This window comes from Canis lupus, chromosome 26 (assembly GCF_048164855.1).
Source record: "Canis lupus baileyi chromosome 26, mCanLup2.hap1, whole genome shotgun sequence".
Lineage (NCBI taxonomy): Eukaryota > Metazoa > Chordata > Mammalia > Carnivora > Canidae > Canis > Canis lupus.
This window is the reverse complement of record NC_132863.1, coordinates 18,521,048-18,647,641: the sequence shown is the minus strand read 5'-3', so window position 1 is coordinate 18,647,641 and position 126,594 is coordinate 18,521,048. Positions and strand designations below refer to the sequence as shown.

General features: G+C 44.0%; 3 protein-coding genes, 2 long non-coding RNA genes and 1 pseudogene across 15 annotated transcripts in view; 3 read left to right on the top strand and 3 right to left on the bottom strand.

The window, feature by feature from the left end:
- The window catches only part of TMEM230 (transmembrane protein 230), a 9,624-nt gene extending 2,208 nt beyond the window's left edge, over positions 1–7,416 (bottom strand). Inside the window, exons 1-5 of one of the 9 annotated variants that reach the window (XM_072800154.1) lie at positions 7,087–7,250; positions 6,671–6,762; positions 5,072–5,192; positions 4,627–4,705; positions 3,626–3,748 (exon numbers count right to left, since the gene is read on the bottom strand). In XM_072800154.1, the coding sequence (XP_072656255.1) occupies positions 3,626–3,748; positions 4,627–4,705; positions 5,072–5,091 (222 nt within the window). In that variant the 5' untranslated portion in view covers positions 5,092–5,192; positions 6,671–6,762; positions 7,087–7,250. Of the gene's footprint in view, positions 1–3,625; positions 3,749–4,626; positions 4,706–5,071; positions 5,193–6,670; positions 6,844–6,973 lie in introns of all 9 variants that reach the window. The other 8 variants (XM_072800155.1, XM_072800159.1, XM_072800156.1 and 5 more) reach the window with 8 other exon arrangements.
- LOC140618146 (uncharacterized) lies at positions 6,952–8,463 on the top strand. Its single transcript, XR_012018351.1, has 2 exons — positions 6,952–7,465; positions 7,669–8,463. It is a non-coding gene; the product is annotated as an uncharacterized lncRNA (long non-coding RNA).
- On the bottom strand, positions 7,938–15,106 carry PCNA (proliferating cell nuclear antigen). 2 transcript variants are annotated; one of them, XR_012018347.1, is made up of 7 exons: positions 14,697–15,106; positions 13,539–13,636; positions 13,303–13,370; positions 12,226–12,420; positions 9,850–9,953; positions 9,180–9,303; positions 7,938–9,092 (listed from the first exon to the last, which is right to left on the bottom strand). XR_012018347.1 is itself a non-coding variant. In XM_072800150.1 (6 exons), exons 1-6 carry the CDS (start codon positions 14,915–14,917, stop codon positions 9,013–9,015), a joined length of 786 nt encoding a protein of 261 aa, XP_072656251.1. In that variant the 5' UTR covers positions 14,918–15,106; the 3' UTR covers positions 7,938–9,012. The 2 variants fall into 2 exon arrangements, 1 of the variants encoding a protein (XP_072656251.1); XM_072800150.1 differs by lacking the exon at positions 9,850–9,953.
- A 3,373-nt stretch (positions 15,107–18,479) lies between these two features.
- On the bottom strand, positions 18,480–24,067 carry LOC140618145 (uncharacterized). The gene is made up of 3 exons (XR_012018349.1): positions 23,798–24,067; positions 22,981–23,460; positions 18,480–19,312 (listed from the first exon to the last, which is right to left on the bottom strand). It is a non-coding gene; the product is annotated as an uncharacterized lncRNA (long non-coding RNA).
- CDS2 (CDP-diacylglycerol synthase 2) lies at positions 23,980–85,992 on the top strand. 2 transcript variants are annotated; one of them, XM_072800149.1, is made up of 13 exons: positions 23,980–24,340; positions 63,761–63,897; positions 65,136–65,232; positions 65,988–66,085; positions 68,419–68,558; positions 70,061–70,119; positions 70,919–71,001; positions 72,981–73,068; positions 73,615–73,683; positions 74,614–74,766; positions 76,236–76,355; positions 77,693–77,796; positions 78,041–85,992. In XM_072800149.1, the coding sequence occupies exons 1-13, from the start codon at positions 24,284–24,286 to the stop codon at positions 78,171–78,173; spliced, it is 1,338 nt and encodes a 445-aa protein (XP_072656250.1). In that variant the 5' UTR covers positions 23,980–24,283; the 3' UTR covers positions 78,174–85,992. The 2 variants fall into 2 exon arrangements, with proteins under 2 accessions (XP_072656250.1, XP_072656249.1); XM_072800148.1 differs by having other exon boundaries at positions 23,980–24,457.
- On the top strand, positions 42,060–42,912 carry LOC140617855 (ATP synthase F(0) complex subunit C2, mitochondrial pseudogene; annotated as a pseudogene).
- Positions 85,993–126,594: the final 40,602 nt, after the last annotated feature.

Below are 126,594 nucleotides of genomic sequence, written 5' to 3'. Positions count from 1 at the left end.
CCCTTTATCACAGGTTTTAAGCTTTTCCTCATCTAAAGATTTAAATCCAATCTAAAAATCTCCTTTTAACAGGGCTAGTTATACAGCGTACATTGTTAGGTTATCTTATGCTGTTTTGTTTTGTTTTGTTTTGTTTTTAAAGATTTATTTATTCATGAGACACAGAGACACAGAGATACAGGCAGAGGGAGAAGCAAGTTCCTCGAGGGGAGCCTGAAGTGGGACCTGATCCCAGGTCTCCGGGACCACACCCTGAGCTGAAGGCAGATGTTCAACCACTGAGCCGAGCCACCCAGGCAGCCTTATTGTTAGGTTATCTAACTCAGTATAATTTTGGCTGTTTCACTTACAAACATAAATCAAAAGAAATTAAGTTCTAATTAACTCTACTCTTAAATTTACACTGGAAATTGTTTTCTAAAAGATACCTATTTCCTGATTCCATCACAGAAAGGGCCTAGAAACAATGAAAACCAAAGCAGGAGCACCACTAATGCCCAGTCTGTGATCTCTCTAAATCTACTTCCTATAAAGAAACTAGGGCTCTTCAGAGAAATGGCTGTTTACAAGCTGGGAGACAGGAAATATATAGATGAGCCTGGGATAATTTGCTGTGCCAGAAAGCAAGAAAGCTATCAAAGGCTATATGGGTCACATTTAAAGTCACATTTAAAAGACATAGGAGTAACACGAAGGGGTCCTACTGATCAAATATGGAACAATTTAGGTATTAAAAAGAATATGGGGGGCACCTGGGTGGCTCAGTCAGTTAAGCATGTGACTCTTCATCTCAGCTCAGGTCTTGATCTCAGGATTGTGAATATAAGCCCTGCTTTGGGTTCCACGCCCAGCGTGGAACCTACTTAAAAAAAAAAAAAAAAAAGAATATAGACTATGACTGAAACACAAATATGTGAAAGAAAAAATAGTTTACAATGATACTCACCATTCTCTGACCCCTTTTAAGATTGCTAGATATATTTTTATACAAGTTGTGAAACAGAAGTAAACATTTTTCCTATTTTCACTATACACATTATATTTTGGGGTAACTAGATGGTAGATTTGAGAAAGTGCTTTATACTGGAATTTCAGCTAATGACTACAGAAAATGATAGAAATGCATTCATTAGTATAAACAGTGATGGGGGGGGGCATCCCTGGGTGGCTCAGCGGTCTAGCACCTGCCTTCGGCCCAAGGCATGGTCCTGGAGTCCCGGGATCGAGTCCTACGTTGGGCTCCCTGCATGGAGCCCGCCCACTTCTCCCTCTCCCTGTGTCTCTGCCTCTCTCTCTCTCTCTGTGTCTCTCATGAATAAATAAATTAAAAATCTTAAAAAAAAAAAACAAACAGCGATGGGGAAGTTTATAATAAATGAATTAAGCTGAAGACACTTAAATCCAGCAATCTATCTTAGTATCAACTAAAAAAACCCTGAATCTAAGCAAGTCCCTAAATCTAAAAAAAAAAAATATGAAGAACAAGGTCAAAAATATCAATACAGCACCCCTAAACTTAAGTAAAAACTGTTATAGATGCATACTGAAGATGCACACTTAAGAATACCAGCAAAACAGAGGTACCTGGGTGGCTCAGATAGTTAATATCAGACTCTTCATTTCAGCTCAGGTCACAAGCTCAGGGTTGTGAGACTGGACTCCGCATGGAACCTGCTTAAGATTCTTTCTTTTTTTTTTTAAATGTTTTTTTTTTTTTTTTAAAGAATTATTTATTTATTTATTCATGAGAAACACACACAGAGAGAGAGAGAGAGGCAGAGACACAGGCAGAGGGAGAAGCAGGCTCCATGCAAGGAGCCTGATGTGGGACTCAATCCCAGGGCTCCAGGATCACACCTTGGGCTGCAGGTAGCACTAAACCGCTGCGCCACCAGGGCTGCCCAGATTCTTTCTCTCTCCCTTTCCCTCTGTCCTCCATCCCACCACTCTCTCTCAAAAAAAAAAAAAAAAAAAAAAAAAATGAACATCAGCAAAATGTAAATTTGGTATTTGGCTTCATACACAGAAAAAACAGTTGGAATACATGAAACAAAATGTTTATAGCTGTTGATGATGAATGGTAAGACACACGGGGGTTTAAAATATTATTTCATTTACTTCTGTTTTGTTTCAAATACCTGTAATAAAAAGTAAAAAAACTTCACAAAACCCAAAACTTATTAGTGATTTTTAAAATTAACATATTTATCCTTATTTAAAAAGTAGTCTTTTAGGGGATCCCTGGGTGGCGCAGCGGTTTGGCGCCTGCCTTTGGCCCAGGGCGTGATCCTGGAGACCCGGGATCGAATCCCACGTCGGGTTCCCAGTGCATGGAGCCTGTTTCTCCCTCTGCCTATGTCTCTGCCTCTCTCTCTGTGACTATCATAAATAAATAAAAATTAAAAAAAAAAAAGTAGTCTTTTAGGGATGCCTGGATGGCTCAGTGGTTGAGCATCTGCTTTCGGCTCAGGGTGTGGTCCTGGGGTCCTGGGATGGAGTTTCAAATCAGGCTCCCAGAAAGGAGCCTGCTTCTCCCTCTGCCTATGTCTCTGCCTCTGTTTCTCATGAATAAATAAATAAAATCTTAAAAAAAAAAAAAGTAATGTTTTATAAACCACACAAAGTAAAATGGTTATTTGCTGCATGTGGATCTCACCTCTACTCTCAATTTTTAGAATATAATTAAGAGTCCTCTGGGATTGATACTGCAATGCTTCAATTAAGGTTAACCAAAGGCACAGTCCTGAAGTTAGGTGTTCAAACACAGACTATACCAAGTAAGTATCTGGTGACCATATAATACTTTTAAATAGATAGGGACCAAAGGCAAATCAGATTACTTCTTAAAAGCCATATACAACCATTTTATTATAACAGTGCTACTATTCCTAATTTCTGTCATGTCCACAGTTTTTCAGGTCGTGGCTGTGTTCTCTGTGTAGAACAATATGACCATCATCCCCTGACCTGGTGTGTGTTGAAGAACACACATGACTTAAGATCATCATTACTAGTTCAGATCAACATGGATGCTGTTTATTACTGTATGTATATAGCCTGAGAAAAAGAACCACCAAATACCACTTTAGGTTTTGAAGATAACACTTTGAAGCTCAACAAGAATTCCAACCAAACCTAATGTAAGAAGGATCAGACTCATGAGTCACAAGTCCTGGCTTAGTTGGTGGCTCCAGACCTATACAAACCTCACTGCTTCTCCCCAAACCTGGAATAGTATGTCTGTGGCACTGCGAAATTACAGTAACACATTCTACTCCAGTTACAGCCATTACCAATCAGGAATCCTCAATTTTAGGCTTGGCTTTGCTGTTTCAAACCATGACCGGGAAGGTTGCTCTACATCTTGGAGGGAAAATGTACCTACCTGTCCCCACCCACCTAGAAACTGTGGGACAAGCATGCTGTTACTCAGAAGAGGAAATGTATTTTGTACAAAACGTAACAAAACGTATTTTGTCATCTGAGAACAAAATCTAAAAGAAAACTCTTTTCTTCTTTCTGCTAGAGTGTACAGGAATCATACTAGACATGAATATAAAACAATAGAGCCCAGACTCACACTTTAAAGATCTCATGGCACATTCCCACAAACCCTTCAGCTTACCCCTTTGCTGATATAGCCAGCCAGAAGGAGGGAGCCTATGATTATGAGAAAGGCACCAATCAAAAACAGCACTGTAGCAAGCGCAATGGCCTTATATGGGATCTTAGGAGGGCTCTTCTTAAACTGGAGGAGAAACAAACAAAGAAGGCAGAGCATTGTGAAAATACCAGGACTCAGATACTTTAAAACAAGGACAATAATAAGAACCAACCTAGATGCTTTGTGTGTCTTGAAGGAAGTCCTACTTACCCACGATAGTTCTGGGAGAGAAAGGAAAGGGACAAGCCGGAGGTGAAGCTCCAGTTATTGCTCTAACAGTCTCCAGAGGAGTCCCAGCAGAATGTTACTCTTTCTACTTCTAATCTCATTCCATACCATTCATTGTACCATAAGAAAACTTTTTTTTTTTTTTTTTACAAAAATAAAAGACACTTTATGGTCATTCATTGATTAGACATGTGTTTATTAAGTGCCTGGCACATGGAAGGTTGTACTAATCTACAGGAATTCAAGAGTGAACATCATGCTCTGGAGAAGAAAATATGTGATTTTTGGCATTCAAAGTTAAGCCAGCACATAGTCAAAGGTCTTAGAGATAGCTTTTTCTAAAGCATTAGTTGCCCACCCCCTGGATCAAGTAACCCGACTTGTTAATACGTTTGATTCAAAGTTAAGATTCAGAGACAAGCTTTCTAAGATTTGCCTCATTTCTGTATCTGACCTAACTGGCTGGAAGCTTCCCAGATGTACTTTCAAAAAAAAACCCCCAAACTTCTCTCCTTCAAATAGGAGTCCAAAGAACACAGAGTAATTGATTTGTTTATATTTAAAGGGACGGGTTCCTGCTTTTTCCTCCTTGGCCCTGGGTCCACCTAAACTATCCTAAGGGGAAGTGGGCAAAAGGAGATGCTACACCATTAAGAATTTTATAACTAATGATCAGGGTAGGATACAAACTTAACAAATATTCTGTTTTACTTACTGTTTGCCACAAAGAATACCTTTAATAAATTGGATCTCATGACATCAGGAAAGAAGGAAGATTCCCACAATTTGCTGGCTTTAGCAGTTAGTTTCTCCCTTAAAAGATGAACTGGCTTTGACTAAAGTGTAAACGAACCAATGACACAGTCCTTAAAAAAAAATTCTACTTAACAAAACACAATCTGAGTATTTTCCAGAAAAACCAAATATAATTTGTAATTACTGGGCTTTGGCATTACAACTAAAAACTCTTAGAAATGAACAGTATTTATATCGGTTTGAAACTGCTCTACCAAGGTCCCTCCTTCAGCAAACTATGGTTGAAAGGGTCTCAGAGCTTAGTTTCCTTCTTGTTCCTTCTAACCCCTAGGGACAGTTAGCAGAACCTCTGCCTGGAAGGTCTTCCTGCTAACTCAACAGAAACAGAGCCAGCCAGTCTCACCAGCTCCCTTCCGCATCTACCTGAAGGTCAATGTAGCCATCGTCTGTGCTGGAGAGCCTTGAGTATTTCACTTTACTACTGGGGATTCCAGTAGCCAGGTTGGTACGAGACGGCATCATAACACACTGACAGAGCTATAGCCTAAAGAAAAAGAAAACTGTTATTGTTGCAAGTGACAACAGTGTGCTACATATATTGGAGTTTTGAGCCTGAGATGTCATACTAAGCAACTGGCAATTAATGTTCCATTGCACTTGAAATATGGTATTTCTCTGACAGAGTGAAAACATTCTCATGTATCTACCTTGGTTTGTCCTTGTAGAATGAGAATCAAAACATTTGCCAAGAAACAGGCCTCATATTTGTCTTGTCACCAATGTTCCCTTGCCTCCTAATTTTTCCTGCTTTAGTACTGCCTGGCCCCAGTCCCTGCTTCGGGAAAAGGCATGAGGAGCATATGCTCAAATGATTCTTTTATTTGCCAGGGAGGAAGTTGGGTGGGATATGGAATACACTCACATCAGCATTTTGTTGATTCCCTCTAATGGCATCATTCTTTTAATGCAAAATATCTGTAGAGCTTCCTGTAAATTTGGCTGTCAGCACTATCAGTACTGGTTATCAGTCAGCACGGTACCAGTGCCAATCTGCCTGCCTCTCTGCCCCACCCCAAGCACTTAAAGTAGTGATTTCATTTTCCAGATTACTATTATGGTTTCCTTAAAAGAAAAAAAGAAAGGAATAAAACCTGTTTTTTGTTCAAAATAGTCAAAGTCAACTTCAGTAATCAAATCACAGTTATTTTGTCACCAGTTTAAGAGATAGTAGGGAAGATTAAAAAGCAGTGACATTTAAATCAGAAAACATTTGTAATTTGTGCACTTTTCCTCCATTAAATCACAAAATCATGATTAAAAAGTAAATCTATTTTGATTGTGAAGCTATTTCTAAAGGTGAAGTATAGGGGCAGCCCCGGTGGCTCAGCGGTTTAGCGCCGCCTGCAGCCCGGGGTGTGATCCTGGAGACCTGGGATCGAGTCCCACATCAGGCTCTCTGCATGGAGCCTGCTTCTCCCTCTGCCTGTGTGACACACTCTGCCTCTCTCTCTCTCTCTCTGTCTCAATAAATAAATAAAATCTTTAAAAAAAAATAAAGGTGAAGTGTATCTGTAAAAAGAGAAAATTACGTATTTTACAATAAGTGCAACATTAAAAAAACAAACTAACCAGAAACTATAAAGACTTTGCCTTCCTCTGGTATGACACTTTGGAAACACCATCATCATTATAATAACGTCAGTTAATAATTACCCAGTGTTGGTACCTACCAGGTACTATTATTCTAAGTGCTTTCTATATATTTTATCTATAATATTAATGAGCTGTTTCCAGTGGCCTGTAGTCAACCTCAAATAACTAGCATTATGATGGAATTGGTGCTAAATGCAAATGTCCCTTTTTAGCAATTATACACCAGTGCAGAAATCAAGTACTCAATCGAGTATGCTAATTTATATGCTTTTCTAAAGTTAGCTCAAACTGCATCTAATACTAGATTTTTAAGTGTTGCGATCTCGGTTTCATGATAATCTAAATTTAACTCTATAAAGTCCAAATTACCGGTATGTGGGAGTTTGAGGGCATTTAATCACTTCAGATTTGTATTCTTTTCAAAAAAAGTTTCCGTACTTTGCCATTACCTATTCCTACACCTGCATCAAAACATAAAAAAGCGCTGGGTGTAATAAGGAACAAGGGAGACGAAAGCTTACTGGTGTCAAAGAGTAAGAATTCTGCAAGAGAAAGGAAAAACGTAAATCGAGGTTTTCAAAGTAGCAGCCCAAGTTCCCAAAAGGCTTTTTTTTTTTTTAACCGGTTGCACCACAACCTGCAAACTCCCTGCCCACGCCAATGTTGCAAGACCTTGAAAGCATCAGTGAAGCAGTCAGCGCAGAGCCTGGCATCACGTGCCTCCACACACACACTACCTTCCTGCCCATCTCCCGACCCAGCCAGGAAGACAAAGAAAAACCGACACGAATTTAGGCGGAAAACAAACAAAACCGGCTTCTGGGAAGAGGCCAGCATCGGCCGGTCTGGCGAACGCTCCACATCCCGGACGCGGAGCTAGATTTCGACGGGCAGCGCAGTCTCGGCCCCGCCGGCGCCTGAGGGGGGCGCCTCCGCTCCCGCCCGCCGCACGCACGCCTTACCGGAGCGCCGCGCCAGGCCGCCCGCGCGCCGACGGCTCACTCACGGTTGGCAGCGGAGGCGCCCGAGGCCTCATGGCACGCCTCGCCTAACTGTCACCCCGCCCCACCCGCCCAGCTCGACGCCGGAAGCGATGCGCCGAAAGGCAGCGCGCCGGAAGCGGCGTCACCGGGAGCGACGCCCCCTCCTTCCGCTCTCTGGAAGGTCCGGCTTTGACCCTGCGCTCGGGGGAGCGTGCTGCGGAGGCTCCGGGAGCTGGGGCGGGGGAGGGGGGCGCCGGTGGAGTCTCGCCCTGTGAGGTCGCGGGAGTCGCTGCTGCGGCTGGGGCTGCGGCCCGGGCTTGCTGCCGGCCACTCCCGCTGGGTGTCTAAGGTGACCGGCCGCCCCGTTTCTTTCTCTGATCCCAGGCGCAGTGTTGGGAGCTCAAGCGGCACCCCTGGGAGACGGAAACCCCGACAGTGCAGCAACCACTGGAATGCCGAGCCGCCTATTCGCTGCCCGGGCTGTAGGCCTTCCTCGCCCTTCCTCGCCGTGCCGCGTGGGCTCTGCTGGTCAGTACCCCACCACTACTGTCGTGGCCCCACATTCTAGTGCTGGTTTCCCTCTCCTCTCGATCAGGATGTCGATCCTTACCCAGATAAGAGGCCCGCCCACAAGGGACATTTTGCAGCACATGAAGCTTTGTAAATGTCAGATTTATTAAAGTATAATTTACATACAATAAAGCACAATTGGATGAGTTTGAGAAGTGCATACAGTCTTGGAACCATCATCACCAGTCATATAAGTTACATCACTCCCAAAACCCGTCAGGCCCCTCGGCAGCCAACGTCCTTCCCCACCCCCAGGCACACAGAAGGTCCAGTAACTAGAACTCAGTCCAGGTATTACAACAAAGAAACCTGTCATTTAAACCACCAGCACAAAATACACTGGGATAAAGGACTTTAATGAAGCAATTCTCAACGTGTACTATGCCAGTTTGTGACCCAATTAGTAACACTTCAACAGTCTGTTTCACAACTACTAGTCCCAAAAAAGGCTATTTATACTAGAAAAATCATTTTTGCACAAACCTATTGCTTGGGCCCTATCAAATCTACTAAATCTTTCAAGATTCTTTTAAAAGGCTCCCTAGGCTAAAGAAACACTGGCCTATAGCAATGCTAGTCTTCTAAAGCCCACAGCTTTGGATACAAAAAGCTTCTGAAAAAAGTGTTAGTTTTTGCTAAAAAAATATATAGGGTTTGGTCTACTCCCCTGTTCATTTCTTGAACTCAAGTTAGAATACCAAAATAAGTTTGACAAGTGAATCCCCAAAAATATCTTGTCACCTACTGTATTTGGAATACTTCATTTACATGAAATGGTAGCTTGAACTGAATTCCTTAGGATACTTGCAACAGTCCAAATGAAGGCACGGTCTTCTGATATTTGAAATTCAAAAAACCTTTATTTAAATTGAAAAAAATTATTTAAACTGCATTTAGAGTCAAAACCCTTTTGTTATGAAAATCACGAGAACTTTTTAGGTAAGGCAGAAATATTTCTAGGTTAACAAGTCCAGATTTGATTTTGTTCTTTAAACAAATTGTAAAGAATGAAGAAAAAATAGGTTATTTACAGAAAATATCTACATATGTACTCAGAGGTACAAATTTGATGACAGAAGAAACATAAGTACATGTTGGCATCTCAGAAGCAGTTCTTAAAGAGCTTAATTTTATTTTCTTGGATTTTAAGAAAAATATCTAAGATCCTTCTTCATCCTCAATCTTGGGAGCCAAGTAGTACTTTAAATGTCCCATATCAGCAATTTTATACTCTACAACTGAAAGAAGACAGGAACATAATTAATTATTGAGAAGTACCACATATGCAATCTACAAAACAAGATTCAACAAACTGATTATCTTACCAAGGGGTACATCTGCAGACATACTGAGTGTTACTGTAGGAGAGAGCGGAGTGGCTTTTGTAAAGAAGTTCAAGTATCTCAGTGCAAAAGTTAGCTGAACTGGCTCATTCATCTCTATGGTAACCTGAAAGAGAAAACAAAAGATTAATCATATTGAAAAACATCAAGAAAGTTACAACTAATTAGTTTGGAATATACATTTATTTTTAAAGATTAGAGAGCAAGAGAGAGAGAGCGCATGCATGCAAGAGTGAGCAAGTGGAAGGTGTTAATATTCAAACACACTCCCAGCTAAGTAAAGAGCCCAAGCAGGGAGATCATGATCTGAGCCAAAACCAGGAGTTGGGAGCTTAACCGACTGAGCCACCCAGGCACCCCTAGAATATACATTTAAAAAACAAACAAAAAAACCATGTATTAGTTTCATATCATTCTTCAAAGTAGCCAATTTTGAGTAATGGTAAATAAAGCAAAAGACTCAGGTATTTAGTCTTTCCCATTTGAACTATATATAGCTCAGGTAAACAAATTACGTGATAAGAGAAAGCTTTTTATGGGAATGCTTTTAATAATTAAATCAGCTAATAAATGAATGAAATATATTATTATAAACCCTAATGACCTAATGATTCTAAATGATTATTATGGCTAAGAAAATATATGTACACACCTCACACCTACTAGAGGTACACACACCACCATCTGTAGAGTATTCTTGCTCTCATTCCCAAAACAAAGAAAACACTGAATATCATCAAGCCTCCGGAGCTGTGGCTACCAGTTTATAGGAAATACAGGTTAGATAAACATATTAATTGACATAGGGATACAATGGGTAAAATCCAGACTTTGGGAAAACTCAGTGACAAAGGACTTGCTTCAACAATTGTAATGGGGGAGGGGGGCAGAATTGAATGGAGAACCAATGAATTAAAAGAAATCTGAGGGATGCCTGGGTGGCTCAGAGGTTGAGGGTCTGCTTTTGGCTCAGGGCGTGAATCCTGCAGTCCAAGGATCGAGTCCTGCATCGGGTTCCCTGCATGGAGCCTGCTCCTCCCTCTGCCTATGTCTCTACCGCTCTCTCTGTGTCTCTCATGAATAAGTAAAATCTTTTTTCTTTTTAAAGATGTATTTATTTATTTATTTATTCATTCATTCAGAGAGAGAGAGAGAGAGGGGCAGAGACACCGGCAGAGTGAGAAGCAGGCTCCATGCAGGAAGCCTGATGTGGGACTCGATCTGGGGTCTCCAGGATCACACCCCGGGCTGCAGGCGGCGCTAAACCGCTGCGCCACCGGGGCTGCCCAAATCTTAAAAAATAAAAGTAAAATAAATTAAAAAAGAAAAGAGGGCAGCCTGGGTGGCTCAGTGGTTTAGCTTAAGCCCAGGGCGTGATCCTGGAGATGAGGGTTTGAGTCCCATATCAGGCTCCCTGCATGGAGCCTGCTTCTCCCTCTGCCTGTGTCTCTGCCTCTCTGTCTCTTGTGAATAAATAAATAAATAAAATCTTAAAAAAATTTTAAAAAATAAAGAAATCTGAGGGTCTATCAACAAACTAAAATGTATAGTGCCTATTAAAATCTTGATTCAAATTTCTGAAATAACCAAGAAAATAGGAAACACTGCTAAATTTCTTTTTCATTTTATATTTTTGCTAAATTTCTTAATATCAAATAATGAATGTCATTAAATGCTTATCCTTCAGATATAAGACTATTTAAAAAAGAATTAATTTGATTATAACAAAAAATCGGTTGGCAGGTGAATTACAATGTGATTTAGGAGACAGATAATGCAGAATTAGCCTCTGGACTTTTGCTACTAATATTTTTAAGTCTTTATTTAACCTGAGGGTTGACTACTTACGCAAGGGACAAGAATATCTAATATAGTTACCGTAAACTTAAAATGCCAGACACAATAAATAAATAAATAAATAAATAAATAAATAAATAAATAAATAAATAAATAAAATAAAATAAAATAAAATAAAATAAAATAAAATAAAATAAAATGCCAGACACTACGTTAGGCGCTTTGAATATGTTACCATATTTAATCCTAATAATCCTGTGAGGTTAAAATCATCAATTCACTTTCATTTACAAAATTAGCTGATTTTTAAAAAATTTTTATTTATTCATGACAGACACGAGAGGCAGGCTCCATACAGGGAGCCCTATGTGGGACTCAATCTGGGACTTTGGGATCACACCCTGAGCCAAAGGCAGACACTCAACTACTGAGCCATCCATGTGTCCCAGAATTAGCTGATGTTGGTTCAAAGGCTACAAACCTTTTAAAAAATGCAATTACAAAATATTAGCTTATAAATGAGGATCTGAAAAAAGCATTTGAGGAACACGTGGGTGGCTCAGCGGTTGAACATCTACCTTTGGCTCTGGGTGTGATCCTGGGGTCCTGGGATTGAGTCCCACATTGGGCTCCTTGCAGGGAGCCTACTTCTCCCTCTGCCTATGTCTCTGCGTCTTCCTGTGTCTCTCATGAATAAATAAAATCTTAAAAAATAAATTAATAAAGCACTTGATTATATTGGAAAACCTTAATTGCCCCCTACTGGGCATACAGTGTAGAAAGCTAATATAAAGATTTACCTAAGAGCTCCTAAATGGTAGGTTTTTACCTCCAACTAGATCCCTCTGTTGAGTTGCAATTATCTTGCTATAGACTGAATGTTTGTTTCCACAAAAACTCATGTTAAAACCAAATCTTCATGTGATGGTACTTGGGAGGTAGGGCTTGGGGGGTTGCTTAATGCTATACCCTTCTAAAAGAGACCCCAGAGAGCTTCTTTGACCCTACCTGTTGAGAAGCCCACTGTCTGTGAACCAAAAAGCAGGTCTTCATAGACCCTGACTCTGCCAGTTTCCCAGCCTCCACAACTGTGAGGAATAAACTTCAGTTGTTTCTAAGTCAGTGTCTATGGTATTTTGCTGTAGCAGGCCGAAAAAACTAAGGACAACCTAATGTTAAACAGGGTCAGAATTCTCTTCAAAGTATTTTGTTTACTTAACACACTACTTACAGCTTCCTCCTCCTTATCGACATTACTTGTTTGTGACAACTTGATATTTCCATTTCCTAGTTCTCCACTTGCAGAAAATTTCACTCCATCTTTTGCGCAGGAAATTACAACAGCATCTCCGATGTGACTCAGATCTCGGCATATACGTGCAAATTCTCCAGAAGGCATCTTTACCACACAGCTATATTCTTGTTCCTGTTAAAATGAAAAATTAGAGTTCACTTGCTGGAAACTAAATTTGGCATTCTCATTTTTCTGAAGCCTCAGCATTTAGACAAGAATTCAGAATTTAAGGTTTTCTGATTACTTTAAAATATCACTCATTGTGTATTTCCATAACATAATCTCTAACTCAAAAAATAAATGCAGATATAAAACAAGTATGGGGATCCCTGGGTGGCGCAGCAGTTTGGCACCTGCCTTTGGCCCAGGGCGCGATCCTGGAGACCCGGGATCGAATCCCACATCAGGCTCCCGGTGCATGGAGCCTGCTTCTCCCTCTGCCTGTGTCTCTGCCTCTCTCTCTCTCTCTCTCTCTGTGACTATCATAAATAAATAAAAATTAAAAAAAAATTTTTAAAACAAGTATGTCATAAGAATAATCATACTAAGAAAACTAAAATTAAAGTTTAAATCTTTAATGATAAATGCACTATCCAGGAGAAAAGAGCCTCCCCCTAAATCCCCCTCCAGGGCTAAATCAAGAGGACATTAGGGTATGGCCTACAAATGATGATGCGTGTGCAAGCAGGCCCAACTGCTTACCAAAACAAAACAAGAAGATAAGATAGTAAGGATTTTAAACATCTCAACATTTCTTATGTTGATAAACCTCACCTGAATGAATTTCTGCTAACACAGCTTTATTTTTATTTTAAAGATTTTATTTATTTATTCATGAAAGACACAGAGACAGAGAGAGAGGCAGAGACACAAGCAGAGGGAGAAGCAAGCTCCATGCAGGGAGCCTCAATCCTGGGACTCCAGGATTATGCCCCTGGCGGAAGGCAGGTGCCAAACCGCTGAGCCACCCAGGGATCCCCTAACACTGCTTTAAAGTCTACTCTTAATACTTACTGGAATTCCAAGTTGTTCAACATCTAAATCCATTAACTTCATTTCATAGTCTGAAACTTTTTCTTGATCTACCAAAAGAAAGCAGATTGAAGAAAAGTATGTAAGTTTATAACTATGCCATTAATAAGCTTTACAATCATTAGGAACATTTTCTTAAGTTTTTCACAACTAAGAGAAATCTTTTACACTGCATTTAAATTTCCTCTAATATAATTTAGTAGAAGAGTATCACCTACTTGGAGCTTCAAATACTAGTGCCAAGGTGTCCGCATTATCTTCAGCCCTTAGTGTAATGATGTCTTCATTGCCAGCACATTTTAGTATTTTGGACATGCTAGAACACGGAAGACACAGGATTTAAAATTGCCACAACGTTCTCAGAATCGTTAAGATTTCTGACCCAATTAAAACAAGGAGTTACCATCTTTATTTACCAAGGTCGTCTGAGGAATTGGTGAGTGAGGTAAACTAATCCGGCCATTTTGTAACCCAATTTGGCAGTATTTATTCTTAAACAGGCACACAGCCTACCATGAGCAATTTCACTTCTAGATACAAATAAAAGAGCAGCATTTCACGCATTGCAAATTGCAAATCCCTTTGGTGCGCGAAGCAAATTATTGGGTCCTGACGGTCAAGAAAAATGAGCTAAGATACTTATTAATACACACTGCATGCAGTCGAGGTCAACTATTTCTCATAAGCCTCATATTTGAACATGTTTTTGGAAGGCGGGGTGGCTCAGTGGTTGAGCGCCTGCCTTTGGCTCACGTCGTGATCCCGGGGTCCTGGGATGGAGTCCCACATAGAGCTCCCTATGTGGAGCCTGAGGGAGCCTGCTTCTCCCTCTGCCTGCGTCTCTCACGAATAAATAAAATCTTTAAACATGTTCATGTACTAGACATGTAGTGATCAAAGAGTTGAAAGCCACTGCCCTGGAGAAATTTTAAGTCCAGGAACTTAGGGTGCTCACTGCAACTTCCTAATAATAAAGGACCAGAATCAACCGATGGTCCCTAGGTAGGGTGACGTAACTCGGGCACATTATAAAGCGGTTAAAGGCAGTCAAGCCAAAGGGTTCTCATCCAAGGCCGCCGGCACTTAGTGGCCAAGGTGCTGTGTAAGTCTTTTCCCGGCACCACGAAGAAGCCCGTCATTTTCCCGCCACCACCCGCTTTGTGACTTTGGCGCGGAAAACGCCGGTTCGCGCGGCTGCCAGCGCGGGCTTTCGGAACCGCGCGCTCCGCTAGATCCCGCCCCTGGGCGCCGCAGGCCAATGAGAAGGCGCGGGTCGCCCACGCCAGCCAATGAGGACCTAGCTCGCAGGCGCTCCCGCCAAGAGCCGGAGGTGGGGGTGCGAGAGAGCCCGGCCCTTGGCGACCCCAGGGGCTCACCTGGTGAGGTTCACACCCATGGCCAAGTTGCGGTCGCAGCGGTACGTGTCGAAGCCCTCGGAGCGCAGAGTGAGCTGCACCAGGGAGACGTGGGAGGAGTCCATGCTCTGCAGGTTTACGCCGCTCGAGCTGATGTCCCAGCAGGCCTCGTTGATGAGATCCTTAAGCGCCTCCAGCACCTTCTTCAGGATGGAGCCCTGGACCAGGCGCGCCTCGAACATGGTGGCAGAGTCACAACGACACAGCTGCAGGCGGAGACGAAGAGGAAGTTGTAGCCGGCTTGGCGTCACGGGGTACGAGCGAGCTGGCGAACGCAGCGGCGAGGGCCGGGGAGCCGGGACGATCACCGCCCGCCCGCTCCGCCTGCAACCGTTTAATAGCGCCGCGTCTGCTGGCGCGCGCGCTCCGCCTCTGCGCCGCGCGTGGCGCGTCACCACGTTGCCCCGCCCACTCCCTGGCGGACGGACTCCGGGGCCAATAGTGTCCTTGGCCTCCGCTCCAGCCCGTCCTCCCTGAACGTCCACTGAAGGGTCGGCCGCAGGGGCGGGGCAGGGGCGGGGCAGGAGCGGGGCGCCTCCGCCTCCCGCGGGACTGCCTTCTCCGCCCCGCTTGCGACGCCGGGCGCTAAACAAGTCTGGGCTTGTGACGGCCAGACCCAGGTTGGGGTTCTTTGAGTTACAGCCTTGTGCTGCCTCCTCAACCTCCCGCTTCAGGACTAGAAAGGCTTTGGCCGTGAAAGTGAAAGGCAAATCCAGCCCACCGGGAGGAAGACGCCCGGCGGCCCGAGGAATACAGCTGTTTTAAAAGTGCATTTTATTTTTGCTATCGTAGAAGTGATGTGTTGATAAATGTTGCTAAGCTGACCACTGAAAGATTGCAATCTACAATATTTTCCTAAATACAGATATCAGCAATCTTGTTTTAAAAATCTAAGCTTATTTGCGTGAAAATTCTGATCTGCATATTAAAAACTTGTTACAGGGGGCACGTGGGTGGTTCAGTCAGTGGAGCCTCTGCCTTTGGCTCAGGTCATGACCCCAGGGTCCTGAGATCTAGATCCAAGGTTGGCTCCTGGCTCCGGGAGGAGTCTGCTTCTACCTCTCCTTCTCCCTCTGCCCCTCCCCAATATGTTTTCTCTCTCAAATAAATAAGATTTTAAATATTTTATTTACTCATGAGAGATACAGAGAGGCAGAGACGTAGGTAGAGGGAGAAGCAGGTTCCCTGCACAGAGCCTGATGCAGGACTCAATCCCAGGACCCCGGGATCAGGCCCTGAGCCAAAGGCAGATGTTCAACCACTGAGCCACTCAGGTGTCCCCATTTGTAAATTTTTTTTTTTTTTTTTAAGATATTCGTGAGAGACACACAGAGACAGAGAGAGGCAGAGACACAGGCAGAGGGAGAAGCAGGCTCCATGCAGGGAGACCGCTGTGGGACTCGATCCGGGGTCTCCAGGATCACGCCCTGGGCTGAAGGCGGCGCTAAACCGCTGAGCCACCTAGGCGTCCCCTCCCCCCACCTTTTTTCCCCCACCCCCTTTTTAAAAAAGTTTTAAAAGTCACTTTGAACAAAAACAAGAAAGCAATTCACCCATTTCTCCCACTCCCACTTCTAGTAACCACCCATCTGTTCTCCATCTGTGAGCTCCGGTTTTTGTTTTTGCTTTTGTTTTAGGTTTCATATAGAGATCAAATGGTATTTGTCTTTATCTGATTTATTCACTTAGCATAATGCCCTCAAGATCCAACCATATTGTTGCAAATGGCAAGATTCCATCCTTTTTTGTGGGTGAATAATATTCTGATGTGTATATGTGTGTATATGACAATTTCTGTATCCATTAATTCATCAATGGATGCTCAGGTTGTCCCTATAGCTTGGCTGCTGTAAGCAATGCTGCAGTGAACATGCAGATATATTTATCTTTTCAAGTTAGTGTTTTCATTTTTTTAAAATTTGTTTTGGTTGTCAAATTCTTTTTTTAAAAAAAGATTATTTATTTATTCATGAGAGACACACAGAGGAGACAGAGGCAGAAACACAGGCAGAAGAAGAAGCAGGCTCCATGGAGGGAGCCCGATGTAGGACTCCATCCTGAGTTTCCAGAATCACACCCTGGGCCGAAGGCGGCGCTAAACCGCTGAGCCACCAGGCCGCCCCTGTGTTTTAATTTTCTTCGGATTACTATCCCAAGGTAGAATTGCTGGATTACATCGTAGTTCTATTTTTAATATTTTGAGGAACTTTCATACTCCATCATGAACTTTCATACTTCCATCATGGGGGGCAACCATTTACATTCCCACCAAAGTGCACAAGGGTTCCCTTTATTCATCTCCTTGTCAACACTTATTTCTTGTTTATTTGATAATAGATGTGAGGTGATAGCTCATTGTGGTTTTGATTTGCATCTCTCTGATGGTTAATGATGTTGAGCATCTTTTACATGCCTGTTGGCTATATGCATGTCTTTGGAAAAATGTCTATTCAGATTTTTTGCCCAATTTTTAAATTGGATTGTTTGGGTTTTGCTATTGAGTTATGTAAGATTAGCCCCTTATATCCTTTATACGATTTGCAATTATTTCTTCCCACTTAGTAGGTTGCCTTTTCATTTTGTTGATGGTTTCCCATTGGTAAATTTTGATAGGGGGACCTTCATGTTTTATGTATGATCAACTATCCTTTGCATACATTTTAATATCAAAACATAATAGTTTTATCCATCTTTATTTTCCTTTCTTAGTTCTCTTGGAGTCTCCATTCCTTTGCAAAATGTGGAATCTGTTCATTCCAAGGAGGAACATTTGCTTCACTAATAATAAATGTATATTTGGCTACTCTATTTCTTGGTTTTTTGCTTACATAATTACATTTTGGTTTAATGCTAGATCTAAGTGTAATCAACTTGAAGACATTTTAAATGGTGATTAAACTCCACCCATATGGTACCCACATTGCACATGGTCAGTTGAAATGAGGATATATGGAGGGCAATGACCTGTTGTAGAAGGCCCTCTTAGGTAGTAGGATTTTACCAGAAAAGCTAGCTGTCTGGAGAGTGGAAGAAAGAGTATTCTGGGCTGAAAGAATAATATGTTGAAAAAGGACAGCATGTTTAGAAGATGTGCAGATAGTACTTCATTTTAGAATTCGAAGATATTTTTTATGGGTAATTTCCCTCAGTTTTATTGAGATATAATTGACATATAATAGAACTCAAAGATTGATATGTCTGGAACACATTGGTAAAAGGGGTACTGGTGCAAGGTGAGGTTGCAAAGGGAAGTAGGAGAGCTTGTAGGACTTTGCAAGTGTGAGAGAAAATTATCAGAAGATCTTTGACATGATCTAATTTGTGTTTTAAAAGGATCACTTTAACATCTGGTAAAGGTGCTATTCCAGTCAGTGAGAAAAACAATGTATTAAGTGAATTATCAAAATTGATTAAATGTTTAGGAAATAAAGGTATAGACTCTTCCTAATAACTGTTCACCAAAATAAATTCCAGATAGATTAAAGAATTAAAACTCAAATAAATAAATTCAAAATTCAAATCCATACTGGCTCAGTCAATAGAGCATGTGACTCTTGACCTTGGGGTTGGTCCCTATGTTGAATGTAGAGTTTATTTATAAATAAAATCTTAAAATTTTTTTTCAAATAAATATAAACCCAATATAATGTGTGAAAGTCTTTTGGTAAATATCCATGAGATCTTGCTATGGGCTTCTAAACATAAAAGGAAAGCCTCCATAAAACTAAGGAATGACTACATACGTTTTATTTTATTTATTTATTTTTACTACATATTTTTATTTATTTATTTATTTATGATAGTCACAGAGAGAGAGAGAGGCAGAGACACACAGGCAGAGGGAGAAGCAGGCTTCATGCACCGGGAGCCCGATGTGGGACTCGATCCCGGGTCTCCAGGATCGCGCCCTGGGCCAAAGGCAGGCACCAAACCACTGTGCCACCCAGGGATCCCCACTACATATCTTTTAAAACTCAGTATGGCTAAGAGCATTGTGTTGGTTAGTACAGTTTAAGTTTCATGACAGAGAAGCTAAGTCAAACTGATCAAGAAAAAAGAGGACTTTATGCATCAAACAAAAGCCAGAAGTAGCTAGCTTGCAGTGTCCAAAGCTCAGTCTTAGTAAGTATATGAACAAAATGGTTAGCCACATTAATATACAAAAGTAAGTTAATGGGAGACAGAATTTTAATCTACCAAATTAATGAAAATTGTGTCAACATTCATTGTTAGAAAAAAAAAAACATTCACTGTTAGGAAGAAATCAAGGAAGGGGACACTTTCATGCATTGAAGATTACAGTATAAATTGTAATTTTTCTGGTGGGAATTTGGTAATGTGTATGAAGCCTTCAAATTTTATTTATTCTTTGACACACAAATTCAACCTCTAGGATATTTTCTTAAATAAGTAATTAGAGATACTTACCAAGATGAAGCACGTTTAAGAATATTTCTTATAGGGGGGGATCTGTGTGGCTCAGTCAGTTAAGCATCCAACTCTTGATCTCCGTTCAGGTGTTGATCTCAGGGTTGTGAGTTCAAGCTCTGTGTTGGAATCCACGCTGGGCCTAGAGCCTACTCACAAACAAACAAACAAAAGAATGTTTCTTGTAGAATTATTAAAAATTCCTCTGAAATTGGAAATAACCCTGAGGTCTAACAAAATATTGGTAAATTATGTTAAATCTATAACATGGAATACTAAACAGCCTTTCAAATACCATTCTTAGGGCAGCCCGGGTGGCTCAGCGGTTTAGCGCCGCCTTCAGCCCAGGGCCTGATCCAGGAGACCGGAGACGGAGCCCCATGTCAGGCTCCCTGCATGGAGCCTGCTTCTCCATCTACCTGTGCCTCTTTCTCTCTCTGTCTCTCATGAATAAAAAAACAAATACCATTCTTAAAGGGCACTGAATGATAAACAGAAAAGTCAGGTTATGAAATGTTATAAATAGTAGTATTCCAATTTTCTAAAATTGTTATACTAGGTGCAAGTGCATGGAAAATAGAAGGAAAATGCAATAATGTAAATAGTAATTAATTACCTGTGGCTGATACTACCATGAATGATTTTAATGTTTTCCATTATGCTTTTCTGCATTTTCCAAATTTTCTTCGTGGGACATGTATTGATCAGAAAATGTTAATGAGGTACACCTGGGTGGCTTCTGCCTTTGGCTCAAGTGGAGATCTCCCCCGCACCCGCACCCGGATTGAGTCCCGCCTCACACTCCTTGTGGGGAGCTTGCTTCTCCCTCTGCCTATGTCTCTGTCTCTCTCTGTCTCTTGTGAGAGACATTTATTTATTTAATTAATTTATTTAATTTATTAAATTTATTAAATTTAATTAATTTATTTTATTTATTTAATTTCTTTTATTTATTTATTCACAAGAGACAGAGAGAGGCAGAGACATAGGCAGAGGGAGGAGAAGCAGGCTCCATGCAGGGAGCCTGATGCAGGGATCACACCCTGAGCCAAAGGCAGATGCTCAACTGCTGAGCCACCCAGGCGTCCCAAAATAAAATCTTTTAAAAAAAGAAAATGTTAATGAATGTTTGGAGAGAAAATGCCGTAAACTATTTTATATGATTTCTGGCAACTTTCCTTATAAGGTGGTATCTGTTAGAGTGATTTTTTTTTTTTCTTTTTATGATAGTCACAGAGAGAGAGAGGCAGAGACATAGGCAGAGGGAGAAGCAGGCTCCATGCACCGGGAGCCCGACGTGGCATTCGATCCCAGGTCTCCAGGATCGCACCCTGGGCCAAAGGCAGGCGCTAAACCGCGGCGCCACCCAGGGATCCATGTTAGAGTGATTCTTAAGTCTAGCTGCCCATTAGAAACACCTGGGGATGAGCCGGTGGGTGGCTTAGTCAGTTAAGTATCTGCCTTTGGCTCAGGTCATGATATCAGAGTCCTAGAATCCAGTCCTGTGTCGAGCTCCCTGCTCAGTGGGAAGTGTGCTTCTTTCTCTTCCTATGCTCTCCCCTATTAGTGCTCTGTCTCTTCAATAAATAAAATTTTAAAAAGAAAAAAAAAGAGAAACACCCAAGAAGATTAACAGCAAAAAAGCCTATTTTCTCTAGGCTCCATCTCTAGAAATTCTTATTTAGTTGGTCCATTACTATCTTTTAGAAACTCCCCAGATAATTCTGATAAATAATCAAGACTGAGTAGTACTGTTTCATGTGGGATCATGTGGGATCAATAGATGAATATTTGCTTAAAGCCACCTGCGCCCCTACATAGACTATTGGTTTGAAAAAATGAGACCTAGAGTTTTGCCGACATCTAGACTCTAGTTTAGATGGACTAATGATTGAGTACGTCTGTAAGTTTGTGGGAGGGCAGGATTTGCATTTTTGAAGCTTTAAGAAGTTTGACAATTCTGCAGAGCACACTCTCAATTCCATTTTGTATGTTGCCTCATTAAATTGAGGAAGTTTAGTTATCTGAGAACATCTGTCAAAGTAAATACTGAAAGGGCAATGTTGAAGGGCAAGATAAAAAGCAGATAGTCTGTTTATGTTTACTGACAATTTTTAAAAAAGATTTTATTTATTTATTGGAGAGAGCATGAGCACAAGAGCAGGGCCAGAGAAGCAGACTCCCCACTGAGCAGGGAGCCTGTTGTGGGGTTAGATCCCAGGATGCTGGGATCATGACCTGAGCTAAAGGAAGATGCTTAACGGAATGAGCCTTCCAGGCACACCTATTTATTGACAATTTTTATTATTTTATATTTTTATTTTTATTTATTTTTATTTATTTATGATAGTCACACAGAGAGAGAGAGAGAGAGAGAGAGAGAGAGGCAGAGACACAGGCAGAGGGAGAAGCAGGCTCCATGCACCGGGAGCCCGACGTGGGATTCGATCCCAGGTCTCCAGGATTGCGCCCTGGGCCAAAGGCAGGCGCCAAAACGCTGCGCCACCCAGGGATCCCGACAATTTTTAAAAGAAGTTGCTGTTTAAGGAATTGTTTATTGACAATTCTTCCCAGCTAAGAGATGAAAAACACTATTCAGGGAACTGAAGGATTTTCTTGTTGTTTGTACTAATACAGTTTTCAAATGTTTTTATTATAAAATAATTTTTATTATAGAATAATAATTACAACAATAGCTTTCCACTTATACTGAACTCACAGCCCAAACATTCTGGGGGACTTGAGAATTTCTTGCTAGTTATATCAAGTAATCAAAATAACGTCGAAAAATAATGGGAACTAATCAAGGAATGTAATGAAAAGAAGTCATTGTAAACAAGATAAGCCACAAGCCTGAAAGAAATGACGCTACATGAAGGAGCTAATATGAGGACTAGAAGGGAAAACTCAGGGATAGAGGAGCAGGTGTAAGGTAATGTAAAGGATCAAAATTTTTCTTCAGGGTGGAGATGGGGGAGATCCTTACTTTTAATTTCTTTCTATAGTATATATATATCTACAGTATATATATATATATATAGAGAGAGAGAGAGAGAGAACCTAATGCTTGCCTAAAGGTCTATTAGTATGACTTTCAGTGGTCTGAATACCTGCTCCTTGGTTCTCTACAGCACTTTAGATATGTACTTGGTTTAAGCTCAGTTAGCCTGGAAGGGCTTAGAGCAATGGCTGAGAAATTTGTTCAGGCCAAATTGTAGGGGTTTATCTACCCTAGTAATCATACCGTACACTCTGAAACTGATTGCTATGCACTGCTCTTCAGCCTCCTTTATATTAGGCTGGGTTTGAAAGTCAACAGCTGAGCTGGAAGGACTGATGCAATGCTTACTCAGTTGTACCTTTCATAATTACGTACCCTAACCGTGAGGATCTGGATACTAACACCTCTATGTCAGAGGATGACCTTTGTGGCTTTCTCTGTGTTGACATCCTTCTACATCTCTTAGGTAATAAACCTTGCTTCATTTACTCAAGAGGTGTCTGATCTTTAGATGAAGAAGCAATCACTGACATTGGTCATATGATGGTCACACAGTCCTCAACAGATTAAAAGAGCTTTAAAATGACCACTACTATGTTATTTATTTTTTATAAATAACATTGAAGCAAAAGACAAAATAAAATACAAAAGCAAAGCTTTCTAAAAATTATGGCCTGGAAGGAGCGGTCTGTTTGTTCTCCCACAAAAAGCCCGCCAAGATTTTGTGCAATGCTGTGGGTAGGAAACCAAGCACACCCCATACCTAGTCTACTGTCACTGTGAAGTACTGTTACAGAAACTTGGGGCTATACTTACAGAAATCAAGAAAATAGAATGCCTTTCTCAGAATTCTCACTACTTTATCCAGAAGCCACGGCTAAGGACAAAATCGCTGACATGAAATCGCCACTCCTACGTGTGCGCGTTTCTCTGGGTTCAGTGACGGTATGCTTACAGGAAGGGACCCCATCTCATGCTTGTTTCACACCCCTCGTAAAGCAGAGAATAAGAACGGCTGAAGGCGATGTTTGAACGAGGCAATATGGACAATGATTGTCGTGGGCTTTGGTAACTAACAGATCTGTGTTCTAATTCCTAGCGGGCAATGTCTTTGTAGTTACGAGACCTTGGTCGATCCTTTTCCTTTAGGAGAATCTTTAAATCCATTCAAGTACTAAGGATATGTCCGGTACACAGGGGGATCCCCTGTGAACGAGGCAGCCGGCATTCCTGTCCAAGAAAAGCTCTTTCAGCAGTCCAGGAGGCAGAAGTTTGAAAAACCGCGGAAGATCTTATCTGTAAAATAAACACCGTGTCTACTTCTCTCTTTATGAGATGAGGCGACTACTTAGCTCAGAGGCTAGCCTATCTAACACTCCGGAATTGCTAGAGACAGATTGGCAAAGCCAAAGCCAAGCCGACTGAAGTTTGGGCTTCGCTTCCTTATCACGTGAGTCTCTCCTCCTACACAGCGCGGCTCCCTCGGCTTTTCCACTCGAGGACCTAACGAGTGTCTCTCTGTACACGTGAGGGACGAGCCGCGGCCACGGAGGACCCCGAGCCGAGAGCAGCAAGCACCCAGCAGGGGAGAGCTCGGAGGATGCCGCCCCGCCCCCCGGGGCACCCGATTTACCTCTAGGACCCCGAGTGCCAGCGCCCCCAGTCCGCTGTCAGCCCGGCGCTCCCATTGGCTCGTCTGCTTCGGGAACGCCCGCCTCCTCGCGCAGCTGGCCCAATGCACGCCTCAGCGCGCCGCTCTGCTCCGCCTCCCGCGGCCCCGCCTCCCCGACGGATTCGCGTCATTGGTGGGTCGCTGGAGCCGCGGTGGCGGCGGTGCGCGTGCGCGCTCGCTCCGGGGTCCTGCTCCCTGGAGGGGAGAGCTGGCCGGTGCGGAGCGGGCCGACTGTGCTCCGCCCGGGTGAAAGGGCGGCGGCGGCGGCGGCGGCGCTGGGCGGGGCCGAGCTCCACCGCCCGCGGCCCGGCTGCGGTGGGTCCTGCGAGCCGCTCGCGCGGGGCGGGGCAGGGCGGCCGAGCGGAGTCCGCGCGCGCCCGCGCTGAGCTGCACGCTCCGGCGGCTGCGCTGCTCCCCTGCAGCGACGTCGCGCCGGGGTCCCCAAGCATGACCGAGCTGAGGCAGAGGGCGGCCCGCGAGCCGGACGCGCCGCCGGAGGACAAGGTAGCGGCGGCGGCGGGGTTGGCGCCCCCGGATGTTGGCGGGTGGCGCGCGCGGAGCGCACGCTCGCTCTCTGACCCTTTGTCGGCCCGGGGCCTGGGCAGCGCCGCGGGTCTCTGGGTGAGCGCCCCGGCGGAGCGCGCGGGAGGGGGCGGCGGCCGGGACCGCGGCTGCGGGCTCTGCTTCGGGTGGCATCCCTCGGGCGCGGGAGGCAGCGCGCGGCGCCCGGCCTCGCAGGGTTGGCGGGGGTCCCCTGCCCGTCTGCCACCTCGCCCAGGCCTTCCTGGGGTGGAGGCGGCGGGACCCCGCAAAGCCTGGACTGGCGGGAGCCTCCTCTGAGCCTGCCTAGAGCTCTCTGCTCCCCCTTGGGAATATTTGGGCGGGGAGGCGGCGATTCAGAGAAGGCCGTTGGAATTTGCCTCTAAGGAGATTTAAATTCTTTCTTGAAAGTTCAATCTTTTCGCTTTAAAATAAGCAGGTTTCTTGACTCACGTCCGCAGGTGTTGGAAGGGTTACTCCCAGGATGGGTTTCCTGCCTCGAGTGTGGGCATTGATGGAGCAGAGCAGGAGGGTAAATCAGAGGCCATCTTGGCGGGGACGCCGCTGGGGGGGGGGGGCGGGGGAGGAGACACCTTTCGTTGAAGTGAAGGGTTTGTGCAGGGGAGTTGGGGACGGCGGAGAGCGGCTCTGTGGACGTCGAGCGACAGCAGGAGGGTTGGGACTTGGCTTCAGGAGCCGTGTGTTGGGTAAGCTGAGCGGGCAGTGATGCGAAGGATGGATTGAGGGAGCCTGGACGGAATGGAAGACGCTGGTTAACTCGAGGGTTGCCAGCGGGTGGCCTGCACATGTGTTCTTTGGTTCATGCTGTTTTATTTTTTTCTTAAAATTTTTATTTATTTATTCATGAGAGACAGAGAGGGGCAGAGACCTAGGCGGAGGGAGAAGCCTGATGCGGGACTCGATCCCAGGACCCCAGGATCAGGCCCCGGGCTAAAATTAGACGCTCAACCACTGAGCCACCCAGGCATCCCTCGCATGCTATTTTAAAAACCAGAAGGTTTCTCTAACAGCCTGAATTTCAGGTCAATGTGCATAATTGGAGGACCTGCCATCATAGTCCCGCCTGATTAACACGGGGCTGGGAGCTGAGGAACGGCTGTTGCCACCAATCCCTGTTGTCCGACACTGGGCCTCACAGCACCCACTTACGGATGCAGCTTGGAGGTTTTGATAACTGGAGGAAAGGGACATTAGGGAAACACCAGGAAGGGAGAAAGCACAAATTTTGGGGACAGGGTGTCAACAGAGTAGTTATACTAGGAGGCATGTTTTGGGGGAAGGATAATAGGGTGTTAAACAAGTTTTTTTGTTGCTGCTATTAATAGTGGATCTTTCAAGGAGAACTCTTCGTATTAATTTTTAGAATACATTTTGGAGAAAATTTAGGGTTTCAGCGCAAGTTTAGGAGTCATTTGTAGAGAAAGGTACTTTGAACTCTCTTAGCTTCCCATTAAATATCCTGGTTGGGCCTAAAAGAACTCTGCCCTACCCTGCATATACATGTTGGTGCGTGTTTAGAGATTTTAAAAATATTTTATTTATTCATGAGAGACAGAGACATAGGCAGAGGGAGAAGCAGGCTCCCCGCTGTGAGCCTGATGGGGGGCCCCCTGTGAATCTGCTAAGGGGGGGATATGGGACCCCTGGATCACAACCTAAGCCAAAGGCAGACGGTCAACCACTGAGCCACCCACCCAGGTGCCCCTTAGATATTTAGAGATTGCGTAGCCTTGTTTGAGACTTAATGTTAATGGAACTTTGGAGACAAAAGAAGGCATGGTAGCTAGTGGGATATATTTTTTTTGAAAAGCTGTTTGTCATAGACATACTTAGTGGTGAAAACAAAACCACCACCACCCCCCCCCCCCGCCCCCATGGGATTATGAGGTGAAAAGTTTTTACCCTTCCCACTCAACTCCTTGGATCCATCTCCCAGAGAAAAAGTGCCATTTGAGTCTTAATTACTTTCATATTCCGTGTTTTAGGTAGGGAGACCATGAGGAGCTGTCCAGCTGAAGGTACCTTAAATGTTTGCAACTGCATTTAAACCACTTATACAATGACAGAGTGACTGGGGTTGTGAGCTCTACTAAGTGCTTGTTCCCTAAAACACAGCGGCTACTGCATTCGGTTAAAAGCCTGATTGATGTAGTCCATTAGCCCACAACAAGGCAGTCAGCTCCTCACCCTGTCACTCAGTATTTCTGAACTACCGTGTATGGCATTTTTAATAATAAAGATACATTTTAAGAACTGTGAAATGCTTTATGTGCCTTTGATGAATGTATAGAGTCTTTAAAAATGTTTACTCTGTTTCATAGTTTAAAAAACCTATCTCCATGATTCTTGTTTTGCTGATGTTCTTGTGTTAAAACTTAAGGAAATTGGGATAAAACAAGGATATCTCTTTAAAGAAATGAATCGTGAGGGATGCCTGGGTGGCTCAGCTGTTGAGCATCCGCCTTCGGCTTAGGTCGTGATCCTGGAGTCTCCAAATTGAGTCCCACATTGGGCTTCCTGCATGGAGCCTGCTTCTCCCTCTGGCTAGGTCTCTGCCCCTCTCCGTGTTTCTCATGAATAAATAAATAAAATCTTAAAAAAAAAAATGAATCGTGAAATGAGAACTTTCTTCTTTCATAGAAAAATTCAGAAAATATTATCAGGTCAGTTCATTAGAAGAACTGGAACAAACTTGAAGGATTCTTTAAAATGTTCCATTTGCTTAATGGTTGTGGCAAAATTGTTTTGTAAATAAGCAGACAATCATTAGTTTCAAAATAGTCTGGAGAATGTGTTTATTAGAAGTCAGAAGGTATTTTGTTATATTTAGCATCCTAGAATGGAATTTTCAAAGCCAATTGCTAATAAAGGAAATGTTTTCCTCTGGGAACCGTGCTTATAATTTTAAAGTCCCAAAGCACAGTATTGTTGCCAAATTTAAGAAGCTTGGAATTTAAGCTTTGAGAATGATCCTCCTTCTGCCCAACCATGTTTTTCCAATGGAGGTTAGGACAGAAAAGGATGAAACATGGGCCAAAAGATCGGCATCTTAAAATTTATGTCTGGGTTGGCATTTCAGGAGACTGTTTTGGAGGTTACAGTGAAGGCTCTGCTGTATTTAGGTGCTGGAGTGCTACTTAAATTAGAGCTCTGCTCGTCTCAAGGCTTCCTTTGTAGATAGATAGACCAGCCTGGGAAGGAAATAATGACATTGTTTAGAAAGAGGAGTTTAAATTTTAACAGGGGAAAAAAAAATTTTTTTAACTGGAGGTGGTCGTTAGGTGCAGGGACTGTGCCACTTACCAGCTGTGTAACTTTGAGCAAGGCACTTGTATAAAAGCCTCCGTTTGTCTATCCCTAAAATGGAGGTGATAGGATAGCATGTGTTTCAGAGGATACTCCTGTGGTTTAAATTAATATGAATGTTAAATAGGGCAGAAGCCATCACATTGTGATGGTGTATTAGCTAAGACTGTTTCTGGCTGAAATAAAGTTTTTTTTTTTTTTTTTTAAGATTTATTTATTTATGATAGACATAGAGGCAGAGACACAGGAGGAGGGAGAAGCAGGCTCCATGCCGGGACCCCGACGCGGGACTCGATCCCAGGACTCCAGGATTGTGCCCTGGGCCAAAGGCAGGCGCTAAACTGCTGAGCCACCCAGGGATCCCAAGCCACCTAGGGTTCTTATAGAAAAAAATCACATTCACCTTCTCTCTCTCTCTTTTTTTTTTTTTTTTAAGATTTATTTATTCATGAGAGACAGAGGCAGAGACATAGGCAGAGGGAGAAGCAGGCTCCCTGCTGTAAGCCTGATGCAGGACTCGACCCCAGGAGCATGCCCTGAGCCGAAGGCAGACACCCAACCACTGAGCCACCCAAGTGCCCCTCACCTTCCACTCTTGTAAGAGGATTAAATCACCAAGTTATGAATGTTTGGAATAGTCTTTCCCTATTCATCACTTTTTAAGGAAAGTGTTATAGACAGGGCTTGCACTCTGTGATGTATGTTTTCAGGCCAAATTTTTTAGTGTTCCAAAACACAGATAGAAGTAGCATTGCCATACACAATTATCTTCCCTTTATTGCACTGGTGATAATCTATTTTAGGATAGTGGTGAATAATTAAAAATGTTTTTCTGATTTTTAAGAGTAAATTACTGAAATAATGAAATCTTAGTTTAAGAGCTATAAAACTACAGATATAGGAGAAATGCTCTATTTCAACTCTTTTGTTTTTATATTGAGAAATACTTCAGGTATCGAAAAATTAGTAAACCTTGGCTATGGTTCTTAAATAGGGAGAGAAATTACAAGATTTTCTACATAATCCACCATTTTAAGTTTCTTATTTATGTTGATCATGGTGTATAATTTTATTTTAGTTTTTTAAAGTGTATAATTTTATAAACTCTCATTTTGTGACTACTTAAAATTAGGCTTTTTTATTCATTAGGTTTTTTAAAAAGCTAATTTTGGGGGTGCCTGGCTGGTTCACTTGGTAGAGCATGTAACTCTTGATTTTGGGATTATAAATTTGAGCCCCATGTTGGGTGTAGAGATTACTTAAAAATAAAATATTTTTTTAAAAACTGATTTGGTTTGAGATGTTTTGTGTTTGTACACATTTGTGATATTTCATTGGAAGAATTTGTATCTTTTAAAAATGTTAAATTGTTCTCATTGGTTATTAGAACTAGAAGGGTCTTAGAGGTCATTATTTGATAGAGGAGGATACCATATCCCAGAGAGTTTCTTTGCTCAAGGTCACACAGCTCCTTGGAGGGAGATACGGGTCATAGGGTATGAAGGTTTCCTAACTATTTTTTTTCTCATTATGTTGCATAATGCTGCCTGCAAAGGTACAGAATTAATTTACAGACTTTAAAAGCATGCCCACATATCACCTATTTTTCTTATGTGGCTACAAAAATCAGAAAAATAGCAAAGGTGTTCAAAATTTGTGTGCACATGTATATGTGCAAGTTGTCAGTAAATGTGGAGATTCTGAGGGGAAAAAAATTGGCAGAAAAAGCTGATTAGGTCCAATTTTCCCAGGTACTGGTGGTTTATGTATTTTGGAGTCTCCATCCCTGAGGGCCACCATTCGAGTATCCTTGAAAGAAAGTCCCAGTGTGGTGTGGGCTCCTCACACTGAGCTGCGTATGAGGTTGCTTTCCGGATGACTTTTAATATCAGAATTGTTTGTTCCAGCAGTAATCAGTCACTCAGTATTCAGCATACCTTCTCCTTAGAACCTTCACTGAATCCTGTGTCTGCTGTATACAGTCCCTTTAGCTCTGAAGAAGGGCTGGTGTCTGTGTTCATAAGAAAATGTTCAGGATTTTATACCAGTTTTGGCTTCAAATATTCCATTCTTTCTCCATTGATTTGAAGAAATAGAACTAAATGCACAAAAATGAATCTTGTAACTAATTTCATGTTGCAAAAGGATGCAAATAATTATCCTTTAAAGTATTTGAAAGAGGGATGTGTGAGTGGCCCGTGGTTGAGCGTCTGCCTTAGCTCAGGGCATGACCCTGGGGTTCCGGGATTGAGTCCTGTATCGGGCTCCCCACATGGAGCCTGCTTCTCCCTCTGCCTATGTCTCTGCCTCTGTCTCTCTGTATCTGTCATGAATAAATAAATAAAGTCTAAAAAAATAAAGTGTTTGAAAGAATGTGAACATCAATACAGTACCACCTCCCATCCCTTATCTGTAGAGGATTTGTTCCAAGACCCCAGTGGATGCCTGCAACTGCAGATCACTACTGAATCCTAGCTGTACTGTGTTTTTTTTTCCTATACATACATAAACCTGGGACGCCTGGGTGGCTCAGCGGTTAAGCATCTGCGTTGGCTCAGGGGGTGATCCTGGAGTTCTGGGATCAAGTCCCACATCGGGCTCCCTGCATGGAGCCTGCTTCTGCCTCTGCCTATATCTCAGCCTCTCTATCTGTGTCTCTCATAAATAAATAAATAAAATCTTTAAAATACATAAACCTATGAAAAAGCTTAATTTGTACATTAGCACAGTAAGAGATTAACAATATTAAAATAGAATAATTGCAACCATATCCTATAATAAAAGTTATGTGAGTGTGTTCTCTCTCTCAAAATATTGTTCTGTACTCACCCTTCTTGTGATGTGAGATGGTGAAATGCTTATGTGATGAGATGATGTGAGGTCAATTACATAGGCACTGTGACCTTTTGAGGATATCTCAGGAGGATCACCTGCTTCCAGACCCTGATTGACCTTGAAAAGCAAAACTGCTGCTAAGAGGACTCTTGTGTTTCTGATCTGTGCATTCTTCTTCTGTTCTCAGATCTATACCAGTGGAGTATATTAAACTTGTTTGCATTTCTAGTAGGCTTGCAGAGTAACTCTCCTGCACACGGTTTCTTATTTCCTGTGCTGTGACAGCCTCCCCGACTTTCCTGACTGGTGCTGGAGGCTACTGGGCATGAGAAAGCAGAGACTTTCATGTGCTATACTGCTTCTGATTTGTGAAAGAGACATAGAGACCCTGACTCTTGATTAGTGTTTTTGCCAGAGTCTTCTTGGAAAAATACCAAGTTGCTCTTGGTGTTGGGCAGAGTTCTTGCCTTACAAGCCTGGTGGCAGGGTGGTGCAGTGCCAGCAATGGTAGGCTGGTTCCATTAGGCAGCTTGCCGGTCCAGTCCCCAATCTTTGTTCTCATGCTCTTTGCCCCAACAGTAGGGATGGCATAGGGCCTACCAAGTTGAGTGACCTTTTCAAGAAAGTTAAACTTTATTGTGTCATTTTGACTAGGCAGTGCATGGTTCAGAATTTGAAAGGTGCAAAGTGTATGCTGTGAATTACCCCTTCCCTCCTCCCCAGTGCTCCACAGAGGCAGCCTCTTGAGCCAAGTTGCAGTGCTCATGAGTGCCTCTTGTTGCTGCAGGACCTGATATGTCCTTCCAAAGTTAGACATCTATTGTTACCTTTTGGCAGCAAGTCATTTGTATTAGGGTCTTGCAGGGCCAGCCTAGGGCTCCTCTGTGATGACTCTGCTGTGTTTTAATTTTTTTATTCATTTATGATAGTCACAGAGAGAGAGAGAGAGGCAGAGACACAGGCAGAGGGAGAAGCAGGCTCCATGCACTGGGAGCCGGACGTGGGATTCGATCCCGAGTCTCCAGGATCACGCCCTGGGCCAAAGGCAGGCGCTAAACCGCTGCACCACCCAGGGATCCCTCTGCTGTGTTTTTGAAAGAGCTGTTGAGATGTGGGATTTTCTTTTCTTTCTTTTTTTTTTTTTTAAGATTTTATTTATTTATTCATGAGAGACAGAGAGAGAGAGAGAGAGAGAGAGGCACAGACACAGGCAGAGGAAGAAGCAGGCTCCATGCAGGGAGCCCGACGTGGGGCTCAATCTTGGGTCTCCAGGATCACGCCCTGAGCTGAAGGCAGCGCTAAACCGCTGAGCCACCCGGGCTGCCCAAGATGTGGGGTTTTCTGGCAATAGTCTTTGCTCCTGGGTCCCTGACATTGAGGGGATTTCTGTCATGGACTCCAGATTCTTTTTTTTTTTTTTTTTTTAAAGATTTTATTTATTTATTCATAGAGATGCGGAGAGAGAGAGGCAGAGACAGAGGCAGAGGGAGAAGCAGGCTCCATGCAGAGAGCCTGATGTGGGACTCGATCCAGGGTCTCCAGGATCACGCCCTGGGCTGCAGGCGGCGCTAAACCGCTGCGCCACCAGGGCTGCCCGACTCCAGATTCTTTAGTGGGCGATTCTCAGAGCCTCCTCCCCACAATCTGTGTCCTGCTAGTCCTGGTGGTTTCATGACATCCAGGACATTCCTTGGTGCATATCCCTCAATCAGTGACTATCTCAAATCTGACTTCTCTTGCTCTAGACATTGACCCTCCTGTCATTTGTCCAGTGATATTTTTCAATGTGTTTTCCTGTCCCTTGAATTTCCTGTAAACTAGTACATAAAACGGACATCTTGTTCAGGCTCAGGTATGATTTTTGGACAAGACTGCTCCATTGGTTGTATTGTGTACTTCCATCAGGAGATACATGATATCTGGCTGTCTGATGGTAGCATTGATGGTTATGGTCTCATTCTATCAATTCCCTGGGGAGTTGAATATATTAATATTGTATCACTCTTTTTCCATTTGTTCAATAAGGAAACACTTCTAGGGGCACCAGGGTGGATCAGAGGTTGAATATCTGTCTTTGGCTCAGGTTAGTGATCCCAGGGTCCTGGGATCGAGTCCCGTACCAGGTTCCCTGCAGGGAGTCTGCTTCTCCCTCTGCCTAGGTCTCTGCCTCCCTGTGTTTCTCATGAATAAATAATAAAATCTTTTTTTTATTTTTAAAAGATTTTATTTATTCATGAGACAGAGAAAGACACACACACACACACACACACACACACACACACACACAGGCAGGAGAAGCAGGCTCCATGCAGGGAGCCCGATGTGGGACTCGATCCCAGGTCTCCAGGATCATGCCCCGGGCTGAAGGCAGCGCTAAACCGCTGAGCCACCCGGGCTGCCCCTAAAATCTTTTTAAAAAAAGAAAGAAATGTAAAACTTCTAATCAACTATTTGGTTACTCAAAGATACAGTTCCTATGCAAAAAACATAATAATGCCTCAGAATAACTTCATCCTAAGCCTCATTATTCAGAAGAGAAAACTGAGGCAAATTATTGGGGGGAGCCAGGTTATAAACCAACTAGTCCAACTAGGAGTCTGTGCTTGTAACTACTAGGCTGTAATGCCTCTTCTAAGATCAGGAAACAAGTGAATACTCAATATGTCTTTGTGGGGGAGGAGAAACCACAAAGATAGACACTCTCATGCAGTTAGGGTGGCTACAAATTTACTGCAGGAAGGAAATACATTAATTGTATCAAAAGTTTAGACAATGTACATCCCTTCTTAAAATCAGCAGTTCTAAACATAGAATTTCTCTAAGAACACCATGTGCAGAAAGGGGTTTTTGCATTTTGTTTTGTTTTAACAAGGGTATTTCCTGCAGCTTGCTTATAATAGCAAAAAATTTAAAACAACTTAAAACCCTGATTGAAAAAAAAAAAAACCAAAAAAACCCTGATTGATTCAATAAGTTAAGGCACAGCCACACAATGAAACGACACATAGCCATTAAAAATGATGGTGGTTAAATGTTTACAGATTTGAACAATGTTTAGAGCATATTCTTAAGTAAAAAATGAGTTCTAAAACAGTAGTATACATAGTACAGGACTGTGCAGTGCATATAAAAAGAAAGGCTACACACCAAAACATCAATGACAGTGGTTATCTCTCATTGTCAGGCTTAAGGTGATTTCTTTTCTTTTTGGTGCTTCTACAATGAATATCTTTTATTTTCACCTGTTTCTTCGTAATAAGAAAAAGTTTGAAATACTGTTTATGAAGAACGAACCTTAATGATGTGGAGAATATGCTTCTGACAGCGTAAAAAGGCAAGCTATCAGATCATATGTGGTAACTACTATTACAGTCAGGTGCAGCCGCATGCATTTGAACAGCTCTGCATGATGGGATTATAGGTGGATTTCATTCTCATATGTATACATTTCTGTGATTTCTACAATAAATATATGCCTGATGAAATAATGAGATGGAGAAGAGCTAAAACAGATTTTGAGAAAATAAGATTTAAATAAGTAGAGGTAGGGAGAGGGGTGACAGACAAAGAGCACAACTCAGGAGTTGGAAATAGCAGGAGCCAAGATTGACACCACAGGGGCACCAAACAAGAGGAGAGACTGGTTAAGAGAGAAGACTGTATTGTCTTCTATGTCCAGAATTCTTTTTTTCTTTTTTTCCTTATCATTTATAGGGTGGTTTCAGAGCTGTTAGCAGATAGAAAGGACAGATGGACTAGAGGTGACTAGGTACAAATCCTAAAGGGATGGAACTCAATTAGAAGATTTCACAATAGTGCTGAACACGTGAAATATTCAGGAGCAACAGATAAGGAATACAGGTAACACCTGGCTAGAATCTGTGACCTGGACGGGATGAGAGAGAAGACATAGAGAACAATGTACTCTAAAGCTAAAGCAACTTAGAGATCTGATTCTACTTGCAGAGACAGGAGGGTCAATGTCTAGAGCAAGAGAAGTCAGATTTGAGATAGTCACTGATTGAGGGATATGCACCAAGGAATGTCCTGGATGTCATGAAACCACCAGGACTAGCAGGACACAGATTGTGGGGAGGAGGCTCTGAGAATCGCCCACTAAAGAATCTGGAGTCGGGCAGCCCTGGTGGCGCAGCGGTTTAGCGCCGCCTGCAGCCCAGGGCGTGATCCTGGAGACCCTGGATCGAGTCCCACATCAGGCTCTCTGCATGGAGCCTGCTTCTCCCTCTGCCTCTGTCTCTGCCTCTCTCTCTCCGCATCTCTATGAATAAATAAATAAAATCTTAAAAAAAAAAAAAAAAAAGAATCTGGAGTCCATGACAGAAATCCCCTCAATGTCAGGGACCCAGGAGCAAAGACTATTGCCAGAAAATCCCACATCTTGGGCAGCCTGGGTGGCTCAGCGGTTTAGCGCTGCCTTCAGCTCAGGGCGTGATCCTGGAGACCCAAGATTGAGCCCCATGTCGGGCTCCCTGCATGGAGCCTGCTTCTTCCTCTGCCTGTGTCTGTGCCTCTCTCTCTCTCTCTCTGTCTCTCATGAATAAATAAATAAAATCTTAAAAAAAAAAAAGAAAAGAAAATCCCACATCTCAACAGCTCTTTCAAAAACACAGTAGAGTCATCACAGAGGAGCCCTAGGCTGGCCCTGCAAGACCCTAATACAAATGACTTGCTGCCAAAAGGTAACAATAGATGTCTAACTTTGGAAGGACATATCAGGTCCTGCACCAACAGGAGGCACTCATGAGCACTGCAACTTGGCTCAAGAGGCTGCCTCTGTGGAGCACTGGGGAGGAGGGAGGGGGAATTCACAGCGTACACTTTGCACCTTTCAAATTGTCCAGTACTTTAGAAAATACATGACAAGGAGACATCTTGCCCCACTATAAAAAAAGGGGGAGCAAGAGATATAAAACTTGCACATTAAAAGATATAAGGTGTATTAATGATTTCTGGACCTTATTTGGGTCCTCATTCAAACTGCTATGAAAAGAAAAAAACTAGAAAATTTTGGATAAATTCAAATCCTGGAGATTGATTGATTGATTTTAATATTCCATCCATTTACTCATGAGAGACACAGAGAAAGAGAGAGAGAGGCAGAGACACAGGCAGAGGGAGAAGCAGGCTCCATGCAGGGAGCCTGAGGTGGGACTCAATCCTGGGACTCGATTCCAGGTCTCCAGGATCAGGCCCTGGGCCAAAGGCAGCACCAAACTGCTGAGCCACCAGGGCTGCCCAAATCCTGGAGATTTAATGTGAAGGAATTGTTAATTTTTATAGGTGTGATAATGGTATAGTGATATTTAAGAACTCTTAATAAAAATGCTAACTATAAAGGAAACCATTGGTAAATAGAGCTAAATTAAAATCAAGAACTTATGTTTTTTGAACTAAATGAAGAAGTCTACAGATGAGAAGATAATAAAAAATATATTTGACATAAGACTGATATCCAGAATCTATGGAAAGCCTACAAACTAAATATATGAAAAAGAGAACTAAAAAAATGTGCTCTTCAAATGGTCAATAAATATATGAAAATGTGCTTGACATCATTAGTCATTAGAGAAGTGAAAAAAAAATTTTTTTTTGAGAAGTGAAAATTAAAACCTCCAGTGAGATTCCACTGTACACTCACCAGCATGGCTAAGATTCAGAAGACTGAAAATACTAAGAGATAGCAAATATATGGAGTTCACATACTGTTTGTGGGAGTATGAACTGGTATTACCACTCTGGAAAACTGTTTGGTAAATATTTACTGAAGGCTGTGTATAGGGGTGTCAGTGTCTCCATCCTTTGGGTGTCCAACTCTTGCTTTCAGTTCAGATCATGATCAGGGTCGTGAGATTGAGCCCCCTGTTGGGCTGAGTTCTGTGCTCAGCTTGGAGTCTGCTTGAGATTCTCTTTCCCTTTCTATCTGTTCTCCCCTACCCCCTCATGTGTGCACTCTTTCTCTCAAAATCTTTTTTATTTTATTTTTATTTTTATTTTTATTTATTTATAATAGTCACACACAGAGAGAGAGAGAGAAAGAAGCAGAGACACAGGCAGAGGGAGAAGCAGGCTCCATGCACCAGGAGCCCGACGTGGGACTCGATCCCGGGTCTCCAGGATCGCGCCCTGGGCCAAAGACAGGCGCTAAACCACTGCGCCACCCAGGGATCCCTCTCAAATAAAATCTTAACAGAAAATAAAACCTACTTTACACAAATCCTATGAACATTCATAGGTGATTACCTGATAGAAATCTGTACACAATGTTCATAATGGTCACTAGAAAACAAGTTATAGAATATTGAAAGCAGTGTTCTCTATAGTAGCCACAACCTGCAAATGACCCAAATTGTGAATAGTGCTGCCATGAACATGGGTGTACAAATATCTGTTGGGATCTGTGCTTTCAGTTATTTTGGGCATGGACCCCAAAGTGGAATTGCTGGATCATATGGTAATTTTATGTTTAATTTCCTGAGGAACTACCACACTTGTGTATTCTGGGAATTTCTGTTTTAATATCTAATAATGGCAAGTATTGATTGATGTAATCTACATAGACCACTCTTGTCTTCAATAATTAAGAGTGTAAAGAGGTCTTGACATTTATTTACTTATTTATTTTTAAAGGTTTTATTTATTTATTCGAGAGACAGAGAGAGAGGCAGAGACACAGGTAGAGGGAGAAGCAGGTTCCATGCAGGGAGCCCGACGTCGGATTCGATCCTGGGTCTCCAGGATCACACCCTGGGCTGAAGGTGGCGCTAAACTGCTGGGCCACTGGGGCTGCCCAGGTCTTGAGATTTAAAAAAAAAAAAAAAAAAAAAATGGCAAGACCTGCAGCTTTAATGAACTGTGTTATTCACCAAGGAGGAGAAAGGTTGAAGCAGTCATTGCCAATGGATGTGGATTAGGTGGGTGATACTCTCCTTTGATCTCTAATGTCCCAATTTGGAGGATACTTTATATGGTCACCCTAATAATGGGATCCATTATCAGGTAGATCATCAGACTGGGTAACCCAGTCGCCTTTGCTTGGTGTTGTAGTAGAGCTTCCTGAACTGGCAAGCTTTCATCTTCTTGTAGACCATGCTTTAGGATGAAAAAAAACTACAGAATATAGTTTTATTACACCCCTGATTGTTACATTAAAAATTTCTTTGTACGGTGCTATAAGACATCAGATCTTTTTTATTCTCTAAAATAAAGCCTCTTATCATATGTTCATAAAACATATGTTGCCAATGTGACTCTCAAATACCAGTAATTTTAGAGACTGTACATTCCTTTTGAATTTTGACTAATGATTTGAAATCTAATGATTCTGACCTCCTCCCACTGTTGTTTGAAATGTAACTCAAAAATTTCCCCACTCACTGTTTTGTTTAGAATGTCAAATGGGGATCTCTGGCTGGCTCAGTCAGTTAAGTATCTCTTGATTTTGGCTCAGGTTGTGATCTCACGGTCATGAGGTCAAGCCACATGTTTGGCTCCATGCTCAGTGGCGAGTCTGCTTGGGACTCTCTATCCTCCTCTCTCTCTGCCCCTCCCCCCAAACATCTTTCACTCTCTCTTCCTAAAAATAAATAAGTCTGTAAAAAAAATGTCAAATGGATTTTTGAGACACAGATGCTTCCTATGTAAACATTGACTAAAAACATCACGTTGAGAAACGTGCATTTTACGAAGTTTGCATTTTAACAATCTGTGTGTGTCTTCCCAGGAAAACACTAACTGGGGAGGGTTTGTAGGGTGTGCTTGCTTAATCCAGTCTTTTCTTCTGGTCTGCAGAACACATCACTTCCTCCCAAGGCAGGTGACACCAAGCCTATTTAGTTGCAAGTCCTTGTAGGTGGCCCAGGGTTTTGTATTACAATTTGATGTCCAGTAGTCTTACTGAGTCAGGGGACTATGTACTAAAGATTATCTTCTGTCCCTCTTCTCTTCAAGGACAATTGTGGATGAGGGACAGGATGGAGGGGGCAGGATAACCCAAATAAGCTTTCCCGTTTGGACAAGGAAAGAATGAGTAGCAGTGTCTTGCCTTGCCTTTCTCCTGACTGGGAATTTGTCTGAGACCTCTTTGTGCTTAGATGGGACCTGGTGCTTGATAGGCTTCATTTTAGGTTGAGTGGATAGGGAGCTGAACCTCCTAAATCTCATCCACATCTCATATATCAGATCTCAGTCCAGAGACAACTCCAGGGGGTAGCAGAGGACAGAGGGCTTTACTTTCTCTGGAGCCTTCTTCAAGTATATACTCTTGGCTACACTTTCTGTTTTATTTCCTCCATCTTAGTTCTTTTTTTTTTTTTTTTTTTTTTATTTATGATAGTCACAGAGAGAGAGAGAGAGAGGCGGAGACACAGGCAGAGGGAGAAGCAGGCTCCATGCACCGGGAGCCCGATGTGGGATTCGATCCCGGGTCTCCAGGATCGCGCCCTGGGCCAAAGGCAGGCGCCAAACCGCTGCGCCACCCAGGGATCCCCTCCATCTTAGTTCTTTAGTCTACTTTGTTATCCAGAAATTTGTTGAAATCTCATCTGTGGTTGGTCCCTGTCCCTACTATTTCTGCCTAAAAGATCATGGTTTTATTCCTTACTGTGCTTATTGACATTCATTATCAGGGGGATATGAGGCATGCTCTCTGTCTGCTTTCATCAACAGGAAGTTTTCAGTTTTGAGAGACTGAGCTGATCTTACATTAGAAGCAACTCATTGCAACACTTTTGTTGTTCCGTGTTTGGGGTGAAGGATAAACATGGTTCCTCCTGACTCATGGCACCTCTGAATTCTGGGCTTCTTTACATTAAGAAGGACAAGAACTGACACTTGACCATGATAAGTGCCTGTGTTTGATTGGAATTGGCTGATGGAGGGGAGGACACTGGGTAGGAGACCAAGGAAGAGTCAGAAGAGGGTGGTGTGAGACCAAATTCTGAAATAACAAGTGTTTGAGAAGAAAGAAAAGCTGTGTTGAATACCATGGAGAGGTCAAGTGGAAGGAGCAGACAAGGTTTTACCTGGCCAACATTATTTCCCACACAATGGTCCAAAAATTCCTTCATGAAAGATGGTATCTCAGAAGGTGATAGGACCTAAGTTTTTCCGAACAGTAAACCTTTATATATTTCCCATTTTATGGATTTTGCTAAGCTTTTATGATACTTTTAAGCCCCTGTTGGGCAGCCCGGGTGGTGCAGAGGTTTAGCGCCGCCTATAGCCCAGGGCGTGATCCTGGAGATCTGGGATCGAGTCCCACGTCGGGCTCCCTGCATGGAGCCTGTTTCTCCCTCTGCCTGTGTCTCTGCCTCTCTCACTCCCGCTCTGTATCTCTCATGAGTAAATAAAATAAAAAATCTTAAAAAAAAAAAAAAGCCCGTTATCTTATGAAATAACCAGTACTTGTGTGTGTTTATAACCTATTTCTTTAAACATTACCACGAAGTATCAGGTTTCCATACCAAAAACTAGTTGCTGTCCTGTTAAGCTGCAAGTGACTGAAAACTAAAAATGATAGTGGATGAAACAAGACAGAAGTATAAGTACACTTCTTCCTCACACAGAAGTCTGGAGGTAGGCATTCCAGCACCTTCACAGTGTCAAGGATTCAGGTTCCTTCTCTCTTGCTGTTCCACCATCCTGAGTGTGTGACTTCCACACCTAGTGCAGAATGGCTGCTGGAATTCCAGCTATCACATCCATATTTCAGGAAACAGGAAGAAGGGAAGGAGAGAGAAAAAGCCTGTTCCTTTCCTGTAAGGACTCCTAGAAAATGCATGGTTTTTGCATCTACCCCATTGGCTAGAACTCTGTCACATGTCCTTGCCTGGCTGCAAGGGAAGCTGGGAAATGCCCTTTCTAGGTGGCCATGTGCTTGACTGAGCCCTGGGGTTCCTATTACAATGGAAGAAAAAGAGGATAGATGTTGAGACAAGACAGAAACTTTGAGTACTTCAGAGGCCTGAAGATGCCTATGAAAAATTGGCAGGCATTCTACAAAGCCACTGCACAGAAGCAAAGCTGTGGGAAGATGAGGGCAGAGAGTAGAAGAGTCCAGTTGTGGTCTCCTTTGGTGGTGGAGGTGGTGGTACCTCCTCAGCCAGGTCACTGACAGCCAGACAAGGAGAAAAGCGGGACTGTTTTGCAGGTGTGAGAATGGGAAAGAATGGTGGGGACCAAGCACAGATAGTTGCCTGTGGCTTAGAGAAAGAACCCTCAAGGCACAGGCCTTGAGGATCTGTTGCTGAGTGGTCTGTAAATGTCTAGTAAACAAAGGAATAATATCTAGAAAACTCCCTGCATCCCAGTAGCTCCCAAGACCCTGAGATCATGACCTGAGCCAAAACCAAGAGCTGGACACTTAACCTACTGAGCCACCCAGGCACCCTACCCCCACTTTTTAAAGTAATCTTTACCCCCAAAATGAGGCTCAAACTCACAACCCCAAGATCAAGAGTTGCATGGTCTACCGATTGAGCCAGCCAGATGCCCCTAAAATGATGATCTTAAGTCTTATGAAATTGTATGGAAATGACCTGTTAAAGATAGCCAGCAATTATGCTGCCTTAACAAGATGACTTTATTTTATTTATTTATTCATGAGAGACACAGAGAGAGAAGCAGGCTCCATGCAGGAAGCCCGATGTAGGACTCGATCCTGGGACTGCGGGACCACGCCCTGAGCCAAAGGCAGATACTCAACCGCTGAGCCACCCAGGTGCCCAACAAGATGACTTTAGATAAAAATTATTATCACGCATGCAGCCTCTTTCCATCATTGCAACAGAAATGTACATTCCCTAGATGTTGAAACAGTCACTTGCCAGAGGTGGTGCAAGTCCTGGCAGGGTTCTCTTGCTGCCTGAAGGGCCTAACAAGGATGCCATGATTAGGTTCTTAGTGTAATGTGGCAGTTCTCTTTGGAGAAATGAATCAGTTACTGATAAATTTAGGCTTCAAAATAATAATAGTTGTCTAAACAAGAGGTCATTGGTGGAAAAATAATCAGTTGAGAAATGGTCCCATTATGTCATATATGGAAGTGGGCTCGGAGGGACTGACCAGCCAATCTGCATTCTGATCACCTTTAGCCAGTTTTTCCAGGGACTTCCCTCTGAAGGCATAAATCATAAATCTTCTGTATTCCCTTCAACTATAGGTGGGTAGTGTCCCATCCTACTTTGAATATGAGGGTAGTTTGTGGAAGCCCAAACACCTCCTTTACTGGCTACTTTAAATAGAATCTTCCACTACAGTCTGGTCTATGCCATGTTGAGGCTGATGTCTGTCACCCCCTATAGTTTTGGGAGAGCAAGGGCCACATAGGCTTTGTTTTTTTACAGGGATGTCAGCCAGACTCAGTTTTCTCTTGAACGGTTGCCATTTCTATCTTCTGTCTGTTCCACAGAGAATTCTGTACAGAGAATTTTCAATTTTCACATAGTGGTCTGTTGAAAACACTTTGGGACAGTAACTATTTTGAGCACTTCTGTCAAAGAACCATTTCTTCTAAAGATATCAGCCTTTCCTAGAGGCTTTTTATCAGACAAGTGACATCTCATAATTCTAGAGGATCCTGCTTGAGTCCTGAAACTGGTTAGATATCTTGTTTCCTAGATCTCAAGGAAAAATTACCTCGATAATGGGCTTTGGTGTTGTAACACATGGCTCTTATATTTCTCATTGGTTTTAAAATACCCAAAATACAAGCTCTCTGTCTTCTCTGCACTGGGAACAGCTCTCCTGCCACAACTGCTCATCCCCTGAAAATGTACACCTGTGCAAAGTTTGTCTCCAACCCCTTGGGCAGGAGCACCTCTCAGCTGTTGAGCCGATCAATGTCTGCAGCGATGTTAAAAGCAACGGGAGACACTGACAGATGAGAGCCTCGACAGCTTGGCAGCCCCATGTTCCCTGACCTCACTTATTCCCAGCCATAGCTTCTGAACCACAGCCATTTCAAGAGACATCAACACAGCAGCCAAGTTCATTGGGGCTGGGGCTGCCACGGTAGGGGTGGCTGGCTCTGGGGCTGGAATTGGGACTGTGTTTGTGAATTTCATCATTGGTCATGTCAGGAATCTGTCTCTGAAGCAGTAGCTCTTCTTTTACGCCATTCTGGGCTTTGCCCTCTCGGAGGCCATGGGGCTCTTTTGCCCGATGGTGGTCTTTGTCATCTTCACCATGTGAAGGAGCTGTGTCTCATCTCCCATAGGTCTTTATCCTGTGTCTCGCCCTGTATGTTCCTTTTTCTATACCTCTACAAGCAGCCTGGGGAAAGTGGTTGGCTCAGGATTTGACAGAGGGAAGACAAATAAATACTGTATTAATAAAAGAAAATCTAAAATACAAGAAGGAGCCATTATATGAAGTTGAAAAAACATTTTGGTATCTAGGGGATCAAGAAAGGGATGGAAAACCAGGATGGTTTGAGATTTTTCAGCCCCCCCCCCTTTTTTTTCCAGGGAAAGTTAGCCCAGGATTTCCATCTTCATTCATCACAAATCTGTCTTAGCTTTGATGAGTTCAGTATAGATATGGAAGCTGACCTCAGGGGCTGGTGGTTTTGGTTACTTTGAAGAATATCATATTGTCTCCTATGGTCATCCATGTGGGACTCTAGGGCTTGCTCATCATTCTGACTTGTTTAGCACTGCCTGGGTGAGGGCAGGGGAAGGGCTTATGGGGGGTGGTGACAGTTTAGCTGGAGGAACAGGAGTGCGTCTGGAAAGATGGACGAAGAATAAGTTAGGGGTCCCAGGGGGAAGGCCCTGAAAGCCAGGCCAGAGAATTTAGGGGGAAGCCAGCAAAGGTGGCTCAGCACCTCAGCACAGAGGAGTTGAGAAGCTTAGATCTATCCATTTGGTGCATTTTTAAAGTATGGAAGCAATCAATACTTGTTTGGTGGAAAATGTGGAGGTGATGGGAAAATATTTAAACATTTAAAATTACCTTTAATTTTACTACCTAGAATGTAACTGCTGCTATCATTTATATTGTGCCCTGGTAATCTTTTTTTCTGTGGCTGCTTGGTGTTTTCCCTATCTTTTTTTTTTTTTAAGATTTTATTTATTTATTTATTTATGAGAGACACAGAGAGAGAGAGGCAGAGACACAGGCAGAGGAAAAAGCAGGCTCCATGCAGGGAGCCCAACGTGGGACTCAATCCCGGGTCTCCAGGATCATGCCCTGGGCTAAAGGTGGCGCTAAACCGCTGAGCCACCCGGGCGGCCCTCCCTATCTTTGTTAAGTAGGTCGTCATGTAAATGGTTTCTTCTCATAATGGCATGATGAACATCCTCCTGTAAATGAGGTATTTCTCTAGATACTCACTTTGGGTATATTTCTCACCAAGGAATGACTAGATCAGAGGAGATGTGAGCCATTTAAAGGTGCTTTTTTTTTTTTTTTAAGATTTTATTTATTCATGAGAGAGACAGAGACATAGGCAGAGAGAGATACAGTCTCCTCACAGGGAACCTGATATGGGACTCAACCCCAGGACCCCAGGATCATTACCTGAGCCAGAGTCAGATGCTCAACCACTGAGCCACCCAGGTGCCCCTAAAGGTTCTTAATACATATTTCCAACTTGCCTTTCATAAAGTGGTGGTAATTTACATTTGCATGAGTACTATATGAGCATATTGGTTTTCTCTGAGCCTGGTCCAGTCCACTGTGAATGTTCTTTTTATCTATTCAGTTTGATGTGAGAAAATGGCTTCTATGGCCATTTTATTTATTTACTTATTTTTAAAGGTTTTATTTATTTATGGGAGAGACAGAGAGAGGCAGAGACATAAGCAGAGGGAGAAGCAGGCTCCATGCAAGAAGCCTGATGTGGGACTCGATCCTGGGACTCCGGGATCACATCTGAGCCAAAGGCAGACACTCAACTGCTGAGCCACCCAGGTGTCCCTGTCCATTTTATTTTTGATGTCATTGATTATTAGTGAGGTTAGATAAATATACAGGTTATTTGACAAATTGTTTCTCGCTGATTTTTTTTCTGTTGGCATGACCACATTTTATTGATTTGCAAGAGTTTTTTGTTCTTATTTTGAATAGTTAAGGAACCTGAAAGATCTCATTTTTCACAGACATGCTTCAGTGATCACCTGTTCAGCAGGGCTGTGAAGTTCTTGTAAGGCCTGATCATGCTGTGACCCATGGCTACTTGTATATCTATAACTAGAGGCAGGCTTCCTGGATTATCAGAATATTGACTCCCATTTTACAGGGATGAGCAAAAAGATCTAAAACACAAGTTAGACTTTGAACCCAGGTAGGCTGAGTCTGAGTTCCATGCTGTTTGCTTTAGCCATTCTGCTTTCTTGATCTCCCTAGTCATGATTTGATTTTCCATGATTTGGCCAAAGAGCTCCTAACACAAGAGGACCAGGACCTGTGAGCATCTCAGGGTTAGCCAACAGGGCCATGGGAGTTGGAGAGCACTTGCCTCACTCTGTACTTGTCTTGGAGAGAGGAGGTGGGGTAGTGGCACCAGAGTTCCTTGGGGCCTGTATGCTGGAAGCAGGGGCATCTCCGCACAGGCCCTGGAGGCTGCACCAATGTGAGGCCTGCGTGCCAGGGAGCCCATACCCCCTGATGCCTACCTCAGCTCCTCTGTGGAACCTTCTCTATTCCTGCATCCCATTTCTTCATCTTCCTTTCTTCTCCAGTCTTCTATGGAAATTGTTCAAATTCTGGTTAGGTGTTGTCTCTCAGCAATAAAATGTTTGGATTTGGGCTCTTTGTCTTGGAGTTCTGTAGCTCCCACGAGATTCAGTAAAGGCGTGTTGATCTGTTATGATGGTTTCTGACAGGGAGGCAAAACTAACTGTCCCTGGGAGAAGCAAGCTTGAAAGCACAGCCATCCTGTCGACATGGTCATAAGCTCCTGGTTGCTGTCAGACTTGGCTGTTCCTAGCACATATGGTTGTCAGAAGGTAGAGGGGTGCTAAGTCAGCTGTGAAGATTAACAACAGGCTGGGCAGTGAGAACTAGGCCTCTGGTTTCGGGAGGAATTTGTTGAGCTTAGTAACTAGAGTTATAGAACAAAAAGAAAATATTGGCATGTCAGTATTTATTTCTGGTATTGAAGTACCACATTATGTTAACATGGTATGTACCCCTTTTAGGAGTAGCGTGACTTCTGGCACTATATATATATATATATATATATATATATATATATATATATATATATATATTTTTTTTTTTTTTAAATCAGATTCTAGTTAGTTTCTTTTCTTTTCTTTTCTTTTCTTTTCTTTTCTTTTCTTTTCTTTTCTTTTCTTTTCTTTTCTTTCCTTTCCTTTCCTTTCCTTTCCTTTCCTTTCCTTTCCTCTCCTTTCCTTTTCTTTTCTTTTCTTTTCTATCTTTTTTTTTTTTTAAGATTTTATTTATGTATTAGAGACAGAGAGAGAGGCAGGCTCCACACAGGGAGCCTGACGTGGGACTCGATCCCAGGTCTCCAGGATCACTCCCTGGGCTGAAGGCGGCCTAAATTGCTGAGCCACAGGGGCTGCCCTCTGGCACTATATTTTATTTTTTGATAGTTGTGATATACTGAACTGATTTAAAAAAATTTTTTTTTTAATTTTTATTTATTTATGATAGTCACAGAGAGAGAGAGAGAGAGGCAGAGACACAGGCAGAGGGAGAAGCAGGCTCCATGCACCGCGAGCCCGATGTGGGATTCGATCCCGGGTCTCCAGGATCACGCCCTGGGCCAAAGGCAGGCGCCAAACCGCTGCGCCACCCAGGGATCCCCTGAACTGATTTTAAGATCCAGTACGTTTCAATCCACAACTTGAAAAACTTAGCCTTACCTTACTTTATCTCCCTAATACCTCTGAGATAGGAATTGTTTCTGTCTTGAAAAAGCTGAGGCCTGAGGGTGACACAATCACTCCTAAGATCACACAGTTCGTACTGGTTCCCCTTTTCCCCATGCCTCTTAGATACTCTTCTCATTGAGATAGACTTGCTTCTTTGGAAAATCGGTTGCAACCTTTTCTTTTTTGTTTTTTTGCCTAGTTTATCACTTCTTACTTGTGTTTATAGGATTGATTTCCTTATTAATGTAGCTTTAGTGAATTCCAGTATTATTATTCTTTTTTTTTTTTTTTTTTTTTTTTTTAGTATTATTATTCTTAAGTACTGAGAATGTTTTTGTGAAAATTAGTAGTACACATTTGCTCATTGTTTTGGAAGTTTTGTAGTTTGGAGGCTTTCATGGCATTCATCCTCTGCCTCTCCCTAATAGAATGAAACACTACAGGTGCATAGATGACGTGCAGGTGTGACAGATGAATTTGGGTGTTTACAGGTCCTCACTGTCACCAGCCGCAAAGCATGCTGACTTGCGTTTCCTTCTCTGTGTGTCAAGCTTATGGATAGATTTCTTCTCGCCCCGTGTCTCCCTCAGGCTGCAGAATACCTATCTGCAGGGCCTAAGAGTCTTGTCGGTCCTGTCAGCCTCAAGCGTTTCTGATTGAGAGGTTATTGCTCCCAGCCAGGACCTCTTGAAGTAAATGCTTTGAGAACAGCAGGGGTTGAGGTCTAACAGTGCGCACCTAGAAGCCTGTGTTGGGCACTGTGCCCGAGGACCCTCTCAGACTGTGAATTGCTCACTGACTGTATTCATTTTTAGGGCAGGCCTAGTTCTGAGAGCCTGGGCCATCTGAGTTCTCCATCCTTGTTAGAGTTCTTTGGGAGAGAGGCAGCTTTGGAAACACTTTGAAGACAAGTCTGCAGATAGCCAGTGTCCTGATAATGAGGGAGGATTCAAACTTGAGCACTGAAGCACAGAGTCTGTACTATTGGGGTAGATAGCACCTTCACTCATTAGCCCCTGAGTCCTGCCTAGGCAGAAGAACAGTAGAGATTTCAGGCGTTGAAAACAAGATAGCAGACCCCAAAGTGACTTCACTTATGCTAAGCCTTACATCACCAAACTGAAACTTTGGCTCTCCCACAAATGGAATCTTAAACTAGTCAGAAGTTATCTGACAGCACTAGTTAGATAATCTGCCTGATGCACCCCTATCTTTCCCTAAGGGAATTCCCTAAAGGAGAATGACCTCACAGTAACCAGTCTGCTTTGGCCTAGCATGACTTCCTTATTCCTACCCCTTTCTGCCTATATAAGTCTTTTATTTTGTACAGATCTTCAGAGCTCCTTTCTGTCTGCTAGGTGGGATGTTGCCCTATTCATGAATCATTGAATAAAGCCGATAAAACCTTTAAAATTTACTCGGCTGAATTTTTTTTTTTTTTTAAGATTTTATTTATTCATGTGAAACACAGAGAGAGAGGCAGAGACACAGGCAGAGGGAGAAGCAGGCTTCATGCAGGGAGCCCAATGTGGGACTCAATCCCAGGACCCCGGGATCACGACCTGAGCTGAAGGCAGACGCTTAACTGCTGAGTCACCCAGGCGTCCCATGAATTTTGTTTTGTTTTAACAAAGGAAACCTAGGATGATGTCATTAAGCGTCCTCATTGTAGAGGTGCATAATAATCTTTAGGTAGAGGATTTGCAACCTCAAACATTTATAAGAAAACCATTTTTTTTTAATTGATGAAGCAGGTACATTTTGGTTATCTAGAAATTTCACTGTGAATTAGTGGATTTTTCCTTATTACCAGAAAAGTGAGGTGTTAGAGTTTATTCTATTCATCAAACCTCAACTTCTCAGCTGAGAATGGAGTTGGGTGGGGACAACAGCCAGCCTGTCCACAGTGTGAAGACTGCAGTGGCTTATACAACTGTGCTTGTTACAAAGATGGTGAGTAATTTTTTCAGTTGATGCATCTGTCTGTCTTTACTCAGAGTGACAACCAGTTTGGCAGGGGCTTAGCTTCTGGAAGTCCAAGCTTGCAGGAAGCAGGTATTTTCCTTTTGCAAGGTTGTTGGACAGAAAGCAGTCAGCAGCTGCTGGAGATTATTTTCTCATTGTACTACTCATTTTAGTCTCCTAGATGTTTGAGGTCTCATCCTTAGGACATTTAAAAAAAAATTTTTTTTTAAATTTATTTATGATAGTCACACAGAGAGAGAGAGGCAGAGACACAGGCAGAGAGAGAAGCAGGCTCCATGCACCGGGAGCCCGACGTGGGACTCGATCCCGGGTCTCCAGGATCGCGCCCTGGGCCAAAGGCAGGAGCCAAACCGCTGCGCCACCCAGGGATCCCCCCTTAGGACATTCTTAAGAATTTCTCATTCATTTCACTTATGGAATCTGCAAATCTGGGTGAACACCGTGAGCTTGGCACCATTTTGTGCAGAGTGGCTGGCTATGTGAGAAATTATGCTTGCCATTTTAACCTACAGACTCAGGAGTGGAGAAACTCCTTTGTTATTCCTTAACCTGTCATCTTCTCTCTCTTCTTCCCTTTGTGAAGAAACCTGTATTGGGGACCTTGTATATATCAGTCATTGTTATAGGCCATTGGGGATGTAGCAGTGAATAACCAAAGTCCCACATGGAGTTGCTTTCTGGAGGTGGGGGGGCAAATGTTTTATTTTTTTATTTTTTTATTTTTTTTTCAAATGTTTAATAATATCAGTTTAAAATGTTAATAATATCAGGTGGTAGTGATGTTATGAAGAACAAAGCAGGTATTTTTTAATATGATGGAAGCATTTTGAAGTGTTAATGTTGGAAAGGCCCTTCTGCTAATGAATCTGATTGGCTCAAAGAACAGATGTGTTTTTATTCTTTCTGGAGCATTTTCCATTATTCAGGGGAAATGCGCAGAGATATATACCTTTTGTAGGGTAGGACTGAACCATTTAGGGCTCTGAAAAGTTTTACTCTGCACATATAATCATTACCCCTGGCAATATCAGGTATTTGTCTGCAAATACAGTTTATGACCACTCTGGGTTTTATGTGTGCTCCCTGAGGACTCCCTCACCAGCCTCCCCAACCCCAGTCATTTTAACCGTTGAGAAGGGCTGAAAATGCAGCCTTTTTAGTCACTAGTTGGATTTGTAAAGCTGTAGCTTTAGGGTGGTCTTCTCCACACAAATACTGGCATACCATTATTTTAGGCATTTCATAGATAAAGGTTAATGAATTTGATTAAAATTCAATGAGTCTTGGGGCAACAAGGTGGTTCAGTTAGTTAGGCATCCTACTTGATTTCAGTTCAGGTCATGATCTTGGGGTCGTGAGAGGGAGCCCCGCCTCGGACTCTACCCTGGGTGTGGAGCCTGCTTAAGATTCCCGCCCCCCCCCCCCAAAAAAAAAAAAAAGATTCTCTCTCCCTGGGCAGCCTGGGTGGCTCAGCGGTTTAGCACCGCCTTCAGCCCAGGGCGTGATCCTGGAGACCCTGGATCAAGTCCCACATCGGGCTCCCTGCATGGAGCCTGCTTCTCCCTCTGCCTGTGTCTCTACCTCTCTCTCTGTGTCTCTCATGAATAAATAAATAAAATCTTAAAAAAAAAATAAGATGGGACTTGAAGGATGAGCAAGGAAGAGAAAAGGCAAGGAGCAAAGGAGGAGAAGAAGGAAGAGTGGGATGTAATCAGAATCAACGAGTAGTTTTGCTTGGATGAAGTATGTGGTGTGTGGAGGGTGTGGAGGGCCTGGAATAGAGGTAGTTTGTCTTTAATTCACTAGGCAAAAATGAGTAGAGGAGAGGTGTGATCAGAGCTGTGCTTTATGAAGATTAATCTGGGAATATGTGCAGAATAAATTAGAGAAGGGAGGAATTGGTGGAGAATTGCGTTGTTGGGAGGCCAGCGTAGTAGAGAAAGGTTGATGTGCAGACTTCAGCAATAGTACTAGCAGTGAGATTAGGAATAAGGAAGGACCCTGTAGGGAGAAGATCACATAGTTTGAGAACTGATGAGAGGTGTGTGTGTGTGTAGGGAGGTGTTAACAGTTGGACTAAATCAATTTTTAAAAGATTTCGTTGGCTTTTATTAAATGATTTGTAAATCAGGCAGCATCCCATCTAGCAAGTGGAGGGGACTTCTGAGGAGTTGTATGGAATGGAAGGTTTTTATGGGGGGAAAGAAAGTTACCAGCAAAGGGATTGTTCCAGACAAAGGAAGAGAAGTTGGGGGTCTTCTCATGCAGATTACCTTATCTTCCTTTGGGGGTTAGAAAGGGCCCATGTGGCAGACTTACTGGTACTGATCAAAAATTCCTGACTGACCCGTTAAGACTGCATTTCTGGAGGAGTTTGAAACTGCAGTTAGATTAAGTGTTAGGCTCTGGTTTGGGAAGTTGGTATAAGTGATGCCATTTGGGGCCTGTGGTTTTCAACAGGGGGTGGAGATAATGGTGAGGATCAGTGTTCCCCATGGAGCATATGGAGCATATTTCAAGTAAATTAGGGTCTTGAAGTAAAACAGAATGAAGAGCCTTTGTGGGTTGGGAAGGAGATGATGGGTTTGGACCCATTGAGTTTGAGGTGCTGGTTGGACATTGGAGGTGTCTTGTTGGCAGGTTGAAATGTAGTGCTATAGCTTGGGGGAGAGGAAATAACTAGTGTTATGGAGGATGAGTCCATAGAAGAGAAGCTGATGACAGTGGCTCACTTGCTGAGGATACAACATACAAACACAACCTGCATTTAGGAAGTGTGGGGAAGAACAACAGAAAGGATATGATTGGAAAGGGAAAAAAAAAATAAGACTGTTTTAGTTATAAATGCAGGAAGCCACTCAAATTTGATGAAAAAAGAATTTATTGGCTCGTGTAACTTAAACACCGCAGGAATTCCAGCTTTAGGCCTAATTTAATCTAGGGTCTCAAAAAAAGAAAAAAAATTCTAGGGGATCAAATGTCACCAAGCCTTGGTTGCTCTCTTTCACAAGGTTGCAGGATTTTCTAGCAAATGAAAGTTCCATGGACAAGGTCATGTCTTCAGGGAATCACTGTGATTAGTTTGTGCAGTGAAAACATACAAACTGTGACTAAACATATTTATCCGTATTATCAAAACATATTGGTTCTTGAATGCAATCATTTTGTCAGTAGACTAATGGTTTAAGGCATGTACAGTGGTAAGTATTAGGGATTTAAAAATTCTGATAGGGCTGGATTGTAATGTCATCCAAACCAGGGAATTAGGAGGACGTAGGTAACTGGCTAGAGGGCTTAAGGCTTCTGGAATGCTTAATTTTGTTTTTTTGTTTGTTTGTTTGATTTTTTTAAAGATTTTGTTTTTTAAATTTTTTAATTTTTATTTATTTATGATAGTCACACACACACACACACACACACACACAGAGAGGCAGAGACACAGGCAGAGGGAGAAGCAGGCTCCCTGCACCAGGAGCCCGATGTGGGATTCGATCCTGGGTCTCCAGGATCACGCCCTGGGCCAAAGGCAGGCGCCAAACCGCTGAGCCACCCAGGGATCCCTGGAATGCTTAATTTTGTAACAGTCTTTTTTCCCAGTGCCCTGGCCCTTTGCACCAATAACAGAAACCAGGGAGTTTTACTCTGTTGAGGGACCTTTATTTGCCCCGTTTGAAAATTGAGACTTTTAGTGGTCTTTGTTGCAGGTGACCCCTACTAGGCTGTGAATGAGCTGGCTTGCAAAACTAGCTAAATGTGGAGTGAACAGTTTTCCATTCCATGCTGGTCCTTCAACTAAAAGATCCTGGTTCATTCAGCCTGTTAGTAAACGTAGAACTAAATGCTACCCAGAAGGTTTCAGCCTCTAGAGGAAGATCAGAATCTTCTTTAAAGACAGTTTGGAGTTGATAATAGGATGACCAGGTTCATTAGGTTTTTGTGTGTAAGCCAGAATTTTGTTCCAATCAATAGGCTTAGGAAAAGCTACTGTGGTTGCCACATGGAGATTTCCAGTGAGTGTTGTAGGATCTTGCCAAAAGTTAGGGGTTTGTTTCACTAAATCTTTTAGGGTGTTTTCGTGGAGCAAGTTTTATCCGGTGTTTGGGCTGGTCCTCACTAACAAGCACACGGCCTGGCTGATACAAGTCTGAGAAACTGGGATAGTAAGTTGGAATAAGTATGTTAACGTCTTTAGTAGGGCTCCTGGGTGGGTCAGTGGTTGAGTGTCTGCCTTGGGCTCAGGTCAAGATCCCAGGGTCCTGGGATGGAGTGCCGCTTTTCCCTCTGACTGTGTCTCTACCTCTCTCTCTGTGTCTCTCATCAATCAATAAATAAAATCTTAAAAAGAAATTCTTTAATAAACGTGAATTAAAAAAATATTTATTATTTATTCATGAGAGACACACACACACAGAGAGAGAGAGAGAGAGAGAGAGAGAGAGAGGCAGAGACACAGGCAGAGAGAGAAGCAGGCTCCATGCAGGGAGCCCGATGCAGGACTTGATCCCAGGACTCCAGGATCACATCCTGGGCCTAAGGGAGACACTCAACTGCTGAGCCACCCAGGTGTCCCAGTTAACATGAATTCTGAGTCACTTTAGGAAACTCTTTAACTCTGGCTCACAGTCTGGCCTTGGTCCAGGGAACATAAGAAATTTGGGGTTTATTCAGATCCTCAGATGACATAACTTTAAAGGGGTAGGTTTTATTAGGTTCAGGAAAGGCGAGAATTGGGAGAGATTCAGAGGAAACGGGAAGTTCAATGAAAAGGTTAGTAGAATGGTGATGTAGAGAAGTTGGGGACTGCACACCAGATACATCCTGAGACAGAAGACAGGAAAGGAAAAAAGAGGCCTCTGAAGCCCCTTTTATCTCCTTTGCTTGCTTCCATTAGTCCAGGAGAGGCAACTTTAGATTCCTGGTAATGTTTGGAAGCTTCAAAATCCCCAAATCTCAAAATTTTATTCAGTTTTGACATCTTAGAGCCATGGCTGTCTAATTCAGTTTTGAGAAAATAAGTTTGGGGAGATTGAAAGTTCTCTATAATGGCCATTGAAGTTCTAAATTACTTTTAAGTTGCTCCATTTAGTTAGGAAAACAAGACTCAGAAGCCATTTAGACTTCTTTCCATGATTTGATTGCCTCAGTTAATTTAGAAATAGTATTTTGCACAGAGGCAAATAGAATCCTGAAAATGTTTGGAGGCCTCAAGGTATCAACTAAAATGGGCATCTCATTCAGTTCTCTCCCTCTCTCTCTCATTTAAGGAGCCATAGCTTTCTAATTTAATTTGAGAAAACAAATTTAGGGAGATCGAAAGTTCTCCATAATGGCCATTGGTGCTCAAATTAGTTTTCATTAAGTCAGTCCATTTGGTTATAAATGTGCATGTGGAAGGACCATAGTTTTTATTTTTATTTATTTATTTATTTTTTGGGACCATAGTTTTTAAACATAAAACTGGCTGGGGTCCCAGAAAGGGGGCACCCTCAAAGCATTTTGATGACTAGAATCCTATATCATAGAGGTTTTTCTCTAGAATAAGGAGAAAAAATCCTAAAAGCGCAGTTTCAACAGGACCAGCCTGGTTCCAGAGGAATCAGGTCGAAGGCCAGGAGGGTTCCAACAGGAAGTCTGACTCTGAAAAGGAGTCAGACTAAAGGCCAAAAGAATACTCTCATAAGAAACAAGGCCTTAAGACATCTCAAATAAAGCCTGAAGAGCTTGGACACAAAGTGGAGCTCGGAATCCAGGAGAAAAACTTACCTTCACACTCCAAAGTTGGTGAGAAAGCAGTGAGTCCATTTGGTCTTGTGAATACTGGCACCTGTTTGCCCACCAGCTTTGGAGTTAGGGCGGATCTTTCCTGGATCCCATTTCTTATCACAAGTAATGTTAACATTAAAAATAAAAGTCAGGATGCCTGGGTGGCTCAGCGGTTGGCTTCCTGCCTCTGGCTCAGGTCGTGATCCCGGGATCCAGGATCAAGTCCCATGTCGGGCTCCCTGTGAGGAGCCTGCTTCTCCCTCTGCCTGTCTCTCTGCCCATCTCTCTCTCTCAGTCTGTGTCTCTCATGAATGAATGAATGAATGAATGAATAAATAAATAAATAAATAAATAAATAAATATTTAAAAAAATTTTTTTTAAGATTTTATTTATTCATGAGAGACAGAGGCAGAGACACAGGCAGAAGGAGAAGCAGGTGCCCGCATGGAGCATGATGTGGGACTTGATCCCAGGACCCTGGGATCATGCCCTGAGCCAAAGGCAGATGCTCAACCACTAAGCTATCCAAGCGCCTCTCTTAGCCAATATTTGAAGGATAAATTAAAATTGACCAGAAAGAAGAGATATGGGTGTCCATGGGTGATTTGCAAAAAGTGTTCTAGGTAGGAACAGAATGAACAAAAGCCCTAAAGGTGAGAAAGTACAACCTGTTCTAGGAACTGACTATACTTCAGAATGGCTGTTAGGAATGACAGTGGAAGGGTCAATAAGACCCTGATCTCAAAGTGGTTGGTACACCATTTAAAAAAGTGTAGGTCTATCCTTTAGATTACTAGAGGTAGAAAATTGCCTCCATTTAGATTGGAGTGCTCCAGAAGGAGTTCGGGACAGTGAGTGACATCAGATTTTCTTTCTGGAAAGGTCCTTCTTGGTGCAGTGTTAACAGTAAAGGGAAGGTAGGAGTGTACTCAAGACTGGAGTGAGGTGGCCAGTTGGGCTGCTGCAGGTTCCCAGAGCAGAGATGGTGTTGGCTTAGATTAAAGGGAGTTCCAGAAATGACAGGAAGGAGTAGATGGAGTGGAAAGCTTTTTGGAACTATTAACAGCCTGAGTGATAGATAGTTCTAGGGGTGGAGGGAGGAGCCACCGAAGATGATGGTCACATTTCTCACTTGAGAATTCAGGGGAAAGGACATAATTTGGTTTTGGACACATGGAGGATTTTAGGCATCTGTGGGACACCCAAGGGGAAACATCTAGTACATTTGGATGAATGGGCCTGCAGCCCAAGGAGAGGCAGTTGGAGGCATCAGAAGGAATGAGATTACTTGAGGAGAGTGGGTAGTAAAGAATAGGAGCCTCAGAAGAAACCCTGTGGAACCCCCAAATTAAGATGCTGGAAGAGGAAGCTGCCAAGGACAAGGCTGACTAAAGAAGGCCCTGCTGAAGAGGCAGCTGGGAAGGATGTGCTGCCTGGAAGCAAAGGAAGGGTGTGTCTTTTGCATTGCCTGAGCAAAGGGAGGTGCGGAGGACAGAGTGCTGTGGGCTTAGTGATTAGGTCATTCATTGGTGAGGGGAGAGTGCTGCAGCAGAGTGGCTGGGCAGGCAGGTGGCTTGCTGTGGTTGAGGACTGATGCAGTCAGGGGAATGGGTGGCCATAGCTCTTGCCAAAGATTCTCCTGTGAAGTAGGGAAGAAAGTGCATCGGGTGGATGAGCTGTCAAAAGCTTTTTATTCTTGAGCCTGTTTACCTGGTTGTAAGGGCCTGTGATGAGGGGGAGGGGAGGATCCAGATGGGAAAGAGGATGATCAATGGTGTGAGGACTCAGAGGAGGTGGTAGCAAAGGTGCGAGCTTGGGCCTGTGTATCCCAGTGCAGCTGGGACTGTCCTTCCAAGGGAGCCGTGTGTTGGCCTGTGGCTATCAGTGGTATATTTTCTGCAAAGGCCCCAGTAGCCCCCTGGTAATAGTGTTGTCTGGAGGTAAAATGGTTCATAGCCAGAGTCATAGCTGTCTCCCATGCATGCATCTTTTCATGTCCTTTCTTCGGAGCTCTTTGGTGTGGAGTGGAGTCACCTGTGGAAGTACTTTAGGTGAAACAGTCCATCTCGAGTAGCTGAACGTGTTTTCTGTAGATCATATTCATATGAGGCTTTTGGAGGACATTGTATGGCTGTATTGGGGATGATTGTGACTTTCAGAGTAGAACTCTTCTTTCTTGATCTTTTGTTTAAACAAGTGAACTTGTTAAATGGCATTAATATCAGAAAAACTGGAAATATTTGCTCTTCCTAACACTAGACACACACACACACACACCCCTACTTGACTTTCTTAGTAAGAGGGACATATGGGTCCCTGATACTCTTATGTATAAATCTATTTCTGGCAATTTCTCTCCTGGGGATGTGTCTATAAGTAGGGTAGTGGATTGCCCAGCAGCTGCCACAGGGTTTAAGGAGATGGCAAGCCCATATTTAGCAGAAACGTTAGGCTCAGCCTGATGACTTTCTTCTTGGATAAGTTTTGTGATATGCATCTAAAGCAGCATGAAACATAGTTTGTGTGAGTTATGGAGTCACCGAGTAAATGAAACTTATGAATTTGAAAGCATTGCCATTGGAAAGGACAGAGTTGTTGGAAGCAGAACCAGCCAGTGCCCTGAGCACTACCTTGTAATGAAATTTCCCTGAAAATGGAAAAGAGAAGAAAGAGCCTAGTAGATGGAACCATTTATTTTCTTTTCCTAGTTTTATACTCCTCACCGGCAAACACGAACAGAATATTAATATGTTTTCTTTAGCAAGGTACAAGACTGAGTTGCATCTGGTAAAGAAATGTGTTGTGGGGTGAGTACCCTCTGCCAGAAGCCTGCTTGATACAATGCCAAGGGCTCCTGTTCAGCCTGGCCACAGCCACACCGTTTTTGGTCAAGCTCTGACCATCACCACTTGTGGGTGTCACCATAGAGTCTTGAGAAACAACAAGTTCAGAGGGTGGGCCCTGACACTAGCTGGTAACCAAAAGGGAGCCTCAAAAGAATGCTGCCTCATAAGTTTTTATAAGTCCAAGGCAGTCCTTCAACAAACACTGGGAATTAAGAGGGAGTAGGAAGAGGCAAGTTTTCTACCTAGAGAATAACAGTGAAAATGAGTTCTTTGAGTGCAGGTCCCTCCCCAGGCCAGGAAAAGCCAGGCCTCAACCATAGACAGCTTCCCCTCCCATCCCGCAGCTCCCCTGGCCCTCCCTCACTGCCTTCTCTTGCTTCCATAGAAGCAACACTTATGTTCTGTGTTGTTTTGAGCCTCTCAGGTCAGGGCTGGGCTTGGCTTCTGGGCAGTGTGGGGGTAGAGAGGCCCTGGAAGGCTGGTAGGGAAAGCCTTTCTGAGCTTGAGCTTCTCCAAAAATGTCAATAGGTCTTAGCTGAGCTCTTAGTACCCAGGACATTCTGTCCTCAGACTGACTTTCTGCTTTCTCTTCATGGTCTAAGTGAACCAGAAGGGCCTTGGAGAGAGCTTTTTTTCTTTCTTTTTGAAATATCTTTTGTTTCCTGTTTACACCAGCATCACAAGCCCCTTGGGGAATGGCTAAGGGATTGTGGAGAATGGCTGTTGATTGAGATAGAATTTCAGAGGTAGGCTCTGCTCCACTTAGCCTCTGATCGGGGGCCCTTGGGTTGAAAAGGGAGGAGGAGCTGCCTGGGAGCTGGGCTGCAGCAAAGCAGCTTTCCTGTGCTGTCCTCCCAGCAGGGAGGGGGCCAGAGTGGGACTAGTCTGGTCTTGCTGTGAGGGCCACTGGGAGGCAGAGGCGTGGGTCTTGGCACGTGAGCTGGAAATCACAGTGGGTTCTGTCACACTCAGGGCGGTCTGGATTCTTTGGTCTGCAGTAAAATTCTCACTAGCCCCTTAGGTCAAATCTTTGGGTGCCTGTTGTGTTCCAGGCATTGCTCAGCACAGTGAGAAACAAGGAGCCCACGGCCACTGAGACACCGCCGTGCCTGGCATGTATGTGATATTTTAGCCTTGTGCCCCAGCTTGCACAGAGTTATATATGTGTATTGGTAGTTCCATTATAAAGCATGCACAGGAAAGAAAATGCGAAAGAGATAAATAGGAGTAAGTTCTAATATTTCTTCCTACACTTCAGTAGATTGTGTTGCATGCATCCCACTCCAGAGCACTAGGATATACTGCGGCCTTTGTGTGTCACACCACCCCATTCCACAGTAGCTTTGGGAAGTAGATTTTTATTGAATTGGGGGGCTGTCTATTGGATGAATGAAAGGCATGAGAAAGGAAGCAGGGCAGGCCAATGCTGAGCTCACATAATTGGTGAGCACATGGGCCCCAGAAAGTCCTGATGGCTGCCATTTTTTCCATTCCACGCTCCGGCAGGTGTGGCCATGTTGCTTTTTAGCTCCTTTATAGTTTTCACAGACTTGCATTGGTGTGGCATTTGATCATTCCAGAAGCTGTCCAGGATAAGGGATCCTTTCTTCACTGGCAAGACCAGAGATCGGAGGCCGATGGGGAGCATAATGAGCATCAGAGCTGGGTCCTGGGCCCTGCTCTCCCTGACTGGCTACTGCCTCCTTCTGCAGGAGGTCATCTCTACCTCTGCCTATCTTGCCATCCCTTGGAGGAGCAAACCAGCATACCTCTCAGTACCTCTGACTCTAGGTCCAGCACATGTCACTTTTCTTTTGGGCAAGAACTTGGGCTCTAGGTCCCTGCCTCCTCAGCATCCCTGCCCACCATGGAAACTGCCACTAGCACTTGGCTTCTTGTACGCAGCATAAGAGCCAAAGAGGAAGTCCTGGTGATCCAGGTGAAAGGCCTTTTCCCATGGGGTGGAGAGGAGTCAGAACACGATAAGCCTCCAGGTTCTTTCAAGTTTGTGTTCCTTTGACCTGCTCTCTTGTGACATCTACACCTGGGGGTGGGGGTGGGTGGAGACTGGCATCAGGAACCCAGAGCCAGCTGTCTTGCCCCCTTGTCCATGTTTTCTGGGCTATGCCCTTGAGCCTTGCACAGGGATTTGCCCTTCTGCCTTGTTGGGTCCTGTTGCAGCTTGTGAGGGAGTGGTTGTCCAGATGCTGGCCTCCTACCTAGAGGGTGCCACCAGGTGAGGGATCTGATGGTACTTATTCAGTGTCCTGGCGTCAGGCTCAGGACCCTGGGGTTATTTGGTTAAGAGACAAGTAAAACCTAGAAATCTCTTTCAGGCTTGTTCCTTTAGGGCGGTAACTTCATTTCTTAGTTCATCTCAAGCCCCCTGACATCTTAGTAATAATAGTTATAGGGATTTATTTACTTATTTATTTATTATTTTAAAAAGATTTTATTTATTTATTCATGAGAGACACAGAACGAGAGAGAGGCAGAGACACAGGCAGAGGGAGAAGCAGGCTCCATGCAGGGAGCCCGACATGGGACCCGATCCCGGGTCTCCAGGGTCATGCCCTGGGCCAAAGGTGGTGCCAAACCCCTGAGCCACCCGGGCTGCGATATATATATATATTTTAAAGATTTTACTTATTTGAGAGAGAGTGTACACAAGCTGGGGGAGGGGCAGAGGGAGAGGGAGAAGCGGAATCCCCGCTGAGTAGGGAGCCCGACGTGAGGCTCGATCCCAGGACCCTGAGATCATGACCTGAGCCAAAAGCAGACACTTCATTGAGCCACCCAGGCACCCCAGTTATAGGGTCTTTTTAAGAAAGATTGATTTACTTATTTGAGAGAGAGGGAGGCAGAGGGAGAGGGAGAGAAGCAGACTACCCCCTTGAGTGTGGAGCCCGATGCAGGGCTCAATCCCAGGACCTCGTGTGACTGGAGCTGAGATGGAGTCAGCCACTTACCCGACTGAACCACCCAAGTGCCCCTTATAGTATCTAGAACTATAGATAGTTCTCCCTCTCAACTATTTTCTATCTCAGGACACCTTTCTGCCCCTCACCCCATCTAGCAAGGAAAGATAGGAATCAGGTAGGGTGATATTGCAGGACACAGTGCTGCGCTAATGCTCATCAAAAGTTGTGGAAGGTCCAGAGAGACTCCGCACCAAGCTGGAGCTCCCTGCCCTTCCCCTGCAGGCGCTCTGCCTCGGCTCCTTCCTGCCTTCCCCTCCTGGGGAAACCAGCAGCCTTTGTGAGTCTCCTTGACAACAGGATGGAAGTTAAAAATAACCTTGTGCTGGGACATGTGTGTGTGCGTGCACATGTGCTTGTGCCTAGATACATGCCCTCTCCCCTGCTGGGCTCTGCTCAGTCCCTGTGGCTTCCAGATGCTCCTGGTGAGCATCTGTGGGAGGCTTTGGTGGGGCCCAGGTGGTCACATGCTGGAGCTCCTTGGTTTAGGGGTTGGATCTAGATAATACTGCAGCATTGTTACTTCATATCGCTGATGGTTGCCGCTAGGGTGTGGGTGTTAATGTTCACATAAAGAATGGGAGGTCTTTCTGAATGCCTCAGTCTTCATTTAGTCTAACTGGAGAGTGATTAATCCCAGTGGCATTGCTGTATTTCACAACCTCTCAGGGTGCTGGAGTAGGTAGGACATAGCCCTGGGTGGGAGTTTTGCTGTATCTCTTTAGGGAACTCCCGCAAGTAAGGAGGACTCTTTCTGGGCGCGTTTTATAAGGTGAGGACACTGAAGTACAGAGGCACTTGTGTGACTTGTCCAGAGTTACCTGGCTGAGCTGTGGCAGAGTAAGGAAGAGTGACCCTGTCATCAGAAGCTACAGCTCTTCCCTCAGATCCTACTGATGAGGTCATCTTCACAGGTCCTTTACCAAAGCCAGCTGTCTTACATCAGTAGCCTCACACTAGTTAAAGCCCCGTTTTGTGGTGTTATCACAGTTAGTTTAAAAAGAGCGGTTTCCCTGAGAGCAGGGGCTGGGTAACTCTTTACCACACTTGGGATTAATTCCTGGCTTTCTCTTCCCATTTTTCCATCCATTAGTAAGTATTTTGCTCTGTACCAGGCATGGGTAGGTCGTGAGAAAAAGGTGGTCCTTATCTTAAGGGAGCAACAGTTAGAAAAATCTTCCCATCAGTTCTCAATGGGGCCAGTGCCCAAAGGGAGGAGGGTAGGAAAAGGAATGACTGGGATGGAGGTGGGGTTGGAAAAGGCTGGGAGAACATGTCGGTGTACTTAAGGCTGGGATGTATCAGATGCTCCTATGAATCCAAAGGAAGGCAGAAAACTTGGTAGAAAAATGGTCAACGACTTGATAGACGCTTTACAAAAGAAGATACCCAAATAAACATGAAATGGTGCTTGATTTCATATACTTATTAGAGAAATTCAAATTATTCAACTTATTAAAAAATGTGACTGGGGCACCTGAGTGATTCAGTGGTTGAGCATCTGCCTTTGGCTTAGGTCATGATCCCGGAGTCCTGGGATCGAGTCCCGCATCTGGCTCCCCCCAGGAAGCCTGTTACTCCCTCTGCCTATGTCTCTGCCTCTCTGTCTCTCATGAATGAATAAAAATCTTAAAAAAAAAAAAAACAAAAAAAGTGACTCTTTGTGTTCACACACATATATAATGAAGTCTTTGAAGGTGTGGTGAAACATCCTTTTACCATTTCTAGTTTACTTCATCCTGAATGTCTTACTGAAAAAATAAGATGAGGTCTCCGTCCTAAGCTCCGCACTCCCATGCTCCAGCTCCGTGTCTGCCCTCTCTGTGTGCACTGGCCAGTGGGGAGCCCGTGAGCCTGGATGCCCTGCAGCTCCCTGTGGACTAAGGTGCCCCTCATTGAGAACGTGGCATTGTTCTGAGGCACAGTGGTCTGTAACGCCACTCAGATGAATGTGCTGCAGCAGCTTCTCGTGGAGCCAGTTCAGGCATCAGGAAAATGCCAGGAATGAAGAGATCCTCAATTCCCTCAAGTACATCTGACCCAGCGGTGGGCTTGAGTCCACCTTTGTGCCTCTGGAGAAGTGCGAGGTGGAGGGTGCACAGGTGCACCCTCTCTTCACCTTCCCATGGGAGGCTCTGCCTGGCCCCAGTGACAACACCACTGTGCTCGTGACCAACACCCAAGCTCATCATCTGGCCTCCAGGTTGCCACACCCGTGTTGCCTGGTGTGTCCAGATGGTGTGCCTGTGTGCAGTGCAGCTCCCACTTTTCCAACCAACGACATTGAGCCTGACATCAAAGCCCTGCTGTCCCAGGGCCTGAGCTGTGCTAGGGTGCCCCTCTTCTCTCTGCTACCTGGAAATCACAGCACTGCCCCTTGGGGATTTCATCCATGATGAGGTTTCCTAGAAATTTGCATGGAGGAATGCCTGATGTCCAGGAAAATCCCCTGAGCTGGGCACTTCTTGTCCATCCCAGCCCACCCCTTCTCCACATCAAGGCTCCTCACAAAGTGTTGGGTGTCAGAAAAACAATGGATTCCAAGATGCTTAAAGGAAATTTAGTGGGATGAACACCTGGAAGTCAGAAGACCTTTGTTAATAGATTTGGGACCCACCACTGAACTTCTCAGAGCCTCTGTCTCTTCATTTGTAGAGATCTCCGGTCTCCTTTCCCTTCCTTCCAAAACTTCTCTGAGGTTCACAACAGGTATGGGAAACATTCTTACAGCTGTTGAGAGCTCTGCAAATACGAAGCAGTATTGTTAGACTCTAATTTGAAGCGATTTGATTTCTCTCTCCTCTCCCCAACAGCAGTAATTTTAAATTCCTGGAAGAGATAAATGCTCTGAGTAGTAGGGTCCCTAGGATTCAGAGCAGCCTGTCCTTGGTACTTTGGATAGAGAGCCTATTGCTGGCATGACTCTGGTCCCCTCATCGGGATTGGCAAGCAGGGTGAGTTTCTGATGTAGCCAGAGCCCATATGGCAATTCTGAGTGACATTGCACTGAGCTGCATGGCAGGGAAAGGACAGTGGCATACCACTCCTGCTGAAGCCTTGACTCTAGTAAGCAGTACTATGTGGCTTCCACACTGACTGGGGCTGGCCTCCCCATGGGGTGCTCTTGTGGAGTCTGGAAGTAGCACTGTGGACTTTGGGGGGGTCCAGTGCGGGACAGCCTGCACCCCCAGCTTTTCTCTAAGAGCTTTGCCAGAGCCGTGGGCCACCCTGGTGGCACTAGGAGTCCTCCTCATATAGCAGAGCAGGGACTGTTTCCTCCATGATATAGGTGTTGGTGGAGAGGGGTTTTTTTAGAGGTGGATGTGTCTTCCTGGGTGCCAGCGGCCAAACCCTTAATAGGTAGTAAACCTGGCAGCAAGGGCAGGGTCAGGAATGAGGTCCTGATGAAATCAGGCCTGCCTCTCCTTTGGCTTTGGATATAAAAGAGCCCCTTTCTCCTTTGTCTGGACTGTTTCCTCTCCTGCCCCTGGCCAGGCAAGGGGGATTGAGCAGATTGTGGCTGTAACTCATTTCCTCATGGTACAGATGCGTGCCTCACTTCCAGCAGAGAGTTGGCCATCTTGGCACATGTCACAACAGTGTTGGGATCACTGTGTGTCCCATCTGTTTTGTCACTTGATTGTGCTAGGTCCTTGAGCCTTGTTGGGGCGGGAGTGGGTGGGGGGTAGTGTCTTTTCCCACAGATCTCCTATGACAGGCATGTATTCATCACTATCCTGCTAAGCATTTTTGACCTTTTCCTCATCTGTTTTTCTGCCATGTAGGAATCAGAGACAGAAGCAAAGGTAGATGGAGAGACTGCATCGGACAGTGAGAGCCGAGCAGAAGCTGCTCCTTTATCAGCCTCTACAGATGATACACCAGAGGTCCTCAACAGGGCTCTTTCCAACTTGTCTTCAAGGTAACCTGGCTTCATGAGCAGATGCTTGTGGGGTCCTTGCTCCAGGTCCAGGTGCCAGGGGAGACCCAGAGCCCTCAGACAGCCTGCAGTCTTAGGACATGAGCCCCCACAGCCATGACAGTATGTGGGTAAGGGGCCTGCCTAGCAGCAGTGGCCACGGTCTCCCCGCTTCTGCTTGGGTCTCCGCTAAATGTGATCTAGTGCTTACTGGCTACTATGGGCACAGTCTAGAAGGATCTGGCCCTTGAAGGGTGCTGTAGGCTGGGCTGGAAGGTACAATCGTCCAAGGAAGGTGGGGAATGTGTGGACAAAGGGGTGGTGGTGGGCAAAGTTGCTGACACAACATGCAAAGGGGCTTGTGTCTAATAGACAGGCTGCTTTTCACAGAGGAGCCCAACTTATCTAGGTCAGAGTTTAGTTTTCCCTGACCCACACACATGCATTGTGGACGTTCCTTAAATTCTCCCAGAAGAATTGAGAAATCTCAACTCAAGTGAATCCAGGGTTAAAATGTTAGTCCCTTGAAACTCTGATTCTCCAACACTGGCTATGTGGTCAGATGAAAAACACAAACTTTAAGACCCCAAAACATCATCTGAAGGTGGCTGTATGTGTGTCTCCCATACGCATGTCTCTTTGAAAGTTGGTATTGTGCAGTTGTCGAGGACATGGGTTCTGGTGCCAGACTCCCAGGATTCAAATCTCAGTTTGACCACATCCCAGCTGTCTGATTTGCGCATCCTTTTCCTTTTCTGTAAAAGTTACTAGTGTTGAGGGTTAAATGCATTAATATACACAGAGGCCCTATAAAAGTGCCAAATGCATCTTTCTGATCATTATTATCGTCAGTTAGTGTTGTTCTCACCATAAAGATGCAGGGGCAGAGTGATGTAGGATTCTGCTGCTGGAAATATATACATTGTTTTTTCTTTGGACTGAGAGCCATAGAAACCATCCAAGTAGGTACAGAAGTAGGCACCACATTTCCCTTGGGACTTTTGCCTGATTGCTTTGTTAAGAAAAAAGCTGGATATGTTTTTCTGTAGGCTTTGGAGCACCTGCTGAGTTTGGTATGGGTGAAGTGATGACTCTGTTTGCCCTTCTTCTGCCTGCCTGTGGCTAGTGTCTCCGTTGAGGTGAAAGGATTGACTTCTCCTTCCACAAAGAGCCATCCCCCTTGGGTTTGTGCTGCACTTCTTTCTGGGCTCCTAACATGCTTTCTCCTTCCCCTCTTTTAGATGGAAGAACTGGTGGGTGAGAGGCATCCTGACTTTGGCCATGATTGCATTTTTCTTCATCATCATTTACCTGGGACCAATGGTTTTAATGATCATTGTAAGTGTCATTTGCATACTATTTTAGTTTTGCCTTCATTTTTTTCCCACAGGATCAGTCATCTGAAGTGTAGGGCATTGGGTTGGTTTCTGGGCATCAGTGGGAGTTCCGGCTCCTTAGACCACATCTGCCTTAGAATATCTGACCTCTCCCTTTTTAGGAGCCAACTGGAGGGTGTTGGCACAGGCCAGTTGTGTGTGGTTAAAGATATCTCTTCATTTTAAAAGTTGATACTATTATTTCAGCTGTTTGATTAGCCTGTGACCCTGGCTATGACTCTGTGTGATTCTGATTTTTGTTTCTTGTTTTCCTGGGGCCTCACTGTGGGGCTTAGGACTTTGATTTAAAAATCCCAGTCCACAGCACTGCTGTCTTAGTTTTCCTGCTGTCATGGACAGGGTCAGATGACTAGTGGCTGACTGCTGAGCAAAGCAGTTGGGGCTTTTCAGGTATTTCTATTCAAAGTCAAAAGGAGAAGAGATTAATTGAGTCCAGGGAGGTACAACAATAAAAAGTTAATTGAAGCTTCAGTGGTATGTATTTATTGGATCTCCTATGTGAGACATAAAGGACTGCACTGCCAAGGGGGGCGGTGTGAGTGAGAAAGGAGAAGGAGAGCAGAATCACTGTAGGATTGACATTCTTAAATATGATAGTTTCTCTCCAAGACCCATGACCCATGTGTGGGTTTTTGCTTCCCAAGATGGTTAAGAACTGGGAATTAGCAGGTGTTCTGATTCTTTAATGTCTTGCAGGTGATGTGTGTTCAGATTAAGTGTTTCCATGAGATTATCACTATTGGCTACAATGTCTACCACTCCTATGACCTGCCCTGGTTCAGAACCCTCAGCTGGTAAGCCCGCTAACCCCACAGGGGCCCTTAATGGAATTGGACGAAAAGCATTTTTTGGTAGGTATTTACAGTCATGGTGGATAGGTGGGGAGTGATGGCCACCAACTCACATGGCACCTTTAAGACCCAAGTATTTTGGGTAGCCCCGGTGGCTCAGCAGTTTAGCGCCTGCCTTTGTCCCAGGGCCTGATCCTGGAGACCCGGGATCGAGTCCCACATCAGGCTCCCTGCATGGAGCCTGCTTCTCCCTCTGCTTGTGTTTCTGCCTCTCTCTCTCCCTCTTAATCTCTCTCTCTCTGTGTCTCTAATAAATAAATTTTAAAAAAATCTAAAGAAAAAAAAAGACCCAAGTATTTTATGTGGCTGGCATGTGAGGAGTGTTGAATACTTACCTGGGGCCTGGAATCTCCCATACTGGCTACATCTTGAGCACGTTTGCCTTGGTGTTTGGATTCATCAGACTTTGCACAGTGGCCCCCAATTCTAGACCAGCATGTTTTAAATGCTCTGCTATCTGAGCATCCCATAAGAGTCATCTGTAGGTTGTCAGTGCTGGTGTTGCTATTTCTGGAACTTGGTTTCCTCGTCCTTGAGACAGTTGGTTGAGACTGAGTCAGTCAACTTTGGACACCCCACCCCCACACCCCCACCCCACCCCGTTCCTCAGGATGGAGGCACCTAATGGGCCAGAGTGCGCAGGATCCAAATGTAGAGGATCTGGGCTCCTCTGAGAAACTCTGCTCCCTTTGTCCTAGGAAAGGGCTCGACTGCCTTCAGGCAGAAACACAGTTAAAACCTGTAGCACAGGTGATGTCTGAGATCCTGTCCTGATCTGAAACTCTGTTTTATTGGCTTCAGTATCCTCAGGGAACACAAGAACAGATCTCTTGTGTGGTGCTGAGAGGAGTTGGGACAAATACAGAATCTTCTCACCTGCTGTGCTGGGACTCAGGGATTGGTTCCATGACTTAGCAGCCCAAGATGAGGGCTTCTGGCCAAGGGAGCTGAAGTGCTCAGACTTGGGCCAGACATATCCTTCCCAGAGATGCTTCCTTACCACCCAGCCGTGCAGCCTGCCTCATGGTCTCCGCATGGGCCTGTGCCTGTCACCTGGGTTAAGATGTAGGTCTCTCTTGTGACTGTCCTATAGCTGAGAAGCAGTATTTTAAATTTTGTTAAACACATTCAGGATCTCTGACCTTCTGTTGTGGTCACTGACCTAAGGGAGTGTTTTTCATGTAACAGAAAACAAATCCAATACGAGAGTTCTTGAACTTCCACAATTAAAAAAAAGAAGAAGAAAGAAAATAGAGGAGAGAAGCTCTCTACTCTCTTTCCTACCTCAGGATCCTGATTGAGTATTTGGAGTAGGTCTGTGTGCGCCCATACTCCAAAGCATCACTAAGACTGCCAGGGTATATGAGCCATGGCCTCTCCCTTCCCAGAGGTCCAGTGGAGGAGGCAGGTTATAAACAAATGAATTAATGCCAGTGAAAGGTTTATGTGTCAGAGAGGCTTCAGAGACGGAGATACTCAGAGCACAATTAATTGCTTAGTGAAATGGCCAAATACTACATACTATAGAAATAAACATGGAGGAGGCAGAACCATGCTAGGTTGTGCAAGCTTTTTTTTTTTAAAGATTTATTTATTTATGATAGACATAGAGAGAGAGAGAGGGGCAGAGACAGGAGGAGGGAGAAGCAGGCTTCATGCCGGGACCCCGATGCGGGACTCGATCCCAGGACTCCAGGATCGCGCCCTGGGCCAAAGGCAGGCACTAAACCGCTGAGCCACCCAGGGATCCCCTTTTCTTTCTTTTTTTTTTTTTTTTTTGGTTGTACAAGTTTTTATGAAGAAAATGGTATTTGAGTAACGAGTGACAAAATGGTAAGTGAAGAGGATGTCCCAGGGTGGGGGAGATAGGAGTGAAGCAGATGGTGGCAAAGCCAGAGTAAACCACTGTGATAGGTGTGCAGGGTTCCCAGAAGAGTGGGAACAGGATGGGGAGGCAGGATGAGGCAGGCTCTGGAAGGTCATATGTTGGAGTATTCTTAGGTTAGGCATGGTGACTTTATAAAAGGGGCAAAACTGAGTCTCAGGTTTGTGATGAATGGAGAGTGAGTGAAAACTGCCATGGACTTCCAGATAAAACTTCTCACCCACAGGGTCTCCAGTGAACAGGAAATTGTGGTTGGTTTGTCCCTCTGGGAGCTGCCACGGGAGGGTTCGGGTGGACTGCTGCTCTGATCCTCAGAGCTTCCTGTCAGCCTCACTGTGAAGGAGAGGCTACATGTGTGCTCCCCATGGTGGTGACCTGTCTTCATTTACAGGTACTTTCTCCTGTGTGTCAATTACTTCTTCTATGGCGAGACAGTGACAGATTACTTCTTCACTCTGGTCCAGAGAGAGGAGCCTTTGCGGATTCTCAGTAAATACCACCGCTTCATTTCCTTTACTCTCTATCTAATAGGTAGGCATTTAGTGGTTTACCAGTTCTTGTGTTTGTCTTGTTTTTGTACATTTGCTGAGTAGAAGTTGGGGAACTTCTTGGTTAATGCACAGGTTGGATGATGTTAAGTCTGTGTGGGACAGCAGAGCTGAGGGCTCTGCCTTAAATGTGAGTCATAGCAGCTTTTGACTAAGAAATGGGACTGAGGGCCTTGTGTGGTTTTAGGGACTATAGTTTGTGCCACCTGTCCCTGTGTCCCAGCCTCCTATGGAGGACAGCATAACACGGTCCATTCCTGACTCTGCTATTGGCAGAGATTCTGTGCTGTGATCAAAACAAAAACCACCTAGGAGTTTGGGTATAAAAACAAGCAGCTGCCTTTAGGGGAGTCACCTGAGGAGCTGCACGAGGGCCATTACAGTGTGGTAGAAATTTTACCTATCTGGGTTTAAAAAGAGCGTGACTTCATAGGAGCTGGGAGCTTAATCTCTGAGACTCTTTTGTAGTCTGGAGCTAAAACAGCAGAGGTATTGTGAAGATTTAATCAGATACATTAAAAGTTGACAAACAGTAAGGTGCTGTGTCAGTCTAAACTCACTCCTACCTGAGTGTTAAGTGTTAATGCTAGTGTTTTTCGTAGTTACTCTCAAAGCCAGTTTGAGGCACAGGAGAAATTTGTTCTGACCTAAATTTCAGTCTGACCTATTTTTGATCAGCTTGATAGCAATACTGGGCTCTGTGAATAATACCTGGCCATTAAACCAGAAAATCCATTGCCAAGGAGTCTGTTGCTGTTGAGCATAGTCAAAGAGCATGCCTCAGACACTGAAAGTAGCCTCCACAGTGGGAGGTCAGGAGTCTGGAATAGCCACATGAGGGGCCAAGCCACTCTTGTGGGTAAAAGTCTCTTTCCTTCCTGGAGGAGTGTGTGGGCCTGCAGATTTTTTTTTTTCTTTTTTTGTGAGAAATGCAAGGCCCTGACTCCATACTAGGTAGATCCTCCCTTAGCCAAACCTATAATTTAGGATAGGGTCAGCAAACTTTTTCATAAAGGTCCAGATAGTATTTTAGGCTTTGGGGACCATTGAGTCTTTGTTGCAACTCTTCCGCCCTTGAGCACGAAAGGAGAACCCCAGATAATATATAAACAAATGGGCATGGCTGTGTTTCAATAAAATTTTATTTATAAAATAAATAGGCAAACAGGCAGCTGGCCTGACCTTTGTTGGTTGACCCCTGCTCTAGGATCAAAACATTCCTATCTGGTGAACAGTGTTCTAAATCAAGTGTAGTCTGCAAGATTTAAAAATATTGCCTTCCTTTGATTGTCTTGAAGGAGTGCAGTTTTGTTCCTAACTCTTACTGGAATAACTAGGTTTATTCCCCTGGGCTTTGGAATTGTGTGCTGGTTAACTTCTGCCAGGAAATTGGCCAAAGGACCATTTAACACATCTAAAGGAAATGACTAGGACAGAGATAATGCTGGGTGTGATTCATTTTGCCCTTTCTCCTCCTCAAACTAGGATTCTGCATGTTTGTACTGAGTCTGGTCAAGAAGCATTATCGACTGCAGTTCTACATGGTAAGGGAAATATATGTATGTGTGTCAGAATTCTTGACTTAAGTGAAGTTCTGCAGAAACTCAACAAGACTCTGCTTTCTGTGACAAATCGGAACTCTGGAATGCAGTCTGTTTTGTGTGCATCTAGAACCTAGAACATGAAGGGGTGTCTCTGTTTAAGTTAGGTGGCTCTGCATTCACATAGACCCAATCATTTTTACTTAATTTATACTCCAGGCAGTCTTTCCACTAGGACCTGGAGGTGGCTTTCAAGTAAGGCTCAAGGTGAAGCTTCAGGCCCTGCTACCTCTCTCTTTCAACTTGAAAACAACCCCTGACTGAGTGTACCAAGCACTCAAGTAACATTTTTTACAAAGATTCTATTTACTTAGAGAATGCACGCACACAAAAGGAGAAGTAGACTCTTCCCACCGAGCAGGAAGCCTGACACAGGGCTTGATCCCAGGACCCTGAGATCATGACCTGTGCTGAAGGCAGACGCTTAACTGACTGAGCCACTCCAAATGCCCCAGCACTCAACATTTATTGAGAAAATGAGATGAAACCTAGGCTTTCAGAGCGGAGAAAGACTTGCTCATCTGTGGTCCCTAATTGTAGCTGGGGGCAAAGTTCATACCAAATGCCTGTTCTGTACCTTTTTACTTATAGTAAGACAAGTACAGACATCTATTCTACCTGTTTTTGTTTTTTGTCTTTTTTTTTTTTTTTTTAAGCTATTTTCTATTTGTTATTGGCTGTTATTTGAAGTTCCTTTCAGGGTAACATATAGGTCAAATGTATTTTTGATCATCTTTTGCAGTTTGGCTGGACCCATGTAACATTATTGATTGTTGTGACTCAGTCACATCTCGTTATTCACAACCTGTTTGAAGGAATGATCTGGTGAGTGATGTCAGTGAGGGAGATTTTCCCTTTTATTTTGTGGGTTTTCTCATGTCCAGTAGGCTGAGAACTCAAGCTTACCTTCTAAGCCAAGGAGTTCTTACCTTGAGCTACATCAAAATCCCCTGCAGGGCTAGTTACATACAACATACATCACTGGGCCTCCCTCCTGAGTTTCTACTTCAATAGATTCAGTAATGAGAATTTCTAGTATATTCCCGGGTGATGCTGCTGCTGCTGCCAGTACCTATACTTTGAGAACCTATATTCTAGACTAACAAATACATGGATAATTAAAGAATCAAAGACAATGCAACTGTATGGCAACAGGTTGGAAAAACTAAAGGAAACTTTCATGATCTGGGAAAATGTAAACTCCCAAAAGTCATGAAGAAGAAAACTTGAAAAGATCAAGAACTATAGAAGAACTTTGAAAATCGCCTAAGAATCCACACATGGGAAAAAGCAACCGATGATGATAGCAGAGTTTTATCTACCCCTTCATATGAAAGCTAATAAGCTGAGGGAGGTAGAAAGAAGAATGTTACACTGATTTCTTTAATGATTACAGGTAACCATTATAAATAAACTATTAGCAAATAGAATCTGGCAATGTGTCAAAAGAACCATATAGTAGTCATTACTTAGTAGATTTTTTTCCAGAAGTACAATGGTTTCAGCAAGAAATCTGTCAGGATTTACAGAAATCAGGAGGTTGACTGAGGAAGCTGGATGATCTTGGAGAGAAGATGAAGGCATATCCTAATTTATATGAGGTACTCAAGTGTGATTAAGACTCCAGATTGTGCCTCTGTTTTCAGATCTCAGAATGAGGTTATAGTAATACCTACCTCCTGAGGAATAAATTAGTAACTATAGTAAAGTGCTTAGAACAGAGACATAAATGTTGGCCTTGGGCACTATAACGTTTAAAACAATGATAATAATGGCCTAAGGAGGCACACAATCTTTCCCTTTCTTTCAGAGTTTTTGTTAGATAATTCTAAGGAATGGCCCATGATAAGTCCTTATCTTTAGGGCCAAACATACCACTTGGTTGTATGTGAATCATAGTAAAATTTCTGGTTATTGGTTTTCACTCAACCTATAGGATTTAATTATAGATGTAGAAAATATGAAGAGCAGAGAATATGTGCTAGAAGCCTCGACAAAGTAGAACTTTGACATTGTATGGGTTTGGGACGATACAGATGCTCTCTTAACAAACAGAAAATGTTGCCTCTAATTGATGAGTCAAGAAATCAGAGATTTATGTATATCATGTTAAATAAGGCAATTTAAATAGAGGACATTTTTAAAAAGTGATAATGGAGAGTGAGGAGAGCAGAACGATGGTACAGGTGTGAAGCTGTACGGCTCCTTTTTCGTGGTGGCGATCAGCAGGCCAGGGGTGATGGGTCAAGAAGATAGCTAGCTGTGTGGGGTGTGGGATGTGGTTCTGCGCTCAGCATAGCCCTAGGGAAATGTAGTGCTCGCTAGAGTTAGTCATAAACCATTTACAAAAAAAGTAGGTAAGTTATGAAATAAACATGAAATACACTGCATAGAATTATGTAGGTAACCACTAGAAGGAGAGAAGTCAGGAATGAGTACAAGTAATTATTTTGGGGGAATAGAGATAGGGATGAGGGAAACCGGGTAAACGTTTTCTTCTTTACAGTTCAAATTTGTATTACCACGTTTACACTGTGCATATATTACTTTTGTAAAAGAAAAAGCAAATGGCACTTTATAGAACACCATCATTTATTCAGGAGTTATTCAGAAAACATGTGAACGTCTGCTTTGTCCCTGGTACTAGGTATAGTTTGTCTGTTTTTTATTTCTTTCTAGCTTCTTTCATGGATAAGTACTTACAGGTTTCGTTGGTATTGGAATTGATGAACGGCATTGTTTTGTAGACATCTGAGGTATTGCCATCTTGGGAAAGTTGATTTTTACTTTGGTTTGTTCCCTAGGTTCATTGTCCCTATCTCTTGTGTGATCTGTAATGACATTATGGCCTATATGTTTGGCTTCTTCTTCGGTCGGACCCCTCTCATTAAGGTAAGTGGGTCATCCTAACATGAAGTACTGCCATGAGGGAAGGGTGGTGCTTTCAGTACAAGCAGAGCAGCTTGGGAACAAAAGAAATCTAGCCTATGTATGTGTGTGTATCTTCAGTCATCCCAAAGAAAGTCTAGCTGGCAAGGACTTAGTTTTGAGAGAAAAGCCAAAGGAAGACATTTGACAACTATTCATAGAGAGGAAAAGAGCTAATAGAATGTTTATAGACAAAATAGGCAAATTTTGGGGGCTTTGGTCTGAATATGAGTGTTGTCATTAAATTAGTATACCCTTTCCTAATTATCTGACTTGAATGACTAATTGGGACAGAAAGGAAACTGAGGGGTATGAGGCTGGGAGTGGAGTAAGGAGATCCAGTATAGGGTTATTTTAGAAGGGGAGGTGGTTAACAGAATGAGGTGGGGCTTTTTGTTTTCTTTTGTTTTTTGTTTTTTTTTATAGTAGAAAGATTTTAAACAAGTAATCATTGTTTCCAAAGCCAGTTGTCAAAATGCCCTTTGTTAAGAATTTGTTCTTTGTCCCTAGCTGTCCCCGAAGAAGACCTGGGAAGGCTTCATTGGAGGATTCTTTGCTACTGTGGTGTTTGGCCTGCTGGTAAGTGGTGGTTCCCTGCTGCTTGGGGGAATGGACAGAGACCTCACACCTACCATCAAAGCTTGCCGAGGGCTAGAGAGCTGGTTTCCTGAGGCCAAGGACTCTGTCCCACTGAGTGATTACCTCACCCCGTGAGGGGCATGAGCATGGCCTGCTCTGTCACTGGCTCAGCAGAGTCAGCTGTCCTTCATCTGCCAGTTTTCAAACAGGGTCTTGGTAGTTGAGGAGCAGGGGGCCAGATGCACCTGTACTCCTCTCATGCCAAGGCGTGGTGACACTCAGCAGGTAATGTCCTTATCTACACATTTGGTATTTCAAGGTTGAGTGATTGGTAGCTGAGAGTAGGAGGTGAGGTGAGTTATGTCACTCCAGCCCAGGTTCTCTCCCATGTGTGCCCTGTGGGAGGAGGATGATCTTCCCACCCTTTCTGGAGCATTCCCTGCTTCTGACCATCAGGCCAGCTTCTCTTTTCAGAAGTGCCAGCCGTCCTCCAGTACTGGTTCCTTTACTTCCTTGCTCTTCTATATTCTTCCTCTAGGCTGGCTGTCTCTCACTATACCACTCCCTGACAACATGCCTCCAGTTCAAATTAAATTAAGAGATCTTGAGAAAAAGGGACCATTGCTCCCCTAAATGGGGAGAAGCTTCTTGTAGTCCTTTGCCCAAATTCCTTCAGGTCTTTCCTGGATTTCGATCTGGGTGTTTGGGCAACTATGTGTAAAGCCTCAGTGGGCCATGAACCTCTTTTTCAATTCTTTTCCAAACTCAGGCAAAATACTTGTGGGGAAGCATGAACCTCTGATTTAGTGCACAGCTCACAGTTAGCAGGGTCCTAGGCGCTGTGAGAGATGCAGTGAAACCCCATGCGAGCTGCTCAGGCAGGATGGCTGGGACTTGTATCTTCTGCCCAACTCTGCTCTTTATCTTCAGCTGTCCTATGTGATGTCCGGGTACAGATGCTTTGTCTGCCCTGTGGAATACAACAATGACACCAACAGCTTTACTGTGGACTGCGAGCCCTCCGACCTCTTTCGTCTGCAGGAGTACAACATTCCTGAGGTGATCCAGTCAGTCATTGGCTTGGTATGTGCCACTCACGTTGGGCAAACTATCCCTGGTTAGCTAGTGACTGCAGAGAGCGAACCCTCTCTCCACCATGGCAACTCCCTCAAGAAAAAACCTTGCTTCCTCCCTCCACAGTGCTGCAGATCCCAGCGTGGAGGAGACTTGTTCAAGTCAGATAAGGGTGAGAACAGAAGGAAACACTTCAGCTCACTTCAATTCATTTAGACCAGTGGTTCTCAAACTGTGGTCTGGGGAGTCCCTGAGATCCTTTTAGGGAATCTCTGAGGTCACAGTTATTTTCATAATGATATAATAACATTATTTGCCTTTTTTAACCTTGTTGACATTTGCTGTGAAAGGTGAAAAGCAGTTGTGGGTAAACTTGCTGATACTCTAGCATGAGTGAAGGCAGTGGCACCTAACTGAACTAAGACATTGGATTCTTCATGCCACACACTTGCTGTAAGAATAAGGTAGTTCCTCTTAAGAGTGTCTTTGGTGAAACCATAAAATGATTCATTTTATTAAATCCTGACCCTTGAATACATACCTATCTAGTACTCTTACACACACAAATAGAAAGTATTCATTTCCTTTACCTAAAGAAAAGCAGACATGTACCTGTTTGAATTATGAGCTGAGCTAGCTGCTTTTTTATAGGGACATAATTTTTACTTGAACTGACTAGTTTTTCAACTTTGCATATTTGACAAACATTTTCTTTGAAAACGGATGAAGTCAGCCTGTCACTTCAAGGAAAACACCTGACAGTGATTGTTACCAATGATAGAATTTGGCTTCCTAGTGAAAATTAGTATTTTGGAAAGCATATACCTGTCACTGGAGCTTGACAGCTTCCTAATACTTCAAAGCTTTGTGGATGTGAGCTGCAATGATTTTTGTGTGTGGGATTTTTATAATGATTTTAACATAATGATTATTTTGACATGTGTTTTGACATTGTTTATAGCAAAATGTGTCTACATTTGGAAGATTTATATAACTTAGTGAACTGTCATTTTCTAAATGGCCAATGCATGGTGTTTAAACTGTCAGGTGGGGTAAAAGATTCATTCAAAGTGTAAGACAGACCCATGGATTTCAATGTTAAGAGTATTATAAGTTCATTCATTGGATTTCAAATTCCACACTGCACCAAATTTTTAAGAAACTACCACTTGTCCAGTTCTGGTGTAGTGTCAGAGAAGAATACCTATAATTATCTGAAAAGACAATGCTAAAATACTCTTCCTTCTTTCAGCTACTGTGTAAGGCTGGATTTTTTCCACATGCTTCAACTAAAACATCATATTGCAACAGACTGAATGCATAAATGTTCTCTATTAAGCCAGGCATTAGAGATTTATAAACAAACAAAATCTAGTTTTCTTACTAATTTTGTTTTTGGGGGAGAAAATATAGTTCATTTCATAAAGAGTTATTTATGTTAACAAGGCATCTTGACTGATTTCATTTATTCTTCTCAGACAACAGTCTGGATGTACCCCTTCCAGATTCACAGCATTGCCCTGTCCACTTTTGCCTCGCTCATCGGCCCCTTTGGAGGTTTCTTCGCAAGTGGATTCAAACGAGCCTTTAAAATCAAAGTAGGAAAACTCTCTTCTCTGTTGTTCTTGTTGTCTCTCAGCCTGATATCCTCCTTTCCCTCCCCATCAACCACCACCTCCTTCAAAATACCAAGCTGTAAACTGACTAATATGTGTGCTCTTCTTCACTTATGGGTGGAATTTAGGCTGGTTAATTAAAAGTACATTGTTTCTGGGGCTCCTGAGTGGCTCAGTTGGTTAAGTGTCCAACTGTTTATTTCAGCTCATGTCATGACTCTCAGGGTCGTGAGATTGAGCCCCATGGGTGGAGCCTGCTTAAGATTCTTTCTCTCTGTCCCTCTGCACATCTGCCCCCACCCCCACCCCCTGCCCACTGCCTTATGTTCTCTAAAAAAAAACAACAACAACAACAACAAAACAAGAGTAACATTGTTTCCAAGAAAATTCAGTATAGTTGACCCTTGAACATGCAGGGGTTAGAAGCACTGCTCCCTTCCACCATCCCCATTCTCCCACACAGTAGAAAATTCACATATAACTGTTTACTGGAAGAATTACTGATAAACAGTTGATTAACACATATTTTGTATGTTATATGTATTATAGACTGTATTCTTACAATAAAGTAAGCTAGAGAAAAGAAAATGTGATTAAGAAAATTAGAAAGAGGGACACGTGGGTGGCTCAGTGAGTGAGCATCTACCTTCAGCCCAGGTCATGATCCCAGGGTCCTGGGATCGAGTCCTGCATCAGACTTCCTGCATGGAGCCTGCTTCTCCCTCTGCCTGTGTCTCTGCCTCTCTCTGTCTCTCATGAATAAATAAATAAAATCTTTAAAAAAAATTGTGAGAGAAAACACATTTACATTACTGTATTTACTGAAAAAAATTCAAGTATAAGTAGACCCATGTAGTTCAAACCCCTGTTGTTCAAGGGTCAACTGTAGTTGGATTTTCAGTTTATTTGTTAATATATGTTGTATCTTTCTTCAGAAGAAACCTTTTACCATAAGATTGTGTTCTATAATACACTCAGCATTTGAATCAACACTTCTGGTTTTTTTTTTTTTTTTAAGATTTTATTTATTTATTCATGAGAGACACAGAGAGAGAGGCAGAGACACAGGCAGAGGGAGAAGCAGGCTCCATGCAAGGGGCCCGACTTGGGACTCGATCCCGGGACTCCAGGATCACTCCCTGGGCCAAAGGCAGGCGTTAAACCGCTGAGCCACCCAGGGATCCCCCTGAACCAACACTTCTTACTTTCTATTGCCCTTAGCTACTCAGGACATTAGTGGGGCATTGACAAGGGACCATAGGCCAGGGTTTGGTGTTGGCCTAGCCCAGGCTCACCAGTCCTTCCTCTGCCTCAAACAGGACTTCGCCAACACCATTCCTGGCCATGGAGGCATCATGGATCGCTTTGACTGCCAGTACCTGATGGCCACCTTTGTCAACGTGTACATTGCCAGTTTTATCAGGTACTGTGCCATTCCATCTGAACCATGTTGGTGGAATTTTGAATGTGGTGAAATTCTAGAATTTGAGCTACAAATCAGTTGGAGTGAAAAGCGTCCCAAACACGAATGCAGTTTTTAGTTGTACTCTGTCTGGATTCTCTAAGGGCCCCCCATCCTGCCCTCCATGAGTAGAGAATCCAGAGAGAACAGCAACCATTTGGGTGATCAGGCTGATGGGCTCCTGTTTCCTCACATTCTCTTCCAGGGGCCCCAACCCAAGCAAGCTGATTCAGCAGTTCCTGACCTTGCGTCCAGATCAACAGCTTCACATCTTCAACACACTCAGATCTCACCTGGCTGACAAGGGGATGCTGACAGTTGCCACGGAGGATGAATAGGGGCCCTGGGGCTGAGACAGCAGGAGCAAACGGAGCAAGGGGCCAGGTTCCAAGGCAAGCCCCACTGATGTGATTCAGACAATGACGAGGCTTCAACTCACTGTTTTTCTTTTTTTTTTTTTTTGGGGGGGGGGGGTTAGAGTGTTTTTTATTTGTGGGTTTTAAAAACAATCTGTATATACTGTCTTTGTGCTTATGATTTGGGTCGTGGATAAACTACAGCTTTGAGTTGGAAAGAAGTCACGGGGGTAAGACCATTTGGGTTTTTTAAAAAAAGTTTTAACCTGAAAGACAGTGTTGTCCAACCAGGGTGCATCTGCTTGTGCTTCTTGCTCCCAAGCTAGAGCCTCTGTTTCTGGGCTCGATCAGAAAGTGGATGTTCATCTGTGTCTGATCAGTTCAGGGGGTCCCCTGGCCTGTCGTCTTTGTAGCTGCTCCCAGCTGGGAAGAGGTGCATAGCTTGGATGTCTTTGCTACTGGAGAGCTTTCACCTGGGCTTCTCAAGAATTCCTGCCCTGGAATGATGGGACAATTGCCTTCTGTACGCCGGAGGGACAAAAGTTTGTTAATTAGATAAGCATTCTACCCACAAAGTCCTGCGGAGTGTGAGCTCTGCTTTGATATGGGTTCACCTTACTTCATCATAGACCGAAAGGCGGCTTCAATAGTTTTTTCTTCAGGAAGCACGAGAAATTATTTATAATAGTCTGAAAAAATACACTGTAATATTTCAAGTGTATGCAGTAGAATGTACTGTAACCGAGCCCTTTTCCACAGGTTATAGACTCAAGTGGCTCCTCTTGGGTAGTCCAGCTATGTCTTTTCAGGGACGCTACTGTTCACGTTTGTGCTGTAGACTTGTTGCTGCTGAATCCTTTCTGGGGGCTTTCCTGTTAGGCAGGGAGCAGGGGGCTTCTTGTTCACTCACCCTTTGCCTGACCGACCACCCTAATAGCTGCTGTGTTGTATATATACTACCCTTACGGCAAGTGTGTATCTGTGTGTTTTAAAAAATCACTTCTTTCTTACAGTGATTTCAATTGTACCATGACTTCTTCACTGAAACCACAAAATCCTGCTTACAACTCTGGAAAACCTAACCTGATTAGAGGTGTGACTATTCTGAAGATTACATGCACATTTATATATATATATATAATATTATATATATATAATGTGACCAGTTTAGATGTAGTTTGTATTTTATTGAGGGACCTTTTTTTCTTTTAAACTGTGATTTTTTTTTTTCCCCCTGCCTGATTATAGGAGTGAGGTTGACTTTGGGGCAACAAGTTCTTTGTCAGGACAAGAAGGGAGGTTAGGAGAGAGAACTTGGTGCCCAGGTGTTCGGTTATTCTGTGCCATGGTGGTTCTCATTGCCAAATGAGGGTGCAGTGACTTGCTTCAGCACCTTGGTCTGCTATTGGTTCATTCTGTTTCTGTTTAAATCAGCCTTCCCTGGATGTTCACAGTCAGCTTAGGTCACTGATATGTCTGGCGCAGGGCAGCCGGCCCCTCTCAACATTGCAGCTCATGATCACTGCGTGGCTTTCTCCACGTTTGCAGCACTGAAGCCACTTTCCCCCCTCTGAGCTTGTACTTCCATTTCAGTACATGGCTTTTCTGGTTCAGGGCCGAGGCCCCTTAAAAACAAAATGGGTTTTTACATGGGGTTTCCGTTCTGGCTGTGTGATCCTGATGTGACCATCTGGCAGGACACAGCACTTTCTTGGTCCTCATCTTGAGTGCTCCCCTAATTCCAGTGTTCTGTGATTCTGGCTGAGCAAGTTCATGTCACCAGAGGCTAATTGTGGGTATCGAGTTGTGGCCTGGGCACCCAAACAGCAAGAGATTTCAGGCCATTACTAAATGCCTGACCTTGAGATGAGTCAGTAGCTCACTGATAAATCTTTTTTTTTTTTTTTTTTTTTTTTTTCACTGATAAATCTTAAACAGTGAAGGTCATTAGTAACAAATCTAGTTTTCACATTGAAGAATGAACTTGGTTTCTGAAACCAGAGACACAAGGGGTTGGTTGTTTCTGTTGCCTTAGTGTGGGCATATGGTGGGGGCCTTGGTGGCTGGAGCCCAGCAGCCCTTGCAGAAGACTGTCTTTGGGATCAGGGTGCCTGGCACCTTCCTCTGTGGAAGTGGTCACCGAGGGGGCCTCTGGGGTCCTAGGAAACTGAAGCTGGATTCTCACTAGAGCTCTCAGCAAGAAGCCCAGAAGGTCAGCTTGGGTTTTATCTTCTGTTTTCCCCACCTGCTTTCTGGTCAGAGAAGAGGAATTTCCTAGAGCCTAGTAGCCAGGAAAGCAAAGCCACCTTGTGTCTCTGAATATGCACAGTGTTTTTCCTTCTCCCATTTGTTAGGATATTTCACCGTATGGTCAAGATGTAGGAGACTATTTTAACATACTCCTGGACTGATCTTCATGAATGGCATAACTTGCTTCAGATCCATTTTTTTGTGTGTGTGAGAAATAAAATGTGACCGAAACTGTGTGCTCTCCCTTGTTGTGACTTCAGTTTCTCCCTCCCATGTGTGGTTTTCCATTCCCCACTTGTTTCTGCATCATTATTATCTTGCAGTCCTAATTTAGAAACCTTTGTTTTTTGCTCAGAATCTAGTGATTTCTGGAGGCACCTCAGGTCGGAGTCCTGAGCACCTTACTAGTGAGGTCACTGAGGGTCAGAGCAGCAAGAGTGCTTCTCCAGGGTCACCGGGCAGAGGCAAGCCTCATTCCACCTTGCACTGCCCCGCTCACCAGGATAGGGATGATCCCTGGCCCCACTTGCTTTTGTGAGATGGTGTTAAGTGTGCCTGGAATTCTGCAGCATTGGTTCTTCAAGCCGAGGAGGCCCAGCACCAGGTTGGCACTTACAGAGGGAGCTGATGAGCAAGGGTGTCCTGGAAACCTGGAGGTGGGGAGGGGTTCTGCAGAGGGCTGGGCCTGAGCATCCTCCCTGGTGAGCCCAACTCGTGACTGCTCATGGGATGCCTGAGTCTTTTCCCCTTCACCACCCTCAGCATTGAGAAAGTGTACATGTATGTTTTGCTTCTGAGAGTGAAATCCCTAAGGCAACCTGGATCTTATTTGTGCTTATTATTTTTTGCCTGTTTCATATTCTGAGCATATTAGTAGCTACAGTATAATTATATTTTAAGTTATTTACTCTTAGTGTTTTTTTATATTTTGTATCTCTAATTCTATAATGTATGTCTGAAATTAGTGTCTCACTTTTAGAAGGGGTGGAATGTAACATTTAATCTTATACAGGTGGACTTTGGAGCCATTTTCATAGTATTTGTTTTTTCCCACTGGGCCGCTTCTCCTGTAACTTATATTTTTGGAATCTTCCTGCATAACACATTTTAAAGATTAAACAGACCCTGAATTGAATCTAAGCTAGTTGCTGAGTTGGCTGGAAGATGATCCTAATGGTTTCCTGAGTTCAGATCTTCAAACTGTCCACGAGTCCCCAGCAGGCTCAGCGGCACCCCCATGTCGATGGAGGTGGTCGGGAGGATGTAAATGACTCAGGGCAAAGAGTGTTACTGCTCAGAAAACTCAACAATGGCCTTTCTCTATTAGGAACCTGCCCTAGGTCAATTTCTAAGTAAGTAGATTTCCATTACTCTATGCAATGTGATCCGTCATTCTGGAACCTCTTCCTGTGTCCATAATATTTTAGGCACCGTCACTGGCTTCCAGAGTAACTCCATCTGGGCCTACCTTCCTTTCCCATTGTGATGATGTGCTGAGTATCAGGTGGAGTAGTGAGGGGGTGGTTTTACTTTTCCCAGGGTTCCCGTTCTTCCAGAGTCAGGGAGGGGAGGAACGGCTAGGAGGAGGATGTCCAGGTGGCTGTTTAGACATCACAAGACAGTGAACCATGGGCATATTCACTGTGCTTGTGTGCAGCAGGGACTCTGAAGAAGCAGCTATAACAAATCCTCAGCTTCTTCCCTAGAGGGGCTGATTCTTGGCCAGAGTCTCATTGTTCTGTCCTTGTCTTGGTCAAAAGGAACTTCTCTTTCCCTTGATCACTCTCCACACAGTTGTCCATTTTCCAGTTTTTGAAAGACATTTGACACTCCCATTGTCTGATTTGGTTTCCCTTGTTGGGTAAGGGCCTGATGGCCTGATCTGCAGAGGGTGCTGCTCTTGGCCCATATGATCAAGAGTGAACAGTCTCTTCTAGGCCCACCTCATCTTGGTCCTGGACTCTGCTCATCCACATCTCTGCAGCAGGCAGGCATTCTCAGTGAGGAATGGAGTCCCAGCTGCTGACTGCTTGTACCACTGTCCAGTGTTCCTGTCTTTCTGTTCCTCCTGGCTCTGCCCTGTCACCGCCTTTCAGGTTGACTAGTAGGGACCTTACTACCTGGGCTCTCAGGTGGCTAGAAGTTATTCTTACCTGGGGCTGTCTCTTAATGGAGTAAGACTTTCACCTGTTTGTAGGTGGACTGTGTTTTCAAGAGCGAAGAGCTCACAGCTATGAGGGCAATTTGGGAGATATACTTTGGATGTTGGGGTTTGTAGAATATTTGAGTAATTTATGAGACTAGAGGGCAGAATATGTGGCATCTTAAGATTTTATGGGTAGTGGGTTTCAAATCTCTTGGCCTTTTGAAGACCCTGTCCCATCTCCTTCCCCTCTCCACCAAATGCCTATCTGCTGAGGCTCCTTTTTATTGAGCAAATAAGATACCAGCAGTGTGTTATTATTATTAATAATAATAGTTGCAATAATAGTCATAGCGCTTAATATGTGCCAGGTATAATGCTAAGGGTTTATATACATTATCCCTTTTAATCCAGAAAACAGCCTTTGATTAGATATTATTGTCCTCATTTTATAAATAAGGAAACCAAGGCACCATGACAGGCTGATCTCACTGGTTAAGAAGATAGACTTCGGGCTCGAATAGCCCTAGGTTTAGGCAGGTTACTAAATCTGATGGGGTCTGACAGTCACCTCCCACAAGGGGTTATTCTGAGGATTTTATGAGCTAATGCATGTAAGCATTTAGCACGGTGCCTGGCACTTAGTAAGCACTCAATAAATGGTAGTTCTTGTCAAATTCAGTAAGTAATTTGAACCGAAGTTAGTGTAATGCCAGAGACTGGGTTCTTAGTCACTACACTGTTACTTGCCCTGCACACAGCCTGGGTGTTCACAGTCTAGAAGATTTTGAGAGAGGCAGGCCAACTTTAACACCCACCTACAGTGTGTGGGTGCATCAGACTTCATTTAGAAGGCTAGCCTGACAAAGGGAAAGAAGACATGATGATGGGCAGCAATTCTTCACTCTTAGTTAGAGTGGTTTCCGTGAGGTCTTGCCCACTTTCTGTTGCCCATGGCCTGGGCTCTCCTTGGAGAAGGTTCTTACCTCTTGCCTGATGCTGCCTCCACTCCATGAGAGGTGAGGTCTTGTGACTCACTCTGGACCCCATTTTCCTTTGTACACAGCTCAGTGGCCTGAGCAGTATCCTGTATGGGTGGGCCTCTTAAGGGCCAAGGAGAATGGGGAAAAGAGAAACCTATGTGGCGGATTATAGTACTGATGGAAATCTTAGAAGTTCTGCCCATACCCTCACAACATAAGTCAGGGGCCTTGTGTTTCGTGCTTTCTTAAAAGTATTAATGGGCAAGGGGTGCCTAGATGGCTCAGTTGCTTAGGTGTCTGCCTTCAGCTCAGGCCATGGTCCCAAGGGTCTTGGGATTGAGCCCCGTGTCAGGCTCCCTGCTCGGCGGGGAGCCTGCTTCTTCCTCTTCCTTTGCTGTTCCTCCTGCTTGTGCTCTCTATCTCAAATCAAATCTCTTAAAAAAAAAAAAAGGTATTAATGGGCTAGAAGCAGATGACCTCTTGAGAGGCTAGATGGCATGGAGTATTTGTTTCTGGTGGAGTCTCGTTTAGCTAGAATCAAGGTTAGTTTAAAGGATCAGATAGGTGTGTGATGAATGAACGGAAAACAAGCACTGGGATTGCGTGAACAATATTTCACTTAGTTTTCCAAATGGAGATGGGGACTTGAGGGAGGGCATGTGTTTGAGGTGGAGGGTTCTTTGCTTTGAAGGAATCTTGCTGACAGAATCCATGAGAGTCTCAAGCCAATGGAATAATCATAACTACCAATTGACCGTGGACTGTTTCCTGGGTGTTGTTGGGGAATGAAGACTAGACTCAAAGCCCCGTTGTATTTAAAGAATGGTCTCTTCCCTTCAGTTAAATAATGAAGTAATGACTATGAATGGAATCAGGAGAAGGTTGTAGAAGTGTTCAGTAAGCATCTGCTCTGACAGGCTGATCTTAGTTTGCCCTCACGCCCTCCTGGACTCATATTTGCCAGGCCTGGCACTTCTTCCCTGATTATTGCATCTGATGGACACAGGTTGCCGTCTGTCTGTGAAGAAATGGGCTCTCAACTGGGGACAGGGGCCCTCTGGACATCGGGGCGACAATGCCCTGTGTTGGTCTCCTGGGCACAGGGCAGGGCCTACCTAGCTCCTTGCAGCCTCCCTAGGGCTTTACCTAAGTAACACTCACAGGGTGTAAGTGGACTTAGCCACCTGGTGATTCTGTCCCAAGTGAAATTGTGTCCCTGATACTGTTTTTGTCCTTGGCTCCCGGAACACATCTGCTTCTCCCCTTCATTCAGTTTATGGACTGGGCTTGCTGCCTTTGTGCCTAGAAATGCCAGAATAGGAAGGGAATTCTAGTTGGCAGAATGAATATCCATATTCTTCTAAGAATGTCCTTCGTGTGCTGCTTTGTTTTCATTCACAGAGTGTCGTGTCACTCCTTAGGTCATCCTGGCTGGGTATCTGGGGAACTGGTTAGAAAGGGGAAGAGATGAGTGGACATCATGGCCAATAAAAGCAAAGGACTTGGAGCTGCAAGAACAAGTCAGGACAGAATGCAGAGATTTGTTGCCCTCCACCCAGAAGACGGGTGAGAAGCCACAGGAGGCAAAGGAGAGGCCAGGCAGGAGTCCTGTGGCTGAGGGCAGACTAACGGGGGGCCAGCCCTGTGTTTTGTGGGTGCAGGGACCAGAAACAGAGCTCAGAAGCCTATCCAGGAAGATTCAAAGCTCACGGAATATGGACTATCCTCTGGAGCTGATGCTGATAGCAAATTTTTATTGATGCTTCATACTTTCCTAAAGGGAAGGGGAAAACCAAAGTGGGTGAGGTAGGGGGCCCCTCTGTGGAAGCCCCAGGAGCTCTGGGGTGTTGGGGGAGCTGGGCACAGCTGTGGAGCTGCTCCTCAATTCTGTCTTGCTCTGAGGATCGATTTAACCCGAAAGCTCCCCCAGACAGAAACGCCTCCCTGCCCCATTGGGGAGTGCCAGGCAGTCACCTGTGGCCCATCCCAGCTGTGTCTGTGCCACCCAGAGGTTAGCCTGTGTGTACCCTGCCTCCTCAAGGTCAGTGTCTCTGCTCCTCCCCTCGTGCGGTGTGATTCAGTCACGTCAGACGGGTAAACTGGTACTGACACTTGCTTTTCCTGCGCTCACACACTGGTAGCCTTGGAGCAGCTCTTGGGGGTGTATGGAGCCCACCTGACAGTCCTTAGGGCCTCCCCAGATAGGTGTGCTGCGGCTGTGCCCTTTACCTGACCTGGGGGTTTGCGGAATCCATGTGTATTAGCCACAGCTGACCTTTCTCTGTGTTCTGATCTGTGTTGGAACAGTACATGTAGATTCTTTTTCAGTGCAGTTCCAGAACATCATGTATTGTACATTGGGAAATATTTACCTTATTTATATACCTGAATGTTCCTGTTACACAAATAAACATCTATTAAGTTCCGTATTGTTTGTGGTTTCTGATGGGGGAGGAGTGCCTTGTGAAGGGTATGGGTGCGTGGGACTTGGCTCGAAATGGGGCGGGGGGGATGCGGTGTGGAACCAGCATCCTTTCCCAGAATGCTGCCACCCCTGCCAGCTTCTAAAGACATTCTGCCCTTGGCCTTTGCAACCTGCTCTCTTGGCTTTGGTCCGGCTTCCCTAACTCTTCCTCCTCAGCCACTTTTCTGAGTATCCTTTTCCACCTGTCTGTCCCTGAGATTGTGGCACTCTGCCTGAGGCTTTCTCCACCCCCCACAACTGAACTCTGTCCTGGGTGTATTGACCCACTCCCAGGGCTCTGATTACCACACTCACCTCCACGATTCCCAAGTCCACACCCCTAACCCACATGGGCTGCGAGGCCTCTTCATGTGGAGTTTGCATGACCAAACCCAGACCCTGGCCCTTTACCCACACGTGCCCTAGCCCAGTGTTTTGTTCCACAGCCAGTACTTAGGAGCGATCTCATCAGTAAACACAGCCTGCCCATTCTTTTTGTTTTTTTCTTAAAGATTTCATTTATTTATTCATGAGAGAGAGAGAGAGAGAGAGAGAGAGAAGCAGAGACATAGGCAGAGAGAGAAGCAGGCTCCCTGAAGGGAGCCTGATGCGGGACTTGATCCCAGCATCCCGGGATCCTGACCTGAGCCAAAGGCAGACGCTAAACCACCCAGGTGCCCTGACAGCCTGACCATTCTACGTTCATCCTGCCCACCGGAGAAACGGTGGGGCCCCAGTCCTCTGTCCATGTGCTGAAGGCTCTTGTCCTGGCTTGTGAGGTCCATCTGCTGGCTCTGAGGAGGCCCCAGTCAATGGCATCAGGGCCCATCTCCTGTGGGCACCTCTGCAATTGACTGCATCTGGTGACCTTCCACCTCAGAGCCTCTATGCTTAGGTCTTGATGATCTCCATGCATTCGGCAAACGTTCCTGGAGGGCCTGCTCTGTGCTTGACCCATCTGGTTGCTGGGAATGCAGCAACAAAGTCCCTGTTCTCATGGAATTCATTTTAAGAGAGGGTGGCAGACACGTGAAAAAGGTAGTATGTTAGTTGGAGAAAATGTAGCCAGGGGAGGAGAATGCCAATGGGGAGAGATTATTTTAAATAGGGTAATTGGGGAAGGCCTTGCTACCAAGGTGAAGTTTAGGCCACTGGATGCATTGAAGGGTAGGGGGAGGGTGTTGGGGCAGGTGTGCAGCAAAATGCAAAATGTCCTCAAGGAGCTACAGTGATGGAGCAGGGTGAGTGGAGAGGGGCAGTGGTAGGAAATGAGGTCCCAGAGATAGGATGTTATTATGCAGGGTGAAGCCATTGGCTTTTACTTTGTGCGAGATGAGAGCTGTTGGAGAGTTTGGAACCAAGGAGTGACTTGATCTGATGTTTGTTTTCAAACTCACTTGGCTGCTGTGTTAAGAACAGATTTCAGAGGGGTGGAAGCAGGAGGACCAGAGCGAGGGACACAACAATCGAGACAGCAGAAGACAGTGACTCAGCATGAGAGGTGGTATAGTGAGAAACAGAATCATCAGAATTTGCTGAATGATTTTATATAGCATGGGAGAGGAGTGAAAGATGGCTATGATGCTGTTGGCCTGGGCAACTGGAAGAGTGGTGGCACCATTTTGGGGGGCCGAAGAAGGCTGCAGGAGAACAGGTTTGGGGTAGGAGGTGGGGCAGAGAGGGAAGATCAGGAGTTTGGTTTTGGATACAGTAGGTCTGATGTGCCTTGAAATATCCATGTGGGGATGTCCAATCCAGGGGATGTGGATATTATTCTGTACCAGGAGCCAGGAGACTAGGTGAGACAATTGATGGGAAGGAGTTCAGATCCAAAGCCAAGCCCTCTGTTCATTGTTCTGGACTTAGGGATCTACTTCTTTTCACCTGGGGCCCTTCCCCTCATGCCTTCTATGAGATGGTCTCATGCCTCAGACAATCCAGCATTTGAGCCAAGACAAAGACCTGTATGGAGTTTGTCTTCGGATGGCCCCCTCCCACCTGATAACAGAAGTGGCTGCTAACTTCCTCCTGGGGAAGAGGGCCAGAATTTTAGAGGCCCTTTCCTCAAGAAGGAGGGGTGCCATTACTTTTTTGGCCTCTTGGGGGAAAGTGGCAGAGGGAAACAAAGCAAGAATGACTTCTGTATTCTGATGTTCAGAGGACAGGCAGTTGGGATAGAAAGCCCAGAGAATGGACTGATGGCCTGACCGTGACATAATCACAAGCCATTACCTCCCCATAAAAGCCATTGCTAGTTCCAAAATCAAAGCCCAGGTTGCTGTCAAATGGAATAAAACCATGTTGCCATTCCCTTAATTCCTGCCTCTTCTCAATTTTAACAAGAAAGCCCAGCACATTTTCAGGGTCAAATGTACGTGCGTTGGAGACTAGGTTCAGGGTTAAGTCTGATTTCTATTTGAGGGTGTTTGAAGTTGTTATTCCTACAGTGAAGATGGGCCCTCCAATCTTATTCATGTGGTCCTGATTTCTCTGAGATTCCAAGAGTCTTAGAGGTAGTGCTTGCTTTTTTTTTTTTCTTTTTTCTTTTCTTTTCTTTTCTTTTCTTTTTTTTCTTTTCTTCATGAGAGAGAGAGAGAGGGGCAGAGACACAGGCAGAGGGAGAAGCAGGCCCCATGCAGGGAGCCTGACGTGGGACTCGATCCCGAGTCTCCAGGATCAGGACCTGAGGCGAAGGCGGTGCTGAGCCACCTGGGCTGCCCAAGGTAGTGCTTTCTAAGCCAGTGATTCTCAAGCTTGGCTGCACATTAGAATCACCTGAGGAAATTGAAAAAAAATCTCCATGCCCAGGCAGCACCACAAGCCAATTACCTCAGAATCTCTGGGGCTGGGACCCTGGCATGGGTGTTTGAAAGAAATTCTCTGGCTGATTCCAATGTGTAGCCAAGATTGAGAACCGGTGGTTGAAACTCCCTCCAGTGAGTTGATTCCCTCCCAGACATCCCCTCGCCCTCTTGGGGGAGTGTCTCCAGTCGCTAGTCCCAGGGTCCCTGAGGTGAGCTTTCTGGATTAATCCCTGGAATGGTGTTGCCCACCATGGCTACAGTGTGGAATGACATGCCTCCACCTAGTGCTCATTCCTTTTCCCTGTATCTCAGAGACTGAGTCTTCATCTATTTCGCTTCACAAATGCCTGTAATATTTGCCGGGTACTCCCAGGTGGCTCCTGCCCTTGCCACCCAGGCTGCTCTTCTGTAGCTGTCCCATCTTATGCCCTTCTTTCTCCTATGAGAAATGCCTTCTGCTCCTTCACTGTGCTGACCAGTGCCAGTGTCTGGGCACAGACAGGCCTATGGTTTTTGAGGGTCTCTACTTGTTGCCTGTAGTTGTAAATAGGTATGTGCATTGGTGGGGCGGCACATGGGGTGCTATGAGAACTGAAGTCCCCTAGCCACTACTGCCTCAGAGGCAGCTTCTTCCTCTACTCATCTCAAGGGTCCCTGTACTCTGTACCTACGGTGATTGTGATCATCGTCATCAAGAGGAGCCGAGGATGGAGCCCTGTGGATCATAAATTTGTCTCCTACAGACTTCATCAGTTGCCAGATACCATCTCAGGAGAGATGTAGTTGGTGGCTTATTGAAGGTACAATTACTTAACTTTTTATTTGAAATAATTTCAGATGTACAAAAAAATAAGAATAGTGTAAAGAATTCCGCCCCCCCAGACTTCACCCAGATTCTTCAAATATTAGCATTTTGCCAATTATTCCCTTTCTCTCTCCACGCACACTTTTTCAAATTGTTTGAAATTACAGACATTATGCTCCTTTACTGTTCTGTAACCTTATTCAAATTTCAGCAATTATCCCAATAATGTTCTTCATAGCAAAATAATACATATAGTTTTGACTGATGCAATTTGTCATTGTCACTGGTTCTGACAGTAGCTTTGAGAATGAGAAATACCATCCCTGCCCTTCTCAGGTCCCGCCACCGCTGCCATCACTTCCTGGTCAGATGCAATCACTCCAGAGGCATGGGCATCACGCGGGGCAGTGCTGCCGTAAGCCCAGCAGAGGGCAGCAGTGGGTCATAAGCGAGGCACAGGGCTTTGGTGTGAGATCCCTCTGGGTGGAATCCTGGTCCAATGGTCCGCAGCTTTGTGACTTGAAGGAAACTCAACCATTCAGCTTCCTCCTCTACAAAATGGAGATAATTGAGCAAACCTGCAAAGCACTTGTCTGGCACCTAGCACCTACTACTCATCCATCAGAAATTGATTTGTGACTTACCCCTTGATCTGAGAAGTGAATTTCTGGGGGAAGCAGAGGAAAGGCACCCATGCTCCAGTGAAGGGAGGAGCACGGTGGGACACTGAAGCTGATGCACAGACGAGGAAGGAGGCTCTTGGGGTGCCTGGGTGGCTCAACTGGTTAAGCATCTGCCTTTGTTTGGCTCAGGTTGTGGTCCCGGAATCCTGGGATAGAGCCCCACATGGGGCACCCTGCTCAGCTGGAAGCCTGTTTCTCCCTCTCCCTCTGCCTGCTGTTCCCCCTGCTTGTTCTCTCTCTCTCTTTCTCTGTCAAATAAATACACTCTTTAAAAAATAAAAGGAAGGAGGCTCTTGGGAAGGAAGGCAGGGGGAACTAAAATTATAACGGAGCATCCCAAAGTCAGTTAGATCTGAATTCTCACTGGGGTGCCAACTGAGCATGTCAGGGCATTGTGCAGAGTCCCACCCGGTGCTGCGACCACCCCTCCCCCTCCATGGAGTCCTTCACAGATCCACAAAGGAGGAATGGCTGGTCTTCCTTTTCATTGTGGCCAGGAGAGTGAGCAACTTTTTCTCCTAACTCCATCATTTCCTGATGTGACCTGGTGGCTTTGGGCAAATCCTTTAACCTTTCTTTGCTCATTTCCTCATCTGTGAAATGGGGGTGATGAGAGCCCCCACCCCATGGTATTGTTGGGAGGGTGACATGAGTTAGGAGTTGGAAAGAGTCCTGACTGAAACATCATCAATTATGTTTTATATGTTAATTATGTTTAAATACTTGGGAAGTATCAGCATGATACTTACACTCAATGGATCACCACTGAAAGATGCTAGTCAATGAAATCTATTTCTGGAACTTGTAAACAAAGGGGCAGAATCCAGCATTGATCCTGCCTTTTCTAAATAAACTGTATACCAATGCAATCAAATACCTGCTGCATGAAGATGAATCAACTAGCACCCTAGGTAGTAATTTTGAAATTGGTAAATAAAGTGAAAGGATGAAGAACAAGGAAACAGGGCAGCCCTGGTGGCGCAGCGGTTTGGCGCCGCTTGCAGCCCAGGGTGTGATCCTGGAGTCCCGGGATCAAGTCCCAAGTTGGGCTCCCCTGCATGGAGCCTGCTTCTCCCTCTGCCTGTGTCTCTGCCTCTCTTTCTCTCTCTGTGTATGTCTCTATGAATAAATAAAATCTTAAAAAAAAAGAGCAAGGAAACAGACCTGTATACTCAGGATCACTTGATTTATGACCAAGGTTAGTGCGGTGGGGAAAGGATGGTCTTTCCCATAATTGTGGACCCGGTTCCATTGTTTCCTGGTAAAAGTCTCACTATTTAGCATAGGACAGAGGTGGTCATGGGGAGCAGGAGAGATCCAAGGGAGTGGGCACATAACTGGGTAAAGGGTGTGAAGGATGTTTCAGAGGAGAAACCCTTGAGATGGTTCCACTTTCCCTCCCCCACCTTTGCAAATCAGAACTTCTTATGGTGAAGTCTCTTGGTCTCCTCTGAGAGTTGAGAGCATGGACCAGGGCTGGCTGTTTTGGTGCATTTGTTTCTGTTATCTTTGTTTTAACAGCCTCTCTCTTTCTGGCATTGGTGGGCGTTGGCATAATTAGGTTTGCAGAAATAGCCATACTTCTTATTCTCCCCACTGAGTGTGATTGATTTGCCTGTCATTTGCATGTGTTCAATTCCACTGTGAAAATTATTCCCCGTCTACACTGGAGCCTGAAGGACTAGAAGGTCTGAAGGAAGAATCAACTTAGCTAGTCCTTTAAGCAGCTGCTGTAGGTTGGGCTTCTCCAGAGCAGACCCTGAGAGCGGGGAGGTCATCGGGGGGCATGTTCAGGACAAACCCACGGTGGTGGGGGAGGCAGACAGAGAAGCACGTATCTATGAGAAGGTCCTGCCAGGGGGGCAGCTGGGACTCAATCCTCCTGGAGGAATCCATGAGACTACAAGAAGCACAGTCTTCAGGGTTGGCACTGCTAAGAGGTGAGGAGGTTCCTCCAACCTGTTTTGTCACCAGTTGAGGAGAGCTTCTGGGGGAATCGAATCCTCCAGCATACTGTACCCACTGTGCAGTGGGCTAAGAACATCACTGCAGCCAGAGGCAGCTCTCGAGCAATGAGTTGAAAGCTCTTGTGTAGGAAGCCATTGCATGCTGGGAATGGTGAGGGCCAAGGGGGTAAGGGTGGGCCCTGGTGTCCTGGGCTACAACAGCTTTCAGGGAAGATTAGGGCTGCTGGACCTCAGGCCATGACTGGCAGGGCAGACAGTCTTTCCCGGCATGACACAAAAGATACCATCGTTGCCTGTGGCAGTTTCATGGTTTGAGATCCTCACAACAGATTATAAACAGTAGCAAGATAATTTCCATGACAGTTCCATCTCAAAACAGTCCACTAATTTTTTTGTGTTTCATTCAACTTCTTTGTTCTTTGAAATAGCCACCTTGTGTGTAGCCCAGGCAACTCTTGCAGCAGGTATGGGTTGGGTGTGGCAGATCTTTCCCAGGAATTCATGAATGCAATATCTAGAATAATTAGCTGGCTTTAATTCACTGATACCTGACTCATGTGGGCTCGGTCCGCTGGATACTATAGAGTAGACTGCATGCTTCACAAGGATGCTGGGTGATGCGGGTCAAAAGGCAGAACAGCTACATTCACCTAATCTCCAACATCCAGCAAGGAGTTGCATCCAGTCTGGATACACCTGGACACAAATCTGTAACCTGCCTGGAGGATGTATCTTCTAATTTGTACAAAGTTGCCATATGAGTTAACGGAGGCACCATAGAGGAAAAGTGAGTTTAGAAAAGAGTGATTTACATCCACAGTATGTCATTAAGGCAACCGTTGGGCAGAATGAAGGCACTGTATTGGTTGGTGTTCAGTGTGGATGTGAAGTTGAGTCGTAATGGTTCTGGGACCTGCCATATTTCTTCCCACATTAGTCCAAAGGACACTGACGCTTGGCCCGACATTTAACTGTTAACTCGAGAAGGACTGAGTGGAAAGTTACATCAGCTGTCTTAAGAACCCTTTTTACTTCAAAACAATAGTAATAACAAATACCAAATAACCACTTACTCCTCCACTTTACAAAAAAAAAAAGGCAGAAAGAAACACAGGAGCCTACCACACATCCATAGTTTTTTTGTTTTTGTCCTTTTAAAAAGATTTTATTTATTTATTCATGAGAGACAGAGAGGCAGAGACCCAGGCAGAGGGAGAAGCAGGCTCCATGCAGGGAGCCTGATGTGGGACTCAATCCCTGGACCCTGGGATCATAACCTGAGCCTAAGGCACACACTTAACCACTAAGCCACCCAGGCGTCCCAAAAGTCCACAGTATTAACCAGCTTCAGGAGGTGTGTGGAAGTAACAAGTCCATGCCGACTTCAGAGTCCCCTGCGGTTCAATATCAAGAGTGAGCTAGTTGCCTTAAATAATGTAACAGGAAAGTTGCAGTCTGAACTCTCACTCTGGGTGCCTTATGGGTGGGCCTTCTGTAGGGAAAATAGTGAAAATTCAAAGACGGTCTTTGCCATGAGGAAAGGAGGAAGGAGGGAAGCGCTGGCTGAATGATTGGATGCCACCCCGCGCCTCTCAGCCCATACCTTACATAGGCAGTGTCCCTGTCTGGCTCTTTTCTTGCCATTTAGGTTTTTATGGCATGGGTATCTAGGACATCACTTCTGGCACAAATGCATGTTTTACCTCTACTTTCTCTTAAAAATGATGTACTTTGCATCCAATCTCTTCTTGCCCCTTGCTATCACTGTGGAATGAGCCACCCTCCTAACTGATTTCCCTTTCTCTGTCCCTTTCTTCACTCTAGTATCAACACAGCTGCCAGAGTGACCTGGCCCACTCAGATCCTATCCCTCCTCTGCCTAGAACCCTACAGGAGCTTTCTTCTCATTCAGTAAAAGCAGAAGTCCTTACAATGCCTGTATGATCTGGCTTCATTTCCTCCTTGTGTCCTCTGTACACTCTGTACCAGCCATACCGGCCCCCCAGAATAGCATGTCCCTCCACAGGTCCTTTGTACTTGCTGTTCCCTCTGTTTAGATTGCCCTCACCCCAGATGTTCACATGGCTCCTTCAGATCTTTATACAAATGTCTCCTCCTTAGTGGGCTTCATCAGGCCACCTGTCTAGCCACACACACACCTACATCAGACCACCCCCTTCTTCTTTCCTAATTTATTTTTTTCCATAGTGCTCATCACGAACATATTGTATATTTTACTTATTTATTATCTATCTCTCCTTCTCAAGGGTGAGATTCCTGAAGGCAAATATTTTTGCCTATTTTGTTCACTGTTGTGTCCTAATCTCCTAGAACAGTGCTGGGCCATAGTAAGTGTCCTGCAATACAGATAGATGTGAACAATGGGAAGCTAGCAGTGCTTATTCTATGAATTGATCAGCAACCATCCCAGCTGGCCCCTGGGATTACTTCCCTCCTGGATTCCCAGGTGTGTAAAAAGTTAGATGTTTTGGCCTCTCTTCCTAATCCCCTGCTTCTATCTTGCTGTATGGACAAGAAATGCCAGGAAATCCTTTGAGCTATGCTTTCCTGTAAAATAATGGGTTTGAGCTCAATGATCCTGGGGCTCCTAAATCCTAAATTTAGTTTCCTAAATCTTAGACTTTTTTTCCCTTCCATTTCTACCTTTCTGTGGCCAGCCTTCAACAAAACTGTTAGGGTATTTAGTGACTCCTACTGGTGAGTCTCAATCTCAGCTGCCTACAGTAGACCCCACCAGTGACCAACCCAACTCTTGGCACTCACCAGTGCAGGACATGCTGACTGCATTCTACTGCAGGCCCCTGTACCTTTTTGCATAAGGCTTTTCTTTCCACAGTGAGGAGGCTGGAAGCTCTGAGGAGGAAGTGTTCCCCAGGATGGCCTTCAGCTGATGATGTATAAGAGTTGGCAGATAAACAGCCCATCCCCTTTGTCCTGCCACGGGGCTAACTCTGAGGTGTGTTCTGTGCTCTCTCCTGGAGCTGCCTAGCAAGACTGAGTCCTGGTTGTGCAGGGGGTGTCCTGTTTGTTGCTACTTCCTGCCACCTCTATTTCTCTCACCCTACTCCTCTAACCAGCGTTTCGGAGGAATCACCTCCCTAATCATCTACTTGCACTCAGGTCCTGTCTCAGGTCAGTTTCCGGGGGACCACCCAAGACACTGCTCTCTGACTTCTGCTCAGTCACTCATTATGCCTGCTGCCTCTGTGGGTCCTCCTTTCTCTGGGACTGATGTCAGGACTGGCCTCATCATCCTATCTCTGGTCCCTTCCTTCCACCATATTGCTGGGACCCCTTTGGTCCCATTTCCCCTTCCATAGTCTCTACCCTGTTTTACAGGCCCAGCAGGTGAATCCCAAATTATTATGCAGAATGATTTGATTATTTTTTATCCTTCTCTCTCTCTCACCTAAGCAATGCCCACAGGGATCTTGACTTTCTCTACCAACCCTACCTAACAAGATGCTTGGCTAAACAAAACAGTAAGTCTCACCCTGCACATTTTGCTTACTTCTCTGGCTGTTAGCTGTTACTCACACTACAAACAGTCTAAAAACTGTATTTTCCTCATTATATCTGGCACGATGAGAAAAAGTGAGCTCAAGGTACACCAAGGAGACTTAAAGCCACAGCTGGAAAGTCCTGTTTGTTCACAGTGTTCAGGGTAAGGCATATTCTCTATTGGTCACATGAATGACAAGCAGAGATACAAATTGTACAAGAAGATAATGTTCCTTCTTCCTGGAATCTCTCTAAAAGAGGAATGATGAGGACTCTGGGTAGTATTATTTTAGAAATTGGCATATAGCCTCAAATTGCCAATCAACCTCAAGCACGCACTTGAGCCTATAATTTTTCTTGAATATCTGGCTTCCATGTCCTAGACCAGCAGTATGGACACACTGAAAATACTGAATTGCCTTACCTGGAGGCAAGGTGGATTTGAAAATAAATAATGCATTCCACAATCCCACGCAACATCATGCTTCGTGGAGCCTTAGAGATGTAATGTGCTACCCTCACTCTGTACACCCCCAAGCATTTTTAATTAACTCAAGGACTGTGGGCCCCTGTGTGGGACTGCAGGAGAAGGAGGCGTGGGGAGAGAGCACAGACCAGAGAGGTTTTTGCCTTCCTTCTCACCCTTATCTCCATTTGGCCACCCCAGATGTCTTTGTCTCAATGCTAAGGGGCAAAACAAAACAAAACAAAATCCCAAACTCAACTAATTGCAGATCTGTCCATCTAAACAACCAACCCTGAGATCCAGTGAGATGGTCAAGTTATGACCATACATCATAGCCCTTACAGTCATATTTTAGAGAATATCGACATGCAGGGGTAAATGCTCACAATAGATTGCAAGCTGCAAGGCAGAATGTACAGAAAGTCCTCATTTTGATAAATTATATAGGCAAATACAAATTATAGAGATGTTTGTGAATTATTCCCATTCACACAACACGGGCTTGTATTATACATGTAAATTACTTACACATATAAACTACATATACAAAACATGGGGAGAGTAGACATGACCGTATTCATAATGGGTACATTGGAAGGAGGGGGGATTTGGCATATAGGGGAAGATACTATCGGTGTATTTTCACAGCATTTTTAATTGACCATATTCTTTTGGTAAACAGAAAAATACATCAAGAAAAAGAATATTGTGCTAAAAAAAAAAAAAAAAAAAAAAAAAAAGAATATTGTCTTCGCCCTTGTTGATGCAGATTGAGTAAGACTACTCCTTTTCCCAGTTGCTTTTCTTTCAACCCCAGATGTGACTCTGTCATTCATCCTAACATAGTTTACCTGGGCTGAGGTGCTGGTCAAGGTCAGTGGACCTGAAAGTAGGCTACTCACCGATGGGGTCTCTATCCCCATGAAGAAACAGCAATGTGCCCTCTAAGTCTTGTCAGAACACATCGCTGACCATGGTTATAAGCTCTTCACTGTCCTGTGTGTCAGCTTAGACAATGGGGAAATTGCTCTTAGTACAGAGATGACCCCAGCTAACTATAGCATCGCCCCTGGAGACAGAGCCACCTACTGCTTCAACAAAGGCTCAGCCTGTTTTTATAATGATCCTGTTACACTGAGATATAACTTGGCTTAACACCAGAAAAAGCTGGATTTAACTCCTACATTAGAGTTTTAACGCTATGTGCTGTGTGATTTTGGGCAAGTTACTTAACTTCTCTGAGCTTCACTTTACCCATCTACAAAATAGGATCCATGAGGGGGTTGTTGTGAGGGTGAAGAAAGTCTGTGGCCCAGTGCCCGACAGCTGCTGGTTGGTCACCACATCGTGGTCATTACTCTAGTCTACTTTTGTCACTTACTAGCCTTTGACCTTAGGCTAGAACTCTGTCTTTCTGAGACTTAAATTTTGCACTTATAAAGTAAAAACAGAAACAACAGAAACCAAAATTGTTTGGCCAACCCACATGGGATTAGGGTGAGGATTAAGTGAAGTGAAAATGAGAAATGGTATTAACCCAAACCAATGGGAAGAACTCAGTATTTGGTCTTGGAGAGGCACCAGAGAAAAAGATTAATAATGAGTCACTCTCATTGCAAAACTGATTGCAAAATAGCTCCACTTCTTCCTCTCCTTTTATCTACACCCCCTGGCAGTGTAACTTTGTAGCTCCTCCCATGAAGAGGTGGAGCTTATTTCTTACTCCTGAAAATTGGGCTGGGCCACTGGGCTTGCTCTGTGTTGCAAACAGAGCACTTCCAAAGCCCTTGCAACAGGGGAGCTCACCCTTTCATGGTGCTCTCGGAAACCCTACTACTACGCCATGTGAATGAGCCTGCTGCTGCATGAGCAACACATGCTCTGATAAACAGACCTTTAAGGCCCCTGCTGGCAGACACCCAGCAGACATGTGAGTGAGGTCATCGACCACGGGCTGACTGCAGTGCACGAGGGAGCCCAGCCAGCACCATGGTGCCCAGCCATCCCCCATCTGTCCCACACAACATTCCTCCATATCTACAAGTCAAATCACTCTCTGAATTATTGCCCTCATTAGTTACCGAGCTACAGTTGAAAACTTTATCCTTCTGGTTCCATGTGTCCATGTGTGTTTGAAAGCAAATGGTATAATTCCAGGCGTAGACAAGGAACATGCTGAGTGTTTATAGACCAAATGATAGCTGCATAGGTGGATGATGTAGGTCAAGGCAGGATACAAGGCTAGAGCAGGGGGTTCTGATGAAAAGTAGTTAGAACAGGGTTTCTCAGACTTAGCACTGTTGACATTTTGGTCCAGATAATTCTTTTTTATATGTGTGTGTGTGTGTGTGTGTGTGTGTGTGTATGTTGGGTGGGGGTGGGGAGTACTGTCCAGTGCGTTGGATACTTAGAGCACCCCTGGCCTCGACACACTAAATACTAGTAGCGATCCCTCTTTTCCTCACAGTGTGACAGCCAGTGATGCCTCCACATATTGTCACATGTCCCCTGGGGAGTGAAGCTACCATCCCCCCAGCCCCCAGAGTTCAAGAAGAAGATTTTTTTTTTGTCTTTGTTTTTTTTTTAAATAATAAATTTATTTTTTATTGGTGTTCAATTTGCCAACATACAGAATAACACCCAGTGCTCATCCTGTCAAGTGTCCACCTCAGTGCCCGCCACCCAGTCACCCCACCTCCCGCCCACCTCCCCTTCCACCACCCCTAGTTCGTTTCCCAGAGTTAGGAGTCTTCCATGTTCTGTCTCAGGGAGAAGATTCTGAGCAGCTGTTGGGGTTACCTCTGGGCAGTGGTGAGCAGCTGCCTCAGATAGAGGGCTTTATCCAAGGACCCATGAACAACACTGAGAGGTGAGGAAGGCTGGCTGGGGTTTCTGGGGGTGAATGCCAGAGTCATTGGGCCACTGGGCCTAATGGAGCTCCAAAGCTGAGGTCTAGAGTAAAATGAGAATTGAATGATTTGTGATATGCATCTCTCTCTCCTGCCTCCTTGAGCCTGCCACCTCACTTCTTCATTGGTATTTCCACCAGTTACCACTAACTGATAGTAACAGAGAAAATAAAGACTGAAGAGACTCTAGGGAGGCAACATTGTTGTTTGCTTTAAGGGTGTGGGGAAGGGAGAGGAAAGGAACAAAAATTGCCTTTGTGGAAATTTCATCTTGGCCTTTGTCACCCTTATGGAAAAGGTCATTAAGAAGTAGCTTTAGGGGCAACTGGGTGGCTCAGTTGAATAAGCATCTGACTCTTGGTTTCTGCTCAGTTCATGATCTCAGGGTCATGGAATTGAGCCCCGTGTTGGGCTCCACATGCGGTGGGGAGTCTGCTTGGGATTCTCTCTCTCCCTCTGCCCCTCCCTGCACCCTGTGCTCCCTCCCTCCCTCTCTCTCTCTATAAAATAAATAAATCTTTTTTAAAAAGTTACTTTATTTCCAAATAGTGACATATACCCAAACTCAGCAATCCTTACCAAAAAGCAGCTCATTGGCAATTGTTTAGGAGAAGATGGTAAAATCAGAGCACTAAATGTTTTTCCCCATACAACAACACAGCAGAGATCAATAGCTTTTTGAGTACTTCTCCATCGTAATCCAACAATCCATAAGCCTCTGCGTAAGATGGTATTGTTACAAAGCCTTTGTCCATCGATGACGTTTTAATATCCCCTGACACCGTTACAGAGTGAAGATGTTCTATAAACAGAAGACAGCAAGCATGCCTGGGCTAATAGCTTTTCTCTCTCACTGTTATTCAAACCACCCTAATGCAGCAGCTCTCACATTTATAATTCCTAGCAAAACAAAGCCTGCTTCCTGGCTGTATAAACTGCCTGTAGGGGTATGGGAAAATACACTGAGGAGATGCCTGAATGTAAGTATGTTTCCACAGAGGGAGAGCTTAGATGAATTTGTTTTTATTGGTGGCCTCTGGGCACTGGGGAAAATGAAACCCTATGGTCAGGGTTTTCTAGCAGTATTGGGAGGTGAGATTTCCCAGTGAACCAAACATCCTGGCCTTTGGAGAGCTAATGAATATCAGTGGCTGTTTTTGCCATATTAGACTATTAGTTTGCCATAACAAAGTACCACAGACTGGGTGGCTTAACCAACAGAAATTTATTTTTTCACAGTTCTGGGGGTTAGAAGTCGAAGATCAAAGTGTCAGCAGAGCTTATTCTGAAACCTCTGTCCCTGACTTGCAGATGGCCATCTTCTTCCTGTGACTTCACATGGCCCTCCCTCTGTGCATCTGTGTCCTAATTTCCTCTTATAAGGATGCCAGTTATATCAGATTAAGGACCATACAATAACCTCATTTAACCTTAATTACCTTTTTATGTATTTATTTTTACTTTTAAAAAAAGATTTATTTATTTGAGAGAGAAAGAAAGAGAGCAAGCATGCACAAGCAGGAGGAGCAGGGAGAGGGAGAGAGAACCTCAACCAGACCCCATGCTGAGCAAGGAGCTGAGTGCAGAGGCTGACGCGGGGGTCTATCTCATGACTTTGAGATCATGATAGGAGCCGAAACCAAGAGTCAGATGCTTAATTGCACCACCCAGGTGCCCCTTAATTACCTTTTTAAAGAGCCTATCTCCAAATCCAGTTACTCTGAGGTGCTGGAGCCTAGGACCTCAACATAGAAATTTGATGGTGGTGGTGGTGTTGGGAACACAGTTCAGCCCACAACAGTGACTCTAGCCAGGCACCCACCCTTTCTCTTTCCAATGCACATCACCAAGAGCACAGAAGTGCTGGGCTCCCTTTCCTGGCTGGTATAGCTCTCTCTCACTTGCTGGTACTGTTGGCAACTGGTAGTTCACAGTTGACCCTTTCCATGCAGAACTTTCTTTGTCCAGGAACTTCCCTGGGAGATGTTATACCCCCTCTCTGACAGCCCACAGCTAATGATGACTGATACTGGGTACCAAAGTCCAGCCTCCTTGCTTCAATACGGGACTGACCATGTGGTGCAGTTCATACTCTAGAGCTCCCTATGGACCAGGCTGACGCAACGCTCCAGCTGAGACCACATCCCTGCTTGGCAGCTTCCCCTGCTGCCTCCTACTTCTTTCTCTCCCCTTCTCCAGAGAGTCCCCCTCAATAAATTGTGTACCTGAATCCTGTGTCCATCTCTGCTTTTAAGGAACTTACCCTGAGACTGAATTTCAATGAAATCACTCAAATGCATTTAGCAGAAACATTCTTCAGAAGACAATTTCATCATACTGAAGTATCATTCATAAGATACTTCCTGACCATGCAGGGCCATGGACTCTTATTACGAACATCAGTTGCTTCTACAGGTGGGAGGAAATATCCCTGCATGGAGCACTCCTCTGGCTAGAGAGTGCAGTTACACATTTTGATTTAACAGCAGCCAGAACCCAGTCTGGCTAGATCCCAATAATTATGCTGAGTGAAATGAATCAGTCGGAGAAAGACAATTATCATGTGGTTTCACTTGTATATGGAATATAAGAAATAGGGAAAGGGACCATCAGAGAAGGAGGGGAAACTGAGTGGGGAAAAATCAGAGAGGAAGACAAACCATGAGAGACTCCTAATTCTGGGAAATAAACAAAAGAGTTGGTTGCAGGAGGGGAAGTGGGTATGGGGAGAGGGTAACTGGGTGATGGGCACTAAGGAGGGCACGTGATGTGATGAGAACTGGGTGTTATGCTATATGTTGGCAAATGCAATTTAAATTTTAAAAAAATTAAAAAACAAAACCTTTACTAACAGGAAAAAAAAAAAAAAAAAGAAAGAAAGAAAGAAAGCCAAATCTGGTGACAGAGCCAGAGATCACAATGACATCTCTGGTTGACATAACCCGTACCAACTGTAACAAATCATAGTCATTGTGCTCTCCCATGTGTAGCTTCTTGCTTTGACAACACTTCCCATAGTCATTGTGTTCTCTCCAAGTATAGCTTCTTGCTTTGAAAACACTTCATCTCATTTCTCGATACATAAGATGTTAGTGCTCAGAGGGTCTGCAGTTATTCCTCTAACAACTATTTAGAGCTCTGTGATGGATTGGATTGTGTTCCCCCCAAAGATATGTTGAAGTCATAACCCCTGGAACCTCAGAAGATGGCCTTACCTGGAAATAGGGTCTTTGCAGATGTAATTAGGGTGAAGTAACACTGAAATAAGATAGGGCCCTAATCCAAAATGATCTACTTTTTCATTGTTTTGTTATTGAAATCATGGGAAACAGGACTCAGAACTTAACAAAATGTTATGAAATTTCACGGCAAATAGCCACTTTTAATATTTCCTATTTAAGAGTTTAGAGATGGAAAGCACTATGCCATTGTGTAAAAACATCTCATCCTAAATAAAATGATTAAAAGAATACATGAAACCAATGTGGTAGCAAAATTAAAATGCAGTTCTTGGTCAAAAAATATGTGGAGGACACTTGGAAAATACTCCTGGAGATTTGGAAAATGTTAAAACAAATGACACAGGTGGGAAGTTTGCAATGTAGTTTGATACAAGTACAGAGAGCTGTTCCTTATGTGTCCCAGGGTATAGTGGTTATTAGATTCTGTCAGTAATAAAATGCAAGAGGTGTCTTTTAATGAGCAGGAAAGGAAAGATGAACTAGACAAATAGTCTCAGCAGTAATGACTTTTTGAATAAAACCAGTATTTGATGAAAAGGAAAGCCCTCAAAACCTGTAGCCACCAAGGATCATCTGCTTTGATTTGAGAGGGGAACAGGAAGGATTTTGGCGTGAGGATCTTGAACACCTCTTAAAGAATGCATTCACCATTGTTTCAGAGGCTAGGTGTTGCAGCGAAGAGGTGCAAATAGGAAGTGCTCCATTGACATAGCTTGCTGAATAAGGAGGTTTTTTGTTTTTTTTTTTAAGATTTTATTTATTTATTCATGAGAGATAGAGATTGGCAGAGACACAGGCAGAGGCAGGCTCCACGCAGGAAGCCCGAGGTGGGACTTGATCCCGGGTCTCCAGAATCAGGCCCTGGGCTGAAGGTGGCGCTAAACTGCTGAGCCACCAGGGCTGCCCTGAATAAAGAGGATTTTTAAGAGGATGAGCATGAAAAGCATGTAACTACATGAGAATTCATGGGTTATCTGGTGGCAAAGTATGTTAAAGATCTTCTCACTTAAAGATAAATTGCACAGTTTTCCTTGAAAACAAGACAAATGTCTCAAATCTGGGAGCCTATTCTTGGAAGACAAGTAACCATCAATCAATTGAATTGACAAATGACATGGGAGGGCTCAGCCTGGCAGAAAGCCAAGAAACAATCATGGACGGGTAAATCAGCAAGGCTCACTCATCTCATGGATGGAGAAGGGAGTTGGTATAGTCAGAATTCACTGCAAAGAGGTTAGGAACATTAACTGAGCCACACGGAGGTGTAAACTTGTGCACTAAATCTTCTCCCAGGCTACACAATGTCAGATGACAAAATCTGATCAAGTAAGGATTCCAACAGACGTTCTGGAAGCCTGTCTCTTTGGCTCCAGACTTGCACAGTAAATTTTATACTGGAGCCAGAAGCACCTCATCACTCTTGGAGTTTATGATATGAAATATTATTATAGGTCCCAGTACCCTCAGCCATGAACACAGCCTTCTGTTGTCCCCTTTGGATCCTAAGCTAACAGCCTTGTCCAGACACATTCCAGAATTTAGTGCTGTCCAGCTGTCTTTGGATTAAGAGGGACTTCAGAGACCTACGAAGCAGATGCAATGTGTGGTCCTTGTGTGGATCTTGGCTCAGACAGACCAACTGCAAAAGACGTTATGGTGATAATTAGAGAAATCTGAATATGGACTGGGTACTAAGTGACGTAAAATAATTATTGCACATTTTGTTAGGTACAGTAGTATAGGTTTATGTAGGAAAGTCCTTATTTTTAAAGATGCACATGAGAGTATTATGAGGTAAAATGTCACAGTCTGTAATTTATTATAAATACTTTGGCAAAAAGTATGAAGCAAATCTGGCAAAATGTTAACAGTCGTTAAGTTTAGGTAATGCATATATAGAAGATTGTTGCACTATTTTTTCTATTTTTCCATACATTTGAAAATGTTCATAATAAAAATTTTTATAACAAACAGGATTGGGGAACCTGAGTGGCTCAGTGGTTGAGCGTCTGCCTTTGGCTCAAGTCATTGATCCCGGGGTCCTGGTATCAAGTTTTGCATTAGGCTCCCCTCAGGGAGGCTGCTTCTCCCTCTGCCTGTGTCTTTGCCTCTCTCATGAATAAATAAATAAAATCTTAAAAAAGAAAATAACTTCATTTATAATAGCAATAAAAAGAAGAAAATACTTTGGAATAAACTTAACCAGGGAGGTGAAAGACTCCTATCCTTAAAACTATAAAACATTATTGAAAGAAACTAAAGAAGACAAATAAATGCAAAGAGCTCTTGTATTATGGATAGGAAGACTTACTATCATTAAGATATCAATTCTAGGGGTGCCTGAGTGGCGCAACTGGTTAAGCTTACAACTCTTGGGTTCGACTCACGGTTGTGAGATCAAGCCCTGTGTCGGGGTCCGCGCTCAGCCAGAGTCTGCTTGGAATTTTCTCTCCCTCTCCCTCTGCCTGTCCCACTTATTCTCTCTCCCCCTCTAAAAATAAATAAATAAATAAATAAATAAATAAATAAATAAATAAATAAATAATAAATCTTTTAAAAAAAGATATCAATTCTACCCAAAGCAGGCTACAAATTCAGTGCACTCCCTATCAAAATCCCAAAGACATTTTTTTATAGAAATAGCAAAATACATTCTAAATTCATATAGAATCTCAAGGAGCCCTGACTAGTCAAAACAATTTTGAAAAGGAACACAGTTGGAGGGCTCACACTTCTTGATTTCAAAACATATTACAAAGCCACAATAATTAAAACAATATGGCATTGGCATAAACACAAATAGAACAATGGAATAGAATAGAAAGCCCAGAAATAAACCTTTGTGTATATGGTCAAATGATGTTTAACAAAGATGCCAAGACCACTCAATGGGGAAAGGACAGTCTTCTGAACAAATGGTGCTGGAAAAACTGGATATCCACATGCAAAAGAATGATGTTGGACCTTTATCTTACATCATATATGAAAATTAAAATTGATTAAAGATCTAAACTTAAGGCTTAAAACTGTCAAACTCCTAGAAGAAAACATAGGGGAAAGGCTCCTGACATTGACAATGATTTCTTGGGTATGACACCAAAAGCAAACAACAAAAGCAAACACAGACAAATGGGACTACATTAAACTTAAAAACTTTTGTGCATCAAAGGACACAATCAACAGAGTGATAAGGTGAGCTATGGAACAGGAAAAAAATATCTGCAAATCATATACCTGATGAGGGATTAATATCCAGAACATATAAAGACCTCTTCCAACTCAAAAACAAAAATTTAAATAACCCAATTTAAAAGTGGGGAAAGGACTTGAATAGATATTTCTCTAAAGATGATATAGAGATGGCCAACAGGCATATTAAAAGATGCTCAACATCATGAATCAGCCGGGAAATCAAAACATGATGAAGGGGGACCCGGGTGGCTCATTCAGTTGAGCATCTGACTTTTGGTTTCAGCTGAGGTCATGATCTCCTGGGTTGTGAGATTGTGCCCCACATTGGGCTTCATGTTCAGTGAGGAGTCTGCTTGAAGATTCTCTCCCTCTGCCCCTCCCCCCACTTGCATGCACATGCTCTCTCTTTCACAAATAAATAAATAAATCATTAAAAAAAACCATAACGAGGGATCCCTGGGTGGCGCAGTGGTTTGGCGCCTGCCTTTGGCCCAGGGCGTGATCCTGGAGACCCCGGGGTCGAATCCCACATCAGGCTCCCGGTGCATGGAGCCTGCTTCTCCCTCTGCCTGTGTCTCTGCCTCTCTCTCTCTCTGTGTGACTATCATAAATAAATAAAAAAAAATTAAAAAAAATAAAATAAAATAAAGATACCCAGTTTCTAAGTTGTCCCTGCTTTAAAAAAAAAAAAAACCATAATGAAATATCTCCTCAAACTCAATAGTATGACTACTATAAGAAACAACAACGATAGAAAACAGTAGAGCTAGGTGAGGTAAGTTGGGGAGGATGTGGAGAAATTAGAACCGTAGTGCACAGGTGGTAGGATCATGAACTGGTGCAATTTCTATGGAAAGCAATGTGGAGGTTCCTCAAAAAATTAAAAACAACTATCATATGATGCCACAATCCCATTTCTGAGTGTACATCCAAAATAATGGAAAGCAGAATCTTGAAGAGGTATTTGCACACTTCTGTTCACAGCAGCACTGTTCACAGTAGCTAAGAGACAGAAGCAACCCAAGCACCTACCAACCGTTGAATGGATAAACAGAATGTGATAACCACCCACCCACCCACACACACATTACTCAGCCTTAAAAAGGAAAGAAATCCTATCACATGCCACCACATGAATAAACTTTGAGGACTTTATGCTAGGTGAAATAAACAAGTCACAAAAAGATAAATACGCTTGAGTCCACTTACACAGGACATCTAAAATAGTCAAGTTCAGAGACAGAGTGGAAAGGTGGCTCCCAGGAGCAGGGGAGAGGGAAAAAAAGGAGTTAATGGCTGTGGAATTTCATATTTACAAGATAAAAAAAAATCCTGGAGATCCCTTTGCAACAATGTGAATGTACTTAACACCACTGAACTATACACTTAAAAACGGTTAAAATGAGAAGTTTTATGTGTTTTTTTACACAAGAAAAAGCGGAGGAAAAGATGGGAACAGAATAGTTGAGCTGTTTAAAAGCTTCCACATGAAGTATTTCAGTAGGTTTTGAACTGAAACATTTTGTTAATACATAAGAACACAACACCCTCTCTTTAGTCTCCAAGAACCTCAGGGAACAGAGTGATTTACTTGCAGAGTGTCGACAAGAGTCTCTGCATAATTGATGGTGGAAGAGAGAAAAAATAAGCATGGCAATTTAGGAGAGCACATCCAATGATGTCCTTACGACATTTACTTCTTGTGAGGAAACTTTTTCGGTTACAATGGATATCAAAAACATGTTGAAAGAGATAGACCTACCTTCAAATTATATTACACAGAATGTTAAGTCATTACCAAAAATAATTAAGGTGAATCAGGTTATGTTTAATTCGAAATAATAATAAACATTTTAATGAGAACTATTGGCCTATTCATAAATTTCTAAAAACATTTATTAAGTATTGATTTCCTGTTTAGTTCATTCTTTTAAAATTTCTCTTGGTTCCAGCTCCAGTATTTTTACTGATGTATAACAACTTTGAGGTCATTGCTGGAAAGTTTATTCATGCTCACAAACCCTGGAGAATCCTGTTCAATCTCTTCCAGGAATTCTGAACCAGATGTAGGAAGAGGCTATGGTAGAAAAGGAAGGAAAGGGGGAGGAGGAGAGGAGTCTGGGAGGAAAGAGAGACTTTTATTTTAATTTGATTTTCAAATTCTTCCAATTACCAAGAACAACTGTACCATAGAGTTTTCCATGATGAAGAGAATGTTCTCTATCTGTGCCATCTGACCCTGGTCACATGTAGCTACTGAGCACTTGAAATGTCACTATTGTGACTCAGGAACTGAATTTTAAATTTTGTTTAAATCAATTAAAATTTAAATGGTCACAGGTGGCTAATGACTACTGTATTGAGACATTGCAGTGTTAGAAAGGACCCACAGCCAAACATGCCTAAAATATTTAGTGACCACAGGGAAAGAAGAAATACAGGAGCCTGGCAATGGAGAACTGCACATGTGTCAATGTGAAGAAGTAAGCGAGTACAGGGATGTAGAGATGGGATAATCTGAACGATGTAGGTGGCTGAGTTATACCAAGGTGCTCTTACATTTTCTTTTTTACCTTAAAGAAAGATTTAACATTTCTGGGCTGTTGCAGAATGGAAATATAACTTATGTGTCACAACTTACCACCTACAAAAGGTGTATGCAAGATACTTTTTTGACAGTTTAATCATATTTCATAGTTTCACATTATTTTTCCTTTGAGAAGTTTTAGGCAGGGGGAGATGCACCCCTCCCCTTTTTAAAAAGTCTCATATTCTAGAAGTATAATTTCATCACTGCAAGCAGGGCAACTTGTCTTTTTTTCTTCAGGGCTGTATATGGCCTCTAGATTTCAAGTTCTATCTTCCCCTTTGTTAAATCCCCTCCTACAAAAAAATTGCCTTCCATGCTGACATAAAATTCCTTTAACAGGGGTGCCTGGATGACTCAGTCTGTTAAATGTCTGCCTTCAGCTCAGGTCATGATCCCAGGGTCCTGGGATAGGCTTCCTGCTTGGTGGGGTTCTGCTTGTCTCTCTGCCCCTCCCCTGCTTGTGTTATCTCTTTCTCTTGCTCAAATAAATAAATAAAATCTAAAAAAAAAAAAAATCCTTTAACAGCAAGCAAAGTCTTTTGTTCCCCAATTAGAGATAAAGGCTGGTGATAGAAACACTACCTGACATAGTACAAGAAAGACACATACTAAGAAAAAAATTCAGTCCATGAATTGAGGGGACCACTGGCTCCTTCTCTATGAAGGAGAGGCAAACCAGTAGTTCCATTTTTTTTAAATGTACATTGTGGGGATAAAGAAGAACCATATTTTTAGGCATCATCATCACTTTGCCTTCGGCCAAATGAGAAGAACAAACAAATCAATGTTTGGGATGCTTGAAGCTCTGGGCTGTGGGGTTAAGAACAGCTCAGAGGTGACTTGTCTCTATAGGGACATTATAAATTCTGGGAGAACAGGAAGGAAACCAATATATTTGGTTTCCACAATATATTTCCCACCTGCATCTTGGTAGCATGGTGCCAAGCACATGGAGTGTAAGTGTCTGTTGGAAAAATGAAAGGATATAACTTTTAAAAACCTACTTAAGTCCTGGAGCACTGCCTAAGCAGTGAACATTTTCTTTCCCTTGAACAAGTGGATGAGAAAATTAACTAATTAAGAATCTCCTAGGAATGGTGTCCCCACCCAGCCTTTGCTTCTCACTGATGAGAACTCAGATTGAAGAGCTCCTCTCAAAGTTCTTTAGCAGCAGCCAATTTACTAATGAAAATCAGTGTTAACTAGATGAGCATTTTGGAAATTTTTTTTTTATGATAGTCACACACACAGAGAGAGAGGCAGAGACACAGGCAGAGGGAGAAGCAGGCTCCATGCACCGGGAGCCTGACGTGGGATTCGATCCCGGGTCTCCAGGATTGCACCCTGGGCTAAAGGCAGGCGCTAAACCGCTGCGCCACCCAGGGATCCCAAGCAGTATGGAAGTTAAGACAAGGAAGCTTTCTGTATAAACTCAGATTTTTCATTTGTCAAAGCAAGATTTATGATGAGAAAGATAAAATTTTATTGAAAGATGTTAAGGAATATCTAAGTGATTGCTAAAAATGCCATGTTTATGACTAGGGAGATGCAGTGCCACACGTGCCTCAATCTCCTCAGAACTGAGCTATAAATACAATGTAATTCCAAAAAAAAAAAAAAAAAGATTTGAAATTTTACATGGAGAAGTAAAGAGCCAAGAATAGTCAAAACACTCTTGACAGAGAAGAACAAGGTAGTGTGAGGTCCGGCTCTACTACATATCGCAACATTGAAAGTTCAGAGCCGTTAAGGCAGTGCGATATTGTCATGGAAGAGTTAACTGGAGTGATGAAGCCTGATAGAAGAGCCAGAAACAGAAACACAGGGCCCTGGAAACTGAAGATGTGTCACTGGGGGCCATTGCAAGAGGAGGAAGGGATGGATTGGTTGGCACTTGGCTCCATGATCCTACAAAAGGCTTGGTGTTCGGGCAGCTCGGATGGTTCAGTGGTTTAGTGCCGCTTTCAGCCCAGGGGGTGATCCTGAAGACCCGGGATCGAGTCCCACTTAGGGCTCCCTGCATGGAGCCTGCTCCTTCCTCTGCCTGTGTCTCTGCCTCTCTCTCTCATGAATAAATAAATAAATAATTAAAAAAAAGACTTGGTGTTCTATGCTTTCACTTCTACTTGTAATAGCACTCCAACCCATGTTAGGGGTTAGCTAACTTCAAGCTACACACTCCCTGTTGCTGACCTAAGTCCTTTGATCTGTAGTAGGACTAACTTACTCTGAGATTTGCAGACCACCGGCCTTGAGGAGCAAAGGCCCAGACTTTCCCAGAAGGTAAGGCCTGACCACATTCGAACAAGGCTGCCCCGGATGCCACCAAGTCTGTGCAGGGTCATGTCAACATCGGACTAACTGCCCAAACACCTCCTCCTGCATGCAGCCCCCCTCCTTCCTCATGCCTTCCCCTTTAAAGCCCTCTGGCTCCCCATGGACAGGAAAGTTGGTCTTTGAGACATTAGTCCACCACCTTCCCAGGGTGCTGGCTTCATGAATAAAGCAATATTTCCTTTCCCACCGTCACTTGTCTCTCAAAGTGTTGATTTTCAAGCTTTGAACAGGTGACCTTAGTTTGGAACAGGGTCTCTGTCTGGTAACACGCTTACCCATCACTCTGGATGATCACTGCTTTGTTTTCTCTCTCTCTTTTAATTAATTAATTAATTAATTTATTGAAGATTTTATTTATTCATGAGAGACACAGAGAGAGAGAGAGGCAGAGACATAGGCAGAGGAACAAGCAGGCTCCCCATGGGGAGCCTGATGTGGGACTTGATCCCAGGACCCCAGGATCATGACTTGAGCCAAAGGCAGATGCTCAACCACTGAGCCACCCAGGTGCCCCCCTCCTTTCTAAAAGATTTATTTATTTGAGGAGAGAGAGAGAGAGAGAGCGAGCATATGAGTAGGAGCAAGAGGGGCAGAGGGAGAGGCAGAGAGAATCCCAAGCAGGCTCTGTGCTAAGCGTGGAGCCTGATGTGAGGCTTGATTTCATGATCCTGAGATCATGACCAGAGCCAAATTGAAGAGTTAGATGCCTAACTGACTGTGCCACCCAGGTGCCCCACTGCTTTGTTCTCTTACTGTCTCTTCCACAAATTTGTCAACACTGAAAGTGTCTTATTCCCCCTCTTTGCATCACCTGACACCATGTCTAGCACATAGAAGGTGTCCCCTGGTGATATTTTACTATAGTTTTGCAAAATGTTATTATTGGGGTAAACAGGATAAAGGGTATTTTGAACCTGTATAATTTCTTGCAATTGCATAAAGCTCCCTGCATGGAGCCTGCTTCTCCCGCTGCCTATGTCTCTGCCTCTCTCTGTGTGTCTCTCATGAGTAAATAAATAAAATATTTAAAAAAATAAAGAAAAGCAGTATCACTATGTCTTTTAAAAATATTTTTATCTCTGTATTTAATTTCTTTAAACTTATACATAATTTTATATAAATGCACAGGGTTTATTTCAAATGCAGTCTTTTTTTTTTCCCCTTTTCACTTGTCCCTTCCCTCTTCCTTCTTGTGTGTTTATATACTGCCCCTCCCCTTAATTGTTAATAGGCTTCTATGGAAAAAAAAAACAACCATTGAAAATGTTAGTAGATAAATGATAGATTAAAAAATATCAATAATGCGCATGACATAATTAAAACGGTTAATATTCAAAAACGCTTTATTAAATCCACAAGGATAAGATCAAAGCACCCAAAGGGAAAAAAGACGGGCAATGGATCATAAGAGATGATTCACAGAACAGCAAATTCAAGTGGTCAACTTACATGGGACAAGATGCTGAAACTCACCAGCAACCAGTGAAATACAGTTTAATGTAATAAGTGTCACTTTGTACCCAACAGACTGGATAAAACAGGGAGGGATGTGAGGGCAAAAGGCACTTTCCCTCACTGCTGTGGACATGTGAATTAAAAACAGCAACGTGGCAACATCTATTACAATTAAAAAATATTTCTACTTTAAAAATTTCTTGAGTCAGGCACTCAAGAAACTGTGTGCTTTACTGAAATACATGTACTTTTGCCCAGTAATACTCTCCTAGAATTCTATCCCATGAACTAAAACCACCAGTCTGTATAAAACAAGGTGCTTATCACAATATTGTTTGTTGTGCCCAAAGAAACTGGGAATAAAGTAAATGCCCACAAATGGAGGCATGCTTGACTATGGTGTGGTTGTGCTGGGGAATATTGTGCCATCATTAAAAGGAGTCTATCAGAGTTATGCAGGTGGTTTGGAGGTATCTCCCCAAGGTCCTGATGAATGAGAAAAATTAGATGTAGAAAAGCATATATATAAGGTGATCTTGTTTTAATAAAGTAATTGTCAATGAACCCTGTATGTATGTATATGTGTCTGTTTGTGTATGCACATTCTTGTATATATTCTTCCCACACTTATAATTTTTAAAATTGAGAGGGTTACAAAGTTGAAAAATATATTAATTAATTAATTAATTGATTGATTGATTAATTTATTCATGAGGGACACACAGGGAGAGGCAGAGACATAGGCAAAGGGAGAAGCAAGCTCCCCTCGGGGAGCCTAATGCGGGGACTCCATCCCAGGACCCCGGGATCACGACCAGAGCCGAAGGCAGATGCTCAACCTCTGAGCCACCAGGTGCCCACCAAGTTGAAAATTTATGCAAACTTGCTGCCGTTTCTTTTACTGTGCATATACACATCCAGCAGCGGTTGAGGAGCTGGTGATTTAGCCCCTTGACCTGCCAGTGAACTCTCCAGGCTTTTCAGATCACAAACCAGGGAGGCGTCCTTGGGAGCACACGAATGCCTGCATTAACACTGCTCACTTGCTGGTGGATCAAATGCAGTTTCAATAACTTGATGTCACCCACAAACAGCAGAGGACTCTGGAATGGAATCATGTTGCTAAATTGTCTACCGGGCACTTTCTCCCGATGAGCATCTGTTTTCACTGTCTCCTTATGGAGCCACTTAAAATACATTGAGTTTCTATTTAGAGTTGTTTTCAAATGTTTTGCAATGTTCTGGGATAATAATATAATCGTGATACTTAACATCTGTTGGATCTGGTGTATGGTAACTGTTCTATAAATGTTAGCCTCTGAGTGGCAGTTGGAGGAGGGAAGGCAGAGGGAGGGTGAAGCCAAAAGGTGGAACCAGCTGTTCTGTGGGGAGGGCATGCCTCCTGCCCTCTCCTATAGCCCCTCAGGCTTAGGGTGCCCTTCTTACATTTAATTATTTTGTTGAAGATTTTTATTTATTTATTGGTAAGAGACAGACAGAGAAAGAGGCAGAGACATAGGCAGAGAGAGAAGCAGGCGCCCTTTGGGTAGCCTGATGTGGCACTTGATCCTAGGACCCCGGATCACAACCTGAGCAGATGCTCAACCACTGAGCCATCCAGGTGCCCCCTTACATTTAATTCTTATGTGGAGGACAGAGGCCAGCTTTCTCCTTCACTTAAGGAGGAGACATTTAATGCCCGGAAATATTTTTAAAAATTTAAATTACATTAACGATTAAATTGAAAATTAGTATGAAATAACTAAAATGCAACTGCACAACTATTAGAATGGCCCAAATCCAGAACACCGACAAGAGGAAATGCTGGCAAAGTTGTGGGGTGACAGAAACTCTAATTTCTTTGCTGGTGGAAATGTAAAATGGTACAGACACTTGGGAAGACGGTATGGCATCTTCCCACAAAACTAAACATATTCTTACCATACAAGCCGGCAATCATGCTCCTTGGCATTTACCCAAAGGAGCTGCAAACATACATCCACACAAAAATCTGCACATGGATGTTCGCAGCAGCTTTATTCATTCACTCATTGTCCAAATTCAGAAGTACCCAGGGTGTTCCTGTAGTAGGTGAGAGGATAAACTGTGGTCCACCCAGACAATGGAATCTTACTGAAATGAACTCTCAGGCCAGGAAAAGACATGGGGAAAGACAGGCCAGGAAAAAGACATTTTTAAAAAATTTTTATTTATTAAAAAAATTTACTAAATGCATATTACTGAGTGAAAGAAGCCAATCTGAAAAGACTGCATCTTGTAGTGATTCCAACTACATGACACCCTTGGAAAAGGCAGACGTATGGGGATTGTAAAAGGATCAGCAGTTGCCAGGGGCCTGGGGGGAGGGAGAGATGAGTAAACAGAGCACAGAAGCTTTTTAGGGCAGCGAAACCATCCTGTGGTGGTGGATATGTGTCTTATACGTTTGTCTAAACTCACAGAATATACAACATCAAGAGTGAATGCTGATATAAACTATGCCCTTTGGGTGGCAGTGATGTGTCCAGGTGGGTTCATCAGCTGTAACAAGAGGACAATTCTGGGTTGACAATGGGGGAGACTGGGCATGCGCGGGGGCTCGAGGTATATGGGAACTCTGTCCTTTCTGTTGATTTTGCTGTGAACCTGAAACTATATTTCGAGGCCACAGAACTCAGGAGTGCAAAATTGAAATTTCCTTTGTTTTCTAACGATGAACTCAGTCATTTGGGGCCTCTGTAGCAGACACTGTTGATGCCCACTCCCACATGCCACCTCACATTCATTGTTCTAGTGCCAGCTAACCCTACAGCTTCCTACACCTTCTCCCCTGGGGATATTCTCTGGCTACTCCTGTTGGACAGCATCGGCTGGTAGATCCAAGGAGCTGGCCTGAGGGAAGACTCAACCATCGACTGGCCCACTTTCCTCATTCTCACTGATGATGGGCATCTGCTCATTGACACATTCTTTGTGAGCCACTCTCTCTTTGCTGTCTCCTTCCCCACTCTCCTAGGGGATCTTCTGACACCACCCCTAAATAAGCCACCTTGCGGTCTGCTTCTAGAAGAGGCCAAGCCAACACAGCCTCACTTCCCACCTGAATACGTAAAATTTAATCTAGTCATTTTTCAGGTAAATAAAGTTACTTGAAAAAAATTTTAAAGATTTTATTTATTCATGAAGACACACAGAGAGAGGCAGAGACATAGGCAGAGGGAGAAGCAGGCTCCTCTCAGGGAGCCCAGTGTGGGACTCAATCCCTGGACCAGAGATCACACCCCGAGCTGAAGGCAGATACTCAATTACTGAGCCACCCAGGCATCCCACTTGAAAAGTTTTGATCATTTCAGATTTCAACTTGGTCAATTCAGGATTCCCTCCCTCACCCCTACCATCACCCCATGTTCCTCCAACTGTGTGCATCTGGGTTCCTGGGAGTGGTAGGGGTGGGGATGATGTAGTGCTGATGTGGTGTCACAGCACTGTCCAGGGCAGCGAGGGTGGGATGTCCTCCTGCCTGGGCCAGGCACAGACCACAGGTACACAGAGAGAAAGGGGCAGGGGAATTAATTACTGTCCTGCCATATGCCTACAGAAGGAATGGCTGCCTTTTTTTTTTTAAGATTTTATTTATGTATTTATGAGAGACAGAGAGAGAGAGAGGCAGAGACATAAGCAGAGAGAGAAGCAGGCTCCCTGCAGGGAGCAAGATGTGGGACTTGATCCCAGGACACTGGGATCATGACCTGAGCCGAAGGCAGACAACCACTGAGCCACCCAGGCATCCCTGCCTTTTGGTATCTAAAGGTCATGACAGGGTGGAAAAAACATCGTGAAAGACTTGGTATAAATAAACACCCTAAGAGTGGAATTCTGGATTAAACCCCTGGTTTTGTGTTTGGGAACAGAGTTGAACCCTGTCGTGAGAAGTTTCTAGGTGCTCCTTTAACAAGCTGGCTTGAAGAGCTTCCCTCTCTAGCTTCTTCTTTTTTGTGGCCAAATGGCTAAGCCCCGGAAATCGGTGGTGAGAGATTTCCCAAAGCCATATCAGACAGAAACACGAAGTGAAGGGTCAGACCTGGAAAATTATATTTCTTCCAGGCAGAGGAACTCGCCGGGGAGATTTATAGGTGAAATGTGTGTCCCTTTGTGACTCATTTCTTTTAGTCAATATTGATTTTGAGATTTCTTTTTTTTATTATTTTGAGATCTGCCCAGTGATATATATAACTGAGCTCCAATCATTTTCCTGCTGGATATTCCAAACTACACATATAACAAAAAATTTAAATCCTTGATCTATGGTATTCCATTTTATGAATATAACCACAATTCTTGGATCCATTCTCCTGTCAATGGACATTCAAATTGTATCTGGCCTCCCCACTTTATAAAATTGGAAATAATTTTACTTTGAATATTCTGTCTCCTAGTGCACATGTATAGGAAGGATGGAATTGCCATTGACATTTTATATTTATACATGTAGAATATTATATATTTAACTTACATTGCATGTTTATATAAATAATATATTTTAATATGTAATATATTTATATATATTATGTATATGTATACATACATGTCCCCTCTTAGTCACTTTCTTCTAACTATTATTTCTGTCTCTGTCCATGGCTTTCCTCAGATATTTGGTTATCTGCTCACCTTGAAGTGTATGTCTCTAAGAATGATGGGAGAAGTCTGTGCTCATGGGTAACACTTGTTGACTTTGTGTCTCACTATAGAGTGATGTGGCTGGGCCATTTTGTTAGGGAAATTCCATGTCAGTATCTTTAGGCCTTTCCTCTTTAGGTGACCCTCTTTGGGTTGAGCCAATTTCCAGAGGAGAAAACTTCTCATCCCACTTCGGGGATGTGACACCAGTTGCTGGAATGCAGGGGATAAGTGGAGGAAGACAGTTGGGGCTTAAAGTCGATAGGTAGACACATTTTTGCTGGTGTTCCCTTTTTCAATATGGTACTTGCTGCCCTCTGATGTGCCTGGTGTTTCCACTTTGTTCTCTCTGGGGGGAATGGAGGGGATGGAATCCTTTAGTCTTTGGATGGCACCAAGGAGGAGAATCTAGGTGTCTATTTGCTTTGCCCTTAGACTCTCAACCTCATTCTGTTTTCAGCATTGCCCTTAACCCTGCCCTTGATAACATTGGAAACTTTGGCGGGTTTTTCTGAGCAAAGTGGGTTGCTTCTTGAATTTTCCCACTGTTGATTTTCAATTCTCATATCTACTAACTCAGTTACCACATCTCCTACTGCTGCCCACCTTCCAAAACGTGATGCCTGTCATTTCCTATCCTGTCTTTATTTTTGTGGTTTATGCTTTTATAAGCATTTATGTTATTTTTCTGGTAGGATTTGGGGAGGATCAGGAGATAATTTGTGTGTTCAATTCCTAGTTATTTGCATTTAATTTTAATTTTTATGATTTAAAGCCCAACATGGGGCTTGAACTCATGACCCTGAGATCAAGAGTCACATGCTCTATTGACTGAGCCAGCCAGGCACCATAGTCTTTATATTAAGTCAGAACACCCCAATCTACTTCTTACCAAATATTTCTTCAAATTATCTCAGCTGGGAATCAGCAATGGCCATAGGTGGCTCCCCACCCTGCAGAGGACTTGTTATGAGTCCTGACTGGCCCTTCAAAATCCTCTGTGGAGCAAATGGAAACACACAGTCCCCTGGGCTTTGCTCCAGAGGTCCTGATTTCCAGCCTGGAGGTAGGCCCAGGAACCTGTATTTTGACATGTTCTACAAATGCGGCCTGAAGACCATTGCAGTAGAGACACTTTCTGGCAGATGGTCCAGCAGATCTTAGTCTACACCTCCACTGGCACACTGTGCAAATAATCTGGTGACTTAGAAAGCAATTTATTTATTTAAAAATTTTATTTATTTATTTATTCATGAGAGATACACGGAGAAAGGCAGAGACATAGGCAGAGAGAGAAGCAGGTTTCTCAAGGAGAGCCTGATGTGGGACTCAATCCCAGGACCCCGGGATCATGACCTGAGCTGAAGGCAGGTGCTCAACCACTGAGCCATGCAGGCATCCCTAGAAAGTGATTTAATACACACAACTCAATCTGCATTCTGGGAAGCTTCTGTCATTGTAGTTTGACTCTTTGAGATTGCTCCCTTCATGCCTGGTTACTATTCAAATATCAAAGGCAGATACTGTTCATTTCTCCCTTTGGGCTCCTCTTTTCTTGGGTGAACTCACCTACCCCTTCTTCCTAGGGTATGGCTGTCAGGTTCCTCACTATCCCATGCAGCCACATCTGGCAACCGACTCCAGTTTGTCAACACACTTCTTTCTTCAAGGAAACGTGGGATTCCAGATGGAACCTGGACTGAGTGTGTTAGTGCAGAGAGAAGGATGGTTGTTATGTCCATGGAGTCAGACTTCACATATATATTATTGTGGCCTTTGATTACACTGCTTTGTTTCATTTTTTTATTTTAAAGCCCATTATTACTGGTGGTTTGGTGTGATTTTGGAATCAGATGCTTTCTCTCAGTGAAATCTTCCATCTAGATTCCTTCTGTCAGGAATCTGCCATACTCAAAACTGGACTCTGACAATGTGTTGGATTAAGAAAGAGATGGAGGAGTGAATGAGTAAATAGACTTCCACAGGAAGTTGAAAGGGCTTTTCCTCATATGAAGTTTTGGTGAATCCCTGAAAGGGAGAATAGTAGGTGAAAGTTACCCTCACTTCCCAATGAGAGGTACTAGGCTGAGTGATGCAAGATGTATTTACCTACATTACCAAGAGAGGCACTAGACATACCTATGCCAGACTTACTGGAAATATTAGAATACATTCCTTGGCCATCAACCCCATCCTACCTCTGGTTATTTCTTTTTTAAGATTTTATTTATTTATTCAGGAGAGACACACAGAGAGAGTCAGAGACCATAGGCAGAGGGAGAAGCAGGCTCCCCATGGGGATCCTGCTGTGGGACTCGATTCCAGGACCCCAAGATCACAACCTGAGCCAAAGGCAGTGGCTCAACCACTGAGCCACCCAGGTACCCCCTACCTCTAGTCATTATGAGAAAACTATCTACTTGAAATATATCATGTGGAGGCTCTTGCAAAAGTACTTCCAAAGGACTCCCCCAGTGTGCCCCACCAGGAGCAAGGTTGAGAGCCTTCCACATACAGAAGACTTTTACAATCAAGGCACACCCACAAACAGCACTAGCTAAGTGCATTGATGCTTCCCTATTTTCTCTAATCTCTCCTTCTCCTGCTTTGTTCCATTGGAGGGAAGAAGTGGAGGAAGGCAAGGACAGCTGACAGCACTCTTCCTTGTTACAGGGTCTTGAGCCACAGTTTAGGGATGAGCTACAAGGAGAATTGATGCTTAGAATTGTATACGAGACTGGAGTTTTGACTTGGACTGGACCAGACTTGGCTTTCAATAGCTTAGCGGTGAGTCAGTATCAAACTGAGACTGTTCTTATTGTTGAAAGGGGTCAATTAGGCTGAGATGTTTTCTAGGGGAAGGGGTTGAGCAATTTTGAAGGCAAATGGATAAATGAAGTTATTTCCTGCTTAGACCTCAATAAGCTCAGCATATTTAGTATTGAATGAAAGGGTGAATTCAGGATTGGTGATAATGGATTCCTCTCATTGTGCACTTCAAATCCTAGAAAGCTGCTAATTTCTTGAACTCCTGAGGTCCTTGTGGTCAGATCTGCCATTCTTTCATTCATTCAACTTTTAATTGGCTTCATGCTTTGTGTCTAGCATTAGGATAGGCCCTAGGGGTCCTGGATGAGTGAGCCAGACGCCTGACATCCAGGAACACCTTGTTCTTAGAGAAGGAGGGGATTCCATTGAGCCCTGAAAGATAGCTCAGGCCTGGTTTCATTCATTCATTCATTCATTCATTCATTCATGAAATATGTGAAGGAGCATCTGCTTAATTTCAGGGTCATCTGCACAGCATCTTTCTTAGAGTAGCATCCTTTACAGTAGCATGACATGTCTATTTCTCATTTTCTGAGAAATTCAGAAAAGCAAAGAGGTAGCGTGGTTTAAAAGTTTTGGAATCTGTCTTTTTTTTTACTTCCCCAGTTAATACTCTGATATTTCCAGTTGCTTCCTGGTGCTCTGTTGACTTCAGACCATAACTAAAGCTAGAAAACAGGACAGATTCATTTCGCTATAGTCAGAACACTGACAGCCTCAGGGAAAGGATGAAGGCTCTGTGGCAGTTATAGTGTTCCTGCCCTCCATCCAAACCTTGGGAATAGGATTGCCAGATGGAGTTACAATATTTGAACACGCTTATTCCCAAAAATTCATTTCTTATCTGAAATTCAAATTTACCTGGACACTCTGTATTTTAATTTGTGAATCTGGCAGCCCTACCTGGGAAGAGTTCTCTCTTCCCTGGGAAAGATGATGAGACTCGTTTCTCACTTTTTAAGAGCCTCTTCCCCTACAAATCTTCTCTCACCCCAGCTGGCTGGGCCCAGCTGTACACCGCTGTTGACTCTCCACAATTAGCCCTCATGTGACTCTCTACAATTAGCCCTCCACCTTAGACCGTGGACCAGACCTGGGTTTTAGGTCATGGTCTGCCCCCAACAGGTTCTGGGACTTTGCATAGGACAGTTTGCCTTTCTAGATCTGATTTCCCTGTTATGAAGTGAGGAGGCTGAGGGTTTTATGGACCACTCAGGCATTACACGCAAGCTTCCCAGTACAACCAGGATAGGAGCATGTGGTCATTTGTCCACTCTGTACCCAGCCAGGGCTGTGTGTGTGTGTGTGTGTGTGTGTGTGAGATGAAGGATGAATGCGAGATCCCAAACTGCTCTAGATAATGCAGGAAATCGCTTGTTAAGTGCTAACAGCCATGCTTTTGCAATTTTGTAGTGTGGAAATGACTCTTGTACTGACAGAGATAGTGAGTGGGTGTGGAGCAGTTAGAGGTCCTGCCCCATTTCTGTCTCAATTTACTCTCTCAGAATAACCTCACCTCCATCCCTCCTCACTCCCTGGAGAAAACAAAAGTTTCTTTTTTTCTGCTCTTAGAATCAAAGGGAATGGAGATACAATGGCAGACTGTTGAGCTGAGCTTGAAAAGGCCCAACCACAGGACCCCAGTTCCCCCTGGAGCTACCCAGGACTCAGGTCTCCCCATTTGGGAGGCTGCTTCTGACAGCCCTGGCTATTCATTCATTCAATCTTGCTCTGAAACATAAGGTAGAGATGAGGGGCAGATGTATACAGAATCTGTGGGGAAGCCAGAGAACTAGCAGCAATGAGAGGAGAGAAAAGTGCCTTTCATCAAAATGCTGCTTTTATCCCTCACCCTTGGATCATGCACACTCAGCGACATAGGGAACTGATTCACTGGAGTTGGACAAAACTCGTACTAGGGCCGGAAACCCAACCAATGCATCCTCAGAACTGCCTGGATGACAGTGATGGCAGCGGGAAGGTGGGGCTGACTGTCGCCCTGGAGTAGAACAGTATTGGCTCTTGGTTTTAGGAGAGGAGCTGGTGTGTATGGTGAGCACTGTTGTTGAACCACCCAGAGCCCCTGAGGTCCCCCCCCCGCCCCCACCCAGCTCTCCATTTGCATCCCCAGCTGCCCTGGGCTTTGCTGTGAATGCCGGCACCTGTGCCTTTTGAAAGATCATTTTGGGCAGTGACAAGAGCTAGAGGAGACTGAGAGTTCCATGACCTTCCCCCCAAAATCCTCCCTTCCTAGCCAAGGACAAGTGTAGAAATACAGAGCTCAGCTCCCCATAGTAGACAAACTCCGGGGTAATATATGCTCCAGACCTCCCCATGGGATTAGGTTGAGCCTGGGATCCCACCAGAAATGCTCTCTTCCTTGGCTTCTTCCTCTTCCATATCCTGCTTCCCCCACTTTCTTGCTGGGTTCTCCTTAATTAATGATCTGATTCATTAAGGAACTTATTTTGTAACTGACTACTTATACCTGAACTTCAGTCTCTGTGTCAGATTCTGATCTGATTACAGTGTGGGGGGCAGGCAACCAGTGATTGAACCCCAGGATATTCTAATAACACCCCAGGTTCTCACAGAAGAAGAGAACCAAGGAAGCATTAGCTCTATTTAACCAACCATGGGCCAGAGCAGAATTCTCATCTAGAAAAGCTCTTGGGAGGGCAGGGGCAGGTTGCTAGGAGCAGGGGCTTCTGGAGGTGTGCATCACAATGTCACTCATGTTTTTGTCTTCACTTCAGGGTCCTTGAAATGATTTATAGAGGAGACTTAAGTTACTGGTGAAGAGCATGTGTTTTACAGTTGGACAGATCGGGGTTTCTGTCCCCCTTCTGACACTCAGGACACTCATGACCTGGGGCAAGTTGCTCAACCTCTCTGGGCTTTAGTTTTCTCATCTATAAAATGGGACTCGTTTGGTTTGTACCAAACAGGGTAGTTGAAGAGTTAAATGAGCTAGTGTGTGTGTCTTCCAGCCAGTGGTGAACGTGTTGGTTCTTCCCCTTGAGTCTCAATATTAACATAAAATAGAAGCCCACACCCTCTGTCTTGCCAGGATGTCGTTTGGAGGTGGGACATGCCAACTGCTAAATAATGCAGCCAGCCCGTGATTTTTGCAAGCGTTGTTATGGCAACCATATTTTCTAAAGTCGCTAAAAGTTGGCAAAGAATGTGGAACTGGGACTAGGTGACAACACAAAGTGATGGGATGACATAAATAAACCTAGAAAGAAAAAAGAGGCAGGAGCTAGGGGTATGAGATGCAGGTAGGAAAATGTGCACTAAAGTCAGAGCAGGACAACTGTGTCTGAATGGGTGCTGGGAATCTGTGCATGGTCTGGACAGAATGAAGGATGTGAACTCAGAAAGGGCGTCACTACGTGGTCCGCAGCCCTCCCTATCAGGGCTGCCTCAGCCATTCTGCTGCTTGTTGGGCACCGTCTCCCTTGAGTGTCCCAAGCGATTGGACCAAAGGGACCTGGCTTGAGCTTTGCAGTTCTGTGGTCTTCCTCTCTTTTGCTTCTGTCCCACCTGCCTGCATTTCCACTGGGAGCTCCCTGGTGGAGCCGCACCCTCGCTGTCCTCTCTGTAAGTCCGCAGTAACGCCTGGCATCAGGGAAGTGCCAGAGATGTCCACCTCTAGGAGTGGGAGAAAGTCAGAGTCATGATCTCACTCCTAGCTGGGTGGCTGGAGTAGCCTGGTGGGAGCCGTACTGCCTTGGCAACTGCCAGGTGGATACCTCGTGAAGGACTTAAGAAACTTCCCTCTCTCGAGGCCAGGATAGAGTCCAGGTGATAGAGCTGAAGCTCTCAGGGATGCAGAAGAAATGAAGGACCTACCATGAGGGGTATGATGCATGTGCTGTTTGCCCACCCCAGACTCATTTTCTGCCCTCTCTGTTCTGCTCTGAGCTTGGAGACTGACCCCAGGAGTGGCATTTTGGGGGCTCACATGCCAGCTGGATTCCTGTTGGGTTTGACCTATGGGAGTCATCGGAGACTGGTGGGCAGCAGGAGAGAGAGGTCAGAGTATAACATTCCTGCCCCCTGCTTTGACACTGGCTCCGTCCCTCCAGGAACTGTCCTCTCCCCAGCCTGCAGCTCTCTTCGGGCTCCTGTGTCACCATTTCCTTCCCTTGCTCTCCTGTCCCAAGGGCGGTAAAGCTGCCTCTGCTGCTGCTGTCTGGGAGCCCAATCACCTCTTGTTGGTTCCCTTAGCCACACCCACACTTCTGTAAGCAGTCCCTCCATTAAAATCTTCATATTTAAACCATCTGACTGGTGCATGGAGAGAGAGTTAAAGGCACCAGGGGTCCCAGTCTTTGTGGGATCAATTTTCTGAGGCAGCAGCGGTGCAAATGAGGGGGGAGAAGGAGGTGGAATAAACTTGGGACATACGGAGCAGGACCCAGGAATCGAGCACAATAGCAGAGCTGGCTCACACGGTTCTAAATTACAGGTTATTGTTACTGGTCTGTGCTGGTGCTGAAAGCAGGGAGACATTCTCTGGTGATGGGAAGAGGCAGGGGTCTTGGGCAGTAGAGATACACTGGGGACACAGTTCACTCTGGGAAATCCCTGGGCATTTAACAGGACTCATCCCAGTGGGGTGGGGAGCCCAGACCTGGGCATGAGACCAGAACCAGCCAACGGTCTGAGGGTCATGAGATAGAGCCAGTTCCACCAGAGAAATTTGAGTAGGATGAAGGCAGGGAGGTTGAGGGTCATTTTCATGCTCTTTGAGGAGTCTGAGTAGGGATGAAATCAGGGGCAGGTGGGAAAGGACACATGACGCAGAAGCCCACACCCTCTGTTTCACATGTTGATAAATGTAAGGTGACACAATCATAGCTCATGATTATGTAGTTTTGCCTTACTCTTTAGTGATGGTAGGGGGAAGGAAAAAATTCTAAAAATGGGCAAAGACACTTGAAAACTGTCTCTGGCACATGAAGGGAAATCACAGAATGTTTAGGAAGTGAGTTGCTGGTGTGTTACCCATAATAGAGGAATTAATTCTGTTGGTAATATATGATATTGACTGGGCTTGCATAGCGTCATCTGTGGACGAGCCTCTCGGCCTGCTGGCCTTGTGTCAGGGGAGTTTCTCTCAAGTCTAAGGTATCTACCTGGCGGTAGCCAGGGCATCATGGCTCCATCTCCACCCCTTCTCACTTTGCCACTGGTGACTCAGGAATGCTTAAACACCATACTCCCTGCCATGACCCAGATGCCTCTGTCCAGGCATTCAGACAGGGCTGAGGCGGGGGCAGACTACATTTCCCTTTCCTGTCCTGTCCCCTTATCCTCTCACCTCCACAATAGAGTATGAGAGGAGGCTGGAAGTGTAAAGTTTTAGTAAAAAAAAAAAAAAAAAAAAAAAAGTCAAGTGTGTAAAAAATCTCACTTTCTTTCTCTATAACAAATTTAATTCTTGAGCTTGACTTGCACATTTTGGAGAAAATTTGATTTTTTTGCATATATATATATATATATATATATATATATATATATATATATATATACACATCTGTATCTGGGGTTTTATATTCTATTTCCTTGGCCTACTTATTGACTATAGGTTCACAATAAATATTGGTGTCTGGTAGAAAAGCCCCTTCTTCAAAAAGGTGACTTAGATTGAATTTTGGAATAAGCTTGTCAAGTTTACTACTGATTTTTGTTTCCAGATCTTATAGCCAACTACCTTGTTCTACTCTTTTATTAATTCGATTAGTTTCTACTAGATTCTTTTGGTTTTTCTGTGTTGACAATTATATTATCTGCAAAAAAAGACAATGGTACTTTATAATTCTTATATATTTTTTCTTATTATGCTGTCTTCTACAGGTTGAACAGAAGGGATGAAAGCAGACATTTTAAAATCTTGTTCTTACTTTAAAAGGGAACTTCTCTTTCTTCCTTTTTTTTAAGGTTTTATTTTATTTTTAAAATTTTTTGGGCGCCTGGGTGGCTCAGTGGTTGAGTGTCTGCTTTTGGCTCAGGTCGTGATCCCGGGTCCTGGGATCAAGTCCCATATTGGGCTCCCCATGGGGAGCCTGCTTCTCCCTCTATGTCTCTGCCTCTCTCTGTGTATGTGTCTCTCATGAATAAATAAATAAAATCTTAAAAAAAATAAAAAATTTTGAGAGTGTGTGTGCTCACATATGCACATAAGCTAGGGAGGGGGCAGAAGGAGAGGGGGAGAGTGAATCTTAAGCAGGCTCCATGCCCAGCCCAGCACAGAGCCTAACGTGGGGCTCCATCTCATGACCGTGAATCATGACCTGAGCCAAAATCAAGAGTCCACACATAACCAACCGAGCCACCAAGGTACCCCCTCTTTCATTCTTATCATGGGACTCCCACTCACTTTTTTAGAAACTCCATGTCTACCCAAAGGATTTGCCTCACCCAGGATCTACCCCTCTTCCCTTGGCAGTACTTTCTCTGGTGCTGAGGAACTCCATCTATAAGAATGTCCTGGGGCCTCCAGAAGGCCATTCAAGGCCTTTGACATTCCAGGTCCCACAGAGGATGAGCTTTTCCTTCCAGATCTTCTCCCCATCTGTGTATTTTATAGGCATACCTCTTCACTTTCACATTTTCCAGTGAGCTGCTATTAAATGAGGTGGAAAAGCATGTGACTATATGTTCTCTCTCTTGATTTCTCCCTCCCTACTTCTCTTTCTTTCTCTAAGGAGAGAGAAAATTTTTTAAAAAGATATTTATTTATTTATTTATTTATTTATTTATTTATTTATTTAGAGAGAATGAGCAGGGTGAAGGGCAGAGGGAGAGGGATAAGCAGATTTCTCCATTGAGCAGGGAGTCGAACATGGGGCTTGATCCTAGGACCCAGAGATCATGACCTGAGCTGAAGTCAGCTACTTCACAACCGAGTCACCCAGGTACCTTGAAAGAATTTATTTTTTGAACTACTCCTGGATGAGGTTAGGTGCCTTGTGCTCCCAACAGCTGTCCTCAAGGGAGTTCTGATAACAACTCACATTTCACTTTGCCCACTGATCTCACTCCTACATCAAGGACTTCCAGGAAATGCACAGGTG

What these genes read in the sequence shown, in the direction of transcription:
- PCNA (XM_072800150.1), bottom strand. Translation starts at nt 14,917, where the DNA reads ATGTTCGAGGCGCGCCTGGTCCAGGGCTCCATCCTGAAGAAGGTGCTG. An exon ending in ACTAGTATTTGAAGCTCCAA is followed by an intron (nt 13,371 to 13,538) that starts GTAGGTGATACT and finishes TTCTTTTGGTAG; the next exon opens with ATCAAGAAAAAGTTTCAGAC. An exon ending in TCGATAAGGAGGAGGAAGCT is followed by an intron (nt 9,304 to 12,225) that starts GTAAGTAGTGTG and finishes TTTCTCTTTCAG; the next exon opens with GTTACCATAGAGATGAATGA.
- CDS2 (XM_072800148.1), top strand. Translation starts at nt 24,284, where the DNA reads ATGACCGAGCTGAGGCAGAGGGCGGCCCGCGAGCCGGACGCGCCGCCG. An exon ending in CTTTACTCTCTATCTAATAG is followed by an intron (nt 68,559 to 70,060) that starts GTAGGCATTTAG and finishes TCCTCAAACTAG; the next exon opens with GATTCTGCATGTTTGTACTG. An exon ending in AACGAGCCTTTAAAATCAAA is followed by an intron (nt 76,356 to 77,692) that starts GTAGGAAAACTC and finishes TGCCTCAAACAG; the next exon opens with GACTTCGCCAACACCATTCC.